The following is a 144,179-nucleotide window of genomic DNA, read 5'->3' on the forward strand; positions in this document are numbered from 1 at the left end:
TCACGTTCCTCTGAAATCCGACCTACCGACCTCATAGTAGTGGCGGTGGCAACGGTGATGGTGAGCTAGTAGAAGCAAAAGGAGAGCGCGGTACGGATAGTTAGAAAGATCTAGCTGGTGGAAGTTTTAGGCACGCATAGGGCAAAGAATATCGTTCCGTTGAGGGGTTGGGCAAGTTCCTAAAAACCGTCATCTCATCTTGCGTTATTGTCGTCGTCTTCTTCATCTTCGCGGCTATCGTCCTAGAGGACTTTTGCAAATTCCTTTTGTCGTTTGCTCTTCTGGTTTGCCCTGCTCCTTCACTTGTGCTTCACTTAACGCCCACCCCAACTCGCTTTGGCCCCTTATATTTGGCAATACCACATACTGGCCGCTTCTCTTTCTCTCTACATTTTTATCTTCCACATACTAGCACACACATACATTGGCAGACACGCAAGCTGAAGCAAAAGAGGCACATGGTCGTCTGAGAAGGAAAACGTGCTGAAGAAGGCGCACTGAAAAGGACAGTCACTATTCGCCAACCATCCTAACCCCCTTTGTCGTTCCCAGTTTCAACAAGGCGTACTGGAGGTGGTTGCAGTGCAGGCAACAACGATTCAGAGTGTGCATATTAAAATTGAGCTGAAATTTTAAAGCAAGAAAAAATGAATATGAGAGGCTCTACTCCTACGACTACTACTTCCGTCGCTGCTGCAACGATTTTTGCTGCCTCGGCGTGTCCGCTCGATAGCTCTTCGGCATACAGGACAGAACAGCCAACATTGTTGAGTGGAACCTGGAGCCTAGGAAGCCAAGACTAGCTGCACCTTACAGGCCGGGGCCAGGGACCTTAGCGGTCCGTTCCGGTTCGGAAACCGACAAGGGAGATGGAGGTATTCATGCAAGATGATGTAATTATTAAGAAATAAGAGGAATATTGCAAATATGCGTGCCCCTATTACTAGGAAACCCCAACTGCGTAAGAAAAAGTCCCGAGAAAGGAAAGCGGAAGCTAGGCTAAGTTAAAGCAGGTGGAGAAAACGAGGATAAAGAAGAACAAGCTGTTGAAAACTAGGCAAACGGGCAGGAATTCTTGTCCGTCGGTTGAGCCGACCTCTCAGCAAAGGGCAAGAGGTCCCTGGCTTCGTGGTACTGGGTTACTTTGGGTGTGGGTCAGTTTCAGACGCAAGGAAAGGAACAAGGTGCTGTATTCCTTTCTCATATGGTGTGCTCCGGGTTCGCCGTTCTCCCCAGATCAGAACTGGGGTGCTTTGAAAGAGATATTAAGTAAGGCCACGATGAACGTCAGACCAATCAACAGGCAGAACCGTCGTTAACACAGCTTTCTCATATCTGAAACTCCTACCGTGTATGTTACTGCAGCAGAGACAAGAGCAGTGAAAAACATTACGCCGTGTAATATCCGTGTGATAGGTTGCGTTCCACCGTTCCTGTTACTTTCTTTTTCATTCATCAGTGGGCAGATAGGACTGCGTTAATCATAATCGAAACGATTCTAAATTGGTTAGCAAAAGACCATCATGAACTGCACCTATTTGCAGGCTATACTTAGATAGTGCTGGTGTAAAACATGGGAGCGGCTTTTACAAAGTCGACGATTATTGTCTTTGCGCAGGTATTAGGTCGAGTAAACAGGTACGTGATAGTACTCACTTAGCCTTTTAGCCGTAAGCAGGATTCTAATAATGCCCCTTCTTATTCTATGTAGGATAGCAAATTCTGCAATGGGCATAGTAGGCTTGTATTGACGAACTGTGAATTTTTTTGCAGTGAAGACAGGTACACTAACTGGCTCTGATAACAGTGAACGCTAGGCACTGTGAAGTAATATTACAATATTTCTTCAGTAATTGATTTAGCTGGGTTTGACACTTCTGTTTATTATAGTTGCTTGAATGCTACAGGGAACTGAGCACGCCAGATACTACCGTACTGCTTCTTGAGCAGCAGGGCAGTACCTGAATCGTGTGGTGGAGTTGGGCGAGCTGAGTTGTGCTAGCCCGACGGTAAACTGTCTAGGCTCTTTTCAGCATCGTCGGCTGTACTCATACCTGAGGTCGCACTACATCCGTCATCAGTTCTTCGCTCGTTTGTACACAGCGAGACCCGCGAAAAGCTTGCCTCGAGGGCCATGCGCTTTTTCCTTACTCCCGGAGCAGTTGCTGGAACAGGGGGGCATAGAGGAAACGTTGCTTCTATTGACGAAACTCTTGACTCTAAGGCCCAACATGTGCTTTCTGCTATATTCTGATAAGCGTACAAACGAGTGATGATAGGAGTAAGGTAACAAAAGACCGAAGTCGAGGAACGCAGAAAGCAGTGCGAAGTCTGAAGGACCGTCTTCTGAACAGGCAGCTACACCAGGCGGAACGCTCTTGGTAGAAAGAATGAACGCCAACAATACGAAACAGAAGTCCAATGATGTTACGGAGTTGAAGAAGCCCGTCCATGCGTGGGTGTTCGTTTGTACCCAACAGATATGAATGGTGACTATACGGTGACAGAATAAATAATTGAAATCGATTCAAACTGTTTAGGTAATATATACAAACAAACAAGGCATGCGGGTCGAACGCATACGTAAATAAAGTCTGCTCGAATATGATTGTTTCCGTTTCTTGTTAACCATATTTACTAATAAACCGCAAAAAAACTGCTAACTCTTGAACTGTGTTTCTACGCACTCACCCAACAATGCATACGGTCTGTCAATAGTTTGTTTCCAGCTTCCTCAGTGTTATTACGACACAGAACTACACCTTAAACGTTCTGCGTCGAACAACGCCATGCTATGAGGAGCAACAGAAGCCTCGAAAGGCAAAAGGTAAAACGAATAAGAACAAGTTGAAGTTGAAAATATCGATTATCCGATAAAATTTGAGGGCACGCTGCGGGTGTAGAAGGAACAGACAGACATGAGTTTTGCGCTGGTGTATGGCTTCATAGAGCTTGGTAATTCGTTGGGTTCTCTGTTTAGACTGAGTTGGTCGGAAGCTATTGGGAGGAAAGAGAGAGGGCGGTTGAGGCAGACTCTTAGGCTATCGAGGTCGAGCTGCGAAGCGCAGGTGGCGCTGAGCATTCGGGCTTGGGGAATTTAAAGTACAATCGTTTGGTGTCGATATAGAAGGAGCAATACGGCGTATGTTCGAATGTAAGCGGGAAAAGGAACATGGCTCTCATACACGGAATCCAGAACATACACATACAAATTTAAATATACACACACACGCCCTAGGCTAACCCAAAAATACCCTGTGCTTCTGTGTTGCCCGGCCCACTGGAAAGCGCCAGGCGAAACAACGAAGTACTTCCATCTAAAAACGCGCACTCTGTGCGTGGCTCGAAACCCAGTTCGTGGCCGATCGCGTTTGAAGGAAGAAAGGGCAGAGATGAAAGTGAGGGAAAAAAGAAAGACTTGAAAGGCGGCGAACACATTTGAAACCCGGGTCGGATGCGTTAGAACCAGTCTACTTGACTTTATTTTTGCTTCAACTTTGGATTTGATGCAAGGCGGCGGCGGCGGCGGCGGCGAATAGTCCGATTCGTCGAGGACAAAGCCATGCGCAGGAAATTGGCGCAAAAACTGGATGGCTCCACTTCTTGTCAAGCCGCTGACTTGCCTTGTAACGTTTCCGGGAATGCTTCTGCTTCAAGCAAATGCAAAAGCCTGACGGGGGAACTTCAGCAGAGGTTCACTTTCCGAAGAACTCCAGCTCCAGTGATATGGATGATGTCAGACGGTAGGAGCTAATTATGTTTGTCGTCAATTACTATTAAAAAATTTCGTTAATACGTTATGTTACTGAGAACTTACTTATTAGCTAACTACGGAAAAAGGTGAGGGAAGATGAAACAAGAATTATAAGTGAAAAAAACGCTACTTCTTAAGCAACAGCTTAACTAAAAATGAGTGGACATGCTTATTTTTTTTATCTCAGTTTACCGTACAAATACCAAATAGTATTTATTGTCTACATCTATTCCCCTTACGTGTAAAAGATATTGCACACATATATTATATTACAATACTTCGTATAGGGGAGACCGTGGTTTTTTGAAGGGAACAAAACCAATGCCATTATTTCTTACTCTGCGATGACGGATGCTTTTAAACTCAGTTGACCGTGCTCGAGTTCAGCGGCTCGACATAAGCTAACAAAACTACCACAGAAACATATTGGGACTACTTAATTGCTATCGGTCGTCTAGACACATGTACATATATCTGCACAAAATTTAGTACGGATTTTGCCCATTGTCTTAAACTAGTTCGTTTAAATTTGCCAAACAAATGGGCATTCAGAAAGCGGAAATTTTCAAGTAGCATTTTCGTACCTATGGGGCACGATCGGTGTGCTTATAATAAATGGGTACGTCTTTATGCAAAGTAAAACAAACATTCTGAAATATATACTACAACATTTTTCTGAGCGTAACGTTTGGATATTTATTATTCCACCATCATGTTCCGCTTTTCTGAACCTATACGTTCACTCATGAGATCCAGCTTTGTGCACACCAAGTTGCACATATCATCACGAGTAGGGTAACGTCTATTAATTCCTCTGCACATTAGGATAATAGGGAGATTCGATCTCTTCTGTCTTTTAATTATTTCTTTTAGTCATTCTGCGTTCGTCGAAAGATCTGCTCTTATCTTATAATATTACACAACAATGGCCAAGAATATCTAAGTTTTTTTATAAAGAGTCTGCAGCCTTCGTGCTATTAAAGATAGCAAAAGTGACGTTTCAAAACGCAACAAAAAAAAACAATAACAAGGCTAGGGAGGGGGGTCTAGAAGAACTTCCTCTGTAACGGCAAGCTGCCTAATAGAAATGTTGATAATAATTTTTCAGTTAACTGGCTGCTGTTGGGTTATCGTACTTATTTCTCTCGTTCCGTCCTTATAAGCGGTAACTTCTACGAACCGTTAGCAGTAGTAGCAAACGTCGACATCATGGTCCACTTTTTTCTTTAGATGGTACTGACAACAATGGCAATCCATTTAGGGTACGTTGCAATTAACTCTGTACCACAACACAAGGCTTTGTTCCAACTGAACTTACCAACCCGAAGCACGATCCATAATCGGGTTTATAACGGTTTAAAAACTCGTGGAACAAAGGTTTCTATAACATACTTTTTCAAGGTATATGCGCTTCGCGTATTTGAAACGGCCGCCGTTGCCCGCGTCAATTAATGATGAATCAGATAACTTTCGCGTTCGACCTAATCCATGAACTTTTTAACCGATTCCCTGTTCGATTGGCGGATTAGCGCATGTTTCGTCAAATTGAGGATCTATCAGGTAATCGAATCAATACACCGGAGTTTCATACGAATCGAATAGCAGTAGAGTAATTTTTAAGATAGTTGAAATGTACTTTGTGCTGGAACGCATCTTGTTTTTGTCTCAGCGGCTTATAGACTGCCGCGTCATCCGATGACAAATTCGTGCTAAGCAGGCACGTATTACTGTATATACTCTCTTGTAAAGGTAAAACGAACTCATGAAGAAGCGAATGATATGTCTAGAACGCTGACAAGCTCCCAAAACACGTTGCATTGATTAATATCGACATGTGTAGGGCGTTCGGAATGTAACGCGCGCTCAATTTGCCTCCTTTTTTTTTTATTGTTTTTTTCTTTGTATTTGAAGATCCTCTATATTTTGGAATAAAAGAAGAAAAATCAAGAAGCTCGAAATGTTTTTTGAGAAGAGGGTAAAATGATTAGGATTGCACAAGCTCTTCGAGCATAGAATGGGGTCGAAAAGAGACCTTTTGGAATATATTCGAAAACTTGTTGTAGTCAAATTGTTATGGCTAACTAAAGTGGATGTACTTATCTGCGAAAGCACGGAATGAACGGTCTACCATCGGAGCAATATAGATGTTTGGACATTTTCAATATAATATTTAGAAAGTTCTATCGTAATTATTTTAGCCAGGGGCCAATGGTGATTACGCGCGGTGCTTAATCACGGTACACGTTGTTTATTGGACGATAGATAAGCTCTATAAAGGATTACTATTTAATAGCGGTAGCGGCTGCGCTCAGCTAGCGCCCCTTGCGTGCATTTGCTTTGAACTTTTATTAGAAACGACTTGTGAATAAAGTATTTTTCCGTTTTTATTTCTCTACTGGACAGTTCATTTTGTGTGTCACACAAATAATACACATGGCACAAGCTAACCTAACCCCACTGCCAAATATGACTCTGCTGTATTTTGCTTTTTACATCAGACGAAACGATCACGCCATATAAACTATATTCCCAATCCTTAAAAATCTCTTTCGACCCAATGAAGAACGGAAAAGCATTACTCACTACCTTTGAAAGATATCCAGCAGAGTAAACCATCGTTCAAAGAAGGAATCAAAAGCGATACATCATATAGATGTATCGCTTTTTGATTCAAGCGGCAAGGAGAAATATTTGCTGTGCTTCGCGGTGGGTGTGTGTGTGTGTGTTTGTGTACTTTAAAGGCTCTCGCCGTTTGGCTTGTCAGCAACATGTTACACGTTCTATCAGCCTGTTTATCTACTTATTGTAGCATGTAGATAGAAGCCGTTATGTGGACCACTCTTGGACTTCGTTTATAAACGCAGATTGTCGTGTTGCTGTCCTGGATGCCGTCGGCTCGACTGCCAACAGCATGCTTTACTGCGAGAAATCTCCTTCAGTAAGTTGTTATTAATTAATCTATATGCGCGTCTGTATCTATACGTCCTCTATCGTGAGGCGCAAATGAGGCTGTGCGTGGGTGTGTGTATGTGTTTGTATTTGTACGAATAGAATGATTCATTGCCTGCCTGCCTGCCTGTCTGTCTGTCTGTCTGTTTGTCATGCTAAAGTGTCATCGTTTTGCCCTGCCGACGGTTTCTTTCCTTCTCTCCATTACCTTTGGACGTTATGTGTACGCAAGCAGGCTAGCAAGCGAACGCATGTCTCGTATCGTTTCATGCAGCCATCTTCTAGCCGTTGGGGAAGCCTCGTAAATGACGTCTTTGCGGTTTGTTGCTGAACTGCCTCTGCATAGGGCCCATGTCTAGTGGTTTTGTTGCTGCCGCTGTGTGCAGCGGCGGATGAGGCGGAGAGTGAGAAACGACATGACGTCGTGGACTCCCTAGTGGACGCCCTTTCCCGTTTCAGCCGACGCTGCCACTGCGATTGAACGAACTGGCCACACCGCCGTTCACGGCACAGCAAGATCATCAGGTCTTCAGTTACCGCAACCACCATATTGAATGGGAACTTGAGACGCAAACAAACTAACACACGATGGCGTTCCAACCGCAACTACATTACAAAAACGATGATCTCGTGCGACGAAAGCTTAACCCCGTGCCCAAAGCACTCCGATGGACCCTCAAGCAAGAGTGTATCGAGCAAGTAAAGCTGCATTTACTCCATTGGGCGCGAAGTGACCCAATTAGTGCACAAGCTCTGCCACCGTATAACTTGCGCAGCTGTCCAGCGACTCTGCTGCAGGACATACTAGTGTCAGTTCTGGAGGATGAAAGTAATTCTCAGCCACTCAAAAAGGTCGCTGAACAGTTACTGGTTGACGGCCTCGAGGAGTTTGATTTCAAGTGCATTAACGACATACCTTTTAATCAGCTGGGGCAAATTTTTGCACTGGTGAAACTCAACGGGAACAACTTCAAATGCATTCACTTGGTTGGCCTGTGGACGTACTCACCGGAAGCACCCGGTATGGTCCGAGATATCCTCCAGAGGTGTCCGAATCTAGAGCGATTAGTTCTTCAAGAAGCCCATTACGAAGAATTTTTGTACGTGGCTCAACGCTGCCCGAAACTAGTAAAGCTGGATGTGCTCCACCCATCACTAAGTATACTCGATTTCCATATGTTGCAGAATGTTGACGACCGAAAAAGGTTCCCTTTACGGGGCTCGCTCCGCAGCCTGGCCTTGCCGGCCTCGATCGACGGCGAAAGTCTTTTGGATTTGCTCAATTATTTTACAGAGGTCGTAGACCTGACATGCGTTAATGTGGAAGGCCTAATGAACGCCGCCTCGGAAGCTAAAGGACACGCTTTGACGCGTTGTGCCGAGATGTTATCGCTCCGTGTGACGAACGTCATGGGCAAGAACAGTATTGAAACTCTAGTCAAAATGTTCCCCAACCTCCAGAGACTTTCGTTGAAATCTCAAAAAATTATGAATATCCAGCATTTATTGAAGCTGAAAAAGCTGACAGCCTTACGTCTGGAGAACAGTCAAGTTACACCATCATCATATACCGAAGATATTCTCCCACTGCTTAAGGTGATGGGCCATCGTCTGGTCCACTTGAGCCTTGTACACTTCGACGTCATCGAATTGCCTAAGACGCACTTGTTTTGTCCAAATCTACTTTCATTTGATCTACAACAGTTTGTTCTTCTTGGCTGTACCTCGGATAGGCTGCATTGGCTGCAGTTCGGAGGCACCGGGCGATCCTTTGAGAAACTGCGCACTCTGCACATGCGACCTCGGCAAGGCAAGTGCGTGCCTCAGGAAGCCTGCCTATTGCTACTAAAGTATTGTCGTCAACTTAGCTACCTTGAACTCCATGAGGCGTATGGGATGACGGATGCATTAGCCAGCGAACTCGTTCAACACAACGGCTTCAGTGAACTCATTCGAATCCGTTTGCGAGGAGGCCATAACCTGTCTCGTCTTGGTATAGAAACGTTACTCAGCCGGGCTACTCAACTAAAACACTGCCATATTCGATAAGGCGAGCCTCTAGTGCGAACAGCTATTGGTGCCGTATAGGAAAAGGTCTCAGATAAAAGCTTCGAGTGCTAAAGCATGGGATCGCCAATAATACAATCAAGCTGCTCGATTGATCAGTAATACGTTCGTAACATTAAGACACGCTAACATCTGCTCACTACACAGTATGGGTTACATTAAACAGATAAATTTAATAAACGAAAACGAAGTTTCTCTTATGGTTTGTGTACCACGGCCGTTGTACTTTATTCTGTGTAATTACTAATTTGTGACTTTTCACAGAATAAGCTATTGTTAGTTAGCAATATAAGTTAATTTTGGCCGCAATCGAAATCATAAATTAAGTAATATCACTTTGTAAATCTATCACCTTAAATATAGTTTGACCTAAGGCAGTGGACGGTACTTGCTAGGATTTAGCAATCCAATCTCATTGCGGCTAAGACTACAAATAGCTCGCTTCCTTCTCTAGTGGCAAAATATACAGACACCTAAATCACATAATAATATGATTTGCTTTTGAAGACTGAAAAATTATTTTCCCTTCAGTGAGGTTTTAGCAGTAACTGGCTAATTTTCATATTCCCGTACTATTGCAATATTTTTACATAATAGATTTTCTTATCAGCTAATTAGAGGCTATATTTAACAACAGACACTCGTGTGTTCAGGTGTTCAAAGTCACGGTCCGTTTAGTATATGCAGCAGTCATAGAATATCAGCAATGCAATCAAACATTAACCATATTTCTTTTACTATTATCTTATAGGTGGCTGGAAAATACTACGTTAACATGAAATCGTTATGGGAACAGGTGAACGTCAACATCCGGTTCCACAAGATACATTTCACGTCTTTCCCTTCTTCCTGCTTTCCGCGGAAATCTAATAGTTTTTTTTTTCGAACTAAACTGGTTTGCAATAAAGGCCTAGGCCAAACCTTGTGAGGTTAGCCAGTATTTTCTATATCATCAAGAAGTTGGCCTCAAAACAGCACATCGCATACTGTGAAAGTGACAGCTGAAAGGTCCGAAAAGGTGTTACTTCATTACAAGGACGCTAAATTCTATGATAGAAAAAAATCTACGTAAGATGGGAAGCGGGATTGTTCCTTTCGTCGAACGATAGCCGAACGCAACGTACAATGTACCATCCTTGTTCATACTTCAAGCTGATATTTAGACGAAAGCATTACACTGACGCCTGATGACTATGCATTTCAGGAATTATCTTAAAATTGTCCTCAATCTTCAGCTTTCCTATAGTAATAATATACCGCCTTCGCAAACTTAGCGACCCCTTTCTCTGAACGTGCTTCTGACAGTTTGCTCTTAAATCAATGAGCGATCCTAGCGAACGCTTTGTAATATAACGTTGGTGCGACACGTGCGTTCTATATCTTAGACCCCTAGTTAAATTCAGAACTACTTGGTATCTGTAAAACTGTGGGTCTGATATGCTATTCGGTTCGTGTCAATCGCCTTCGTCGTCTGATCGTGTTCGTAAACACGTTAAGATACGTCTTCTACTTATCAGTTATGTTGATTTTAGCTTTATTCGCTCAGCATCTGACAAGAGCCATTTATTGTATAACCGGTAGCACTGTGAGCGCAGCGACGGCTCAGCTTGCACAAAACTATTTTACAACACGTCAATCGTATCCTTATATACGTCAAATTCCTATAACGTTGCTACGTTTGCCCTTAGCGGCAAACATGCTTACCTATATACCTATCTTCCTTGCAGTGCTTAAAAACTCATCCACGTTTTAAAACGATAGCAGGTGAAGTTGCGACTACAAAGACTATCAATTGGTCTACAAAATAAATCCTGCATAGTGATACAGTATAAGCTTGGCTCCACTATACGACCATGTTTCGTAAAGCTTTCGGTTCTCGTAAAGAATCTACCGGAATAGCAATTGCTTCTTTATGGAAAGCGTTAACTTATGTAGAATTTCACGATGAAATAACTGCGCACAGCAAATCGTGTCCGCCAGAGAGAAATGAAGAAAAAAGACAATAGATAAATATTGGAAAAGCTGTCCGTTATCCAGACAGCTGTTTTATCCGTTGGTCAGCTCGACACGTTAATCGTATTGCCGCAAGGGAGAGTTAACGTTCTAAGTAATAAGTAGTTCGAATGGTTGCCGCCGAGATTGCTCGCTCCGTTAGAAAGTAACGAAGACTTCATGGCCCAGATACGGTGCAGTATATTGTCAAAAAGCTATACCTACAAATCGCCTGTAAAAGAAGAGAAGTTATTTTGTACAGTACAATGTCGCCTGCAACAATAAAGAAAGCCTTTATTTAAGGCATAATTTATCGGTGTCCATGACCATATGGTATATTTATAATGATATGACTTTCTGTTACTAGGCTTGTAAACGATGTCACAATCAATTGAACGTCAGCTGGCTTTAATACGCTACGCGTAATTGTCCTGTAAACCTTCGAGTGGTAACACATAGGAGCGTTAGATACGATGAAGGAGGTAGTACTCTTTTTCGTTAAGCAAAACGGCGAAGATTTGTATTTTCAGGCGACCATACATTCGAAAAAGATCATTAGCCTTAGTTTACAGCCATGCAAACTAAAGTTACCTCCTGTCTTTTAGTATATCTTGAGCGAGCTTATACGGCAGACCTTGCCCTGAAGCTGAGAACTAACATATCGATATGGCTAATAGTAGACGTTCCATCGAATATCACAGAATAACACCCTCGTTTTTTGCGAACGGTCCTTCACTCGGAGTGCCTTAGGCCTTTTTGGCCTTGGACTTCTTCGGAGAGAAAACAACTAAGTCGTGCTTTAAAAGACTAAGTTGCATTTTCCAGCGTAGTTTTCCTCGCAGCTAGGTGGCAGTGCAGGCCTTTCATTACAAATGCGTCTTATAATCAAGTGATTTATTATCTTCGGGTCTCAAAATACAAGATCTTTTGTTAATATAATGGCCTATACAAAATAGTAGAAACAACAGGTCTCGAGCCATAAAAAGACAGCCCATCTTTTCTTCAGTGAAGCAGGCCTAAAGACTGAAAAGAGAATGCGAATTGGTCTTGAAAACCGCTTCTGCTTATGGTATAATGATGTGATTAAAGCTTCATGAATGAATACAAAGTACACGATGAATTTTAAGACATTCAAGTTAAGCTCCTGCCATAAATAAGACAATACAGACGAATATATTCTACCTTGTCTCAGATAAGTTCGTTCAAAGGTCACCCATTAAATTACCGTTTCGACTGCGGCACCTAACTACTTGTAGAATTGTAGCATACTGTCCAGCTACGATCTGTGCATATTTGAGCTATGCACGTCATAAAAAAAGTACCTCTAACATTCAGCTACTGCTATCTCTTCCGCGGATTGTTAAAATTTCACTTCGTGATGATCTATTGCTTGGTCGATTCTAAAGTAAAACCTGCGGGGCGTTCATTACAGTTATGCTAGAACCTTGGTTACAGCCATGGAAACTGGGTGCGAAAAATAGACTTAAAGATAAGCGCTTATTACTAATTTTAAGGACCATTTATCACTTTGAAAATTTCTCAGTAGAGCAATGAAAGTCAGTTGTGGACCAATCTACAACACATTAACGATATGTTTGTTCTGTTGGATCTCCCAGAGGGCTCCAGTGGAACATTGGTCTTGTATCCAAAGCAGCAAAATTCGTTTGTACTTTGCCACTACATAAACTGGTATTATTGAATGCTTCAACTTCACACAAACCCTCAGCATGCCACAAAAACGTATAACTCACGTACGATATGCTAGTAATTTTATTCCGCCGAATTTCGATAGGTCGGACCTTAAACTAAAGTGCCCCTTCAAACAGATATATATTTTAATAACATGCCCCATGTTCAGTACGAAGTACAAATCGTGCTCGTTTGCATTCGTTACAAACAAAGTGCACGTAAAGGATGTTCTCTGTCAGACAGTAATTTATCCAGTAATGACCTAATAGCCATCGGATGTGCACTTATTGCGGGTAAATTAAATGGCAAATTAATAAAAAAAAAAATTCATTGCGTGCGTTCAGTTTCGTCCGTAAAAAAGGGGCAATGGGGGGGGGGGGGGGGGTTAATGCTACCACTGTCCCGAATTGTTCGTACCGAAGAAAATTTTACGAGCGTATACGAAAACCAATACCGCATGTACCGCTTTAAAGCGGAGATCAAATATTGAGCGATAAAGTCAGCAAACATATTGGAAGTCTTTGTAATGAATGAAAAAAAAAGAGCAAATTTTAGAAGCTGGCGACGAAACACGAGCATGAGCTAGTGTAACTTGAGGAGGTTCATTCTAGCTTATTTCCTGTTTAGCTATATGTATGTCTAGCTACGCCTGACACGTACGATAGGCTTGCTAATACTTCTGTGTATTTAAGATCTGCAACAAGTTTAATCTTCTGGCTTTTCCAGGTAAATGCGGCACAGACGTTCGTTGTCCATTTACGTCAGTTCAGACGGAAATCTCTCTGCGATAGTGCCGTCCATATGTTATTTTCATTCATTTTCTATAGTTACCATCTTAACAAAATGTTAATATCGAGATGGCCTCCTATAATGTATCGTTCGATATAACACACTGAGTGGCTACTCAGAACATGCGCTGTACTAGAAACGAACGTAAATTCCTATACTTAGGTAGCAAGCTGATCTATATAAGATCATTTTGTATGTATAAGACTACATAGGCAAAATAGCATTCAATTATGATTGGCCGCAACAAGCAGTAAGTTGAAAAACGTTGTGATGTACCTTTGACAAACTAAAGCATTGCCGATTTCTCCGTAAATCGCGAACTTCTATACACCATAGCAAGTACATGTATTCTGAAACGTTAAGCGGATGATCTATCAAAAAGATATAAATGAGATCGACCAACATCCTTCCCATCCTTTGAACAAGAGCGGTGGTTACGGCGATAACTAATTGCATCTGACAATCTCAACAGTTTAAACAATCAGTTACCTTATACTAGCGTTTTTTTTTAAAGCACAGAGCGGCGCAGTTACGCGGCGAACGATAGTTGGCACCAAAGAAACAACTTTTTCCCTTAAATTTTAAGTAGTAACACAAATTGTTTTTAAGCTGAATTTTTACTCCTACCCGACAATTTATTTTATGACGTTCTTTTAGGTTAGTTCAATTTTTTTTTTCACTGTTATGTTATAATAGGAACGTCCGACTTGTATTGCATGTTGGAGAATAGTACAGGATTAATTGGCCAAAAAGTCCTGCCCTGATAGTAGGTTTTATATGACAAATATGCTAAAAGGGGCAAAATGACTGGCAACAATCCTCTGAAATAATATTTTTACGTTGACGGTACCATATGCAACTATTCGGTAAGGCTGCGTCAATCGGACTACATACTGTTGAGAAAAAATGTAAAAACATTAGATTAATGATGTTATATTATTATATATATATATATATATATTAATGATATTGGGGTCCCACGTTTAGGCCGGAAGTCACATAAAAATATTTTCTAAAATAATGTCGAAACATTAAAACAAACTAAACAAAAGTTAGTCGGTGGTTTGATAGCAACTATGTACCTTAAAGTTAGATATGAAGAAACACTTAGCCAGTTATCAGTTGCTACGATACTGACGGATCGCAACTTTGAAGGCTAAGGCATATGGAGTATCCTGCATTAGAAAGTAGCGGGTCAGCCATTGGTACCAGCACTCGTCAATGTTATCTATCTATAGTGCTCTATCTTATCAAGGGCCACTTTGGGCGAAAGTGGAATAGCGCGTTTGCCGACGATACAAACTGAGCGCCGTTGTACAGCGAAAACAATGGGAGAAAATCGTATAAAATCGATGTTTGACAAGCCAAGCTAGAGCGCTTGACTCACACATATATAAGTTGTATGCTAATAAATGAAAGTACCGCAAACATCATTTTTTTTTTTTTTTTTTTTTATAGTCATTTTGTTCATACGCAGATGGACTTTGTCCTCTCGATTCGCGCGACAGCCTGCGTTCAACTGTCTGCGAAGATGGCGCCACTGTAGCAGCAGACATAGAAAAATAACTGGATTGTAGTTTACTGGGAAGTATAATCTTAGGTTCGTCACGTATCACAGTCTTATTTGCGGTTCAGGTACACCTCTCCGAAATCTACATCGTTTGATCGTAGATAAAGCAGAATACTCATGCCATTTGTTGCTCTAGCGTCGGGTTATCACGGGCTAAGCGAATCCCTCTATGCGCTTCAAGCTGGAAAGTTATCGATGTTAAATTGTTATCAATTAACTGATTCAATCAGTCCATAATTAGACGCACACGATTTGAAGTCGTACAGCCTTTTCAGCACTGACCAGCACAACGAACGCTGCTACGTTCATTCTAGAGATCGTGTAAGATAGATGACAGGCTTATATCTGTTGCTGTAGTTGCCGCGCTATCTTTCAAACAGTGTTACTCGTATCAATGACTCAATGCGAATTTCAAAACTCGCCGCCTGTCAACAAAGCTGCATTTGAAATAATTCCGTATCCCCCGAAAAAAAAATAATGCTATAGTAAAAACAAACTATTCCGCTTAAATGTGTACGATTGTTAAATATGCTAATCAAATCAACGAATGAAATGAATAGATTAAACATAATATTACGGATTCCCGATACATCCCCTGCTATTTTTCGGAGTTCCCATACCGCAATTCAAATCCCACACACTCATCATCGTAGTCTCAATGCACATAAAGAAATGGCACGTTAACCTGTATATGCGCTGTTATAATGGCATATTCAGCGCCGAAGATCTATAAATGGCGTACTTCGATTGCGCAACCCGTGGTAAAAGGTGGAATGGGCGAATATGGTGTCTGACTCATAACGGCGTAGGCCAAAGTTTAATTTCTGCCTGACACCCAGTCACGTTTCTGACTAACTACGATTCTGACCGGCAACTCATTACGTAATCACGCTCGACCATCGGCGTTGAAAACGTCCAATTCTCTACCCGCAATAAATACAATTCAATAGCCATTATAGCGCAAGCAATAATAGGTGTAAGTGTCATTTTTTACGCAATGATGAGAGAATATGCTGCCGAAGCGTACCGTACCTATTTACCATGCCCACTGTTAATCACTATAAGAGCTGGTGCCCATAATGCGATTGCTGATATACCTACAAGCCGGCTGTACAAAAAAACAAAGGGTGGTTGAGTTTAACGATATATATATATAAGTTAGCTACTTCAGTAGTCGTCGTCGTCGTCCGTAACGACTGTATTATAGTTTCACTCTAGAATATTTACGAACGTCTGGGCAGAGCTACATTTACCGTTGTGAAGTGGCCTTAGGGCATAGTGGAGCTTCTGCAGCGACACAGGAAATGATTATAAATTGAGTGAATCTGGAAATTGTTACAAATGCGAATAAAATGTCAGCATTTAACCGTCTGGTTGACTATAATGTTAACTTCACTGAATGAAGCTGAAGGTGATTTTATGAAGTTATATGCTTATGTTCGCTACCTTTTCATTTCCCCCCTTTCCCCTTCCTCATCTTGGGCAAAAAACAACTAACCAGCCAAACGAAGCTTGACACAAGCATAAAAACGCTAAGTTACTGCGCAGCGCTTTTGTTAAACTTGGCGATTTCCATTAACTCTTTCCCCACAAACCGATATTATTCCTTTGACCTTAGATAGATCAAAAGACAACATATAAGAAACACCCCGCTGGCTATGTCAGTGCGTTCCACGATTTTCGCATCTGCGATTCGATAAGTAATTTTACAGTTCCAAGTAAAATTCAACTGAGTTCTTGAGCTTAGACTAAGTCTTTAAAGCTTGCTGGTTCTGCTAATTGTACAGTTTTATGAGAGCCAGCCAATTCACATTGTCATAGTTAATACAACTTACTAATTATACAAGTACGAACGAGTCTGAACTAATTTCATCATATACATTTCACCAACTGTTCCATGCGTAAAGCCAGCACCGTAGTCCTTAAAACTCGATTTTGAATTTTTGTTTACTTAAACTTAGCAAAATATCCCAGCGGCTCAGCAGGTTGTACGTCCGGAACGACTAACTCGTGTGAATTAACCTAATTATGTCGATACGTCAATCAGGAGCAGCACGAATGCATGTCCTGCCCTATCCTGAATGAAAAACGATGCTTTGTCTCTTCGATATCCTCTGCGCCAATATAACCGTTACTATCAATGATTTGATACTTGTTTCTATGATGGTTAAGCATTAACTTTCAACTTTAACTTCTATACATTGATGCTTTTTCATGCAGTGTATGTAACTTATTCGTTCGTTAGGAAAATGAATGCTGTCTCATCTCGAAACACGAGATAGAGATTCCTGCTACTCATTAGCTACGGAGAGACTCATTCACAATAGATTCGTCGCGATTGTTGTGTAGAGCTGGTCATATATGGATTGAGGCACTTACTCATCAATTTTCGTTGATGAGCCTTGAAAACTTGAGCTTATCACTTAAATACGAAACTATCCTAAAGATAGAAAAGGTCAATAATTTTTATTATTCTCTAGATAGTATTCTTTCCGTTGTCTAGGTAGACAGTAGGTAATTACTAGGTATGTCGTCATCAGAACATTAGCGATCTTTTTGCCATTTTTTTGACTAACAAACGGTTAACGACAGTGGATGCAGGACACGCAAACGACATATGCTACACGCCCAGTGTGTAATTAAATGAAAAGACAAACAATATCAAAAAAAAAAACACCAACGTTACAAAAATCGTTTCGCAATCTTTCGTTAGCATAACCTGAAGCAATAACTCTAAATTCGTTTCATCTAAATGCTTGGTCCACCAAGCCATGTTGATGTATTTCTGTAATAATAATAATATCTTAAAAACATTATATGCAAAGATGCGACATCGGAGCGATCATTACTCGGGGCATTTTCTCAAGGATACACAAAAAAAAAAAAGCAACTAGTGCTTGACAAAATTTATCGGTAGAAACTGCTAACTAAAGTGACGTTAGGCGTTTTTACCAACTGCTAGCCCAACAAAATAAGGTTGTTGTAGTGGTAAATCAATACGCGTTTTATATACTCGACATATATAAGATGTTGTCAATCGACCAACATTGCAACATTGTGCTTAATATTAACGTCGAATAGAGATGCTGAAGACAGAGCATTTCGAGCGAGTAAAAGTTACCACCTAGAAAAACTGTGATCATATGCTTTAAAAAACGTTACCTATAGAAAAACTAGCCGGAAGGTTTGACTGATGCAAAATTTTATCGCATTCATTAGATCCGAAGATGATCCGAACTGACCCCCCGCCCCCCATCACAAGCTTTTTTCCCTGTCGTTTGCCATGCTGCTCTATTTCTCCATGGTCATTGGCAATGCATTGAAGCAAACAGCCTTCTCTCTATCTGAAAAGCTTTCGAATCAATTATAACTGTATATGGCGGTAAAACTACACCGTGTGGTTAAAGGCATACGAATTAATAGCAGCGTATGAATTAGAAAAGCGCGCCGCTGCAATCGTTATCATGTCAAATACCACGTTGACAAACATTGATACAGGGAAATATGTTTATAATTCAGTCATATTCATGTAATTCTGTAAACGTTCGATAAAGCGTTTTTCCTAATTTTTCAATAACATGTTTTTTTCTAGATGGCGATTTCGAAAACGTACTCTTGTTCTAGAGACTTCGGTATGCCTATGTTACAATGCCATAGTTCAGTGCGGTTCTTCGCAGCGCAGCTTCCTACTTTAACGTTCCCGTACGATCTATTCATCGCCCACTTCGAGAATGGCTTCTTGTATGTCACTCGGTAGGGAACTACGCTCTTAGACAATTCATATTTAACGGTATCTCATGCCCTCTTCGTACCGGCGCAATCATACGTAGTACAGCCATTCTAGTAAATGTCCCCTGGAATGCCTAGCTTAAAATAGGTACAATATGCGAGTTAGAAAGGAACGTGCCTTAGCACATATCTCCAGAGATGTTCTAAAACTCATTATTTGCATTGTAACAACAGAGAATATAAATTGTGGAAGTAAAAACATTTTAATCTTTTACCATTTAATCAGTTACCTATCAAGCAAGCTAAATTAAATTGTTTATCATTTCAAGTCAGCTTCCTCAAGGACACTGATGGCGCCGTCGAAAATTCTCCTGTCGTAGCGAAAGACGCTGATTAAACGGTTCTGAGGAAATGGGTGCGTCGTTCGAGTGAGAGCTGTTCCATCTTGTAGAAATGATTAATTGGTCAGTGTGTCCTTGATATAGAAAAGCATGGGTTGATTCTGCTGATAAGACAGACAGCGCGACCTATATAGTATGTTTCACGGTCGCTTGCGTCGGAAGCTTTTGTCATTTTCCTACGTCGGCCAATACATCTACACAAATACAGGTGGTAATAGATCATGTACGTAACTTCGACAAAGTTGCAGATACAGCCATAGAGTGTCGCTCAACGCTGTCTAGTATAACGTTTCCTAGCAAGGCCTCTACGTGTTCCTGGTCAACCTGTGCACTGTAAAGAATCCAAAGGGTAAAAACTAGGAATTGTTCATCTAATGATTCCTCTTTTGGGGTAGATCCTAATGCACCAAAGAAATGCCCCGCCATTCTGCTAGTTTACCAATTCTGTCATTATTGAAGTTACTGCTGACAAAAGTTTATTAGCTGCGTAGCCTGGCTCTTTTACCTAACGCATTGCTTTCCTGCTCGATTGCCCGTCTGACCTTTTTTCTCCCGGAAACAAAATAGAATTGTTGCTTTTGTATCCATAAGTTGCAAGGTGGGCAAGCATCGATACTTGCAACTCACCACAAACTGTCTGGCTGTTGCGACATTATGAAGAGCTTCACTTGAAATTCCGTCGCGGCGCATTCAGTTCCGCTTACGATTCAGGCAAAATCTGGAAAGAGCAGATGGCGTGGCTGGGGCATCTCTGGGAAATAACCGATAGAGGTAAAGTGATCAGCGAGCCGTAGCATTGAGTTAATCAGGATTGCACAAACGAGTAAATTTTTTTCCAGCGTATCTAATTATACACAAAATAGTCATAATATTGATATCGGATTTTATTTTTATCGCTGCCCTATGTGCGAGGCGTTTGGCCTGCAAGCGAATAGTTCTCCAATAAATAGGTAGTGATTTTCCGAAAATTATACATTGCGTTAAAATATCCAGAGCAAATCTAGCGTGCTGCTGTTACGGATATTCCGTCAACTGTTAGCATAGCAACGTGCATCTGAGACAGTTTCGGCGGTAGCCCTCTCTTCATCTATAGATCTATGGTAAAATAAGCGCTGTGCTATAAACATAAATTTGCATTTTCGATACAAGTAGATCTGATTCGTTTTAAAGGGGTCAAAACATAAACAAGAGGCGTTTTGGAGTAGGCTGCTCTATATTATGTATTACTCTAGCTTGGGAAGAACGCCTGAATTGAGTCATGGTATAGTTTTATAGGTATTAGTTCTCGGTTAAATGCTAATGAAAATGGCTAAATGGCGTTCCTCGAGATTAGTGCAATTACCACTATAGTGTCTATCCAGTACAATGATAAAGCTTCCCTGGGTTTTAAGCCTATTTTGACGTAGTCTAAAACCAATATCTCAAGGACAAGGCTTTTGTTATTTTTATATTGCCAGTCTAGGTTTAGTAGAAACCAAAAACATTCGCTAAAGCGGAGTGTTTGGGCGGCACGCTCAGCTTATGGAGGGTGCCCTACATAAATTAAAATTAACCAGATATTGCGAAGTACTTTGGACCAGGAGAATTTTTAGCTAAAAGTAGGTAGACAATATCGTTGTTCCAAATACTTTATGTCCGTCTCTTACCAATTTAATTCCCCTTTTGCACAGTAGAGACCCACATTATAATCGGATTGCTAACTATTTTCGAAAGCAATAAACTAGATACCGTGAACATTTACGATCTAATTGCTTTGATACACGATTCTGCCCTACGTTTCTCTCTCGGCTTCTTTATCTATCCCGTTTTCTCTTCATAGAAAGTATTTTCCGATACAAGTAGTTGGGCCAGCGGCTGTGGCAATATCATCACCATAACTGCCGTGAATAGTTTTTGCGGGAACAAGATTCTTTCACCCCAGTAGCTAACACACCGCTATTTAGACTTCACATTGTAGGGGGGTGAGGCGCAGGTGCTGAATGGTCTTTTGTGCCCCCCCACTGAGCAAAGCGACACATTTTACGAAAAACGCTTTTTGTCGCGTTTCTAGCACAAAGCAAATCGACTGCACTTCGTCTCTCAACCCATGGCGACAGCGATGCTTTTTTTTTGTTGTATCCCCTTCCTACTGGCCCTTTGCCAGTCTAGTTTCTTTGTTTCACATCGTCCAAAGGATGTCCTAAGAGCAATGAGCTAAACTAAAACATATTCCCCTAGTTTTTCAGGCACTTGCACTCTCCTTCAGACTGAGTCAGTCTTCCTTGAAGCAGAGAATACTACCGTCCCTTTGCCACTATGGTGCTCCTTTTTGTTACATGTATATAGCCGATTGCAGGAGCTTACTGACGCCAACTCATATATATATATATATATATATATATATGCGGTAAACGCCAAACAGTGCACTTGAGCCTTTTGCATAGGCAAGCCAGCTCCACACTCATAACATAACATAACACAGACCATCAGACCCACACACACTCATAGAAAGCGTACACCGTGACCACTAGTACAACTTTTAGCTACGTACTTCCACGATTATCTTAGAGCGACATACTCACTGTTTGAGAGTGTGGCATACCTACCTTTTATTCCTACCTCGACGGCTATACAATAATCAAAAGGGGACGGGGATCCACCTTGCGCGTGGCGAACCTCTGCGCCCGTCTGCTTAAGTCTCTTGCCGTCTTTGCTGGCAGCGCTGATGACAGTAGCGAAGGCCATCTAGAGGATGCAGGCATTTCGCTTTCGTTTAGCTAAGCCAGGCGAAAAGCAAGCACTAGACGGTTAGGAGAGTCGAAGGAGTCGATAGTCGGTAGCGGGATAGGAAGGCAAATTGTAAGCGCTGCGGCCGTATGGCCTAGGCAGTGAGAGAAAACGCGATTAGTTCCAGGCCAACACGAAACTGTGCGATGAGTATAGACGAAGCTGCGCTCCTACGAACTGGGCCTGTTAGGCCGTCAGATAGACGCGCTACCCCACGATGAAGAGAAATAGGGGGGAAGGTTTGCTCGGTTCGCGGTAGTTCATAGCGGCGCTGGTGGTGATGATGCCGAAGGAAAGCAGGTCTGCGATAATTCATGCGGAATTCAATAAAGAAAGGAAGAACACACGCGTGGCCAAACAGCTCCACCGCCCATATGGCTGCCGGTGAACTAGGTAGAGAGCGTGACTGTATAAGAGTCTGTCCGACATATTTCTTCTAACTTGGCTAGCAGCTTTTCTACTTAGATACGGTACTGCTGTTGCCACCCGAAGAGAGAAAGAAGTGAAACAGTATGTTATAATATCGAAAATAGCCCACGAGGCGCCCAGATACAGAAGCAATGGCAACTCGATGAGAACGGAAGGTATAATGGCTGGCGTTGGTATATTCGACTAATCTACAACAAGAGCATACGCACGAGCAGATTCACTTAAATGAAGCAATATCCTGCGAGCAACTGCCATGCGATTCACTCGTTTTTACCTTTTGTACTGAAAGGACGCGCTGCATTTTAGAGGCAACCGACAAACACGGCTGTATTTATATCGTTGTCTTTTGGCAGATTCTACCAGTGAATCGTCCTAAACAGTAGTGCTTTGTTTTTTGTTAGCTTGATCAAAAAGCACCTCATAATACCATTGTGAATAGATTTTGAGCGCCGAAGGGCTTATCAATTTATGGGAGTTAAAAAAAGTCAGAAACACAAACCAAAAGTATATAGCTGGCGAAGTGCCGAACGCTTTTCCTACGTATATACAGAAAAATAGTATCGTTGTTTGTGTTAATACGTCATGACAAATAAAATTCGAATATTAGTATATGGAAAATCGGAATCATAACTGTCATAAACTTTTCTTCGCCCCTACGTCCAGACCGTGATATAGCCAAATACTAGGAATAGGATGTACCATTACTATCCTATATACTAGCTGAAATGTCATTGGGTCACTGACAAAAGCCAGGACTACCAAGTGCCAGTAAGGATCGTTTGGCTTAAGGTTTGTTGAATGCCACCCGAGACCCAGACCTTCAAACATTCACGAAGATTGGAAGCGTACAAGGGGAAGGGAAAGAATAAGCTAGCGGCGTTTTCATGTGCCCTCAACTACGCCTCTACTACTTCTTTTTTTTTTTTGGCTAATCCCGTTAGTCCCGTCACACTCTGGTATATCCATCGCTCGGCTCCCTTTTTTTCGCCTTTTCTATCACACGCTTCACTCCTCCACATAGGTCGTCTCTACGTAATACTAGATATGTGTGCATGTGTTATTATTATATGTTCGATCCTGCTAGAGGCCGAGTGCGAGGCACCTGCGTTTCTGCCTTGCTAGCGGCAACTATTTCGATCCCGAGGCCGCCTTCTGACTCTAACTCGATCTACTCTTGGCCATAACTCATTTAAGAGCTTTGGCTAAAATATATGATTTTATTATAACACGAGGCCTTGAGGTTCTCCACGAGCAAGGTTTTGGTGGACATGAATACGTACACAAACTTGAATGGGACTGATACTGCTGCTGCAAACGGGATTTTTGTTAACACGGAATATATGATGAGTTTGCGCTAGCGCCCCAGGCGGCTCCAGGAGAATGCTGCTGTTCTGGGCTACGATCATGGTTAGAAATGAAAGCAGGTCTTGGGGCAACAGTTATAGATAAATAGTTTAATTTATTAGGAAGACTGCCAAGGACGGCAAGCATATATATTCTATCGCCTTCTTTTTCTTCCGCTTTTTTCAAAGTCAAAGGAGATGATGGCGCAATCATTTTAGATAACCTTTTCCATAACGTTAACAGTCTTACCTCTGTTTTTCTGCGAACATATCAGTCGAGCTTTCTACACCTGTTTTTGCTTCCATATATTTTGCTTCTGAGTCTCTAAATCTGTATCTATCGATGTGCAACCCCCAATAAGGACAGACAGAAAACGCCAAGAAATATATAACGAAAGAATCGAATTATATAACCTTAGACGGTAAAATTGTCAGTATTTTGTATGAATAGTTTAACTTTGTTAGGCGTCACATCCATGAGGGAAATCCCGTGCTCAGTTTCAAGACGAGCGTAACGAACCTGTTTTTTGCACTTGTATACACCAGTCTACAAATGTAGGAAGAATATTAAGAACTATAAGGCTTGCATAGTCATTTCACAGCCCATATTGCACATTTATACTTGCATTTTAGTAGTTGAAATTTTAGAAATGGAAATTCAATTCTGCGAAGTAGGTTAGGTAAAATTGGCATAGCAATGTGTGACCGCCATTGATAGCAATCTTGTTTGGACATTTGCAACACCAAGAAGTCCCGGCTGCTCTCATCTATATACGTTGAATTTAGTATTTGGATAACTCCAATCGGTAAAACATTTTCCTTATGGCTGAATAATTGAGGACTTAAACAATGTCCTTAATCTTGTCTCCGAAGCTGGCATGAAGCCTGCTTAGTTTCCGTGCTTATGGACATAATGGGAACAAAGACCAGTGTCGTTCTCGATTTGCTGCTAAGTACAGAATGGGGCATTTAAATCCTGATACGCTTTGTCGAGCTGTTGATCGCAGTGGGTATTCACTCATCTGCTAATTTTGGCATCGGAAGAGTGCATATTCTTTCCATGATGACGGAATGACGGAAAGGGATGCGTTTGTTTTCTAATTTGAGCGAGAATTAGCTATTATGCAGTGTCTTTATACATGACAAACCTCCGTTAAGGTTAAAAGTTTTTTGTGTGTTTAGAAACGACGGTCTACGTCACGGGTAGTTTTCATACAATTTTCGAAAATTCGATTAAGATTCTCTTAAGGCAACTCTGAAGGTTTTTAGTTCGCTTTAGATTTAAAAGGCTCGAAAATCTATCCAGATGACTCATAGGCCATTCTTGATACTTGCATTTTTAAAAAAATTTTTATAATAGAAATTAACAGCTATTTTAACGAGCAGAATATCAACTGCTAACTTGGTCGTTCCGATCAGCTCTGACAATAAGCTTTTTTAAAACTTTCTGGTTTTTTTTTGCACCACTGGACTTTTTGATCATTGTAAGGTTTTGTATTTTTGGACCTTTGACCTGTTACCGGCACTAAATTTAATTCCGCTATAATTTTTTTGTGTAGCATATTTGGGCGACATTTAACGTGTTTACTACCTACTAATATCAATTGACTCACTGTTAATAAGTTCATTGCGGATTAAAGGAGGGATATTTTGAAAATGATTTAGTAATGATTTACATCCAGAATTGATGTAATCGCTTTGAATTGTGGATATATTTAATAACGATGGCTGTCAGGAATGACACTTCTAGCACGCGCAAAAAATATATTGAGATATTTATTTTTGTTCAGGGACAATTTTAGGAGTGACTCATAAGAAAAAATTCGGGTTTACCCCTCCCCCCCCCCCAAAGCACATGATAAATCATTTTATTTATTGAGTCTGTAGTAAATGTCAATGACAGCATACATTGGATGCAGTCAGTGAAAACTCGCGTTGCTAAGATATAAACGGCAATTTCTTCCAAAACCTTTTTCAAAGACATATTTTTGCATTTCAATTTGGGGTCGATGTACTGGACATTGATCCCACTGAAGCTCCACAAGCACCGTGGTGGAATAACGTAAATGCTCGAGCCAGGTGGCTTGGCAAGCTTCGTCCTATTTTGTGACTTGATATGGTTACCTTGAGGCGCTGGCCCGCAACAAAATAAAGTGACAATTTTAGAGTACCATACTTTTATTGTAAGCACTATACGTGAGTTAAGTCTACGTAAATCACCATATAGCACAGATGAATTCGAGTTCCAACAGATGTGCACACGTATTGAAGAGTCTCTGTTCCACGAATTTCCGTGAATCTCTACTCAAGGACGTTCCAAGTTAAGACGGGGGTCATAAAAAAGTGTATTCCTCGTTCAATTAGCTTGTCCTTCGAGGCGGAAACGTTTATAGGGAGCGTTTACGACCGAGCATTTTGCTGAGTGCCCTTTCCATAAGTAGCCTCTAAATACGTGATGGGTTTGCCCATGGTACAGATCTGTCCATTAGTGTAAGTCGGATCGACATTTCGTTGAACTCAGCTTCTTCATTTAAAGACATCTAGTTCTAATGTTCTATTCACGGAACGTTTTAGGCTGTGCTTGTCCGAGCGCCTACTGCGGCATTGATAAACGCGCTCAGATAATGTTAGCTAGCACCCTGCAGTGGGCTACCTGATATCATATAAATGTGCAGATATTGAAATTCAGATTAGATTACTTTGTATAACCTGAGATCGTTGTTTTCATACTCACTGTAAAGGTGTTCCGCTTGATGCCGACCTTCTGACAAACAATGCATATATATATATTTACGGTCTACTTGTGTAGTGCGGCTCTCCAGTAGGTCCTCTTTTATTCCGCTCTCCTCCATGCTGCCGTCTCCTTTAGCCCGACTCACGCACGCGTTCTCATGATCGCGTAGTGCACGCTAGCTAGCGTGAACTACACGACAGGTGCTTAGGCGTATTCCAAAGTCCTGTCAAAGTTGCGGTGTTTTGAACTGAACTGTTTAAAACGAGTAATTTTATAGACGAAGGACCGCCGTTAGTTTAATCCTTAGTCGGTTTCTATAGATCAATGTAACGTATTAAAAAGTCATAGAATAAAGTAGTCTTAAGGTGTAAACATTTGGTTCGACAAAGAAATTGTTATGAAAACATCAACGCTAATGATTCTAAGGTACAGTGTGGAGGAGCTTACAAGGCACATGCTCCTCAAAGCATAGATAAATCTAAACATGTTCTCAGTGTTTAGGAGCTTGCTTGGTTTTGCGTGTGGTTTTTGGCCGTCACAGCTGTGGCATCCACGGATATTTCGCTCTCATACGTTGGCGTAAGGAAACGAAGCTACCAGAGAACAAATGACCGCTTGTGCTATATAGTGCATTGCTAGCTGGTATGAGTGGGGCATTGACATAGCCGCAGGTGTTGATCCTAGATCGCCGAACGCCCGGAGGCTATAGGCGGTACCCGCTGGGAGCTAATGTTGGCTCGGTCCTGAAAATGAGCCTACCAGCAAAGTTTGGGAAACGATGCAGGACGTGCTGTTAGGCTGGTAAGCCTTCGTAGTCAGTATCGAGAAGCACATGTCTCGAGCTTGTTGCTGTCTGCTGAAAGGCAATGCTTGATGATGGGATGGCAACACCACTCGGAGGCGGTTGACTAGATCCACCTCAGACCAGACTTGCCGCCCGATATCTGACTCACATACGTACACATCTAGGCGCAGACAGTGGTGGCAATCTGGGTAACTCAGTTTGGTTCCATCACAACATCTCACCGCACATGTCTCACCCCTAGTAAATTTACCTATCCAAATCAGCTAGACGGGTTCCCAAACACCTACTCTGTCTTGACGCTCTCTGTTCGACATCTTGCGACCGTCATCGCGATCTCGAAGAATCCTCCATCTACGTATATGAAGCATGTACGTCAATAGCTGTGGCGCCATGATGCTCTGTGATGGGAGCGCTGTCGCTCGAGCAGCAGGAATGGCAAGCGGTCCTAATTCGAACAATTCGAATCATCCAGCGTAAGCTGCAAAAAGGGGGTTTAGTTGAGGGTCAGAGAGGGCGGTGCGATGGCATGACCGGGGGATGTTGAACGTTTTCGTACTCACCGCTTGCCTCATTTGGTTAATCAAATGCGTATGTATATGTATGTAAATGTGTAGAATCAATAAAAAGCAGGAACTAGGATGATACGAAACAAAAAGATACAAATGTCCAAATATTGATTCTTAAGTGATTGCTTCTGGTAATGCAGAAGCTATTACAGTACAAGTTTTTTTTTAAAGAAAGATAAAAGGAGGAAACATGGAAAAGACAATTTTTTCAGGTATTGTGGGTCACTATCAGCTGATAAATGTATAATATAATGGTTTTTGTCTCTAGTCTTCAATCCCCGCTGCTTTCGCTAGCCATATTAGTTTTAAAGGAGATTCGATAACGACTGGAGTTTGTACTCCATTTTGTTGATGTAATTAGCCACAGCTGAGTAAAATTAATTTTTGTCAATAACTTTTCCATGGAACTTCACTGTCAAAGGAAAAAAACATGTATTTTCCCCTTGTGTACTCGATGAAAACTGGATTAGAGTAAAAGAAAGATCATTTTGAGGGAGCTAGCTTGAAAAATGCAGAAGGCTGTCTGTAAAGTCGTAAGTTGTGCCAAAGCAATATTGTGCAGCGGATATTACTGGGATGGGTGAAGAAGCTGGAAGCAACGTGTGTTCAAATAGTGCGACCCAGATGAACGTTGTCCAAGAAAAAGTACGTGAATTTTTCACTATCGGGTACGATGAATTATGCCTATATCTAACGTAAGTTTCACTTATAGTGTTCAGCTAGATTTCTCTATGAAAACAAAGCATGCGGAAACGGCTGCTGTTAAATGCATGTTTAATACAAAGTTAAAGATCGCAAAACCTGGCTGTTTAACGACTGCCTAAAACGGCGACCGAAACGAGAGCAGTACATGCTAGACAACAAGGGATTTCCTTAGGCAAACAATTAGTCAACTAACTACTGTGGTTTGTTGGTTTGGACTCTGCCGGGTTTATAACACTCTGGTCAAGATCTGGTAAAACGGCAATATGGGTTTGTGCGCAAGTAGCGAAAGTGATGACTATCCGTAAAATGACAAGATGAAAGCGCACCAGCAACTTCGTGCATGCATATAAACCGCATGTGAGTGCAGCGTGTAGTAAACTTCGGTCGATAGTGATAACATCCCTTTTCTCATTGATAGGAACTATTTAGTGCGTGCGGCTTGCGTTGAACATGCTTCAAGTCTAAATGCCGAAACGTATCGACCATCAATGTCGGCTCAGCACTGCCCGATTACGTCGCTTCCCTGCTGTCTCTCTTCGCCTTGCCTTTAAACAAGCGGCATTCGATAACCGCCCGACGCCTGTTTCTAGGTGCTTCTGTGTCCTTCGTCACGTCGAAGCGTATTATTGCTTAAACTTGACCGATCTGTTTGGATGCTTTTCATCATCCGCTGCATAAGTCACTGGCCATTAGATGACGCGTTTACACAGTGGATTCAGACTGTTGAAGTGCTGCCGAGGTAAGCATAGCGAGACCAGCTAGTTGAAGAAGTAGCGAGAAAAACAAACGTAAATATCGGAGGTTGATTTGAAACGCGAAACGTTGAGAGCTCATAAAAAGAAGAGCTGGGAAAAAGGTTAGATAAGTTGGAGGGAACTGAGGCGAGATCCGAAATTATACTATTAGATGCTTTTTAAAGCACAGCATGAGGAAGTGGACGAAAATTTATGGATATGCGAAAAGTAATTGAAAGTTAAATTTGCAAAATATCGGAAATTCATCGCAAGACCGATCGTTATCTCGTTTTAATGTTTAAAAGGTAAGATAAGATAATTAAGAATGCCAGAAAAGAACGAGTGACATAGAGAATGATATCTAGGTGGTTGGATCGGATTTATATCTCTAGGTCTAGTCTACTATTTTACTTGATACAGTTACCTACAACATCGCATCATCGTTCTGATTGCTTATCTAACTGATTTCAGATAACGTGACTCTGAGAGTTTCCACCCTGGGCTGAGAATTTTTATGTTAAAAAATAGCCTTGTTGATGCACTTGCACCAAAACTATTATTGAATATTCCGAGGAGCGACGGCGGACGCACAAAGTACCACTTTTTAGGCACAACCCAGAATACAGTTGGATGTACCTATAAAATTGTCTCACTCTAGTTAGTTCAAACATATTTTAGTAGTGAAATCAACTCTGCGTAGCCTCCCTTAGAAGAGTGTATCGATAGAATAATACGGTATATATATGGCGCTTCGAAGATAAACCATCTTCTAGAGACTTTTTGCAGTGCTGTTAAGAACCGTGTATTATCCAATCCACCAGACCATTAACCGGTTATAGAAAAACGGGGATGTGTTTATCGCAAGCTGCCACAACCTTTGCGATGCTTGATGTTTCGGACTCGCTTACCTGTTTTAAAACTTTTGTTCCGAAACGGCGGGGGGCGGATGAGTGTGCAAAGGGCGTGGTTTTCCCGAAGCTACAGCTCAACTTTTAGTTCGCGCCTGGTTTTGCCACATATACGGGAGACTACAGCCATTGGCAAGAACCGACCATCTAACGAAAGATCCATTAAGGAAGAAAAGACAAACGCAAGAGTACTGTTTCTCAATTTCCTACAGAATGGTTCTTAAAATCTAAGCTAGCTTGATCGAGGCAAGGACCACTAAAAAACGAGTTACTGAAATGAATGCATGCGGTAAAAAAAATTCAATATCTGTATTTAATTAGGTATATATATATATATGTATGTGTATTTAGTAAAATTTGTTTTGGTGTTTCAGACAAAACCGTTTGGCTTAGTTTTCTTTTTGCTAAATTTCAAAGTTGGTCAGACTTCTGGCTAAATTCACTACATCCTTTCTTTTTGCTGTAGTGAAGCTACCTCTCGCTCCTGTTTCAGAGGCCTGAACTAGCATCTTGTCGGAGGAACAGTTATCGGGTGCAAGTGGAAGCAATCACAAAGAAGCTAGGCACGATGTGCAAGTCTTCCGGCCCATCGCGCCCAAACAAGCAGCCTCCCCCCTGGTTCTCCAGCCCCAATTCCCATGTTGCTTGCTACCATTTTCCATACGAACTTCCCTCTGTCCCTTTAGCGCAGCCCATTCTAGTTGGCGCATCTTATCCAGAAGGCAGGGCATGCAGTTCGCTTGGCCGGCACTGCTTCCAAATACACTTTTTATGAGCAAGTGTCAAAATGTGCGTAAAACGCCGAGAACAGGGAACATCGAGGCTAAACGATCTAGTAACAAACAGATTGACGCTCGTCGAGCTGTGCACGCTACTGATATCTTTGTCCTTGCCGCGTCCGCCCAAGGCGAAACGAACAGGAAAGACGACGGGGGTAGGTCCGCCAACTCTCGAACTGTCGAGTGGCCACTGACCGTTTTCCTTCTAACCGCTCTATGCTTGTACCACTATGCATTGTAGGTGCTCAGGCCATTTCCGGTCGCTGAGCGCCTATCTTAGCCATCAAATGTAAGCGTACAAGTAAGCAACAGTGCTCGTTCGTTGAAATGTAAATTTGGAAGGTATCTAAGAACCGCTAATTTATTTTAATATGGTAGGGCTTGTTAGGGCCCTTATCCTTACAGACGAATGACGCTCAGAACAATATTTCAACGTTTTACTGAAGCTCACTGAAGGAAACTTGTTTTACATCAAAACTAAGTATGTAGAATCTACCTGAACAGGTTACGGCTCTTTATATTAATGGCTTTGTTTTTTTAATAAAAGGAACAAGTCGACACGTATGCGTCTGCGCCTAAAAAATGAGATATTAACTTTTATTTTGTGCGGGTATGTAGTTTTTGTCCCTGTTATTGTCAAGAAAAGTTGCGATAACATAGGTTTCTAAACGAACAAGATGAGCTCCTACAGTTCTTTACTGTACCAAGTGTACAGGTGCAGGAACCTCTCCATCTACGAAGGAGCACATAGCTCGCAACCTATTAGCCTGCACGCACATAAACTGAACAAGCTTGAGATTCGCAATCAGCTAAAAGGCTTGCCTCAGCAGCACATCACTGCTGCTAGCAGCGCTGCCGAGCTTGATCACGGGAAAAGGCGAGTGTTCAAATCACCTCTCTTTGCTTGCCGCTTCGCTGTGGAAAGTTCCATTGGGAGCAAAAGTAACTGTCCGACACTCACGTGGTGGCAGCAAAAGCTATCCCGCAACACGACTCCTACTGCTGCTGCACTTATGCAGCGTTTATCCACCCTATGCCACTTCCCTTTGCCGACCCTTCCGTCCCCTTCCTAGCCCTTCTCAATTCTTCAATGGATACCGACCAACCGCGTCTGCCGTATCGGATGCGGCCTTTGAGTCCGCCACACGCAACGGTTAAGCAGTCGTGTATAGTGGGACCAGTGGCAAAGCAGAGACACCACGCCAATCCATCTTTATAACCAATTCCCCTATCGGCCATCGCCTTTCCTCGTCGTACTTAACCTTCTTCTCGTTCGCTCGTTTGCTCTTATTGGTACATCTCCTCCGCTCCTTTTCTGTCCTTTCTCGGCGCTCGTTTGCCATCGGTGCGTTCTTTGCGTTCTGTACACGACCTCCTACCATCCCCGTCCCCCTTGCACAAACTGGGTACCGCCCTTCTGCCTTTAGCTTTCCTTTTCGTGGGATACTGCCCCTGTTTCGAGATTGACACACTTCCTTACATCTTCTTATATACATACTTATGTACTCGCACACTCGTTCGCTTTGCCATTCTGTTATGCATGCGGTCTCACTGTATAATTGTGTCTTACTAAGAGGGCACATAGAAAACACCACAAGGATTTCCTTTTCCCCTCCAAATGTTTTCCCCGTTCCACCTTCTCCTGTTCTCTTCAATTCGTTGACATTTTGTATATCAAGCACTGCTTTAGTCGACTATTGGCGCCCCGTTTGGTTTGCCGCGCTACTCTACTGCGCACCAAACAGCAGTTGATGCTGTTGAACGTTCAACTGTATAGCCTGCAAATGCATTTAAGATGTAATGGCAATCACCAGCCATACAGTTTCTTTCCCCAGGTCTAGGTCTCGTTCAGCCAACATTCAGTAGTCCACCAGGGGGATGGACCATTTACTCAGCTTTGTCTGAGATTCGATAGACAAACCATCCCTATTATTTGGATTGACATAGGTCTGTCTCACTATTGTCTCCAGACGGTGCGACTTCTACAAAGCCATTTGGTTCCCGGATCCATATAACTAAAAAAATTTAGCATAGAATATTTTTGCATAGAATATAAAAATGCTACCCTATTCTTTGCAAAGATCTAAGCGTATATATAATATATTCACAGAGCGGTTTTTAAGAGAGTGATTAAAAGGATAAATCAACTCTTAGTAAAATGTAATTTTCGCAACTACGCAAAAAGCTCACAAAGCTGGACTTCATTGCCGTCATCTGGCATCTTCTGGTCGCTCCGTGCTGGACATCAAGCCTTTACTTTGCATTATTTTTCGTAATTAAATAGTAATTGCAGTAAGATGGTCTATAAATATTTTGCGTGCTTGCCACTTAGCCAGACAACTTCTCATGTCTTTCTTACCTTCTCCTGATTCCCGATTTTTTCTGTCTGTGAAAGGTAGCATATTGAAAGCCCGTAATATTTCCCGTAAAAGCTATATGATGTGTTGATTATTGGATCTTCTTTGCGATTCCTACGCTGGGTCCGCTCGTTTAAGAGCGGCTGACGAAAGGTCGACTCCGGCACATCAGTCGCCTAGCGCCAGCACCGTCAATGGTAAGACTTCGTAGAAAGCTTGAATAAGTTTCCTTGTACTGATGTGAAAAAATATATCTTTTGTATATATTGGTGATATGTAGAGGTACAAATGTTATATACAAGTATGTGTAAATGTCTCATATAGTTTCATATATGAAAGATATACATCTAGCTAAATATGTCGATTATAATTCTGTGAAAACTTGGAGTGACCAATACTTAAATCACAGGTCTATCATGCAGCTTGTTCTGTGATAACGTCCTGCTAATGTGTACATTCAAGGTACCTAGTATGCCTAAACTGAACTTCAGCTAATACATCCATATTTATTGTAATTCAAATATCGTACCTGATATTATAGGGTGACTGTGAGACCGCAAGGAAGGTATCTCCATTAGTTTAAAATTAGGGCTGTAAACTGTATGCACATATTTAAACAAATGTGTCTCCCCTTAGCTTGTTCTCTAATAACTATGTGAACATAAAAATGTTTGTTGAATCTTCTTTTTTGTGTTGTCCATTTGCATAAACAGGCAGATTTGTCTGACCGGATAGGGTCAAATCTTTACTACCTGGATAGTTCTTAATATCTAAGAACCTTAGAGAACTATGAAAGTAGTTTAGTGAAAGGACAGATGCACGAGAAGATGTCATTCTGTAGAGCGAGCACAACTCCGAGCTCCATACATGGCGAGCGCGTGCGCACGTCCCCAGTGGCTAAGAATACTTCTAATCCCCATGACTGGTCCCAACATGGTGGCCCCTGTATCTCGGGCCATTGCCCCATCCTGATCCCCATCATGCTCCTTAATGTCCCTGCCGCCACAGTCCGCTACCTGGAGTTCTCTTTCTCCTTCAAACGCTCCTGTATGCTCTCTAGTACATATAGAATATGAAGGCACGTTGCTATGTTAACTCTAGCATGGGTTGCTGCTTGGCCGTCTTGAAGCTTAGTCGCTCGGAGCAACGAATGTCTATCTCTTCTACGGAGCTGGCAAAGTTATGTTCCCAGCGGGCGAAAGAACGAACGCGTGGATAACTGAGGCTGCCTGAGGAAAGCCCGACACAGCTTCTAATTGTTTCATGAGTCACAGTCGCACGAGCGTCTGCGTAAAGAAGGCTTCCCCGAATACCTACCTGGCCAGCCTAACCTAGCTAAATACGTAGGAAAAAGGCAAGAGCCGTTTGCCACTCAGCCACCGACGCTCCAACCATAGCGCTCCCTTCTTCGGGCGATTCTTAGTTCGCGTAATGGCGCAGTCGAGCAGCAGCAGCAGCAGCAGCAGATGTACCCAGCCGGTGGCAGACCAAGTCTCCAGGGGACCACCGGATCACTCCAAAAATCCTGGGGCGGGGAGAAAGCTTACGGACACTGCGCCGCGTTTACATAGAGCTCCTACTACGAACATCACTACAGTCGCCACCACGAGTCGATCGTTCCAAGGTAGATGGATCTCGTCAAAATTGTCTAATTTTATTCACTCACCCGTGTAGTAGTGTGTAAGGTTCGCTGGTCTCTGCAGTACCCTCTACGAGACCATACAAATTATATGCAATCCCCGAGAGTATGCGATGCTAGCTTGGCGACGCAACTTCGCGTCGTGTGGGTGCACGACGCCGGTTTGTAGATCAAAACTTATGACTTTGTTATTGAGGAATGGAGGTGAGACAGGGAGTTGGGCAGGAAAGAAGGTGCTGAGGAAGAAGGTCAAAAGTTACACGGTCATTGGATATCCTTCCTTGACGATGACAAACGGGCATAGGCATCTAGCAGACGTTGGATACGATCGAAGGCAATATTCATTCATAGGTAGAGGAAAAAATAGCGTATCTCATTGACATAGTTTACTGCTACAGCTACCAATGTTGCTCGATACAAGCCTCTCCGCCCCGTCCATCAGCTGAGTGAATAAAGTAACCCCCAGTATCGAACGAGCATGAGGACAAGTGCAACGACTGCATTTGGACATACCTTGGCGCTTGCAACGCACAGGGGCGTAACCATGAGGCGATTAAGCGGATGTAATTGGAGCGCTCTAACTGAGATCGGCTCATTCGGTTTTGTGAAACTGTCACCACTCGTTGAGTAAACCGCCGAAGACCTTGGCCTTGAAAAAAACAAATATCTTCGAATGCCTCAGGTCAATTTAGCATCTTGGAAACAAAACCCGAGGCTTTGTTCTTTATCTCATTAGGTCACAGTAAATCTGATTTACTTACAAAGATAAAACTGTACAATTGTTACGTAAACGGTGTTTCAAGCACTTCTATTTTTTCTTTTTTGTACAAAATGGATTGACGGCTTGCTTCTTTCTATAAGAAAGTCTAGGAAACCTTAAAAGCCTGCAGAACATGACAATATTTTGACATTTTCCATCCATGTCCGAACTCTTTTTCTAAGAACGAACGTTCCAAAGGCTTCCAAAAGAAACGACTGGATCTGCTAGCAATAATTTGTCACATTTGTTATACTAATACACCGATTACTACAACTATACCCCTTCATATATTTCGTTACTGTTCAATCTATTATTTACCTAAAGTGATAACACACAGGTTTTTTTTCAATTTTGTTTAATTGAAGGACGTCTGCGACTTTCCACTCTCATTCCGAGAAGAATGTGAAATAATAATAATATGGTCCACCTAACTTGGTAGGAGCAAGTTCACCAAAGTTTTGGGTGCTCGACCACAAAGGTCAGTAAAGCCCTCTTATTGGCTATTTGTGCAGTCCTTGCTTTGTTTTTCGTCTTCACAGATCCGTGCATAACATTTTCCGTGCATGATATTTATCACGCTGGCAATGGTCATCAATGGCAGTGAGCGCGACTACGAGAAGGTAGCGCCCATACAGGTACATGTAGATGCTATAGTAAATGTTTGTATTTATGCTATCGACGTGCGTCCCACCCAGCTGTGCAAAGCCTCGACCACCAACATTGCTATACCGGCCTTTAAGCTCACCGTTTGAAAGACTTCTAGAACATGGTAGCTTAGCACTACATTTTTGCTGTTCAGAAAGGATCTACGATGTCAATGCCTGCAAAAAACCCTAGCTCATCGAACGTCGACTAACTAGGAAAAGGTTCTTTTCAAGAGCATCCAGCAGGACAACAAGAGTCAGCTACGTGCCCGCCGAACGCACGCTAAAAGTGTATGTCGATGCTTAGGCTAAGGCTGCATAAATATGCAACCTAACACGCTTAAATGTTGCAATGTAATATAAACTGCTATGAACAAAGGGTTTATCGGCCTTGTTCACGATAAAATTCACCGCATAAGATATTCTGCAGACGCTATTGTGTGTCCCACAGCAGACGCTTTGAAAACCATCATAAATTGCAGAACAATAAATTGTTGAATTTTCAATCACAGAGTATTAGCTCGACCTGTTAGACCGGATGAGCTAATAGACTTCTCAATTTCCTAATGTATGTTTATAGCAAATGATAATTTTTTAATCATTAATCAGTGTTAAATTAAATCAGTGGCAATAGAATTTATCTTATTTGCTTGACAACCAAACGCCCAATGCATCTACAGTGTTCGACGAATTAAATAAAATCGTTTCATTTTCTCATAGACCCACATGCTTTAGCCGTACATACAACTTGGCAATGCGGTTAAGAACTTTTGTTGAAAAATGCGTAAATCAGTGCGGGATCAACTTCACAGTTCTGCCTGTCTGACAGTTTTCACGCAATCGTGAACAAATATAATTCCCGCCAAACTTCTCCGAAAAGTAAAAGGTAAAAGAGTCTGACGCATGCGTGTCTGAGTGCGTATGTCCGTCCGTAAGTTGAGCTCTTGTAATTAACGTTCAGGTTAACAATGGTACATTTTGTTCTATTCTGGTCCATTTTTACTTTCTTTTCCCGTTTCCCACCCGCCATCATCAGCTCCTTCATTGTCACTCTTCCCCATCCTGTCCTCCATATTTCGTGTACCACGGCTGGAGCTTTTCGTGCTAAGTCCCTTTCACTCTCTTTGGTTAGGGATTTGAGCTGGTTGGATAGACATCACCGAAATAACGCTTGCCTATCTGATGTGCGCGAGTAAGCTCTGAGTGCGAAGGGCGTACAGCTATGCGATGCTGAATAACGTGTATGCATAATTTATATGAGGACGCATACCGCTGCAGACTTAGTATAACCCCACAGGTGGTTGGGTTTAGTATTCAAGCAAAGCCACATCCTGCACCCTCACGAGTCGCTCCTTGCGTGTAGCGAGGGTTGCAGCGCAAGGATTGGAAACGTTTCCGTCGTTCTGACCGTCGGTAGTTGGGTAGCTAAATCATTTTTTAAAGCGAGTTACTCGATAACATAAGCTAAGTCTCAATAGATAACAATTCTGTTTACACAAGCCTACTTCACTTGGACTTATGTCTTATGCCCCTGTTTGCAGTCTACCTTACTTTTTTTTATTGTTTGTTGCTTTCACCCATACAGACCCATCATCTTGCTTCCATTACTTATTTCGTTATTTTTGCGTAACATGCACGCGTCGTCGGCAGGAATGTATAAACCTATAGCTGCCTATGCCGAATCCAGAATAACGTATGAGTACACGTCACAGAGATCGCTTGGTGTATATCGAGACAATTTGTTATAATTACATAACGCACAATTCGCGTGACAAGGAAGGGAACAGTGTCGCAGAAACAACGGAAAGGATTACAGCTCTTGCCTATAGTTGGTCGAACAGTAAGGTCGTGAATCGTGTTTAAATCGTCTTCCAGCGAATGGCGTTACAAAGTTCGGAAATGTAGCTTTCTTTCATTGGGCTATAGAGCTCTGCATGGAGAAAAAGCTCCGTGGAAGGCAGCAGCCATGTATACGCCGCTTCTGAATATTAACCACTACAACTAGTAACCTGTCTGCTATTGGCGAAACGTAAGCACAGCGAAGTACTTCTGTGTGCGCCTCTTCACGTACTTTGTCTTTCGTCCTAGATAAGCTAGGTTAAAAACTTTTGTGCTTACTCATTTAATGCAGTACAGCCTAGTTGGTTTTTGTTTCTTCTATAGCGACTTTATAAAAAGATGAATTTGTGAAATGCGATTTATACAACAAGTCTGAAACCAGCCTTCTCGTTCAGCAGTGGTCCCCATTTTTTCCGATCAGTGATACGCTTCGTAAACGATACGTACTTAATCAACTATCAGAATACATGTACGGTTCTTCTATCTAGATGCATGTTCTGCTTTTGGCAAAGATTCCTTGTTTCAGCGCGGTAAAATTTTGCAGGATCGAAAGCCGGCGGAGCACTTGACCGCGGACAGGTACTCTATACTATTTCTAGCAGTAATCGGACTGCGGATTTAAACTACCCGCAGATATATATATGTACAATTTTTTTGCAATGATGGATTTGCTTGTAAATCACGATTCTGTTCTTAATAGAGTTGAAAGCAAAACTGCACCTTCATTTACGTGTGTGATGCCTAAGGTCGTTTTTCTTTTCTATATATGTATGAGAGCCATATGTTGGTTGTATTACCGCCGCCGTCTCCTGCATGATTGACATGTTTTAATGTGGCGTTGAATGATTTGTTCTTCTGTCGCTTTTGTTTCTTGTTTCCGGCTGTAAAAACTCATCTGTCTACGATTATCTGTTGGCATGTCCGGATCATTTCATTCTGCGTATTTAGTGGACGCGTACTTGTCTATGCACATATCTGCACGTACGTCTACTTCAGTGACACGCTAGCAGGTAGTGTTATACATATGAGAACGTTCAGAGTGTGTCGCAAACAGTCGTCGACCCCTCATTCATCCGGTAAAAGAGCTAGCAATGCTTGAAGCGGTAGCCATATCCGTCGTACCACGCTGACGGCGATACAGTATAAATGTATAGCAGTAACAGCAGGAGTTGTTCGACGTTCTAGTCCATGCACCGTAGTCGTATGCACCTTAAGCTGGCGTTACCGTCGCACTGCCGCAGCCGTCACTATTAAAAGAAGTGGCAGCGGAAATAGACTTGGTGGAAGAAATGATAAATGAAAAATTATCTTTTCTGATAGAAGCTACACTTGTCCCAAGTGCCTCGGGAAATTGGTGGACACATTTGGTCTCGGTGGAGCAGGAGAAAGACATGTAAGGAGCTTAGAGGATGCTCAAAGACGTGGTAAAGCTACAGAACAAATTCGCGACGAGGTGGTAACAGAATAGGGGAGCAAGAGCTTTGTGATCTTTCTGCTCGAAAGCTTGTCAACGCTAGAGACAGACGGTGATCGTCACGGTGCTATACGAGCTACAACAATTTACTGTTAAGCAAGTTGGCCAGCTAAGGTATAGTATCTGCTTGAGCCAGCTCGAAAAGAAATCGAGATTAACTTGACAATGTTTTCGCGAATGGTACGTACATGAAAATTGAGGATCCAGATCCAGATGTTGGTTTCGTGTCGATTCCTGTAACCTCTAAGAGCAGGTTCCACATTGTTTTCAATTTAGGTCGTTCAAAAAGCAGGAAGTGACATAGAAATGGGAAAGACTTACACTCGCAACGTAGAAATACAAACAGCTTAGGAACTATGTAAAATAGTTCGAATGCACGATTTCGGCTATTTCTTTATAATGATCCAGAGTCTGTATTTGGACTTGTACTTTAATGATCTACGGTTGCGAAGGTCAGAAATAATATCTGTTAGAAAGACACTAGATTTTCTCAGATAAGCAATGTTTTTCAAATGTCATGCTAAATATTCTAGTTAGTTTTGCTGGCTCTATCATAGAGCTGATTTGCTTACATTAGTAGAACTATTAATAATACTTTGACATCGATAGCAGTCAGTAACCCGGGCGAAAACCTCCAAATTAAATTAATGAATGCAATGAGATTCAGTGCGGTCAAACATCAGGTAACGTTGATCTGAGAATCTGGAACGTACCAATTCATTTTAGTTCCGCAGCCGGCATGTGTCAGCAAAGGTTTTCGTGTTTCTGAGCTGCTGTTTTTTTCTACACTCCACTGCTTTTGGGTCTGATCAGGTTTTGCGTCAGTTACGAAGTGCTGAACAGAACGCACTGGAGCCTTTCGTAAGCCGTCGTAAAGTAGTGGGCTATGCGAGATTTCAGTAAGCCATAGTTAGCAACCATGTAGCATGATAGAAATCTATTCAAAATTGTTTACGCATCTACTGAAGACAGCTTTTTAAAGGGAGACTGATTTTTCGAGCGAGACTAAAAAATTTTGCTTTGCAAGCTTTTTGCTGGTTCCGTAACGGAAGACCGGAAAAATAGGATTAATCACGAACTACTGCAAAATCCCTTATAATTGTATCTGTGTGGCAGTCAACGACGCATTTGGTCGACTTTATAAGAAGTTATTGTGTGGCTCCTCACGTATTTACACACAACCACGGCCATTAATCACACCGTGAAACTAACACTCTCTGCTGTTTCTGTATCACAATAAAAAATCATGGATAGGATGAAAAAATACAATATGTCTACAGAATTCCGTAGTTGTAGACCACATGCTTACGGTACGATGTAAGTGCCAAATTAATTTATTTTAGTCAATTTTGGTATCTACCAATATCACAAACTGCTTTCCAGTCCAATAGTTTAAAGCAACTTTACAGACAACTTTCTAAAAGCCGCGCTGTTAATTCAAGGTCGCTCGAGGCGTCTCAGGATCCGACCTGGTCATGAATGCGCAAGCTGTGGAATTGAGCAGCTGAATAATTAAAAGCCAACACATTGCATACAAATAGAAAAATGGAAAAAAAAAGAGGAATCACCAGTATCTTTTTAGGACATTGTCGGTTATTGTACAGAAATTAAAAGGGTCAACACGAGGCGGAGTCGCGCGAACAAGTGTAATTTGTCAATCGCATTATAAGACCAAAGACGAGTCTAATTTTGTTTATAGAGCAAAGTAGCCAAAAATATATCCTTTTAGAAATATCTAGCTGTTCTGTAAGTGTACTATATAAAAAGTGATGTGGCGCACTTGATTTAGAAGAGGACAGAAAAAGCAGAATAGCCAGGCGAGTTCAGAACCTTTCTGAACACTCAAGACGCGGTCTGAGCTCCCAGAGGAATTGAAAGCAAAAACTTGTCCGCATCTCTACAGCAGCAGCTGTGGTTCCTGAACGATAGATATGTCTAGACAGGACTGATGGGCGGACGCCATCTTGAAAGGTCTTCGGAGACGACCTTCACTAAACTGTAACTGTGCTGAAAAATGTGTATAGGCTTAGCTTGGCCGATTTGCAATCTAAATCCGAATGAAATTAGTTGATCTTAATATATGAGATATGGACGCTGAACAGGAGAAAAGCTGCTCGCTAAGTTAATTTAACAATAACAGTCATGATATATTATATTAAAAGTAGCATACTTGTGGGCATTTTATTTTTGAGCTTCATAGTACTTGAGGGGGCTAAATGCAGCTATATTCGGAACTCTTCCAATCGTTGGAGAGGAACATGTATAAGGAGATAGCTTGAGGCTCTTATGAATCAATTCAATTTTTCGAATTGGTCCGTTTAATAAAATAATCGTACTATGTAATAATTTTCTTCAGTATTAGTGTCGTCACGCGTAATTCACTCGTTTCATGCTCATGCCTTGGCAAGACGTCCACAATTCCGCGTCCATCCTAGCTAGCGACTAAAATTCATTGATTTCAGCGTTTGTATTATAGTCGATAGCCCCGGGCCAACGAAAACTAGCTTCCCTTTCTACGAATCGACCCCAAACCACGCATGTGCTATGGAAGATCCGTATTGCACTTCCGTACTGAGTAAAGCCTCCCTTCTAGTTTTCAAGGAGCTGACGGATGAAGAATGCAGTTAAAGGACAAAGGAGGATGTTAGGATAGAAACTCATGTCCGTAAATAGTATCCTCCTCCCCTGTCCGGTTTTACGTGCGAACAAACGCAACGTGCTATTTTCGCCTCAGGGGAACTGGGATTGGGTGGAGACAGTGGAGAGCAGGTCACCCGGTATCATCACTCCATTTGTTCGTTACAAGCCTCTCTGTGAGTGAGTGTCCTTGAACGTGTTGAACAAGGTGAAAGGCCAAAGGATGGCTACATGCAGATGGTGCTGGCGATGATGTTGCTTACGTGATATTAAGTGGTGTTAGAAGCATAGGCGGCCTGCACGTTAGAGTAAAAAAAGAAACGAGATAAGGTAAAGGACAAATAAAAATAAAGGCCTTTAGAAAAATCCGAGAAACAGGGAGACCTTGAAGATTACACGGATATTCTAAACAACTGTGAAGAGAAACATCTCTAAAATAGAATTAACTTATGGCGGCTTTATTTACTATATGCTACCTGTGACACTTGATTGACAGTCGAATATTTTAATTGAATGATTATAAACACAGTAATAAATTGTATCCTAGAATGTGAAATTATTGTGTCTATGATAACTATGCTATTCGAATAACTATATATGCTTGCTATAATGTCCCTGTGTGGGGTGTACCACTTCAAACCCCGCCAACGATATAAATATCACACGATTTGTGTGAATAACGATAGTTTATATGCCATGGCCAGCCGTGAGGATTTATGCTCGTTTTTTTTGCCCTTCTTTTCGTCTGCTAAGACCGCACGTTAATCTGATGAATACTATAATATTTTACTATGTAGATGTTTTTACAGAAATCTTGCAAGTTACGGAGACTAAGCCAATCTGAGTAACAGGCGCAAGCGGTGACCACTTATGAAAGTCAATAGAAAACTTTACAGAAAATATTCCTGCAACGAAAAACTACAAACATGCTGAACATAATGATAAATATTGTTTTGATTGTTCATAGCATTTTTATCAAAATGTCCAGGGTTTAGTATACACAAGAGATAAAAAAAAATACAAAAATTAGAAGTTCCGGCGAAAGGTGAAGTTCGACGAAATGATATTATGTATTTTAAGCTTTTACCCTACCAAGACTCGTATCGTACAGTCCGAAAGGGTTCATAGACAGTAAAATGTGAAAAGACATAACAATATGGTACAAAAAAGGTACGTATTTCATAAACATTTACTAGGCCCTTAACCCATGCAGTTTTTCTAGAAGCGATACCGTCAGCCACACCACAAAACGTTCACTTATCGCTCCAAATGCCAGTTACTTCGCCACTTGCTTTTTTGATATGATGACGTGATGGTGGATATAGTAAAATTGGTTCTAATTCGTTCTTCCACCGCACAGTTCTCGTTGCTATGAATAGATATACCTTATTATTATTATGACCAGCTGACGTCAGATTGATATAATGGCACCGTTTCGCTTTTCAAATCTTCCCGCTCAAATATCATGTATACTCTGTAACGTCAACTAAGGGACTGCTTCCTCATTGAGCAGACGGATTTTGGGGGCCCAACCAGAGTGAGTAACAACCTGTTGATCGCTTGTTGGTCGTTTGAGTCTGTGCGCGCCAGCCGCTGGGAGTAGTGCTCACGTCTCCGTTTCTTCATAACTCCTTTTTTCACGTAAGTATCTTGTAACTGAGCCCAAGGCTCAAGGTCGTACCGCTCACGGTGTTAATTTTGATAGCAAACTCGGGCGAAAAGCCATCGCATTGTTTGTAACATTGGCGCCAAGTCAGCGTCCCTCTCTGCCAGTCTACCAAAGCCAGCCCACTGTAGAACCCGCGACTGCTAGCCGGCTGCAATTGTTTGGAAAATACCAGGTGAGATCGTAATGGTAACCCTTTTTCAGCTTGTGATTATTTGCTCTTACAATCATCTATTAGCCCAGGCTATGCTCTGTATCGCGACAGGCGTATTCGGTGATTTTGCGGGCCCAAATATAGTTTATAAAAGTATTAAAGTATTAAAGTTTGAATTTAAAGATATTCTAAGTAATGTTTTTTTTATCAATGTCTGTAATACTAAACGCAAATTCTCCTACTACAGAGTAAATTATTTTTCATGATAATTTTGTTAATTCGTTTGAGCTCACTCTTCTCATGGCTTCCTGTCTGACAGTGAACCACCTAATAGACAAATTTGTTCCACAGGACATTATGCTGGATTATATGTTAGCATTTTCATGTTTACTTCTATTTACACCTATCAGAAAAAGCAGGGTCGGTTGCATATGGCTGACTTGCCACAATGCACTCTCTAATCGACAACGATAGCGGACATTTATTTGCTATTGACGGGGGTCCGATGGATGGCGTTGCGTCCATGTTGACTGTAAAAAGGGAAACGTTTCTTCCGTAAGGAACGTATCAAGACGATCATGATGAAGATATGATGAACGAGCAGATGGACAGCTTGAGGCGCTCGTACAAACGCTATTGCCCTATTGCAGTAATATTGTTTGCGGTTATGACGTCCAAGTAGTCAACTGTTACGAGGTCAATGTGTCGCGTCTGTTTATCAGAAACAGTGTCGTATAATAGAAAATATAATGAACTATAGCCAATCGTCGACCAAAGTTCGGATGAATGAACATGTTTTCACAAAATTAAATTGGCTCGAATACAATTATTGTTTGACGTTGTAAGTGCAATAAATTGTGGAGGTATGATGTTCATACTTAAACTTTTCATTAAAAATTGCAATGTGCTCTACAGTACTATTATGCAATACGTGACCTTAGACTGATTTCAGTTTTTTGGTCTCATGTTCAGAGGGTAACTTATATAATTTTGATATTACCTAGAATAATTACTCTTTCAGGCAAAATTGTACTTGGAAGGATGTGTCTGGGAGAGTGATTTTCAATAACTGGAGAACGATTGTATGTATAAAGAATATAATCATAACAGGGATATCTTTAACATGAAAATGATATTATTGTTGTACCTGTAGGCGTAATCTATCATCTATGTACAACCGTAAGCCTGAGAACCGAATTTTTTAAAAAATCCCCGAGGAAATTTTTCTTGGGGAATAGGCGGACATTAGTTCCATCTTGTGATATTATTTATAATCCATATAACTGGTACACAACCGTTGGCTGAAAAAAAAAAAGAAAGTTTTTTTTCGTTATTACAGGAAGTAGATGTAGGGTGTTAATGAGTTTTTATTAGACATTGTGGTATACGCCCTTCTACATCGCTGCCAGTGTTTAGCGCCAGCGGTATGGTCCGGTTCATGAAATCGCATAGACTCATGGTATTTTCACCAATCAAGCATGAAGCCAACAATGGACTTCTTATCAAAGTAAAGTAATGCTTTATCCCGTAGGCAATTCAGCCATATCTTGTCATCAAATAAGTGGCCTGTGCGATCGTTAATTCAACTGGCAGCAAAGAAGATTATGCCACGAGGCTGTAGGTTTCGGTTACTGTTTGTTATCAAACTTTGTATAAGTTTGGATCATATCATCATTTGTTGATCAACTGTTATACAGACTATAGCCAAATAATCAGTTTTTTTATTGACTGGCGGGCTCTAACAGTTAATCTAGTGCGAGGCTTTCAACTTAATATGTTGATTAGTCTTGTCATAGTCCTATACTCAATGACAGCATACCAAAGAGAAATTACTGTAGAACACTCTTGAGACGATTGTAAAAATCGAAAAATAACTGTTAATATTCACCCGAATCATACAGCAGTTGGGTATCCTTGATGGGATTTGAAGCGGCGACAATACCAGCATTTCTTAATCCAATACTTCCTCGACTTCTTTCAAATTTTAGATTGAGTATATTGTGTACTTCGGCCTAGTAGAAGCACCATGCCGTTGATTAACTAGAAAATCTATCAGTTTATTGATGTATAAATTACGCGCTTTTGAAGATAGCATAGAGACAATGCGAGGAGTTAGATCACTGCGTAAGGTTGCATACAATCATTTGCTTAGCTAAATTCAATCAATTCTCATCACTTCTTTGTCACCTCCTCAGGGGGTAGTATGGATAGTAATGTGGAGACATCGTTATTCGTTAACATGTTTAATCACAAATACTTATGTTATTCTTCATGCACTGACCGTCATATAGCTCTGAGTAAACTGACAGCCACATCTCAACAAGCGTTTAGGTTATTACTGGTATTATTCATTGATTTGTCGGTTTGATTCGGTTTCTGCAAATACCGTAATGACTTTTTTAATTGGATTATCGCTTTTTGACATTTAAAGAACTCCCGTTCCCATCAAAATCTGATTCATAATGGTTCACGGAAACAGCAAAGGGGATAATTTCTGGAAGGACTTCATGATTGGGGGAACAGCGGCGGCAGTTTCGAAGACCGCAGTAGCGCCACTTGAACGCGTCAAGCTTCTTCTACAGGTTCAAGATGCTTCCAAGCAGATTGCAAAAGAAAAAATGTACAAAGGTATGCTTATCTAAGATTTACCAATTTTTTTAAATTTAAAATATTATTATTGCTTTTTAAATGGACGGTGTACCATTGCGCTGTGATTTTTGCCAGAGCAGCTTACCTCAGCTAATGTTGAGTGCATGATGTCTATTTTACTATATATTTCCAGGTATGGTCGACTGTTTTATACGTATCCCGAGAGAGCAAGGCGTCCTTTCCTTCTGGCGTGGTAACTGGGCAAATATCATCCGTTACTTCCCAACGCAAGCTCTCTCGTTTGCCTTTAAGGATCGTTATCAAAAGATGTTCTTAACCGGAGTTGACAAGGATAAGCAGTTCTGGAGGTAATTCAAAATATTATTTACTATTTGAGTCTACTTTCTTTTCAATCGGAATATTGAAAATGGTCGAGTCAGATTGCTTTCTAAAGAGCATGTTTGATATATCGGCAAATTGAGCGCCATATTTTACGTTAAAGCTTGTTCTTTTTGTAGGTACTTTGCTGGCCAGTTAGCAGCAGGTGGTGCTGCTGGCGGAACGTCGTTGTGTTTCGTATACCCATTAGATTTTGCCAGAACTCGACTGGGCGTTGACGTGGGAAAATCTGCGTCGGAGCGTGAATTCACTGGTCTATTTAACTGCATGGGCAAGATCTACAAAACAGATGGTTTCCTTGGTCTCTATAGAGGTTTTAACGTATCTTTGCAGGGTATCATTATTTACCGAGCGGCCTACTTTGGCTTATTCGACATGTCAAAACAATATATGCCCAACCCCAAGGACGTGCCAGTTTATATATCGTTTACGATTGCTTTTGTGGTGACAACGACGGCCGAAATTATTGCCTATCCGTTTGATACAGTTCGCCGTCGTCTCATGATGCAGTCTGGTCTTAAGCAGGAAGAGCTGCTTTACAAGGGCACTGTTGACTGCTGGAGCAAGATTGTTAGGAATGAAGGCGCTGCGGCGTTCTTTAAGGGCGCCTTCTCGAACATGGTGCGTGGTGTTGGTTCTGCGCTTGTGCTTGTACTTTATGACGAGTTCAAGAAACTTTTTTAGTTAGTTTAGATAGACAAGATTTCCTAGAAGAAACTTTAAAGTTGAGTATGATGTTACGACTGTATAACTTGTACCAACTTCTAAGGAAAGCCGTTCTAAAGTACTATTTTTCCCCCTACGCGCCAATACTAGAAATACAATTTCGACTTGATCTACAATCATATATGTCTTTTTTTATTTATGGTGAAGTTTCATTGGAATTCAAAATTTATATGTCAGGAGGCGGAAGCATTTAGTACACACAAACGATATTACAAACACGTTTGTGACATTTTTAGTTATTTGTTTTTACGAATCATTTTTATATAAAAGTAAGCGGGAATAAATAAAATGGACGCTATGGTCAGTAAATGTGTGTTGTAGCAAATGATTGAATACTAAAAATAAAAAGAGACGCAGTACGTTCACTAACAGTTCAGCTATAACACGTTTCAATTATTACTAAAGGTCAGTTAGCTAACTTTCTTGTTAGGAGTTAAATCAACTTTTCCCATCAGGATCTTATGATGGATACCAGGGCTATCATCATAGGCTATTGTATAGGGAGAGTCTATTTCGGCTAAAAGGTAGTGACGACCTAATTATCGCACGCACATGGCCTTTAGGATCCACAATTTACTGGCTCTTTTCTATGGAGATGCTCGTATAAAGCATATAATGCTCGCGAATACCTATTACATATATATATATATGTTCAAGTTATCAAGTATCTAGTTACTCAACACCATCAATAATCCGTGCTACTATATACACTGTGAAGAGATAAGGAAAAGGTAAGCTAAGGAATGGTCACACAGCTTGAAATAGTATAACACGTAAAAAAGTCTCTCCATCTGCGTGTGCGGGTGAGCCATGTTAGCAACTGCTTTTGATAGGACTTTTAACATACGGGACTATCTAATTAGATTTGTTTGTGATCTTATGGCCCTGCAATTTTGGTCATTCAACAATTAGCACGATAAGCGCGACTGTATTTCTTTTGCTGTTTCACCAGAAAGCTCCTAATCGCTTCGACAGTAATGTGTTGTCAGATCACGCAACTACTCTACTGAATACCTCAACAACAGCAAGTCTCAAGTCTGTATTCTAAATCCTCTTGCGTTCGATCTTCTCGGTCCCATCTTAGTCTCTCTTCATACACGGCGTTGTTATCCAATGTCTCTCTTGTCCACCTTAGTCTTATCATTCAATGTATGTTCTTCACTGAAGTGAATGTGCAAGTGGATAGCATTGTTTCTGCCCGACTCCTACACTTTCATTCGTTTAGCTGGACATTCAGGCGTGTATTATAGGAAACTCTGTGTTCGGTCGAGCCCGCCACACACGCCGCTTGCTGGGTACGTCCTAGGCTTTCGCTTTTTCAAAACGGTAGTATCTCCTTCTTCGTTTCGTTCCTTTCGTTATTAGTGGTGGTGTAGCCGGCTCCGGCGGATGGTATTTTAAGCGATGGGGGATGGCAAAGCAGAGCTAGTGGGTAGCCCTGCGTAGCAATGGAAAACATGTGTATTGCATCACTGCAAAATGACTCTTTTCTTCGGGGCTGCGTGGCGTGGCCGACTTAGGTATCTTTCGTTCGTTGTAGTAGTGCTGGCGGCAGCATTTCGAATAGGAGATTGTGAAACGGACAGGAGCAAAACAGGCTTCGTATCCCTGGATAGCACAGAGAGCGAATAGTGAACGAGAGACAGAAAAGAGTCAAATCTGAGTCACCATACCCAAACAGTCCAAAAGTCGAAAAGGTACCCACAGTAGGTGCTACAGCCACTAGTGCGCATCCCTGCCAATTCAAGTTCAGCTAGTTGTTGAAACAACTGCTAGTATAAGGGAAAAGGAGGTACAAGCTGGCTGCTGGTCCGTATAGGAAGTATAAGCTTCATAGCGCCCTGTCGACCGCTCGCCTGAGTACATACGCAGGGTTTGTTGGGTACATATGGGAGCAACTCGCTCCTCACAGACTCAGCTTGCAAAGAAGCGAGAGCCCTTTGGGTGGAGCATATATATATATATTGAGAGAGAGGAAGAGAGCGGAGGAGCGCAAAAGGCCAAGAGGGTTCTCTTAGCCAGCTAGAAAGGATGTTCTACCAGTGCACACAAAGAGATAGTTGCTGCTGCGCGGATATTTTGACGATGACGGCAGCCGAATAGGAAATGGAGTAGAGTTTCGGATCTGTGTGCGTCACTGTGGGAGTTGTAACTCGAGGTCATGCTTTGGTGTATTACAATGTCACTGTTGTCGATGGCATTCAAAACTGTGTATATGTGTATACGTCTGTTTGCCACAAAATAGGCGCAGAGTAGAGCAGCGCACCAGGGAAAATAAGTTGAAAGACATGTTTTAGGGAATTCGTAGTTTTTTGCCTTAGGCGGAAGCTGTGAGAGGATTAAAGTTCCCAACTGTATTCTAACTAATCCTTGGCGCGTAAAGTTACAACTACTATATACATGTTTGCAAAGGGAATAACAACTTAACTCACAAATTCGGCTTTCATGTTGCTTTTTGGTCAATTGATTGAGTGGTTCATTATTATATAATATTGCTATAGGATATAGCATGGTGCAGTCGCCATACTTTGTCTAACTATAAGCGAATCGTAGAAAACGCAGTATGTTATAGTGAAAGGATCATTCATTTTTCTTCAATTACGACCCTAATATCTCCTTGAAGTCTAATGGATAGCGGTCACAAGTATTACATTTGAGATAAACTTTAATTCGTGTATTACAATCAGGATTTAAAATAATTACAAAAAAGAATCAACGTAACCTATGTTATATGGCATGAAACGAAGACAAGGTTAAAAAAAACTATCAGAATTCCAAATTTCGCTTAAATTCTTCTTGCGCTGCTTATTACTTGCATTAAAATTACACTGTTGCTTACATAATTTCAAAGTATGCGATATTAAATGGTTCTTTGCAAGCGGATTATAAAATTTGACTTTGGATTTCTAAAATTCGTATTGCTAAGTGAAGTTAGTTGAAAACACCTTATTCTTGCTGTATATATGCGTGTATATTTGTAAGTTCAAGATCATTACCGTAATTAAGTATGTGGCGCATAAGTATGAAAAAAACTAAAGAAAAGGGAAACTACGAATATAAGCAGTCTATACATTAATAACGTGTCTATGTAAACATGTCGTTCATTCGAACAGTTTTTGCGATCTCAGATGATCTGATCGTCTATTCGCTTCTAAAAACTGTTTGTCTGGATATCGAAAGATTCGGTAGGCCGAATTAGCCTGTATGGTCCTCCATCCGTTACAAGATTAACCGATCTTAGTAATTCTAACAGTGTTGGAAGACTGAGGGTATCGCGATCTTTCTCACAGCGTAGCATGATTTTGCGCAAAAATCTATTTCGAACCTTTTGGTAAAATGAATATATTTTTTACGGCCATTACACTTAAGACAGTAAATATACTTGGGTAAGCCGAGACCTTTATAAATTGGACTCTTAACTGGAGTATTGCGCTCTAAAGTGGTATATTTAATTGTGTTTGTAATGTACATTTTAATATTAAAGTTGCGTTTCAGGACCGCGGTCTAAAGTCGCGCGCATTCAGCAACTGGAATTAATAGACCGTTTAGCTTGTTTGGAGTGAAACTATATTTGTACTGCGATACAATATAGAAATAAAGGATGCTCGCTCACTTAATTTCAGCGTAGCTTCCGGATGCAAACGTTGGGATGCAATAATCCGAATACCTAGATCAATAAAGAATTAAACTATAACTTATCGTATGTATATTAGGTGCGATCTACCTATGCTTGTATAGCAGCACAACATTCACCATAGATATACATATAAATGAATATACGGTATTTATATAGGTCTATATCTAGGAAGGCATATAGGCGCGCTTTTAATTTAAAAAACGTATTCATGATCGATAGACTTTAACGTGGATTCTGTATCTAGCTGTAAATTGAAGGCAGAGCCTACGGATAGGATAATAGGAGCGCCCCCTAACCTTGTTATTAGCGAGAACCAGTTCTTTTAACCGCGACCGCAAAAGTGCTAATCAATGCTATCTAAGAAGAGAATTGTGCAACAATTGTTGGCATCTATTGTAGTCATTTTGTTCAGAAAAACACATATTTGTGTTAACCTTTATAAATCCGTTTTTAAAAACGTGTTTCACAGGTAGACTATTAATCGAGATCCTACGGTTGGACTTTATCGAGCAGTTTCTTCTGCTAAAAAGTTACAGACGATTCGTCGTTGTTCGGCCATAAAACCAGACCGTAAATTGTATTCCTCAAGTTCTCTGTATATACTTTATCTGAACGAGACTTCCTTAAAAAATACACATGCATTATGCCATTCTGTAAGTTTTTGCTCGCACGAAATAGCTCTAGCCGCGTAGCTCAACATTACATACAATGGGATTTAGTACCATGTATAAGCACCAGCGGATAGGTAGTATTTCAAACAAAATCTTTAACAATCTGGCAGTTAGGCGTAGTATATATATAAGCCTACAATAAAGAAGAACACATTTGGCTCTGTATTGAGTGTAATTGACGAAGCCCGAAGTATATAACTGAATATGGTTAGCAAGATCATTTTAACGAGTCCAGGACGAGATTCAACACTTATACATCGAAAGAAAGTACTATTCTGTAATTATTTTGCCTTGATGCATAGCAGTTTCTGCTTTTTTAACGCCTGACGGATCTTCCTTTAGCAATTTTTATGTGACATGTCAAAAAAACAGGATTTCATAGCAACCTGCTTGGAATGCATATCAATAGCAATTTCAACAGAAATACACACAGACATTAAACTTCAGGAATCTCTAGCCAATTTCTACAAGAACATAGATATTTTAATTAGTATTTAGTTACCTAGATATGGTTGTTCAATACGCTGTATAATGAGTACCTGTAATAATGACTTCTCCTTCCTTAGACAGTTTACCGTGAAGTTTTACTTGTTGGTGATATCTTTTTGTAAGAAGGAGCTAATTTCCCAACATCCAGCTCACCCTAAACGTGAACCGATATGTGTTTAGGGAGGAGTCTTGCTCCTTTCGTGCTGTATGTATCTTCTTAATGCAGTAATTGTGCGCTCGTCTAAAAGTAGCGATCTACTCTATCTAGAAGATCTACTTTTGATTGTGGTCATAGTTCTCGCCATAGCAGATGTCACCCGTTAAGAAAGCAACGTTCTCTCTGATTAGATTAATTAACCACATGGTTTACTGGACCGCTGGTCGAACTTAGGGACTATAATATTTGGTACCAACTATCGGCATTTGATTCTACGAGTAGATTTTTATCAATCCTACGTCACATTATGGTAACATATATTATTAACTAACACCTATCAGAAATGCCAGATATTTATACCACTAACGTTAATTAGTTGGTACTTAAAGAAAAGTAGATCATTCTTGCCACGTTTGTAGCTTGAATATCTAGTTGAGCTCACTTGCGAAATTATGCTTGAACAAAGAAAAAGGTTCATTTATTATCTGTAATAAAATGAATATAACATTAATTTTATTACCTTCGGATACTAGTGAAGAGTAAAAGTCATTCGAAACAATAAGCCAAATTGTTGTCTATCTTTTCCATAAACGCATTGAAACCGAAATATCGTTGGAAAAAGATTACTCTTCCGGCTCGAACAGATTTGGCTCATGATCATTGAGGTCATGCTGACTATCACTACATAGTGGCAGGAGAATATAAGGACATTATAAACGGTAGAGGCAATGATCGAGCGGTCTGCCTTCGTACGGTTAAATAAGAGAACAAGCGTTTAGACACCACGAAATCACTGAAGCGCTACAGGCCCAAGGGTAGTGCGCCAACTATTATAGATAGGCTAGAGAATTGTTCAGTGTTGTTGTTGCTTCTCTAGTGTGCTCTATAGAGCCAAGCCACTCGTTGTTCAGAAAGGAAAATTAGATGGTATAGATTTTCCTTGAAGATGTCAAGGAAACCCAGTCCGCTATCTGCCACGTCTGTTGCCTTGCTTGCTTTTGACCACTGCCATGCGCTTTGGACGCCCAGAATTATCAATGAATATCTACTTATATAGTTTGATATGATGTATGTATAAGTGTGAAAAGCAGATTACCTACCTTCTATTAGCGGTTGGTCGCACAAAACCTGTGATGGTCGTACTGGGTATTTCAGTTTTCTAGCTAACTTCGGCATAATTAACATCACACGAGAGTAGATCTGAAGCGGAAACGATTCAACATTGAGTTGCAGTCCGAAGCTGTCGGGAGACTACGATAGGCAAAGGATAGCAAAAAGCCTAGGTGCAGGCGAGTGAAATGTCCGTTTAGGGGCAGAACTATTGAGACATAGGTTAAAGCGTTTCGTTTTGGGTGGTCATGTGGCGGGTCGCTCAAAAGCTAAAGTGTCATGGGGTCAAGAGAAAACGATGGTTGTTGTCTAAATCAGTAGCACCCAGTCACGGCTCATGAAGCTCGGCTTCTATTAATGCGTTTATAGCAAAATAGCTAGATGATACCTGGCTTTAATGATAAACAACGTATCGAATGCTAAAATGTCACCCGCATAGATATCATGGTTTTTTCAGGCGCTAGGCAGTGTAGCTACTCTTAAGAACGGAAGGTTCGGAGGGTCTTGCTAAATATTGCTCAAAGTACGGTCGATTTCTGCCAACTGCCTTGGTTAACTGACTCGAAGCAATTTTCCGTAATGATACGGATTGGATGAGAATTCTAATTCATCATCCTTAATTTTCCCCTAAAAAACACATAAAATGCAAATATAATTGTGATAAATTGAAAAAATCTTAGCCTTGCAAATATATTTTCCAGTATAATTGTAAATCGATATTAATTGACACTTGAAACTCTTTATAAATATACAGTCCTCGATTTCACTATGTTAGTGCTACATTTAAGAAAAAGAACTAGAACTCTTCAGATTCTGTTATCATCGCGTTAACATTCATGCAAAAAACAGTCATTTTTTTTCCCGATTAACGATTGCTTACACGGATTTTAAACGGTGAAATTGAATCCCACGTAATTTTGTAACAGATCAAGTAAATCACTATGAACTCTACATGTTCTATCAGCTATAACGTGCAGCATTACTCGCACCACATTGCTCGCATCTCTTACAAAGTGTATGAAGCCGAATTCAATCTTGACAAAATACAATAGGCAACACCGAATGACGCATGCTGAGAGTATAGCATAGATAGGTCCGCTTCAGCACATCAAACGGTTGCTGTTTTGGGCACATCGTTGGGCTCAGCAAAGAATGAGAATGGGGGAGAAGCTCATTTTAATAGCGACTAATCGGCTCAACTTCAGCGCGGCCCGCCGCTGGAAGAAGAAACTCTTTGTTTCTAGTTCCTTTCTATTGAATTGCAATATCTTGCAATGCCCCATGGTTCCATGTTGAAGGGGGCAGAAGCTAGAGGTTGGTTGGAAGTTGAGAGGCGGTGTCTGGACGACGGGACTTGTAATGCAAAATTTCCCTCTATATTAACTTTAATCCGCCGCTCACCTTCTGTTCTTCTTTAGCTAATGGCGACTAAGCCGTTGTGTGTTTGGCTCCCCTTATAAACGCTGCGCGCAGTGGCTTCCGCTGTTTTGTTAGCGAAGATCCACTGAGTCATCATACAACCGTGTCTTTGAGACTAGTCCCTGTATAACTGCGACTCGGCAACCTGATCCGCTCACAGATTCTCGCCGGTCGTATGTGGCAAGGGACATCGCAGTTGTCCCAATGGCACAACGCGTAATGGCAGGTCGCCCGTTCTACGCGGCATGTACAAGTTAATGTGTTAAACATGAGATGTCGGCTGGTGTACAGGTAAACTAATGTTATTTATATCTATGTGGTAACTATCATATTTGCTGGACGTAGTGCAAAACGTATAAACGGGAGAAGTATCGTAACAATAAAAATTGTACCGATGAATATAATGAAATAAAATTTTCAAATAGTAAGGAAGAAGTTAAAAATTTGATATACAAACATTTGGCTTACTCATGTGTATCCCGAGCAGATTTGGCTGCTACATTGTGGGCCGTAGAATCCGATTTCCTCGGACGAGACGCACAGTGTCGTTTGCTTGCCCCCCACCTTTAACGAGAATAGAAAAACGGAAGGCCGGAGTGTTTGGCTTTTGTCGGGTTCTTCGCAGTCATCCGCCCTTCTTGGAGGTGTCTACTTCGTGATGATGTTGTTCCTCGTGGACAACATGAGATACCAAGGCTCTTTTTCGTCTCATCGCTCATCTGTCGCCGCGTGCATCTGCGCTAAAACTCAGCGTCATGCCCACCTCACACATCTTCAGGCAAACAAGCGAATTAATGGCAAAATTCTGTTAGCGGTACGAAACTCGATAAAATGTAAGGACAGTAGCGAAGATGTGCAGATGCTGCAAAAAGCCGAAATATAGGCGTAGAGACTGAGAGACACGTGACCTTACACGCGACTCGTGATGCCGAGCGCACTCGTCCGACGCATAACGGACTGAACACTTCATGGACACTGCGGGACTTCACAAGACTCAACTCCCCCGAAGTGCACTTTGTCAGAACAGTGAGGTGGGCACTTGGCAGCGAAAACTCTCCGACTCGTTGATGAGCAGGATGTCGAAGTAGGAGTGATTCGGGCAGTTAGAGGCACGAAACGTAAGAGTTGAAGCTTGGAAAGTGGCTTTGCCGGGAGTGTTCACTGGCCAGGTAGCGGGCAGTTAAGTTGTCCATCAGGGGACCAAGATCATCTCTAAATATGCCTGGTGATCATAAAAGGTGAAGAATAAAATGAGTCATCGTATAAAAAAGCAAAAATAATTGTGTTACGAACTTTTCGATGTTTATATTAGTAACATGAATTTTGTACAACTCATGTCCAGAGCATTGCATCTACTAGGTGGATTATTCCTAATCACACACAATCCAGCAACACCAGCTTTCCCTTAACGCTGATGTTACAACAGATATTTAATGCCATTTCCTAATTCTTGCAGAATCGTGGGCGAGCATAGGAGGCCATAATGACACTCGGCGAATATATTAACGTCTTCAGATGTGAAAACTTTACAATTAGTTCCGTTTATGGTTATTCTGAAAACAGAATGGGAGGACATCTTAGTTAATCGTAACTCTCATTGAAGATCAAGGACGTGGATCGACAGAAGATCTATAGAGTAGCGACCCAACTGAAGTAAACTGGATTGAGAGAATAGATCACGAAGTAACCTAATCAAATAAGAAACGATACATAAAAAACGAGTAGTTTTTTCTTTTACATTTTGATGCAGTAAATTTTGCGAATAGACTAATTAAATAAATCTAATCTTTATGGTTAAATGTTTTAAGCGACAACTAGTAAAAATATGCGCACCCACTATCATTAGTGTGACACGTACAACGAAAACCCGTTTAACTGTCCACAGATCTTAAAATATCGAATTTTTTCTCGCCAACGAGGTACATCACGAGACCGTCAATAGCCAGTAGCAAGTGTAGTAACAAGAAATTGCAAACGAAGCTCTTGGCGGAAATTTATGAGGAAATTCAATGACTCGAAAGATTATTTGCTTTTGCTGTTACCATTTGTGGTTTTATGCCCGTATTCCTAAAAAAATGGCTCCCCTTGTAGACAGCGTCGTATAACGTTTCAGCACATCCATGCTTACTTCGTTTGTGCAAGACTTTATAATAATATGATATTGATATGATATTTTTTTCAATGATTTTCCAATTATAAATTAACTCATTTTGCTTAGCATGCCGGTTGCATGCTCTACATTTCGCATTAGCGACTCCGTGCTTCTTAGAGTATAGCAAAGCGCAGTGCACTACCATTTCCGAAAATCTCAAATTAACTGTAATATCTACAAATGTTGTCATCGTCGATGGCTATGCCAAACGGCAAGAGGGTTCCCGCGTACCCATAGTTGCCTCCACCAAAAAAACGGCCTATGTATTTGACTATGACGACGAGCGGCAAGCGGCCACAATGGGACGGGCTAAGCTGTGTGAAGATATGGAAAGGTCGTCTAGGATCGGTCAACCTTGGCTCTGTTCTTGGCTGCTAGTGACTGCCGCCGACAGGCCAGCCACCGTCAACTGGCTCTACTTCCGCCCCCGTTCTATTTTATGTCGTGCTACTACAGCTAGTGGCCCCAGTTGGACTAGACCAGGATAGGCCGCACACAACATCAGCGGCCGTGCTGCAGCGGAGATCATGGACAGGGGAAAAATAATATTGTCGAACGATCCCCGCGTCTCTCCGCGAACCGTTTCACCGCGCAGAGCATAGTAAATGATGCACGATAGAAACAGGCGTGACGAGGTGACGACTGTCGCAGCAACACGGGGACGGCTGGCAGCGATGATGATGATGATGACAATAACGACGAAGCCGGTTGTGCTGATGGTCGGCGCGGTGGGTGGGGTAGTGCAACAGTCGAAGTCGCGCTGGCTTCGCTACCAGCGGTACATAGCACGCGTCGGATAAAACGTCTCGTTAACTAGTGATGTGATAGCCAAAGGAAGGAAATGAGGACGGCTGGAGCGATAATAGCAAATGTCAGTTGAAGGGGGACGCCAGCGACAGCTATAGACTTTGATATCAAGGGGCCACCAGACGATCTGGAAAAATATGGGAAAACGGTCGAAGGAAAGTTTAGGATATTTCGGGGCTCCAAGTTCAAGGTTTGGTCAAGTTAAATATTCACCCAGATGTTGTTGTGGGTGAATTATCGGCACCCTGGATGGCCGACGGCGACGTTCATGACGACCATAGGGTGCTTTTGTCCGCGTTGATACTTTGATCGTCGTTGTTCGTCGGATTTTTTTTAAGGGTCAAATCACTCAGTAAATTAGATCACTTAGATACCGGGAATACCTGAAAGACATCCCTGACTCACGATTACAACAGCCGCCGTGAGCAGTCCTGACCGATACAGTCGAGATAGCAGGTAAAAGAGAAGTGAATTTACAATTAATTTATCTATTATTTCATGGCGCTAACGTTTGCGTCCTCAACAAAGCCAACGTGCTGAACAGCCGTAATAAGTGCTCTTCTTAACTGTACCATGTTAGTCACACGAATGCTGTAACAGAGGCATGAAATGGGGATAGCTTGGCCAGTAACGTATTTGCGTGCTGATCCTAGGGACACGTTGTTCTCTAGGCTCGAACCCTGGCGTAGATACATGTCGTTTCGTGCTGGAAGCCAGCCATCTGATGGGATGCCTAACGGTGATACCGGACGTAAGACTCGACACGTAGAGGCACGACACGGGTAATAATCATCGCAGGTTGAATATCGCCGCTGAGAGTTTCAAGGGCTTACAGAAAAATACGCCAGATAGTGAAATTAGCAGAACTCTACTTGCGCTGGCTGAAAGCTGCACATTTTTACCCATTGTACATCTTTGTACAACGTTGTTGTTGCATGTTAGGAACCTATACTGCTCAGGTCCTGCTGGATGGTTTGAGTTCCTGTCACGCGTACTCACCTCCTTGCTCGCTACTTCATTGTGCTGTTTTCTCCTGTCTTTAAAATGATGCAGAAGAACATGTTGGATAAAGTACGCGGAACAAGGTCCATCACCTCCGCTGGTTTAGCCGCCCTTTGAGCGAGTAAAGGGCAGGAGACGATGCTACAGGAGGAAGCCCGCCCTCTTGTTCAGGTAGTAAAGTATGGCTGAAAAGGAAACGTCAAAGAAAAGGTAAGCAAAATGCGCTACGTATCTACGTTGTAGTATACCTTCAAGTGTTATGTGTGTGTGCTATACCTACAGAGTTTAAGGAGTGAAGCCATTGTTCCTTGCCGGTACCGAACATTTTTTTGTTATTGGCAGACATTGTTGTTGATAACAGGCGAAAGAGAAACTTGCCTTTCGACGCTTGATACTCCAGCTGCTTCCTTACTTCGATTGTGTTCGCCCTAGCATGGTATCGTACGATATGGCATGACTAAAGCGGAAATTGCAAACATGCACCTGAATCTAAATTAGCGGTAATCGTCATAGAAAAATTTCAACATGCAGAACCGAAATGTACATAGAAATCAAATCGCTCCTATTCGATATAGAATTTGGAAAGAGCGCAGATTAAATGTGTTTAATAATAGGCGTTCTGGAACTATGCGTCGCGATTCTTCCTTTCTTTTTAAATGCCATAGAGGGTGAAAATTGTATAGCTCTCTAGAACTACAGAGGAATAAACAAGTTAGCACAAGTAGTTTAAAGATTCATAGCGCAGTTTATTTTATACCGTGCTCTATAGATTTAAACGTGTTTCTCGAGAAGGGAGCTCTTTGTACTAATAAGAACTATCAGACTGCCTACACCCCATTGGCTCTTCGATAGTTTTCTGAAATGAGCTAATTACATTAATGGAAAAAATACATTTATGTACTTAGTACGGTCACTAAGCAAGTTGAGCTGCCATATGTATTTATTCCTAGCACATCTTTGGAGCTATAAAATAAGTAATCTTATTATGATTATTATTCTCTTGACAGTACTCAATCAAGTGTTTACGTGAGCTTACGTACACGTAGTTACGTACAATACGTGAGCTCGACAACTTGCGATTACTTGTACCGTCTATTTGCTGCTACAGCGCTTACATTTTAATTGAGCTAGTTAGCTAGTGGCATTCTTCTCAGTGTTCGAATTATAAAACTAAAGGATAGCATAGTCGACTCGGCTTCCTACACGCTTCGCCACATATACGGTAGGTAGGGAGTCTCTCTCTATGGGATAAAAATGGGAATTTTCGTAATAGGCTCCAGCGGAAGACCCATGCAGGACGCAAAGTTCAATAGAATCTGAACGAAATGTTTTCCTACGAGGTAGTCAAGTATGAGCAAGAACGAAAGGATTTTAAGGAAACGGTAAGAGCAAATGCGCTACGTACCTACTCTGGAGCATACCCTAAGGCATTATGGGTGTGCACCGTTAAACATAATGTTGTAGACTACAATTCAAGTTATCAAATTGACGTATATATATATATATATATATATATTTGTGATTTCATTTATTTACTCTATTGTTGACATTCCTATTCTATTTTAAAAATACTCAACCATTATTATTATCTGTATACATGGCGCCTAGCGAAGGTGACAATAAATAACAAGACAGTGCAGAAAAAATGCATTAGACAATTTTGTTTGACAGCATTTGCCTTCCCTAGTAATTCGTAAAGTTTTGACAGACCCATTAGCCCAAATGTAGTGTCACAATTGTCCATATCCGTGCAATATGGCCCAGTAAAATTCAAAACAAAAAATACGAGTCCCAAAATAGCCATATCAATTGACCGTATCTATAGATGTTTACTTTTCTTGTTGAGCTAGCATTGCAAAACGCCTCCCTTTTGTATCTGACAATCGCCAGCTGTTCGTTACATTAACAACGCCTTTCCTCAAATCGACATATCCAATATGATTGTGTTCACTAGGCACCTGAGAAGTTCACTGTGTACTGCCCGCATTATTTCATATTTAAATATTTGATTTAACTTAACATCCAATTTATCACACCAAACACAACTTACGAGATGAAGTTTTATCTCTACAAAATTGACAGTACGAGTGATTGGCATCAAGGCGATAAATAACATTTAGGACCATGCAGATATCAGCACTCAGCTTTGTCCCAAAATATCGCCAGGGGCCAAATCAACATCTTATTTGATTGCATCTTTAAGGGGGCAAATAATACTTATCATATTTTCTCAAAAGGTTCTGATTGATTGTATGAGGGGTTGTAGTGATATGTGTATTCTAAAAATAAGTAATGTGCTATCTAGCTGCATACCTGACTCGATGTAACTATGTGTGAATTTATTTTCACGTTTGGCCACAGTTGAACGATAGGAAACGAGGCTAAATTTTGCACACAGTCTGTCGTTAATTAACTTTTACGGATCCCTGAGTTCAACACACAAACAGAACGATATAGAATACACAAAACTACGGAGATTAATCAAGGTCGACACGTGTCGAAGTGACACGGTTGCAGACGTAACCACTACCTCTATGCCCCGAAGAGATGGTTTCCCCATTATCTGACGAGAAGCTGTATGTGTACACAGTATAAAGTCGTCCCACATTAATTTTCTCTTTTCGATAAAATTGACGAGACATATGTAGAATTCAGTTGTGCTAAAGTAAAGTCCTTTCTTTTCCTCGAATTTGAAGTTTTACTCTCACAAAGCTAATTCTTTTTGGTTGAAGAGCGGTCCTCCTCGAGGAGCCTCAAAAAAGAATCAAGCGTGATAAAGCCCACACCTCCGAATTTCTTGACAGTCTGCCTAGGATTATTAAAAATAATACTAGCAGAATGGATGAGGCGAACACTCTCGGAAAGGTTATGCCATACTCTCTGATGAGCGCTCCGAAGTGTAAGCACCGTTGCTCGGAAATTTCATCTCAAACTCGCCATCACTACTTGGCAGGAGCACAGAAAAGCCACATCTGTAATTTTAGACTGAAGTTAAACATACTCGAAAGGAGAAACGCTTTCACCACACTCTGCTCCGCAGCCATTTTCAATTTTATAACGTAAGTCACCGAAAACCTAAGTCGTACTACAAAGACAATCTATTTTGAAAAACAACGATGTTAGCGTCTAAAAGTGTACGGCATCATTCGTGATAAATCTGTAGTACAAATTCAAATCCATAGCGTAGTCGACGCTAACCTTAAAGAGGCTCAAGAAGTTTTCGGTCCTATACGCCATCCAACTGCGAAAAAAAAAAAAACAGCATAGACCTGGAGAACTTTATCTTTCGTGTTGTTATCCCTACAAGACTTGCGATCTGTCGGAACGAATAGGGAATCTGAGTGACGTTGGCAAGAAGCCGAGGCAGCAAACTGCAGATATAGAAGTCAGAATGAATTCGGCGACATGGCATCAGAATAAACTCGATGTTAAGTAAGAAATCAGAAAGAAGCCGTCCTTAGGGTCGTCCCATTAAAAATGCACGCTCTGATGGAATGGTATATGCGCTTTTGGCGGTTGAAGTAAAGATTTTTACATCAGTACAAAAGATAAATTAAGTTGCAAAAAACACTCGATAGTACATTCGAATAATTATGTCCACAGAAGGCCATATGATCTTGGTACCAAAGTTGACGATCGTGTCAATCAACACGAATATACGAAGTAAACTGTGTTAGTCCCAGCTGTAGAGTGAGTCCGAGTCCTCTTGTTGGTATGATGTTAACCCTTAGTCTAGAATTTCCAATTCATATTAGACTAATTCAGATTAGCTACACCCGTTAGTAATGCCGATTCTCAGTGTTTCATAGTGAAGAGACCTAATTCTGGAAAGCCTTAATATGCTAAGACCTTTATATCGTTCAGAAGTATGAGAAGCCTTCGCAATTAGTGAAAAATACATAAGCGCGTAGAGCAAATGCAAGCCACAGAAATGGGTACCTGGAAGATGCGGGGTGCGCCGCTCATCAATTGCACAATTGAGCAGATTGCAAATAAGTATCACAAGTTGTGCAAAATAGGACGCATAATATATGCATAAACAACGTTAGTAGCTGTCGTGAGTAGGACGGAGTGTATAAACGAGGATCCTTTACTGCATGATATTGAGCCCATTACAATAGTCGAAACTGTATTATTAAAATAAAAAAGAAAAAAAAATAGATGTATTTATTAGGCTAGTAATAGTTGTGTATTGTGAGCGCAATTTAAACTGGAAAGAATTCAAATGTGGGTGTTCTGAATCGAAAAAAATAAATTTTTGACGTAATTTGCACTATGCATTTCGTCAAGGCCAAGGAACTGGCGAAACAGCCTAGGACATTCGCCTTATATAAGGTAATGATGCTATCGCACAAAGCACTACTCGAGAGTGGTTTGCCAAACTCGAAAACGGTATCCGAAACCCAGAGGATGCTTACCCCTCTGGCCGAAAACCTCACTTTGATTCACCATCTGAAGTCACCCTTGAAAGCAGACGACCGATAAAGAATCTGGTAATTAGCCGAAAAGATGGCCTGCGGTCGTTAATCATCTCCCTTCGGTATATACAGCGACTTGGGTGCATCATGACCTTCGCGAATTCAACAAGGTTATTATGGTTAAACTCCGCACTCTAACACTTTGTCCGGTGTCAAGCAGCCTCAATGACCGATTTTTTTACATAAACGTTACGGGCAATGAAAAGTGGTGTCTGTACGTCAGCATGAACCAGAAATCGGAATGGATAGCTCTACCAATAAAATTCAAGGCCCAGGCTGATCCAGGTCCTCAGCCAGAAAAGACTCTACGTTTGGTGGGACTACGAGAGCTTGATTTAGTGGAAAACATTATCGTACAAATCAGGCAATTGATCTCTATATATGTAATATTTGTGCCAGCTGCATCAAATCTGCAAAGTTGTTCAGGAGATAAGATCCAACAAACGAGGTCATGCCATTCTGTTCTACGATTACGCGAGGCCACACACGAACGGGAGGTTTTCCTTCCTATTCTTCGGATCATGCACTGATGAACCTTTTTCCGCAAGTTTAACCGTGAAAGGTATCTTAATCCTTTTTATAATACGTATTGATTTTCCTCTATGTAATGAATTTTTATTTCGCTAGACCAAGTTTACTTCTTTGCAGTGACTGTACTAGTGAATCTTATTTCTAATGATAAATGCAACAATTTTCATTGTGCAAATCATCTTCTCGTGCTGAACATTAAATATACACGTAGGTTTATAAAAAAAAAAACAACACTGATTGTGTACTACTGAGCCGCTTAAAAACTTTTTATTTAAAAAAAACAATTTTATGGTGTCATTATTATTATGATTATATCTAGTAAAATAGGTATCAGCTTTTTGATAATTACAATGTCGTAGTTTATTAGACGTTAATCTAATTGATCGCATTTGCTATTTTTTTACTCTATAGAAGTAAATCGCAAGTATATGCTACGTCCGTAAATAAATCTTCAGCGAAAGGTATGATGTTGCGCCGATAGCAATACATAACCCGGATAATACCTATCATTGTATAGTATACAATACCAAACTTACCCTTCAAGCAAGTCTAAATAAAATCAATTAAAAATCGGATAATCTAATTGGACAGCGCAAACTGAGGTCAATTGGTTTTGTCAACAATGTATTTATGTACAATAAAAAAAACAGTAGAGCAATGCTTGTGAAGTGAAAACAAGTCTACTATATCTTCGTGTACATAAAACGCGAAACCTTCTACGACGATGCCCACATCTTACATCCGCAATGAAATATAGTTGGTATGGCCGAAACGTAAACAAAGCTATGTTATTATTAAACTTTTATTTTTTTTTAATTTATTTAAAATTAAATATTAAACACGATCCTAGTACGCGATGGTAGTCAATTAAGAAACTAGAGCAAAACCATGGTACTGCACGGACGAAAGCGCTCGCACTCAAGCTTCAACCGCTTCCACTATCAGCGCCTCAGCTTTCGCGCCCTACCTATTACTGTTACAGCTGCTGTTTGGCAGGCAATTGAATATCATCGCGAACCCGACGATCACTAACCCTTACAGCGAACCGTGGGCGTCTATAGAGTACCACCGCTTTTATTAGCGTGCTATGTGGAAGTCCGTACGTTTGTAGCGCTGCCGTTACACGGTGGCGCTTTCCTAAACTTAACTCGCTCTCTTCCCTCCCCTTATTTATTTTCCTCCTTTCTCGCGCATGATAGTGACCGTTATAAAACAATAGTGGACGGTTTGGTTCTGCCGCTCCTGGCCAGTGCGGGAACATAAATGTGCATCTACTAGTGGGCGCGAGAGCCCGGGAGCTCTGCCTGTTTGGCGAGTTCTCTGTGAGTTGCGCACGCCGACCTCCCCCCCGATCCTGGCCAACCCAACGACGGACTGACTAAGCAAGCCAGCAAGCTAGTATTTATGGCCATATAAACCTACAGATGGGTCGTCTCTGCTTTCACCCCAGGATCCGCACGGGCACAACACCTGGGTCCCTGGTCGCCCATAACGGATGCTCCGCTGAATCGACTCAACATCGGACACACACGTAGATCTTCACATACCAGGTACAGACAAGGAGCACATAGAAATCTATCTATCGGGTATGGCACGCCTTCGCTCAGTCTGGTCTCGCCGTGGTAATGGTAGCGAAGAGTATGTCTATGAAGCTCTTGAACCTCGTATTGTTTCTTCCAGGTTGATTCAACCTAAAACGGCCAAGATAGCAGCAATGCTCGAATCGCCTGCGTAGGACGCGAAAGAAGGTGGATCTTGTCCTAAAGTGTTGTCTTGTCCCTGTTATCCTTCTTGTCCTCTCACTGTTGGACGCCATCGCTTTTTGGCGTTCACCATCGGTGCGATGTAGTACGGGCGTCCGAAGTACTTCTACTCGTTTATACAGTATACAGACATACTCTTGGCTGTGGGAATGACGGGAGCGGAGGAATACCCGGGAAGCCAGACAAAGGACAATAGCAGGAGCAGAACAATCTAGCGGCAATCCTCGGATAGTTGGTGTAATCCTGACGAATCACCGTAGAATCTCCCCGCCTTCCGATTACCGTGCAGACAGGAAGATAGCCCCTTCAATGTGATCTCGGAGCGCATACTTTCAGACAATCTGACCACACCGATTGGTGGGCAGGCCAACGGGGCCGCAAAAAGACATGCAAGCAGGTTGTAACCAACAATTTTCAAATTGCAGACAGGGAAACAGCCTCTTAATTGGACTATAAATTTTGTTTCAGAGCCAGCATTGTGGTAGGGTACAGTACGTTGGCAAGAGTAAATCACAAGGTGAACCGAATTAATAACAAAAAGATCATTAAAAAATTCTAGTGTTCGAAAAGATTAGATGACTTTGCTACTAAAATGACCTATTTACTTCGCTATTGCTAATTTATCTTTTCTACGTATATGGTCAGTACAACTTCAACGGTTATACGCAGCGTAAACCAGGGATACTACTGGGATTTTCAGTTAGGGATAAATTTTTTTTGCATGTGTAAAAAGGTAGAACGGATTGTTATTGATCAAGCAAATTGGTCCAGTTTGAATTAGAGAAAAGGTATTAGAGGTTCGGCATCAGCTAAGTATGAGCTTTTTAACTCAAGTACTGCTTGGGTTTAATACTTAACGATATTAGATAGTTTTAGATGAACCGATTTCATAAACACTACTCAAACTGTCGGCAAAGTTCGCTGGAGATTTCTAAGCTGGATAATACACTAGTCCTTTCTGGAATACCACATTCTAAATTATGATGCCTGTCGATGGTGGACATATTTATATAGAATGACTGAGAAGACACATGCGTGAAACAGTTAAGGCGTGCCGTTTCTAAACAAAATTTTATTTTCCGCAATAATCGTGTACCGTTAGATATTATCACTAGTTTTTGCTATGGTTGAAGGGCCCGACGTACAAAAAAGATTACCACATTTGCCAGGAGGTTTCGCAGTAGGCGGAAAGCTATAATCGCTACCTCCTGGGAAAGGATTCGTCTCCTTACGTTCTGCTCTGCAGGGATATGTCGTGTCCTGACTTAAAAGAAGAATGAGTGCGATTCTATGATGTAGTGCTGTAAGGCAGTTTAGGGGCGTCTCCGAAACTGGTAGGAAGCGACGGAAGTTGAGTAAATGGTGTCCAGGAAAGACTGCTGGGGGAACTAAGTTTGTTGATTTCGTCCATTTATTATCTTTTAGTTCATGCAGCGAGGGACGACAAAGTGAGTTGCCCGCCAGCACTTAGACTCAGCACAGTTTCACGCTTACGTCCACGCACTTCATAGATACACGTACATACAGAGGGAGAAACATGCACTTGCATCGAGGCAGAGATACATTTACCCGCTGAAGACAGCCTGAACTCTTTCCGCAAGTTTTCAAAATCCACGTTCGCCAAGCGCTCGCTTGCTTGACTGCTGTCGTCGTTGGTCTGGTCGCGCCAATACGAGCACCGGAAGTACCGGATGTAGTTGGTGACGCTAGCGGAGCCAGGTAGCAGCAGCAGCAGCAGCATCAGTACACTGCCTCCCGTCTATAGCTGCTACTGTCGCGCTTTACTATCTGATTCGTTGTCATCGTGATATTCACTGGCTCGTCCGGCGCCGCGGGGCCGAATGGATTGTGGTGTTGTGCCGCCGTCGCTGCCGCCCTGCTTATTCCGATCCAGGCCCAGACAACAACTGGGAGTGATCATGTCCTCATTAAGCGGTGGCAACGCTTGGGACAAAGTGGTGGACACCTAAAGCCCTCGCAGTCCGTTGAACCCGTCTTCATGCGTGTAGGTTCATTGGTAGCGGCATAGTGACGAGAGAGGAGCGACCAGCGGCGACTCATCCAGGCTTTTCCTGGATAAGGTCTCCTGAGAGTCGAAACTGTGCACTGCAGAACACAGGGAATCTCGATAAGATACCCTTAAACTCTGGCGGACAGGGCATCCTATCTAAAAACGGCTGTTCGACAAGGTACGGTTATGGTCGACTAGTACCTGCCAGGACGATTCACAACTTCTCTTAGACCCTTGCAGCTACACCAAAGCCAACAGGAAACGGTTCTACTGGTAAAAAAATACTAAATGCGTATCGATGCGCATGTGAGTGCGCAATGGGTACGTTCCAACCGCTGTATAACGGTCGTCCGACGCCTACGATAGGGACAGTGTATGGGGCTGTATCCAACAGTGAGACGATTTTTATAAAGAAATGAACACGGACATGCGTTGAGGGGTGGCTGGCGCCAGCAAAGGAGGCCGCCTGGTAATAGGATAACCCACAACTTGAGGCTTCATTGAGATCAGAGAGGCCTTGCTGTCCTCTGTTAGCGGTTACCAGGCCGGTTACCCACATCGAGATGAGGTCTTCTATAGTTTTCCCTCACATTCCCTTTCCTCATTTGAAGTTGCCAGTTATACGCCCATTGTTACTCATCATACCACACAATTATTTAGCTCTTTATCGAGCCACCCTAGAAAATAAAATATACCGTTTTTCAATTCAGACTACCCGCTGCAGTTGTCTATGTATTCGTTAAACATGTTTCAAGGTTACAACCCAAAAATTAAAAAAAAAAAATAACAAAACCAGATTCCAAAGTCGAATGTTATGTTTTGAACAAGCATTGATAACGCTGCTGAATCACTTTTATCTTACAGCCGTAATCGCTGATCGGCATAATTATATTTTTAGACAGTAAAGCGGTTCAAAATATCACTATACTATTAAGTTCGATATCCTCTATGTTTCGAGTTTAAGGCGCCCCATCAGCCGACTGGCTTCCAGCATGAAACGAAGTGTGCCTAAGCCCAATTTCGATAAACTATGCGCTCTACGCTTTGAAAATCTCTATATCGATTACGTCTATCTATATGTATATATAGATAGATGTACTGCAAGAGGTCACGAATGATGTGTCATTAGCTAGCAGTGTGCTACGCCGATTACCATACAACGGAAACGTTAACGTGATTTAGAGCCTAAAAACATGCGCAGCCCAGGGACAATTTGAAAACCTTACCGGAAATCGATTGGCTACATCTCTCTTAGCTAATCACTTATGTGCTATACTTATTTGAACGGATAGAAAGTCATTTTGAACAAACATGAATATGGAAACAATTGATCGCAGCCATTTTTGTGTAGCTGTTTGTGGAGTGAGTAGATATCGAAGAACTAAACAAAGACATATTTATTAATAGGTAATTTGTATTAAAAGGAAAAAAAAAAAAACTCTTAAGAACCTATGAATTAAACTAATGTAATGAGATGTAAATCATAAAACATTGTGCTATATTTTGCCAAGCTAAAACTGGACAGGCTCAATAAGCTGGAGGATAGTGCTTAAGTTGATTACCTTACAGATGCGTGCAGATTGAAAAGGTCTATTCTATTCTTAGGCCTGCTGATCACCAAACGAAGCAATTGATAATGGAATGAACCTAGCGTACAATTTACGTGGCTGCATCGGAATCCCTTCTTCAAACTTCCGGCGACATATGGCTCTCAGAGGACATCAGGCGATGATCCCTCGTGTACGGCAAACCTGCCTGCGATAAGGGTGATCAAGAACACGCTAAAGAAAGGCACAAAACAAAACAAAATAAAACGAAAAAAGGGAGGTAAGCACTATAGAGGGAGAAAAGGTGGAGCGTTCATTATCTATCGTTTCGGGACACTGATGTGTGTTCAGATCGACAAACAATGGATCTTTTGCCACCTTAGACGATAACGACGGTGAACGTACTGCTTATAGCAATACTAAACAATAATTAAAAAAAAACAAAGATCGAATTTTAAAAATTCGTGTGAATGCTAAGTCACTAAAAATTGATTTGGCATATTCCCTGTAGACTCTTTGAAGTCTTGCTTATCTGTTACTATTAGGTCAGGTCTTTAGTGTTCTCTCGTTTTTTTACTTCTCCATTACTTGTTTACTACTATACACCGTTCAGGCAATTGCTATTGTTATTTTATTATGCAGCAATAGGAAATTCATGTCGTCAGCACAGGTACCGCGTACAGCGCGGCCTTTATAACTGAAAGTACTGCTTAAAACTGGTCTGAACTGAAAGACATATTTGGAGATTATGAGAATCAAACGGAAACACTTTTGAAAAAAAACGGTCGGCAAATACTTTGTGAATCGGACAAAACATGAAATAGAGCTATATGATTATTAAGAGACATTTAAAATTTGTGAGATTTACTCAAAAATTAGAAGCTGGGTTCTCTAAAAACTGAGTGAGTATCACAAAAAGAGACGGCTTCGCACCGCCTTTCAATATTTTGTCCAGCCGCGCTAACAGAGCTATATAAAAAATTGTCACCATTGACCAGAACGTGTCCCCACGCCGATATAAAGCAGAGAAAAGAATAGGTGAATCTTGGATATACACTCACAGCCAAAGTTAGCCCAGATCTCCATCCCACGAAGAGGGTGATTTACGTTTAGTATCACTGAAGAAAGTCCTATACGCTGGGAAATACTTGAGAATAAACAAAACGAATAGTAAGAATCTGTGCGTAGGTCAGCTGCATCGAATAAACAAGGAAACAACAGAAAAGGCCCGATAGGCAAAGCAAGGTTATCTTTCTCTACAGCGATGTCAGGCGGCACATCGAAAAGACCGTGAAGGCCACTCTGCAAGAGTCTGAGTTCGAGTTCTTTTGCATCTGGTACATTCTCCCAAGCGCGTTTCGATGAACTATCACATTTTTCGATCAAGTGAAGGTAGTAATCGCGTGTATGGTAGTGAAAAGAGTTTCATGATTTGACTGGATGAGTTCTTTAACATGATAGCTGAAAAATTCTGACGAAAAAATATCAGTATACAGGAGAAAGAAGGTCACTGAGTGCAACAGTAAATACCTAATAAGTTAATTTCTTGCTAGAATTAGCCTGTATTCTTTATTGGGTGAAAAACGTTGTTATTTAGGTTTAGTTCGATATTACTGGTTATCAATTGGTATCAGCAAACGTACCCTACCATTTCCAGTTCCGAAATAATTAGCGGGAACTGAAGGATGATTTGAGATGAGTTTGATACACATAAAAAGCGAAAGTCTTGTCAAGTGTGATTCAGGGAAGAATTCTCTGTGATGATAAACAATAGGTTTGAATATCTAGCATGTCAAAATGCTGCATACTGTGTTTTTATCTAACCTAATTGCGCCAAGTATCGTTCTCTTTCACAATATCCTTCCAAAAAAAGGAATTCTCAAACTACTTTTTACCGTTACATTAATTAGAAGCTAGTGCAAGTACTTTCAACACGTATGGTAAATGTATGTCGTACCGTGTGACACAAAAATAAAACAATTACACCTTTATCTAAAATTTGTTAAAAATATATTTATTCAGCTCGGACTGTTTATAAGCTATCCTGTCCTCCCTTTGCTCCTATTCAAGCCCCTATTTCTCTCATTCGCTTTCTCGCTCGGGTTCGCCGTTTTTCCCTTTCTACATTGCTACACTAATCAACAGATGCTGGACGTCAAAAACGCGTTCGTGTTATGGTAGCATCCGCTTCCGGCTTGTCGGACGATCTACATTTTCTGCGCATCTGCGTGTACGCGGCTTGAATGTTAGAAGAGGAGAGGCGTGATGTGGATGTTTTCGTGCACGAGCCACCGTTGGCTGCCGCTAGCTACCGTAGCAGCGGAAGCTGCACGAGCAGCTTCTATTCTGTTTCGTTCGCTGCCTCATCATGCGATAATCGTGCGGTACGCCAGCCATAAGACTGAGATGCGCTATTCTCCGATGGTTTGTCTGCTCCTCGCCCATCAACTCATCCAGCATAATCACTTGTTCACGTCAGCTTCAATAGCGTGGGGCCGACCCTGGCAAGCGCGCATCGCAAAAGTTCGGTATCTAGAACAGTGCACAACTAAGACTGGGAAACAACGAGAGTGGTAATAGCATTGTCAAATATAATTCCCTTGCTCCTTTATTCTGTACTCATTCGTGTGCGCACAGTTACCGCTGAGCCCGTAACGGTGCTATTGTTATTATTTTCGTCCTCATTTCGCTTGCTTGGTTACAGAGGTAAGCAGGCGGCGTGAAACAGGAGGCCAATGAATCTGTCTGAATATATCTAAGCGTCCTTCACGCTAACAATGTTGGTGGTGGTGAAGCAAATAATTTAGTGGGTGCCGGTTACGCTGTCTCCGCAAGATTACATAAGGCAACAGGCGTTAGTTTGTTTGAGGTGAAGTAGACGTAACGTTATGATCTTCCTGCGCCTCTTCGTACGAGCTATACTCTGACGCATTTACGGACATACATATCGAATTAAAGTCGCTAGATGGGCCATGTACACATGAGTACCCACTGACTACGATGCTACGTAAAAAGGACAGATATAAAGCTCGGCTCCACGACAACCCGTGCATCGAGCTGTGTTGCAGGCCACGGGTCAGAATCGGGCTAAGAGCCAAGAGACCGCTGCGAGGCGCTGCCGCAACGTGATAATACCATTAGCTAGATTATTGTTGTTGTAGTGATTAGGAAGAGAAAAAAAGAAGGTGGAAAAGGTCTGAGCAGAAAAAAAAATGGGACCGGGAATGGGGACATTAACGCGAGTGCAATATAGAGAAAAGTAGCGCCGTAAAGGGGTTTAAGTGAGGAGACGGGACTGATCAAAGGATTCTGGAAACCGCTTGGGTGGCCTTCGATATAACTGATGTCAAGAAAACAAATTTGGGTATCTTGCACTTATCGTAGCGGTTTTGATATAGGCTGTTGTCTAGATCACAGTAGTATAAACTCGATGTCAATTTTCCCCCCTACGAGTAAGCGTTACCTAGTGTATCGGAAAATCGTGAGAGAAAATTACGTTCGTTGCAAAAAGTGAACCGTCAATTTCGTCGATAAGTTGCATAAAATAGGAAGACGAAGTCATCTGATAGATTGAAGAGAGGTAGGCGGCTCACGAGGGTCGAAAGCAGAAGATTATCACTCTTTTTATTCGCTTGTGGTGAGATTGGATAGATTCAAGATAGCAATCACAAAAAACGTGAACGGAAAACATATTTATCTGTTCATTAGTTGGAACAGCTTGGCCTAACGGCTCCATATTCCAAATTAAATTTATAATAATTTGAAGCTTCTGTGACAGGTTGAAGATGAAGTGAATGCGCTTCAGACAGTGCACGACCATCTCTTCCGTGTAGTGTTTTTCTGTCACACTTTTCTTTGACAACTTCTTTAAACATTTTTAGTTAGCAATACTAAGATTAATAGTTACTTTTTTGATTATTTACCGTTATTTTATAATTTACATCCTTGTTTACTTGAGTTTTTGATACCTGAGTAATAAAAACAGTTTCTGTTCTGCTTTATTCAAATTCTCGAAAATATTACTCTTGCCACTATACGGGCAGCTTTAAGGTTATGCCTGTCGGGATTTCACACTCCAGCACCTCTTTCCTCTAGCGGCACTATCCCTGCCATTTCCAAGTTCATCCTGCCGTTGCGCATCCGTACCCTTGTTCTGTTCCAAGGTGTCACGTGACCTTTTTGCCCTCCGCTATTCGCAATCTGTTAATACACTGATTCTACACTAGAATAGCTGTCTGCAGCGTGATAGAGGCGGCACAGGAGGGATATTATGCTCTTTCGACGAACAAAGATGAAGACGGCTGACAAACTGCTGTCAGGAGAGAAGAGTCCGAGCATAAGCGACAACGAGGCTGACGACAACTTGCAGGTAGTTGGATGATAAGACAACCAAGACAAGTTTTTTAAGCTACCAAGGGGGCGGATGGATCAGATGCTGGTGGCAGTCATGAAGCTTTGTATGCTCATTCCTTCTCACAGGACACCGGCAGCGAGGAACTTTGACGGTTGTATGGTTCGGATTCCACTAATGAGGAATGGGCCGGTCTTCAGTAGTCGAGTCATCAGGGAAGTTCGGAAGCTGGCGAGCCTTCCGCAGGATGTGGTGAAGGTACCCTCGGTCCTTTTTTCGAAGCTACGACACTTTGCTCACTCACACATTTTCACTGCGATTGGCTGCTGAACCAGCACCACTACCTGTCTATTGCTTTCTCCAGCGAAAGGAGGAATCGTTATACGGAACTCATATATATATATATATATATACATATACATATTAGAGGAAGAGATGGACTGATCAAGGGGAGGAACGGGTTAAGGAAATAGAGCCGGAAACCGTCGTTCGTTGGTGTCTCTCGCTGTCGTTGGTGTGGTGATGTAACTGACTGGAATCAGCACTACTGTCCCCGCGGTACAAAGATAAGCCATTACCCAACCCTACCTTCTCGCTGCCTTACCTATTCGTTCGGCTGCCAGACAGCCGCGCGGTCGCCTGCTCAGGCCGATTGCTTCTCTCAACTCTACTTGCTCGCTACGTTGCTAGCTCGACGGCCGAAAGACTACGGGATAACATAAGTCCTGGAAGTAGGCGTCATTTACTAAGGCGAATTAGCTTAGCACCTCGTACTACCCCTTCGTCTGTAAAATATATATACACATATATGCGGTCTTATAATCGTGTATACGTTTAGTAGCTAGCCGTACCACTTTTTGTACGTATCATTCTTCCATATCATCCAATGACGGAGGGAAATGGAAAAGGTATCGTTCATTCGTCCCAAGCATACTAAGCATATGGACATCATGAATACGAGAGTAGTACAGACAGAATGGATACAAACTGATGGGGAAATCCGAGGGTGCGCTTAGTACCAAGAAAGCGCCACAGTGAACTAAAGGCTGCCCCCGACTGAACTCCTGAAATCATCATTACGACCGCTCAGTTTCTCAGTCGACCCCGAGATGGTCGGCCTCCTTCGTTTAAGCCTCTAAGCATCAGCTATGTCAAAGACTGCGCAGAAGCGGTTTGTCTGAAACGCTCAACTGCCTTCCGGGTTGCCATACTGATCTTCCCGAACAGTGGCTATGTACTATCCACCCAAGGGAATCAAGCGCATGTCCGTCTGTCGCCTGCAGTGATAATATCCATTTAGTCCAAATGAAGTCAGCGAATAGCGTAAGGGGCAACTGCGGGCGGCGGGGGACCGAAGGAGGTCGCTGGTATTCGCCGGGGACCATTCCTAAGTTTACGCACCTCTTTCATACATTTAGGCTAGCCTGCTTGGCACCTGGCACCATCTCCGACCTACCGATTGTAGGAGACTATACGTTGCCTGCTACCACTACTAGAGTAACATATGCATCCTCCCATACCATGTGCAGAAAAGTATTACTCACCTGCGAACTTGCAATAGGCTACAGCAAAACTGTAGGACAACCGATCTCGGTTGTCAGCCCCAGGGGCACTGATATGCCCCTTCTCCCAAGGCACACCTTCCAATCTCGTCGTGGCCCTGCCGCACATGCATACCCACACACACACACGCGCACAACAGTATGAAGGCGGGACATGAGTGGGAACGAGGCGCAATCATCAATCCATTGAGGCAATAGCGGTGGAGAAAGAGCCCGCTTTGGCAACGGTAGATCGTACGAGGAGTAGGTGAGCAAGCGAGAAGTGAATGCATTCTGGGGTTTGTGGGCTTTCCTGAGACGAGTTCTCTCGTTGACAAGGGTGGCGTGATATCGCCTACTGTCACCCAGGCCATGTTTATGCACGGCGGCGGCCATAATGCCAGAGACTGCTTCGCCAGTGCTGCAAGGGGTTGTGCTTGCAGTGGGAAAAGATTTCGAATGGTTTCGAGGCGTGCGGTCTCCGCGGAGAAATAGAACGGGCCATGCGCGCATTTGAAGAACAACAAGAGGCTTCAAGCTGAGGTTCAAGCAGCGATACTGCTAAGAAAGAGTACACAAAAAAACCTCTTCTACAAACGGGAATCAGTCCCGTTGATAATCGTTACATACTGACGACTGAAACTTGTGCTTGAGAGATGGAAAGACGCAGCAGAAGCAAACGCAAGACTGTCCTCAACATTGAAACGCACCCCAAATTTTCCGCCATTTTTTATTCATGATGATTGGTAAGAGAAGTAGCATAATGCTTACTGGCTTGAGTGAAGTCATCCCGCGCTATAATACACCAAAATCAGGATGATATATAGTTTAAAATCTTATGAATCAATTAATCGTTTTAGTACTACACAGGCGTCGAAAACGTGTTAAAATAAGTGACGACCCAGGATAACCAGTAATAGGGAAAAGTGTGATTTTTAGAGCTGCTATGAACAGGCAGCACCACTCAAGATCTCATGTTAATGTGATAACTATTTTGAAACGATACAAAATTTTTAATTAAAAGAAAAAGATTAGTAAAGATTTTATAGATTGCCAATTGTCCTAATTGAGAAGAAGTAAACTATCGAATAAAGAAGAAGCCTATTGAAAAAGATAAAGGGAACAAGTTGAAATGTTAGGCCTGCTGCGAGTTTAGACCCTTTTCAGCGGGTCCGGCCTAAACCATACGACAATACTGATGATCTGCCTATATTTCATTGCGAAATATTCGTCAGCGCATAGAACGTAATATTATTAAAACTACTTCTAGGAAAGTACTGTTCATGTAATTAGACGTCTACTTCCTTAAAAATAAAGACCCCATAGTCTTGTATTATTTAAGTGCAAATTCTCACTTGCCTACAGCCGTATTTAACATGCAGAGTCTGGTGTATTTGACAGCCAGATAGTGGCTTTCTTGGGCAGCTAAAGCATGCCGTAAGACATTGAAGCATGCTTCTTCAGTCCTTCAGGAGTCTGTAGGGGAAACGGCTACCTCAAATTTTGATAGCATGACAACGCACTCACGTACTAATTAATATTTATTTCAATACTAATACTAATTAAACATTTATTGCGCTGAACCAATGTGCTTCAAGCGACACAAATAGCCATACGGAACAGCTATGTAGCGTGACCGGCTCCAATCAGACAATGGGTATGGTATAGTGAAATCCAGCTGTGTGTAGGCCAACATGTACCTGCACAGAAACGGAACAGGCTCAATGAGCGCAAACAAGTCGCGTGCACTGCCTATCTATATCAATCAAATAGTGGTCCTATGTACAATTATGTAGTATAACTCTGGATTAGCGCATATAACTTGCACATGTACAGACCGTGTTTTCATCCTGTCGACCCAGGCTGATAGACAGACCCAAGTACAAGTGACGCAATGTAGCATGCTTCAATTTGCTATTGTAGAAAAGGGATAATCTTTTAAAAGTAGGTGGCCTCAGCATGCGCTGATGTCAGCGCATCTTCTAGAATATGTGTAGCTGCTTCATACTTCATAACAGCAATCTATAATAAAGAGTGTTTGGCAATTTTTAATTACAATTAACAACTATAATTTCCTCTAGCTCTATGTTCTACTTATCTAGCATTAGCATTTGTCTATAACGCTAAGATAAAACATACTTTAATCTTATATATATATATTAATGTAGTTATCTATATCTAAATTGACTGAGTGCGACCCCTCTGAGCTTACGCATGGAATCATTTCCCTGCTAGACCGATTTGCATATCCTGTATCAGTTCTGAATTGCTACCAGCAGCTTAATCTCTCTTCTGCTAACTGCCATTGCTACTGTTCTCAAACAATTAGGAAGACTTGTACTACTAGAACGAACAGCTAGTGGGGCGTAGCTTGCTTACACAACAACGAACAGATACAAGCACAGTAGTACTTCGTAAACGACACGTGGAACACTTATAAAACACCCACAATCGTGGCATCCTAACGATCGCTATTAAAGATTAATACTTTAACATTTTATTGATCATTTTTATTATAAGCATCGTCTGTATCATGGACGGCTGCCGTACACGACAAGATCACTCATCTTATCGGGTGTTATTTTATGCCATGGCTGTTATAGCTGTCATCAGCTCTCGTCTTTTCTTATCGAGTTGTTGGTACTGAGTCACGAGGCGACGAGTAGGCGCCACTGTCCCCCATGCTATTCCCCAGCTCCCCTTCCCTCTGGGACATGAACTCCTACATCTGATCTAGTAGGATACAACATACGACGCCCTCAGTCGTCTGCAAAGACGTCAGCAAGCACAGATTCAACGCGCAATAACACCAAACACACAAAAAAGTCACAGATCGTGAGCTTGCCGTGGGACGCAACAGTTGAATTCGGCAAACTTGTAACGTACCAAGTAAGCAGGCGTCGGCGACTTTTGTGCGATAGATCCTACGCAAATGTTTAAAGGACAACATGATAGAAACGTTTATCAGAAACGAATATACTTACAATATGTAGTGCTTTTAGCTGCATTTTGATCAGTAGTAGTAATTTGTCGTCCACTAAAGCAATTAGTGCAAAGATTGAGCAGTTTTTTCGTCCACATGATCATGAACTCTTTGTTTACATGAATCCATGTGATAGAAATGGCTGCTATGTCATCTGTATCTAATGTGGCCTTTATCGACCAACATCAGACACAATTATCGTCGCTGTAATTCTATAATGGGACTTATTACTGGGAAGCACGAGCACACACCGCGCAATACATAAAACACACAAAAAAAATAGAAAACATTAAAAAATGTGCCAAACAATACAGAAACGTAGATTAAAAACAAACCCAGTTCGAACATCAACGAGCAGCACTGCCTAATGGTCCTCGAAAGTAGCTAACTAAGCGGAAATAATAAAAATGCTTGAACGTATAACTTTTATCGTCATCTCTTCACTTGGTGATTTCAGCTAGATGAAAGCTAAATGTAATAATAGATGGTTCAAAAGATGGATATGTTCAATAGATGGATACGTTATCTCACGAATATGAGTGACGAGACGTGTCAAAATTTCACGCTTTCATCAACAATAACTAGAACCGAATTATGTATTAAGTTGTACAATCTGTCTTTAGTTGAGTAGATCTCAATTCAACATGAATCTTAGTCCACAGCAGTGAATTTTTGATGTTCCTGCTAACGAAACCATCGGGATATGACCGTCTTTATAAATTTCACGATATTTATCATTTTAAGTTATAGAAGTATATCCAGCACACAAAAGAGAGAGCTCAATGTACGCTGTACATGCAACAATTAGAGGTACACTATAAGATGAGTTGTATCGTCGATATATATATAGTTGGGTCGGACTTTATTGCAAAACAATCCGTCAATCGGTCAAGCTTCAGTACGGGGGCTTGAACGTTACTCCGCTCCCTGATATATAATTCAGCACAATACAGTTCAAGGTGGAGGGTCGCAGATCAGTTTGTATGTATTGATTGACATCTGCAAGGAGGCTCCAAAGCTAACGCCGTGGAATCAAACTGAGTCGGGCAAAAGCTATTTATAGAGATGGTGGCGGACCCGACTACAACTCATATTAAAACGACCGTTGTTGATGCTGCCTTCGATTGTGGGATTCACCCTCAACCGCGTCACAATGCGGCGCTGCCGTTCCGCTAATCCACTTAAGCGACTCCTGCGAAAGGGGGCACAATCGAGCGAGCTCCCGCGGAGATGGACGGCTTTCATTCCAAATCACCCTCTGACTATACGGCTGTCTAACCGGGGCAACTGGCCACAGCACAATGCCCAGGCGGCACCGTTTTTTCCTATGACAGTAGAGCAGTTTGACGCTTTCGAAGGCGTCGAGCTAATTCTGGTAGTTCATTCTAGCTACTCGATAGTCCCCGATGTTACGACGCATCGCCCACTGCGATGAGGAATGGTATTGCGTTTACCGCGTGACGTTATACTGCTCCGTTGTCACATACAACAATATACACGGCAGCATCTATAGTGACCTGTTGTTCTAGGTATGGGCATCTAATCGTGTGCTCAGGCCCATATGGGCGTAATGGCAGATTTGCATGGGCACGTTTTGAGGATACGGCCTAGTTTATAAGTGAAATCTATCGATGAGATGCGCTATGCGTTAGAAACGTACTACACTTACGGATAGAAATGTTTATATGTTGCGGTATGAGCTCAATAGTAATGTTCCAATAGAGTATTCCAAGTTATATCTGCTAACTTGCTGCTACATGTATGTATCTCTTGCTTGACTAAGGTGGGCAAGGAACAATACATCGGTACGAAATTTTCTTGCCCAGAAATAACTTGCCCCTCATCGTCGCCTTTCCCATACGACTCTATGCTTTTGCGAACGTTTTTAATAAAAATAGGCAAAGATATTATTTCGTTAGTTTTAAGTTATCTATTGCCCAGTGCGGTCATGTTAGATTCGAGGATAATCGTAGTTTCTGTGCGTAGCGTAGACGACGGAAGTATGAGATATAGATCACCAGAACTGTAAATCTATAGTCAGAGCTTCTTTTCAATCGATGATTAACTATTTCGTAAGTTCTGTTAGTGACTGACTAATTAAACTCGCAAATTAATGAAACGAGCTAATTTAATCAATGGCTTGCAAATTGGTCTCTTCTGTGTTAACTTTTTTTTAATAAAAACAGAGCACATATCGTCTGCACTATACGTTCAATATCAAATCCTAAATCATATTGTTGATACTGTAGCAAAAAGAGAGAGTCATATTTGATTAGTTTCAGCTGCCTATCATCGATTAACCAACAGATTTATCAACCGTCTCGGCCTTCATGGCCACTTACAGAATCTATCGCTGAAGGCCACCGCGCTCAGCCTTTAGCTCCAACTCCTGTGTCTAGTCTGAACTACACGTTTTGAAGTTACATCGCCAGGAAGCTGTAGTCGCGATGACTCCGACTACAGAATTTCTGACTGCTTTTAATTGGAATCAACGTTTTTAAATTTGTGAAAAAAACAGGGATTATCCTCGAATGCTGTTAACTTTATCTGCGTGATCAAGTTGTTACAAAGTTGTATCGCTAACATAGGCCCCGCTTGAAGCCTTTTGAACAACGGCGCTTGTCTTGAGTGCAAAGCGCTTAATTTTTGTTCAAAGTAAAAAAGATTAAATGAAAGGCGAATTGGTGAATCCTTCTGATAAACAGGGTTTTCATGTTCAACATTTCCAAGGCTATGTATGCTTTTGAATTTCTTTAACCTGTACAGGACCATATCGGGCTATTTATGCAGCCTTATTTTGACGTAATTTCATATAATTGTCAAAAATTTTCTGTCATGCTATATAATATTGCTGCTTTCCCGTTTAACAGCTATTTAGCAATCTATTTATTTTCAGCGGCTCACTTAGTGCAGGTACCGTGTGCCACGTGCGATCCGCTGTTCCGCCTGTGATTACCTGTATGATCTTGCGTAGATGCTTTGTTGTCGTTTCTGTTGTGGTACTTTATCAATCTTCGCAGCGGTTGAAAAATAGCGACAGCGAACACAAAGGTATCATTATTCGTACTATATACGTACACACTGATGCTGACATAGAAGTACACGTGACAGATCATGGATTGGCGTACATTTAGCGGCCGACGAGCGCTGCGTTCTTTTCTGTCCATTGGATGCCGGTACAGTTCAGTAGTCAATGGCATCTCATGAAGAGACGGATATGCTATAGATGCTGGAGACTGTATGATGTTTTTAGTGAAAATGGCCTAAAAGAACTAAACGGCTATTTGAGGCCATTTTCGGATTTCACACCGGCCAAAAATTCGATCTAATTTGCAGTACTGAATTTCTTTCTTGGCCGAATACCCAAATGTTCGGTTACTTAAGAACATAGAAGGATTTCTTTGCATCCTATGCAAGATCGCTTGAAGCAGGAAAATAGCCAAATGACTCTACTGTAATCGTTTCACCGATCCCAGAGCTCGATTTTCCAGAGTAAACTAAAGGCAAATTACGTTACGTAAAAGTTATTGTATTAAGTTATATCACTTGACCACTTTGGGAGCCATATAGGTCCCTGTGGTTCGGGCACGGGTCAAATCGAATACCGTTGATTCGTAATTTTTTAGAGAAATTCGGAAAGCTAACTTGCCCCAGCATGCACTTTAGCTAAGCTGGAATGTATACAGATAAAGTGCAAAATTATGTTTCGTACTTATGCTAGCATATGCCGCTCTTGTCAGCGATCTATCACACGTACTCTTCTTTGAAAGAAGTTCTAATGGTCGTATTGGCACAGCCAGCCTTTCGTCGACACCTGCAATACGTTCCGACTAATCACGACCATGGATCACGATTGACCATGGCTTACACTGGTAACTCCTCGAAACACACAGAACTCAACGAAGTCGACTTCATATTGTGCTCGGATCAGTCGAGACCCTTTGAAAGTTTTCAGCAAAACTTCGAATGGATCTGTGCTAGACGAACTATGCCCGTTGACCTAACTCGTTAGTGAATCATAAAGTATGTTACTGTAGATAGCTATATAAAGCAACTCTACGAGGATAAGTGCAGGCGGTGGGGTGGAGTGGGTACACGGTGGGATTAGACCCAGCAGACACAATTACACATCGACCGTGGCAATCGAGATGCGCCACACAAGAGATAGGGATCATCATCTATTAATACTATCATTATGATCATACGCTCTTAGCTTAATGTGGAAGGTTAATGGATGACCCTGCTGAAGCTAGTCAAGGCCAGCTCGTACAACAACCACTATCCTACGTGGAATATGTAGTCTGATTCATGGAAAGAATTGCTGGTAGAGTTGAATATCGTGGATGTTCTAATGTAATATGATGAATGCAAAAGATCTATCCGCACAGGAATGAGATTTGATCTAAATAATTATACTCTTTTAGATATGTTTCGATTTTGAGTACTCGGTGGGCTGTCCACAACATACGGGCATATGAGGGCATAGCACAGAAAATGTATAATCGTCTTCATGTGATTCAAATGGTAGCGCGTTAGGCGCTATGCGTCGTTCGACGGTACCCAACTCTGAGTCTATTCATTATCCAGACAGCTTGTACGTATTTGAAAACATGTTACTATATCTACTATTTCAAGGAAATAGCGTTTAGCACATGTCATTAAGCCCATTTAGCTTGATCAGAAGACCCGAGTTTAGTACTGTGGACGTTAGCACGTATTTATTTCGATGCACCATTAACGCGACGTACATATCAGCGGCGAAAAGCAGCGGCACCTATCCACTAATATTTGCAGATACTGAAACTGTTGTTGACTGCAATGGTTTGCGTTGACTTTCTATGCTCCTAGCACTATGATGGTAAGCCGCAGTAATGTTATGCACCGCGCCCGAGGGTATGATACGAGGCCGATCTAGCAAGGAACAATGTTTACATTTCGATTACCTTGGCTTGATGCTATATATGTCCATGTGTTTGTGTGCATCCATGTAAATAACAGTGCTTTACTGATCGCTATAGAGGTGTATCAGAGTGGCGAAGGCGACTGGGCACACGCCGGTGAAAGCGTTGAAGCAGCCAGGTATCGTCCATAGGGCTGGGGGGTATAATCCAGATTTATGACTGGACAGCAAGTAAAGGCTGCGTGAGAAAGCGCGTCAGTGCCTTTGCTTGAGGCAGCGATGGGCTGGGTTTCGAAGAACTGCTTGTTAATGAATATCATCTGAATATTTGCTTCTGGGATAGCCCTACCGTTAGTAAACACGTTCAGTCACTGACCATCACTAGCTATGCTACAGTCGTATCATTGGCGAGATCGAAAATCAATTGGCATCACCTAATATCACAAACACAACATCACCAACAATCAATCGGCCAATGGTAAAAGTTGAGTTTCTGATCTACTTTGGCGTTCTAGCCTCATGGCAGCTTGCTTGTTTTTTCTTTCAAGACCATGCTTGCTGACGTTCCGAAATGCTTCCCATCTGGTCATATAGTATGCGTATATATATTTTATCAACTGTATAATAAACACGTTATTTTTTACTATCTGCGTCCTTTTCAACTCAGTCAAATAAGCGCTACATATGGATTTCACCTTGAAATGATAATCAAAATTTCTGACATGTTGATAATTACATAGCTGAATAGGATAGTTAGGCAGATTTTTCTTTGCGCCAATGATAAACTGTGCCCGTTAGGCACTATTTATAGCTCATGGATACTACTAGAATTGCAGGTGCTTTTTTGTAATATTCCGCCTCGTCATATCCTGAACTATGGATGAAATTAACCTTTGCAGGGCACGCTCTGTTAAACAGGCCCAGCGGTCATCAATTCCTTTAAACGGTCCAATTGAGCTGATTCTGTTCCTACTTTCATTGGGCATTCTACTCCGGTTCGTCTGCATCTGTGACCTAGCAAGACAGGAATGATGGTGCGGATGGGGTAACCTTCGAGGTGTGCCTTAGTTCGAGTAGAGAAATATTCCAATAATCTCTGATGGCTGGCCACAGATTCGCACGATTCGAGACAGTTCAGAAACACCAATGGCCCGCTTTTGTTCCATTATGCCTAGGTAGTATGTTATTTTTCTGCAGTTTCAAACCTATTTTGACCGGTTACACTTTGATCTAGAATATCATCCACAATTCGCTTAAATATTAGAGCTGGAAGAAAGTATCAGACCGTGCTCGGTGTAGTATCGCAGATAGTATCATTATGAAGGTGGTGTGACACAACCTGGTGTTCCGATCGTGAGTGTAGTGGCCCTCAAGTGATAATTTAGTACTCGATGCTAAAATTGGATTAAGAAATATAGAATAAATATTATCAACATAACAAAAAAAAATAACACTGGAAAGTTTTCGTTCATCGACTGAAAGGACCAAGAGTTCTTTCAGATATATCGTTTTTGAAAACGACGTCGAGGCAGTTACGTCTGAAAACGTTTGAGGTACTTTCAGAAAAATCACACATAAGGTGAACTACGTAAGGTTCATAGATTTTTCTCGATTGCGAAAACGTTCTAATATTGAACTTTATTTATGAACCATGTTACTCTGATCCGATAGAAAGTTCGTGTAAAACGTCGTGCATTACTATACATAGGCAAAACAAATAGCAATTAACATTTGGTAGCCAAATACCGACATATTAAACTACATAATAGAAATTTTAATTTCTATTGGTTAAACTTAGATCAGAGGTGAGGCGAGCTCAACATGTACATTTATTATACGAAATCTCGTTCGTTAACAGTGAAAAACGTGTAATTAAGAAAATGAGTAAAAAAAAATTATCTTCCATTTTCTCCGAATAATTATGTTCATATATATATATATATATATATATATATATATATATATAGAGAGAGAGAGAGAGAGAGAGAGAGAGAGAGAGAGACGATACAAGGCCGCCTTATATCGTCGGTTATATAGTTGCTTTTGTAGTCACAAAAAAAATGATATCTCCCATAATCCACACCATAATTTCGGATACAAAGACTGCACATTAAGCACGGATAGCCACTGTTGAACCAAACACTGTTAAATCGAGTAAGATTAACTTTGATGAGGCCGACCGCTCGCGTAAAGGGTCATTATCTCAACCTGAACAAAGCAGAACTCAACAGGAATTCTATCCCTCTAGGTGGGAGAATGAGATCAAACGCGGGGGAAGGTGGTCTAGGAAGAACATTTATAAATGACATGGGGTGCTCGTTGACGACAACTATTGAAGGGAGTAGTTAGGTTGTTATTGGTATATACCACCCTTAGATGGTGGTTCACCTAAGAAGGTGTAATGCTCTATACAGGGATACAGAATTATAATATGGGGTCACTATGTCGATTGTTCAGGAGCAGGGAAGACCATAGGGAGGTCATCAAGGGTGGTTGTTGCTACGAAACAACATATGGCAGCCTTTATTTCTTTTGGCTGTTGCCTAGAGAGATTGTGTATTGGTCAAGGGGCAGAGTCTGCCAGTCGCACGATCTAGGGTTTGCTCCGGGCAAGGCTGGAGCGCTAATTGAGTTAGCATGGTCGAAGTTGCATTGTCGATTGGCCGGTGTCGTCGTCTCGCATCAAGTTTTTAGTGATGGCCCTTCTGTTCTGCTTGATCTCCACTGCTAACGAATCGGCGCCAAATCAAAATGAATACAAGTGGCATGAGTGCAACTCCTACACTATCCCCGCTATGGCGACATGATGGTACCAGTGAACACCCATCGTGACGCGACCCAGTCCTGCTTAGCAAGTGTGGATAGTTTTACTATTCAACAACGCCCGTTGTCAATGAAGTCGGCGGTTCCGGTCTTGGACTGCCAACCTTTTGGGTGTAAGAAGCTTCCGAAGAGAGGAGGAGACCCTTCTCGTTCAAGGGTAGTAACTTGCGGGGAAGGACGAAGTTGCATTTGAGACAATGGCCGCGGAGCAGGTGTTATCCTTTGTTCATGGGTCTCACTCTAGCCCATTCTGGGCTTGTCGCAGCAATGTTGCAAAGTAGTGCAGGGTCAGGACGCGATTATGTACAAGCAGCGGGTGTAAGTGTCACAGCACAAGGCACGCGTAATCAATTTTCATTAGGACAATCGAGCGAATAGTGGGGCATGTATAGTCGATGTTTATATTTTCACTGCAACCTAAAATTTTGAAAAATTCTAATCCTTCAACCATTGTCTCGAACAGTTTCTACTCATGGATGCCCGGTGCCATGCCGCATCGTGAGTCAACTATGAGCCATTTTTCTATTATCCTTATAAAAATGTCCCCTATGATTCCAAGCTAAGGTACTTAGTTGAAAATCACTCTATCCTTGGGAAATATTCTAGTTCGAAATGTAATTAGCGAATAGCGTTAAAGAACAGGCGATACCGTGGGTTGGTACTGTTGCAGATGTGCTGTGATGGAATTGCGCGCGAGTGGCAACGATGGCATTTTTTCAGTTGAAGATAATAATTTACAATAATGCCTCATCACAAGCCCATGGTAATTGTCTGGTTACATACACCCCTTTAGATCTCTTTTCTTGCGCGATTTTTATATCTTACTCATGCAACGTGTATGTATTAGGTTTAGATTTAATGATTATATAAGATTTTCGATATTATAACAACGCTGTCCTGCACGTCCAATTACCAATTGTGTTTTAAAGTTCTACTTTTAAACTAAATAATCTATGCAACTGCTACACGATAATATTAGTACGAACGACAAGAGATTATTTCTGAAAACGTCAATGCTGGATCGTTTGCTTAGACCCGAACAGGTAGAGGTTCGCGTCACTCACAGTTGGCCACTATGCGTTCAGCGTAAAGATGATATCTTATTATAAACACATTGCAAACACTGTTTCCGACTCAAGGCAAAGGGGGAAGCATGTTTGAAGGGGTTACGAATGAACGAGATAGACTGGGACCTTCTGAATCCAATATAAGCTAGTTAATTTGTTTTCGGGAGGGTCATCCCATCTTGAGCCGCTTACTAGGATTGAGTAACACTCTCTATTCACATGAAAATGTTAGAAATGAAACCTTTGATATCCATATCTTGCGTTCCCTGAATTATAAACGCTTGCCCTTGTTTAAATCGGCCAGCCAGCTAGCCAGCCAGCCAATTTTCTAGTCAGTCGACTCACGTGAAACGCGACGGGTTGAGTCAATTGATTACTATCTGTCTCGCCTGGACACGGTCGTTATTTACGACCTTTTAGGGATGTGGTAAGCTATGCTACTGGCTAATTCGAGAGCAGTACTGTTTCAGTATGATGACTATATTTTTGGACTGCTGTGAAAGTCAATACAAAGGCTATCAATAGTGAGTCACGTTTCTTCTAGGCCGCATTATGGTAAGCAATCAGTCGCTGAGTAGAACTCCATCTGAGAAAAACAATTACACAACAATGAGTAAATCTGGAATTGGTCAAAAATGGCTTTCTCGTTCGCAGGAAAATCGATCATTCTACGATCCCAAATTAAAAACGCGTTGCATATTATGCTACTTGGCGTAACCCATCGACGAAGATGATCATCCTTGACCTGTATAAAAACACCACATGATGCTAGAGGCAGCCGACTAATCTATAACGTACCTATTCCAGAACTAGCACACCACTGACTGTATGCAGCGTACGCCAGTGCCCGGTGAGACATTTAAATCAGTGTTCTTTTGTTCTCCGACTGTGTCCGGGTGTATGTGTTCTGGTGTCCACAGACCCCGCTAATCTAAAAGTTTTCCTAGATGTGTCAGCCGAGACACGAGCGAGTTTAGGCGTTAAGGGTCATGGTTGTATCTGTGTTCAAGTTCACCTGTACGCGCTGCGACATGCACCCCATCCATTCGTCGGAAGTAGTTAGGATAAATTTTGATCTGCTTAGCACTGGTGTATAATAGCTTGTATAATGAATATCTAATGTTTGTATAAAGCTTGTATAAAATCTATCATCAGTTTGCTGTTTCTGACGGCGTGACGCTACACCTTTGCAGGCGGCGGCAGCAACAGCAGCAGCAGCATGCCCTCACGCATGGATGCATAGGACTAGCACTGTGCCTTAGGACAGCGTGGGGCGTCGCACCAAATCCGCCTGCTGGAAAACCGCTTCCTTTTTCGAATTTATTCCAATCACCGCTTCTGCTGGTTGTATGTAATCTTAGCAGTGGTTACAATTATAGTATACCCGCAACTACCATATTACCCGTAATATCACCGCTGCGGTGGCGTATCGCCTCCACATCCTCTCGCAGCCCCTGAGTCTCCCGTCTTTCGACGTAGTTGAACTTCGTACATATCAAGCCCATATTAGCGCTTATCGGTTCGCAACAAACCACCTCAGCTTCTCGCTAGGCCGACACCCACTGTCTGGCGCAATTATTCAGAAACATGTTCATCAATACAAAATGGCTGTCGTTACTGCTGTTTTGCTTAATCCTGTATCTTGAAAGAAATGGAGAGAAAGAGGGTGAAAGAAAGAGGTAACGATGGGATGACAAATAAGAACGACGTCAGCATTACCGCAAATGACTCTGTAGAGCCATGCACTATTACTGGCAGTAGTGATGGTTCCTGCTGCAGGCCAATGATTACGGTGGCATTTATTTGAGTGGATTAAGCATGCCTAAATATGAACAGATGTATTCACGTGATACGTAACGGGCGAGTGAAAGCGAAGACCAATGGCAGAAAAGCCATTGAAGAGGGCGGGAAAGGGGCGGGTCCCATCTGGTCTGACTTGACCTGCTTTGACCGATGTGACCAGGCATGCGTTCCCAGTAGGTAGACAAATAGATAGACCGGTGCTTTGGCGAAAACTTTCGATGCCGTTGCTGTTGCTACTCTATGAACGAGGGAATGTCCAATCCAACAAGCGAGAGGATAAAGATATTCGCAGCTTAAGACAGGCTAGACAAGTCAGTGACCGAGACAATTATATTAAGCATGCTAATTCTGTATGGTTTGTTTCTATATCAATAAAATGGACGTTTTTCAAAGCGCACGCATTCAAATCTTACCTCATTCCAGATTAGTGTTGTTAGCCTAGAAGACTAAGTGGCAGTCGCGTAAATAAAGAAACCCCCACGGAACTGCTTTCCTATGAAAGCGTATAGAGGTCAACAAGATAGGTTTTTCTACTATTTATAGTCTTTATGTTGCCGACGCGGATATCCCCAAGCAAAACTGCCAAAGGAGAATGAGTGATAATTTGTTCTGCTCCACGCTATATTCGTCGTTGGGCCTGACCTCAGCGCCCGTGACTCGTAATAGCCAAAACGTTCCTTCTTTTATATACACAAGCGGAACTACCGTTCCTGTTCAGTCAGAGGTAAGAGTAATTCCTATAGAACAACTGTCATTTAATTTGCGCGAAGATCTACTTGTTCTTTATGAGACCAAATAGCTACTGTGCCTGGTAGTTGTTAGTCTGTCGTATTTAGGAGTAGTTCAAATTTACTTCGAAACGAATCAGCAGGACAAAGTGTGCGCTTCTCTTTTTGTTCACGAGACCGGTAACAAGTCTGTTGGCCTATATGCTACTGCCTAATAATATGTATCAAGCTCAAAAACAAAAAAAAGTTAAATATCAGCCATACGTTGGTATGATACGTATAATAGTATGAAGTAAGGGCACGTTGCTACTGTCCTTGAGGTATTTCAGATTAGGCCAGAGGAACGTTTAAGATTTGTGGTAGAGGCCTGCAATTGTGTGGCTGTGGCAAGATTTGAAAGAAGAAAAAATACACTGGGACTGCCTGAAGCTATGTTGATGTTTGGCCCGACAGGGTGAACGAGTCTAATACATTATTAGGGTTCCTGTATCCAGTAGTTTGCCAGCTAGCTGAGTCGTTAGGTGTCAAGCGGCTGATCTGCTTCACAAACATGTCAATGTGTCTCGGTATGTGGTACGCAGCTATGCGATGATACAGAGCGCGATCTGTGTGAGCTGCATGGATGTTTTGTTAAAATTTTCATCTCATTGTTGCAGATTTAAAGCGGTACCCGAGTCGAGTCCATGTCTTGACCCGCAAGTCGGTCTCAACTTGAAATCTCCGCTTGATACTGGCGCTTGACATCGGAAGGCGCTGATGTCGAGCCATGCACCCTGCTCAAATCCGACATCTAAACTATAACGCAGTAGCATTGCCGGCGGCATCTCGCTTTGTCTAATATTTACACACATACGCAAAGAAATGTAAAAAACGGGGATTATTTTAAAGAGAAACATATATGATTACCCCCTTCGTCGTTCCTCGGTTATCGACCCAAGCTCCTGACCGTCGCTCTTTCCTCTGTGGGGTCTAGGCTTTCAGTTGCTGAATGCGACAGGCTACAATAGATTAGCAACAACTCGATCTCGTGCGCGCGTCTATTGAACGTGCCTGTTTGTGATTTTTCGGAATCTAATCTTTGACAAGACTTGTGTCGAGTTCATCTATCGAGCTCGGTAGTGGCTGCGTAGTCTTGATCCTTGCTTTTTTCACTATCTTTGTGTTCCTGTATTCCGTTTCGATTTCTTTTCAAACGCTTTTTTTCTCTCTGACCAGCTCACATCCTTGCTGTACTAGTATTCCTCGCTCTACCGATGGCAGTAGCACGATGTGAAGCGATGGAAGCACATGTGTGAAATTTCTTGAGTCTTAAGCCGATGCTCACCTTTGCTCTGCTAGTTTTCTCAAAGGAGATTTTAATCTTTGGCGCCTCAGGCTTCTTTTTGCCCCTTGTCGTGCTTCTTCCTACAGGCGATGATTTTTTGGCTGAGAGTGCTAGACCTATCTTGTCAATTGCATTGGACGTTTGCGATACACACCTAATTCTATATGTACACGCATGCGTACCACTCGTCGTTTTTCGTTTCTGTATTGTCATTTCTGCAAAAGTATTGTACGGCATGTTGGAATCGGCTCTAGATACGTTCTATTAAATTAGTTGTATCTAAGAAAAGAGTTCATTATGGTACCTTCAAGCAAAAGAGACTATCCCATTGTATTTGGCCCTTGAGTTCAATCAACCAATCGCGCCCAATGACGCGTTGCCTAAAAGTATTTGAGTAGATAGAAGATTCGATTCCCTTGACCTTCCAGTGAGGATGAGAGATGTATTGCTTTCATGACACGCGATCACATATAAATACACACCATAGGCACTCGCGTGTACATTCATTGAAGTACCTTTATTCAGCTATTTACATACAGCCGACATCGTCTGTATACAGCTGAGTCATGTTCTAATTTCACCACGAACATCCTGTGCAACGCACACTCTGCACTTATGACTTGTCGCATTCGTCCGATTTTACTTTGCTTTTCCTTAGATTCCGATTCTTCATCTTTGTCTTCTCGTTCTCCTAATGTAAGAGTACCGCCCGGTATAACGCAAAGTTGAGCGGACGGCCAAGACGGAATTTGGTAGAGCTGCTAGTGGGCTGCTGGAAGTCCCGCCGGCCTCCCGGGGGCGCCAGTGAGGATAACAACCGAGAACTCACCTTGTTTCTGTTTCTTACTATCATGGTCTTTCACCCACGAATGCGAAAGAAAGGCAGAAGGACGAACTTGCGGTAAAGGGCCGAGATAAGCGTAGTAGTTGTAGCAGCGGCAGTAGTACTAGTAGCTCAGGATATAAGCTCAGGACAGCTGAAGCTAATAAAGGAGTTTATTACTGCCATTGCATCCTTAGAGAGCAAGACCGCAGAGGCTGCTGCCGCAGAGACTACCGCAGCGCCATGGATAAAGCTGCCCGCATTCTTTCCAATATTATCCTACCCCTGAGCTTTGCCACTATCGCTGCTATGCCACGTTCTTTCGCCATGTTGTCCACGGCACTCAGTAGTAGCAGCGGCAGCAATGAGGACATTGCCACAGGGTCTCATACCCCCAATGATGCCCCTTTTTTCGCTTATGGTATCTGGCAAAGGCCAGTCAGGTTCGCTTGGCCTGGCGAGAGCCAATGTGTATCTTGATTGTGTCCAGATCACAATACACCGCCTCCATCCTGACCGCTTAACTGGCCTGCTAGCGCGCTCCTCGTCCGTCCATTCCGGTGGACATAATAGACTCTAATTGATACACCTCTCCTGATATTATATATATATACATATATATATATATAGAAGCACTTTCTGAGGTATTATTAAACTAGTTTGCAAGTCGCCAGAATCTTATCAGCTCATGATGATAACGTTAACAGCTGTTATGCTTTACGGTTGCCGTTATGTGTGTACTGCTGCATTTTCTTCTGAGTTTTAAAAAAACCACCAAATATTTAAAATGAAGGAACATTGGTATTTCAGATAGGTCCAACGACAGCTATTTACAGCAATTTAGAAGGATTGGTCACGAATTTTGATATAATGCTTTAAATATCAGATCCATACGAATGCAAAAACGGTTCTTTCCACATCAGATGATCTGCATTCGGTGTATAGTGTTGTGTATTGATCTAGCTTAGCGTTCGCGCGTTATTATTGTACGTGTATGTGCGTGGGTCAAGAAATACTTACATGTCTCAGGTTAATTATAAAAGGGGCGCAAAGAAAGAAATACTTCTTTTCGTTCTAGTTCGCTGTTTACAGTTCATAGCCTGCGGCCAAGTCTGACTAGGTTCTGCTCTGTTCCTATTGCCTTTCCTCTCTCACTCCTTAGCTTACCTTTCTAAAGGCTCTTTCTCTGAGCTTACTCTTTTCGGCCAGACGTACCATCTTAGGACCATGCTAAAGAAGGGGACGGGATCCGAACTTACTGCCTGCCGCTGCTGCTTGAGACAGGAAGTGTACCAGGAACCAACACATGCTCGCCAGAACCCCCGTCGTGTTCTTCAATGGGACGTTCGTCTTTCCAAGCCTACACTTCAGCCGAGGCTGCCTTTGCTTTAAGACTGATTCTTTCTATTTAAACACAACGTTCCTATAAAACTTAACTTTCTCGAAATCTCGTTCCGTTGAGACGAAACGGTGACCGTGCGCTTTAGGATATAATAGAAAAGTTAAACTCGTAGAAATTGAAGGCAAAGTAAAAAAGCCTCGATCTGAACTTAAGAGTCTACTGTTTAGCTTTTTTGGTCAATACTGTTGAAATATACCGCAACTCGCTTGAAGAACATTTAAGCCCCCCTGATGCGAATACCGGAACGGTTAGTATATACGAATGCAGCTAAAGTGAAATATAAAATTATTGAAACTATACTACTTCAGAGACGCTTTTTCCGAGTATACGACTGCTCTTTTCAGACTTCGTTTTTCACTGCTACTAAAATCAAATAAACGATGGGTAACCATTCCGCTTACTTCGGATTGCTTGACAATGTGCATGTTCTAGAATTTTTCTATTCTAGGAAATTTTCAATTGCTTAACTCGATCTGTTATTTCTGGCGTGTATTTCAGAACGTGTCATATTAGAAGGGAATACAAGTTCTGCCCACTCTGTGAGGGACCTACGCTCAATTTTGTATTGAATACAGACGACGTACAATAAAATTTTTGTGAACTTTATCTTTACGCAGACGATTAGACTTGATGTCTTAACCTGTTACCAACTAAAAAAGTAACGATTCAGCACAGGTCTTGAGAAAATGTTCTGTTAGGATGTAATATTCAGTAAAATTCTTGTAGACGCTTTATTTAGATCTGGCAAAACCCATAAGACGGTTGATGATAGAATGGGGTCTTTCGATTTTCAGCTATCATCGGCCGGATTTAGAACACGGTTCTCAACGCTGGAATAGTACAGAATGTGTTGGGGCACCGGATAATGCTGAGGAAACCAAGGTACGCGATGACCAGCGGGGTGAACGAGCGGCAAGGGAGAAATAACAAGGGACAAGTTGTTCCACTTCCGCCGTAAATTCGGATAGGTAATGGTAGGCAATCCCCGGGTACGGCTGGAAAGACAGCAGCACGTTGGCCAAAACGGAAATTGGAGCATTTCTCATGCAACATCTTCAGTACGGTTTTCAATGAGAAAGGGAAAATTCTTTCTTTTTGGGGGCTTGGCCCCCCCCACACCTCTTATGCCCTTCATTCCATGCTAAAAGCCACTCGTCTGTAGTAATGCCTAACTGCTCAAGCACCGAACATAAAACACGAAAACATGATATGACCTCTTATGTAGAAGCTACACACTGATGCAAAGATTACGCTTCACACAACAAAAAAATTAAAAGATGCCATGCAAGATTTTTAGAAATTCCATTTTGATCGACGATACATGTATTTCCAAATGGCTCTGATATATTCTTCATATGTCTAAATGTATTCCAATGCAGTTTTTAGCCGATCATTCATGTTAGTTTTTTTTGTAAATCTTTTACTCTTTTAAAAAATAAAAAATTTCAAAAAATTATCATATAAAATTATTCAAATACGGATAAAGCGATCTGGACTAGAAAAGAAGTAATAATGACGAATATAACAACTGCTATAGTCACTATTGGTCTTTTGACTGTTCTCTCCGATTCATTGTTTTAAATTAGCCCCATATATTTTCGCTGCACCTGATCCCCGCATAGATGGACTACCTGCAACACAATATAAAGCTTAATCCTATAATTACAAAAGCGTCATAAAATATAATGCCAAATTTGCCGGAAGTTTTCATTTTTTAGATGATTTCCTCTTTCTGTATTCATAGAGAACGTGTCCATTGACTAGATTAGTGCACGTAAATGTCTGTATGTGTGTGTATCGAGCATTTACTTCCGGCCTCTACTGAAATGGCACCGAATACAACACTACGTGATGCACGATTTGTTTGCATTATCCAATTGTCCGAGGCAGCACCATGGATCTGTGCAATGGACCCTATAAACTTCCTATGTAGTTCAGGGCGTTCAGGCCAAGTCGTTTTGGCATCTGGGTACCACAAAACACGGCAACGGGTGGCGGCTCTTATTACTAGCACTCATCTGGCAACCATACTAATAATAGTAATAATAATCGAAGCGTGCTCCATTAGAACGATAATATTTGCTGAGGTCACTGCGTTGGTATCACTGCACAACAGCTTTACGGCAGCCGCCTGTGACTGTGTACAGTGATAAAGGGATGGGGTCTACCGTACACTGACCGCACGTACGCCGGGACATGCCCATTGCTTGTATCAGCTCAACTAAAGTTGATGATGTATTATATGATAACGGTCCTTACGTCAAGCATAGGTAAATTTTCGCTGCGTGAACCAAAAACGGTCGTTTTCATTTGTTACTACGATGATGTCCGAACGCAGCTTTATGTTACGAAAAATAGCATCTACTCGAAACATTCATATCGTTCACGCTTTAACGTATATAAACTATAATTGGCTCAAATATTTTAGAAGTCATAAAGCCTTTGAAGAACACGAGTCTATTCCACGAAACACACGAGGCGTAATAACGAAATTGCCTTCATATCAACTAGTAACAATACTAGTTCCAATAAATAGTTAACCGTGCTTTGTTTGGAAACTTCTTCAGTTTCAGCGCAACATCTTTGATAATTCGATATTTAATTTTTTACTCAAATGGACATCTTTCTATTGGAGTTTAAGGGATCTTCAAGTTTCTTTTCTAACAAGAGGTAAGGGTTTCTTACGTCTGGATCAAGCTTGATGACCAGTGTTAGACGAACCGGTCATAAGGACAATGTATTCTTATCCGGGCGGAAGCAAGTACTCAAACCCTATGTCACGCCAACATAGGTCTCAGCTTATAAGTACGTGCAAATCAGACATTATTTGAGGACCACTGGTCAAGCATAAAAAATAAATGACGAGCTGACAACGATTCAAGTGCTTATCCAATGTCCAAATACTGTGTCTCGTATGAGAGTGGTGATCATCTGTGGTTAGTTAGGACCATTTATAATTTAGGTCGAAGTTATTTGTCCATTTTACAAAATACAAACTATTTATAGTGTTATCGTAATACTGTAGCGTATATATATATGTGTGTATATGTAACCTAACCAATGTTATCATCAGTAATGTGCTAGATTAGATTCAACTCGGGCAATATTAAGGACCGAAAAAGGTACACATGTGATGGTTCAAAGTGATATTAGCTGTATGTGTAATAAATGGCGGTGCCGGTGTGGGCACTGTTGTGCTAGTAACATTTGAACTGTACCAGCCACGCCAGCACGCCTACGGAACGGGACGGTCCGGCGGACGGACGACCAGCCCCCGATGAAGATAGCAAGCCGGTCATTAGTGACATGTCCTATACTGCACCGCAACGGCCAACTTAACGTGGTTGGCCGACTGACTGGGTCGTCTTCAGTTGGATTGGATATGCGCTTGGAGCCCATCTACTCTTCTGTTATACGATAGTACGTGGGAGGAGGGCTATGGGCGAATAATGTTAGCAGCTTACAGTATGTCTAAGCACTTTGCTCATATGACCCATATAAACCGTGACAGCTTCGAGCGGTGCAAACTGCTTAGTACCCCCGAGCAAACGAAATAAAGAGAGGGGGGAAAAGGAGATAGAGATGATTACCATCGTTGTCGGAATCGTTCGCCTGTTTTTTTTTTGTAGTTAATTTCTTCGTGTTTCCCCCACCAAAGCAAGGCGTTATTGACTTTGTGTCTTCCGTAGAATCGAAATTAGAGGGAAATGGTCTTTCTCTGTGTGACTGTATGTGTGTTTATGAGCTACGAGCAGCACTAGGAAGCCGGTCCCCTAACGGACGACGGGGTCCGAATGTCGCGAATGCCATAGCGAGTCCATGCCGAGAGACCATGACTAGATGAGACAACGATGAAATGAGGGGTGGAGTTCTCTTTCTCGATGAGGATCATGTACACACATATCATTCAATGTTCAGTAGGTAGGCGAGTTAGGCTCTTTCGAGCGCGCTTATGCCCGTGGGGTACAGGACGGCACATGCTGCTGCCATCGCGCCACTAGCCACTCTTTGGTACATGATTTGCGGTGGCCAGAAGACAACGATATGAGCCGACAGGCCAACCAACAGGCAGCAGATAGAAATAAAACAAACCACGAAATAGAACTAGCCCGTGCTACTCTTTCCACCTGACCTTTTTCTCATTTCCTCGCTTCCATTTTATTAACTAACTTTACAAAAGTTCGATTTCTTAATAAACTCGACAACGAGAATTGTAACGCTTAGAAAAAAGATTTTCATTGTGGATTTCGTTTAAGATATTGTCGCAAAATTTTTGCCTTTCCTTCACTGTAAAACAGTGCCATATTTTTCGTTGGCAACTGCTGAATGTTTGGGAATTCAGTCGAGTAAGACAATTCAAAGAGGGTTGGCTTTGAGAACTAAAAATATATTACATATTAATTCAACCGTTATTAAATTCGTGCCCTTCTTGAATAATAGGGTTCTAATTATTTTTCAAAATCTTGATAGAAACATGAAAAGAAATCTTATTTAACTGAGTCATCATACAGTGCGTACCACGTAAATCAAGGTCCCCGACTTAAATTACTTACGGATTCAACATATTGACTTCATCTTTTGATGAAAACGTTGAGTATTTGCTAAAAGAATATTTAATATGATAAAATGTAAACGTTTTACTATAATTCCTGTTTATATATACTATATAGCTAGGGCATAGCTAAGTAAGATAAGTAACAAAGAGCTTAACTGTTCCTAGAAAAAGGCGGTTCTACACTGCGTAACCTTACGGATACACTATTGCTTGCGTGTTTGTTACTGCTACATCGTTGTCGAACTACAAACAATGTGAGAGCTGGAAAAGAAAAGCCTCGCTTTTAATAGAATAAAGTCGAAATCGATCGATGTCTGGAGTTGCAGTCGTTGCCCTAGGCGAAATCCGTAACAGACGACATACCCTCAACGTTCTACTCTAATTCAATCCTTATGCAATACACTCAAGTCGGAAAGCAGAGGCTATCTCGTCGTCAGCCGATACTCATCGGTACCCAGCTACCCTTAGAAGTGGTCTATCCGCCCTGTTGGGTCCATAACGAGCATATATACAAGATCCACACTCCTGGCCAAGTGACCTGCCACACACCTGCCCCTACGGAAACCCCTTTTCTAATGCATCCATCTCCTATTAACGGTCGCTTCTTACGAGTACAGAGCGGATGTTCGGCGGATAGTAACACCTCCTTGTTGTACCTGTACACAACTGTAATTAATTAGGTCCTAGGTTTTCTATCTCCGACATGCATGCTATTATTGCACCATACTGGACAGCTACACAACGGCCTCCGCCTCACCCACTGATCGACTTGTGTGAAGTTAATCAATCGACCCACACATACTAGATAATTTACTTCAGAATGTATCTATGATGAGTAATGTGCTTCGTGTATTTTGAAGCCTATCCGCACGTACAGCGTTTTCTCCTTCTCTCGTTTGCAGCCGACGCCATATTAGCATTGGCGCGTTTTTGGTATGAAGTGAAGCTTCATAATCCTATATGGGTTACTTTCTCTAGCCCGCAGATAGTTTTTTTGGTAGATAAGTATGTCATTCTTGCATGTCCAGTAGCTTCATTCCCAATTGGCGCTTAGTTATCCTCCGACTTGACCGTATTGGAAGTGCTACTATGTCTGTATGTCTATAACCTCTGATGAACCATATAACTTCATAGACAAACTCTAGAATCTAAATATGGACGTATTATGGAAGCTTCAGCGTCGAACTCTGATTTCAGATGTTAAATTTGTCACTTTGCCATATATTGGAACTTTGTATAATTGTATGCCATCTTGTTCAATCTATGATTAGCGAGTGTTTTCACGTAGTTGGAAGTTCTTCATGAATATTCCATATAACATTATGTAGGTGCATTAAATCGTAATTTTGATATGGTTATCATAAAAAGTCTTTCCCGCTACTGGTATTCATGTGCTTATCATCATAATTGCTCTAATTTATAATCAACATCGCAGCCGTCAAAATCGTTAGGAGCATCAACACTTCCATCATATCGTCGTCATTGTGGTAAACGGAAGATGAACGAGTACCCCCAAGTTATTCTTAGTCGTACTGATATCTGCAAGACGGGTCCAATTCGGGATATTAGACCAGGGGGGAGACAGACTGCCCCAGGGCATGCAATAGGTGGATAATTCCACTTCTGTTCCCAATTCCCAGCAGAGAACCCTGGACTTCACGACGGGCGGGTCCAGATGTCGATTGTTAACGCCTGTCCCGAAGCATGGTGGTCGCCGATATTTCGTTACATCTACTGTAGGAGCATCCTGACGCCTTGCCGCTACTTACATGTTATTCTCTATTTCTGTATCGTCATCATAATCTGTAACCTTGAGTACGTGGTAATGTTAGGCGTACCTGACACACTGGACTGGTCAGTGTCCTGTTCTATTGCGCTTAGATCGTGCTCCATTCTCGCGCGCTGTTAGGAGTGGCCAACCAGTTTTAAGTTGACATGGGATAATTCGAAGTGGATAATGGCTGTCGTGAATACGGCCAACAATAACGTTACACAAATATATGCATATGCGTCCGTTGGAAACAGCCAGCTACTGCATCAATACTGCCCCCAGGTAACTATCATAATATGCCTTCAGCGCCTTTCAAAGTATCAACATAAGACAATATCGAAAAAAACGTATCGAGACGAGTTCAACTAGGTTCTAGCGTTAGTACTGCTTAAAGTAGCTATACAGTGGGAATTGAACTTTGTTAATTGAACATATACTTAGCCGTCATAGTATACGTGTGCAGCGAATATTCACAAGCAATGTGTATATAGCAAGCTTCATACATAGTGTAACTTTTCATCCACACGTTTATGGAAAAAAAAGTAAGTATAACACCAAAATAATGCGGAAATTGATATCCATTGATGGTCGTATATTAAAAATGTATTATCAAGTCCAACGAGCAAATTATAAAAGGAATTACTATATTTTACACCAAGCGGAATATGTGATTAAATCTAAAATAACCCCCAATGAATAGAGTCAAACTTTTTCATACTCATTAGTGTTTCATCCATCAGACAAATACATATGGCTTGTTAGAAATTGAAAACCGTCTGTAATACCTAGTTTCTAGGGGTAAACTTTATGTGAAGATTTCGCACGCAAGCACACCAGCCTTACACATCCGTAATGAACGATTAAATCACTGTAAATAACTATTATTCAAAACGACTTCAGTTCAGTTACATAGAGTCATTTTCTTAGTCTAAGTGAACAAAAGAGCGGACAACTCGAGATACTTGTAAAAATAGTCACCTCGTAAGAGATGCCTTAAATAGTCATGACAAACGAAGCCCCCCACAGAGCCTATAGTATTCGGATGTACTTCAAAATGCAGCCCGCTCAATGGCAGTCCGCCCTTGTCCATACTTCAAAGTACTTTGCCCGACAGATTGTGGGTGAGCATACACATGAAACAGACAAACAGCTCAAGCAGAGGCCTTGCTTTGATAAAATTAGCCAACATACGCATTTCTTCGGTAAGGATTGCACAGCACTCATCCGATGGTGCATTGTTATAATCTGGATCTAGGTTTTGTCCGCTTTCTCTAGTTATATTTTTCCCACACTCACTATGTTTTCTCACTGTTCTGGGTTACTCAATTCCACCACGATCTACATTAAAGTATATATTCCAAAAGATGGGATTCGTGTTCGGGAGCACGGGACTACCTGGCTGTGTGTGGCAATGTTTGCGGTCGTGCTGTTTTGAATATACGCGCTTTCATTGCTAGCTTGTCTAAACTAACGCTACCTCTTATTTTAGGTCCGACCCTGTCGCTCTGCTCAAGTGGCTAAAATCCTCTGATGACGACCCCCAGCAGTTTCTAGCCGCCAATGTCGTATAGGGGGAGGCACTTACCCCCCTACCGCTATATGTGTACTTGTCCACCTACATGTAAGAATGCATGAATGTCTTCTACGTTTCCACTATGTATGTGGTACCTTTGGTTTGTACTGTGTCAACGAAGGCAGCATCACAAAGCGGCATTTATGCATAGCTAGCCACATCTTGTCGGTTTATTTTTCTCCTCTCTCTTGCCTTGGGTTTGAGTGCTTTAGGTAGGTACATACTATATCGTAGTGAGGAAAGGGAAACCCCGAGTTTTTAAGCGTTACGCCGCTAGATCCCACAGACACTACTCACTTGGCCTACCACACTTACCTATGCCCTTGCGTGTTTTCGTGATGTGTACTTAGTCTTTGTGTAGCTCACGGGGACGACAGCGCCTGAAACAAGAGCAATAGCAGTACCAGCGTAAGGGGCAGAGACTCTACCAATGTCCAGATCTTCCACTGTAGCCACGGCTCATCCCCATTCATTGCCTTGGATTTAATGTAGTGCACTTGTATGAAGGGAACAGTAGTTCAAATGCTCAACTTACCTTCTCCCAAAAGTATGCACGAGAGACGATTTTGCTGTTATTCGATTAGGCCTGGGGAGATGGGGGCACGTATACTTGTATTTTTGTTGGTGCATCATCGGGGAATGCAAGAGGCAGATGGAGAATGTCATCATGATTGCTCAATCAATATATAACGCTAGAGCTTGAGTGACGTTGCTTTGATATATTGATAAGCGTCGCGGCAAATCTGACATGACAGACTTAGAAAGCACAGGAAAGTCCTGATCGATGAAGGCGACCCTATGATGATTGTCACGTTAACCAAAGGACGTTTCAGTGTATATGTTCACTGCTGTAGCACTTCAAACAGAGAATGCTCATGCAGTGATGCAGGTATAACCGGTCAGCGTTTGTTGTGCGTAAACGTGAGCTTATATGATACGTCGTAGCCACTTGAAAGCCAGAGGCTGTATTGTATGTTGTAACCTGAAAAGATATATCTACAAATATAACTTTTCTTTTTTTACTTATACAGGTTACGTGGTACGTGTTGTTAACGGAACTTGAAGCAGCGACTCCTTGTCTTTTTCGGCCAAAAGCCTGGCCGTTTAAGGTATCGCGCCCACGAATCCGCAAATATGACATTGGATTACTTTTGTCCATGTTGGAAAACGTTTAGTTTCGAGAAAGTAGACCTGCTACTCGAGGCGTTTCAATACAATATTCCAATAAACTTCAAAAGATTCAAGACATATGATAAAATGCTATTTAAGCTACGTCACTTGAATTCAAGCAGATGGTCATATATATCCACCAATGGTCATATATAGTCACCAATGACCTTACCAATCTGATTAGATAAGTGGTCAAAATTGTCTTCCTCTTAATATATTACAAAATCATGGTTAAATCATGGTACATTTTGCATGAGAGATTTACGGTCAGTTTTTAGACAATCCATAGCAAAACCGCAGAATCGTCGTTTTCCATGTTTAAAATTATCAAGATATGAAGTATAATCGATTATCATACTCTGTACTTAGAATAAGGCGCGGAAATACGAGGAATGAATCCACTTATGGGTTTTTGTACACTCCGAGTGCAAGCTTGTGTTTTCAAAAACCCGGGCATTTGTTTCCGTACTTGACATCGCTGGTTTTGGGTCTTCCATGAGCTAATATGACATTTCACTCTTCTAGTACAATTTGCCATATGTGCATCTATATCTCATGTCATAGCAAAATGACTACCTAGAGAAGTGTCTGAAAATCTATCAAATCCTATGAGCTGCATATACTTACCAAATGTTTTTATTTTCAGAAATACCTTGTGGCACTTCATTAAACGATTTTCTTTTCTACCAGCCTTCTATATATATGTATATATATATATATATATATGGCATGCTGGATAATGTATTCCTCGATAAACTTTGCATAAATAAAGAGCTTTTTTATACTGGAACCGCTAAAACGCGAGTGTTCGGTATACACAGAATTACTTTTTGGGCTCTATGAACGTCCTGTTCCTGTTGTCCTTTTGCTGTTTTTTAACAGCAGAAGTAGTAAAAACATTATACGAGAAATAGGTTTTCTTTTGTACTGCTAAGCTATGCATAGACTACACGTATTCTACGAATCAACTAATTTACTTACCCTTCGGACAAGAAAGGTTAATTCACAACCTGTTAAATTCATAAGGTGTAGTTAACACCTTTCATCATGAGCACAGTGAGGGAGTAGATTGCAAGTACAAAACGGCTCAATTAGGTTCCATAGAAACTATAGGTAGCGTTTATTATTCTACCCGATGAATCGAAGGGGTCGTCCAGGTTAGAAAGTTTACCAATAGCCTTGGCTTGGCTAAACCATTTTGTGCTACCCTAGCCCAATCAGCCCCAGTTGTTCATCCACATAAATTTAACTCCCTGGGGGCGCGAGATAGCGTCGCCTATGGCAGCTAGACGCAGCTTAGTGTCTAGCTGGCACAGCTTACGGTGGCAGTCTGAGTGAGAGACGACGGGTTAATGTGTGAAATTTATTCACCCCCTGCTATCCCCTCTTCTTCATTGCTGCCCCAAATGGACCCGATGAGATTTGAGCTTTCTTTCTTACCCTCTCACTCTACTTGACGGGTGATTGTCTCTTGCAAGGAGAGCTTGCGCTCGTTTCGTATGCCATCAGATTCCACGCACACCGTCGTTGTTACCGGAGTAGGCTACTTGTTCGAATGGGGTAGACGAGCAGGCAAGCAAGACAGCTCGCGCACAGACAACCCCACAGATCTGACCGTGTGAGGCGTTTCGTCTACACGACAGTAGACATTCTACAAATAAAAACTGATCAGAATCACAATGGGCCATTGATATCGGAATGAAGAAACGATCCCAGTTGTAGTAAGAGAAGTAGTCGTGGTCGTAGTAGAATGTACACTTCGTACTCTATAGTCCTGTATTCGGAGTAGCTCTCGAGTGGCTCGTCCCCACTAAGCTTCACACTGCAACTTACTCACGTACCTAGGTGAGTGCGAAGACGAGTTGAATATGCCTTATGTTTGTATACCTTATTGTATACTTTTTATGGTGGTACGAAGCGAATGATCCAGCCTTAGGCTGTTTTATTCAGCACCACCCACGCTGGCAACTGCACTTCAGACGTGTGTATACTACTAGGGAAATATAGCGTTGTCGAACCAGGTTGATGGCCCGCAACTGGGTTCGTCAACAGAAAAGTGGGCGCTTTTTTACAACAGCAGACGGTAGAGAGGGTACGGAAAGGTCATTTACGAAGTGATGAGAGCATGTTTTTCGACCGTCCTTAAGCTATTGGACGACAACAAGAATATGGCTATACATACACTCGATGTAGCAATACGAATACAGCAAATAAATGCCTTCGCTCATTCACAGGTGGTTAAGCATGGCGAGTGAAGAAGGAAAGAGAAGTTGACAATTAGCTAAAAAAATCTCCTTCATATATTCAGATAAATTAGCCATCCTATTGGATACTTCGAATATCGAGGTACCTTGATTTTTCCAGGGCATATATAAAGTGCTGGTAAGTTTTTGAGAAAAAAAAATCAAGACAACATTCCGACAAAAGTGTTTCTCATTTGTTAATCTAGTTATTGTAAAGTGTTAATAGACAGATTGATAATGTATAGCCTGAGAACTTCAAACTCATAGTTGCGCCATGAACGGGATTAGTTTTTCTGTTGTTTTCGATAGCGTCTAATTTTAAAGCGTACTGCTCTCGTTCGTATTCATATGTAGCGTCGAGAACGTCAAGAGAGCGAATATATACTCAAAGCCTATATATACTAAATATATACTCAAAGCCAAATCGTGCCGTCAGCCCCTGTTGCAATACGTTTTCAGTGATCGATCCAAGCTATGGGGACACATCCTGATACAAATGGGGGGCCATCTCTCTGTGATGTCACCCTACTACCAAAAGGGATCGTCACGAAATACATCGACGCTGTGCTTACACTTTGTAGTAGAAAAGGTGTCGCGTGGAGTTGAAAAAGGGGCAAGGAAAATGGAAAGGGAATGGCATGAGAAAACCGCGCAATTTTTGCCGGAGCCAACGACGTTATCAGAAGCGGCGACGATGATGATGATGACCACGACAAACGAGTACTTCGGATATCGGTAACCTCGACGAGGAGTATCTCTAGTCACACTGATAGTTGTTAGATGCTGCAGCCACAACTGTGTTCAATGACATAGGCCACTCGCCAGAGAGACTATGAGGCCGTACCATCTACTACGTAACGTCACGCACTGAAGCCAGCTAGCTAGACACTGCAGAGGAAAAGAATTAGGAGCAGAGAGCAAAGAAGCCACGTCGGCAGACACTCTTCACTCTGGTCGACGACTTTGCTGGAGATGGAAACGGAAGTAGTGACGAGGAGACCGAAGTCCTCGATGGCTGTGTGCGCCCACTAAGACCCCCTTCGCTGGTTGAACGTGCGGATGTGTGTCGCTTGGTGGTAAACGTTTGTAGTGCTGCGACAGACGAACCATAGGAGGGTGTATAAACGAAGGAACAGAGAGTTAGATTACAAAGAATGAATGAGATCAGGACTACAGGCAGATAGCAAGGGCAAAACGGGTAGTCATTAGGGACAAGCCCTCGCAAACATCAACTTGAAAGGGGCACTGCTGCCTGGGGCAGAAATGGAGATGAGGTGATAGCGTCAATGGCCGCACCAGCCGTAGTTGTAGCAACGGCAATGGAGGAAGTTCATGCGTGACTTGTAATGAAGGTGCTTGTCCACGGCCATCAGCACCGCCGAGTCACCTTCAGACATACGCACCCTACATAGGCATACACATACCTTACACCACCCATCTAGCAGGTTGTCAGTCGGTTCAATCACGTACAAACAAACACTCAATGCCTATACGATTCGAACCTGCCATCTTTCTACCACAACTATCTTTCATTCCCTATTCGCCGAGACTGCCATTACTGCCAACATGGAAAGTCCGACTGAAAGCCGTTATTGTTCTCCCTTTCCACCCGGCACCATAACTTCATTCTCGTTTTTCCAGTAAGCTGGCGCCCACCTTTACTTGGCTCGCCCCACGCCTGTTTTCCACCCCCTGCTTGTTCATGTACAAACGAACTACTCAATCCTATCGACTTTTTCTATACAGCTAAACGTGTGCTTAGTGGACGACACTCTGCGTGCACGCTTACACACCAGGTGAAGAGGTGCTAAGCGTATGTGTTACTGCGTGTTGTATGAGAACGACCGCGTATTAGGTGCAGTTTGTCGAGCTATGACGGCCACCTTTGGGGTAGGATGGGTTCAAATATTGACAGAACCAACGGCGATGGCAGAAAAGATGGCGTAACGCCTGACGCGTCCATATAATTCGCGTTGCAGTGCAGACATCGATAGAAAGCGGGAAAGAAGAACGATAGTTATAGAGAAGATGATGATCGGCGCCGCTCGAGAGGAACCACGAGATAGCGCGATGCGTCGCAGTGTTCGAGAGAGCCAGGTACTGTACAGCCGCTGATGGCGATGCTCCCGCGGAACCCGAGTTTGGCCAAATACATTTAACATAAGAAAGAAAGCAGCAAAGATCCGCATCTACCCTCGGCGGTGGCGTTCGGGCACTAGGGACGCGGCAATGGCGGTCAAGTCAGTCGATCTATGAAGTGCCAGTATTATAGAAGAGGCAGCGGCATTAGAGCTAGTGGAAGAAGTGCGGAGCCGGCGCACTCGAAGCGTTGACATCGAACGAAGGAAGCCAGGAGCCTACTGCTGCGCACATACACCATACACGCACACCGAGGTGGTTTGTATACGAGTGACTCTCGAAGGCCAAGCCAAACCGCCAATGTGTGACTAGCATCAGTGTTTGTGTGCGCCAGAGAGAAGATGAAAAAAGAGAGGTAGTTCAAAGTACATAGGAGTGCAGTGAGATGAGATATTAGCATTTTAATGCTGCGCTAAGAAGAAGCTGTGACAACAACACGCTTCACTTTACAGGACCGCCGAAGACTCGCTCTTCATCGGAAGTTGACAGTGGGGTGGATATCGATGTCAGGTACGCTATCGATGCAGCGGCTGCCGCCACCGTCGAATGAACTCGGGAGGATTCTTTTCTATTACGTCGCTTTGTTCTATAATTGAAAACATCACTGCCACGACGAAAACCAAAGAAAGAATCTCGCTTTTCATAGTACTTGGCTACTAAGCAGAAACATACAGGACATGTCATAGAGCCTGTTTAATAAATATCTAAATATAATTTTTTGTTTCGCCCGTACAAAGAGAACACATTCTCTGCAACCTTTAATAAATTTAGAAGTGGAGAAGTTGATCCCGCCAAGAAGCTGAGGTAGTTTACTTCATTAAATAGCAAAAAAAAATACGTCAATTTAAAAAGCGCATAACGAGCTCTTGGTTCCAACAGTGAATTTCTACCGTCGCAATCATTTCCTCCCTATGATCACTCAATTTTTTTTTCACTCAACGCTAGAGATATCGAGTTCCAAGTTGAACTGAAGTTCATGCGGAAAGCACCCAAGGTTAGTTTGTCAGTACAATCCAAGCTGATCGTCATTGGCTCGTCAGTTTAAGAGTAGCAATCTAATCCTTTGTCTGTCTTCTGCTGCAGCCGTTTGCTAGGCTATGCAAAAGGTTAGATGAAATATTGGACAGTGAAATGGGCCTTTGGGAACTCGGTGTCTGCTCACAAGATGGCTGGTGATGTGTGTTAGTTGCATATTAGTAGCCATGTGATTGCACGTACGGATATGCGTCTATCTGGCCGTTGGTCTGTGGCTGTAGATGAAGTAGTACAGTTAGTCCCCGAAGCCGTCCCCTAGAATTGTTTGCCAAGACCACAGCCTCAGGCGGGTAATATACCACCGCCGTTGCTGCAGCCGTTACTACTGCGACTGACGAACACCTCTACCCACCACAGTACTATACAGCTATGGCAAAACCGGCCTCGTCGTTCTTCGGGCCTGTTTGAAAGAGTGAGTTCACCTCAAATGAGCCTCTGAGCCTAGGAAAGGAACACACGCCGAGGACAAGCCAGTTGCTTAACCCCGCACTCAGTATCCCCCACGCAGTGCAGCACTACCAACCAACGTTAGCTTCGGTACTGCCCCAGAAGGCTGACATACACATGCACATACATGGCGACGACAAAGAGAACGATGAGACCAGCCTCCTCGCAGAAATACGACCACGAATTGCTGAGAACCAAGAGGAAGACAAGGATGTGGATAACTTTAGGTCTGGACCATAACTTCAGTGGGCGAAGGGGATGAAATGAAATACTTGCAGCAGTTGCCGCCAAGCACTTTGTTTGACCATTTGACTTACCCTATGTATACGTGGGAGCCGTATACACGTGTGTGCACAAGATAGAACATACCCATTACTGGAGGAGCTGGGCTAAGAGGGGAGAAAGCACCACACGGAAACAGGATAGGCATAACGGCGACCAAACCTATGTGGGACATTTTTCAAGTATTGAAACCAATAATATATTCATTATGATGTGTTGCTCACCATGTAGTATTTCAAATAAAGAGCTAAACTTAGAAATAAATAACTTGCAACCGACACTATCGTTGATATATATTGAAACGTTGCCTTGTGAATTAGTTTTATTGTGCACTACGATTTACGCATAGATACATTAAAAGTACTAGATGATATTTACCACACACGTCCGGGTGCTAGAAGTCATCGTTGAATGCGTATAGTTTTGCCATATCACAAACGTTGACAAATACCTCATTTGATGGTGTAGGGGTTCATGCTCAACTGTAGTTTTTAAATTCTTTAGTGTAGGAAGGCTTTTGACTGTAAACTTCATTTTTAAAGTACTTCCACAGAGCAAGTTCAGTGGTGTCAGGTCTGCGAAACGGTTAGGATATACCGTGAGTCCTTTTCGGTCAACCCATCTGTTTGCAAAACTCTCATACAGCTGCATTCTCTTACATTAGGATGAGGGCATGTAGATGCTCCGTTCTGCTGGAAGTGAAACTCGCCATCGTTACTAAAGTTATCCCGAACATCGAAACAAATCTTTGTAGTAAGCGCAAGCAATTAGCACCAGTTTCTCTACCGTAGAAAAAAAAGAGTCCAATCAGTACTTTGCGTGACATGTCGCACTACAAAGGAACTCCTGATGAATTTATATGTTTTTTTTTGCAATGCATTTACGATTGCTTAGTAAGTGCGCCTATATTGATTAATTGTGCATTTCGTTTCATTTCGCGAGAATTGTGTATTCTATTCAATATTGTTTTTCTGGTCCTAAGGTGCGATGAATAATCGATCCTCTCAGGCCAAGGCTTGATGATCTTACAGATTTCTGCCATTTTTCGCTATAACTTTCCACTGTTATTCGTTTGATAAAATCTGCTTATGCTTTCAGTCTTCCCGAACGTTGCCTATGGACGTCCTGACTAGTTCCATTAGTTTCAAACTCATTTCCTATTCAATTAGTAGCAAGTTGCAAAAATACTTTTACTTGAATTACTGCGATGTTGCCTTGCTACTCCTGCTGCATTTTTACACTTACAAATAAAATTATCTTGACTAAAAAATGTTTTTGGTCTATTTATTATTTCAAACTAAGGATGAACCTTAAAAGGTCAGAAGGGGAACTAACCTTGCCCATTATCCATCGTTTTGATCTAGCTTTGCCGGTCTTTGAGCCACCGGCTAGGTCAGTTGGAAATTAGTAGAACCTAGCGCACAGAACAATAAGCTGGTCTTTATTAGAACCGTACCGACCATAGGTAGTGTACCTGTGTGAAAGAGGATAGGCTAAACTAGCGGCAATCGCAATGATTGCCCTTCTCTTATTACCTTGTCGTCGTCGACAGCCCTTCCGCCCTCATCATTGGTTTTACTCCTGTTGCCACCGTTTCTTCGCATGCTGCTGTTCATCCAAGTCTGAAATCGTTCGTATACTTTGCTTTGACAAATCTAGATAGGGATGCACAGGCGAAGCTTGTACTAGGGACAAATGTCAAGCTGCCAAAGTGCGAAAGTCCACTAGAGATCTGAAGCTTGTCAGTTATCATTAGGTCGAAACCGCTACTGGATTGATTAGAGGCCGCTGCACAGATATATAGCAGAATAATGTTGGCCGTATAAAGTAGCTAAGTACCTACATATTAAGCCAACCAAGCGTATCGGATATCATCAGCTTGTCGTACGGATGTCTATCGTCCACTCACTTGGGCATAGGCCATTATCGTATCGTGAGTGGCAAGTCGGCGTTCGGGCCGGCTTCGGCGCCTACCCTAGCTACAATAGCGGGACATTCAGACAAAACCCACATCGCGGATGCTGCTTCTGCTCCAACACAGAAAGAGGAACAGCCAACTACAGCCGCTTTGTGTAGTCGCCGACAAGCTAGTGACGGGATCGCGTGTGTGTGACTACGGCGATAGTGACAAGAATGGCGTACCACAGACGATACGTTTGTTGTAGGTCAAACCCAGAGAGGCTTAGTAAGCATACAGATAATCAGGCTAGAGTCACACACGTGGATCCACTCAGACATGTCCGTGTATACACACATGGAGATTCATCCGTACTGCTTCCTCTCGTCGCTTTCTCGTAGTATCATGCGCTTGCTCATACGTATGAACGTACGAAGAGAAGCCCTACACATTATACATCAGCGTACCCGGATATACGTACTTTTATACAGTGAAGAAAAAACGCAGCAATTTGTAACGTGCTTGAAGTAGGGCGTTCTATGCACTATATTTATTATGCGATGCAATCAGTAGCATCATCATCATCAATAACAGCAACACACGTAAGGCGACGCAGCATTTAGGACCAATTACTCTTTTTACTATGCATGAGGTGACGCGATGCTGCACAATAGTACTAATCAATGCAATTACTTCGTTTAAGTATCAAAATTAGAACAGACGTTTCTTAATAGCGATTATAGCAATCGCTGCACGGGCTTACATATTGTACAAGATCTATATAGTATAGTTTGTGTTAATTAGAAGGTTAAAGTAGAGTCACACTGTTGTTCTATTAATACCGAATTGAACACATTTATGGTAACGGTTTCTAGTGGCTGACGTTTTCCTCAAGCGATTTTGTCCGCTCAGTCGGCCTTTTTCGTCTCGTGTGCAACTAGCCTCGTCTTCTAATCTCTGAACCGTAAGTCTCATGGGATCCCTGTCGGGCGGAGATAGGTAGAAGATCCTCTTCTATTTGCGACCCCTCGGCGCATGCTGGGTCGGTTGTCTGGGCCGCGCTCGGTGGACTGTAAGTACCTGTTCGTGCCTTAGGGATCCTTCATCAAGCGAACGAGCGCCCGTGACCTTGCGTCCTGCCCTTTATTTCCTGTTGGGCAAATGGTCCGCGACCCCGGGAACGCGAACATTGAAAGGGACGTTCTCGTTCCGACCCAACCGGGAAAGTAATAAGATCATAGAAATCTTCCCCAGCTTGTGCAGGATTCAAGAGAAGACCGCCTGGTTGATGCTGTTAAAACGGCTAATGGTCTAACAGCTGCGGGCACCTGCTGCGCACTTGCTCTCCACTGGACTTTAGGCCCACTTATTTAACCTAGCCGACGCGTATTGGTCGCCACAGCTCTTATTTTTTTTTGTGTTCTCCTATGTTCCGTGTTCTTTGGCGTATTGCAACCCGTGCTAGACGTCGCGATGGGCGAGACCCTTGCCAAGTGGGAAAACTCGATAGCCGGAAGGGAACCAGCTGACATCTTATGACATCAGTTCCTGCTGGCTCCGTTAACCACAACCGCAGGACATAGCCGCTCAAACACGAACACATACCGGCCTGCTAAGGCCTTTCCTTCTGCCTGCATCAACACGGAGCATGCCTCGAAGCGAAACTTAGGCCTCTTAGAAGCATTTGCCGTTTAGTGTCGAAGTCCACCACTTCTTCTCTGCCAACGTTTATAGCGTTGTCAAGCAAGAAGCAGTAACATTTTCTTACTAGCGTATCCCTTTAAAAATAAGACTAGTTTTGAGCAAGTGAGTGCTTTGTCCATCCATGATGGTCATGTTAATTGACGTTACAGTTTTCTTATAGCGGCCGGAAACGATTCATCCATTAGTGTTGGTCAGTAGGCATCGTTGACCCCAAAGCGGCGCAACATGTTTCTTCAGTCACTCTCGCACAGTACCCAGAGGCACAAAGGCTTATATGTATATTTCGGGTGTATATTTGGCATTAGAATTGTCTTCATTATAGCGCGTAACGTTGTCGTATCTTTGTAGTACATTTACTTCGGCTGCATCGACCCCCCGGCGCTGACCACAGCTGCGTTTCATGATTAACTTAGATCGGCTACAACAATAATTACGGTCCTTATTCAGCACCATGGCCATTGTCATCATCAAGAACGACAGCTCTTGGTCGGCACAATTCACTCACTATTCCCGATATTGCCAGTATTGCAAGTAAGAGAAGCACCGCCGCTATAATTATCTTGTGGGCGGATGCTGGTAGGCCACTAATGTGTCACCTACCATTCGTAACTCAGCCTTTGGCTTAGGGTTCGTGTTCCTTTTATACCCATTGTTTGTCCGTTTAGGTTTTCTGCTATTAGGCCTATTTTTCGATTCGCATGCTATCGTAGAGTCGCTAGTCCTGCGGTGCACTCGCATACAAACACGCATTAGTGGGCCCTTTGAGAATTCATGGAACAGGCCGCAGTCTACAAAGATCGAAGCTAGCGAAGGAACGATACTAGGGTCTTCTTTAAGGGGCTGAAAAAGAAACGCTGAAAGTGGCAATGCACTGCCCAGACAACGATGCTACTACGGCTGTACATTGAGAGAACCTGTTCTCTTCATTGGACCCCCATTTGTTCCCTCCTTAATATTGCAAGGAAGGAGTAGAACTAAACGATAGTCCATTAACTGAGGCCTGCGCTTGCCAGCCAGTGCTCAACGTAGAGTTCATCTAGACACTTTTATTATAATAGCAATTTTTGAACTTTGAGTTATTAGCAATTTATCAAATCGGTGCCAGTGACGAAATAATACCTTATCTAGGCCCGTAGAGACGATTTGCGGAAACAGGCTGTTCAAGCCTGCACCGCTACAAAACTTTATTGATCAAATAATTATTAGAGGCTCTCTCTGTATTCGCTTCGTTCACCGACGGTAGCATTTCAGTACTGGTAATCTTGTTTCTAAATAGACTTATATTATAATGGTGATACAAACATCATCGTTGCCTTTTTAGTTATTTTATATTTTGAGTTCCTCCTCCGTAGAGGCATTGTTCTTACTTCAGAAGAAACAGAAATCTATCTAGGCGTTTTGCTAGAAGTGGCATTTATTCATTCCTTCTTCGTGAAAGGCATTCTTCACTTTTAACTATATCCAACACAGTTTACATTTTAAAAATCAGGTAACAGGCTATCGATTTGGCACAGCCATGCGCTGTAAGTTTACTAAGTAAAAATACCTCGTATATATGTTACTATGCCAATTTAAATTTACATAAATGTTAGTTGGCGTAGTTCGTATGTGTTCTGAGGTACTATCGCATTATAGAGAACGCTTCAATAGACCTTCTCATATTCAGCCTTAGCCTGTCGGTGCAAAATCTGGATGTTTTCTAGCGTTGCCGTTGGCCTCCGTTTTCACCTTGTCGCATACAGGAAGCCCTCACGAAACTTTCGAGCACCAAAAAGATGTTAGCACGGCTTATCTAGGGTACGATTCTAGTTGGTTCATCGATGATAAATCGAAGTCGGTGAGGTTAATTATATCGTCTCCACTTATTTTACCTTTTGGCCACTGTTTTTTTGTGATTAGCTTTATATAGTGCCAATCAGTTATGCAAACAAGGTCCTCCTATATATATTCCTTGGAGCTATTTTCGAGAAATTTTCAACACAATCTCGTTGTCGCCTTGTTGACAGGTTACGTGCTATGGTACGTCCTTGAAAATGCCAAGTTTGTATAGGCATCGTTAGTCGAGAGTTATTAATCCCAATGCTCGTTATCACATGTGACCTCGTGTTCTCTAGTAGTTAATTGAATCACACGTATATCTATCTATCTACCAATGCATTGTCGAGCTCCGGCAGGGCTGTTTTGTCAAGCGGGTGAGCTCATTATGATGACATGTTGTACTGATACTGCCCGAGATAAGATTTGACAGTATATATATATATATATATATATATATATATAGATAGATGGTATAATCTGTTGGTTGTCAGTGGTTTAATGTTAATTTTGCAGCAATTGTGAGGTGATCGTGTACTTGTCGTGACTCGCTTGAGGCCACTGTTATCGTTACGATATGATACGCTGTTATTAAAGATAGCGTGTTAACGATACCTAGCATTAAGTCAACTTATGCTGATGACGATAGAATTTTCGACGATCGATAGGTATGAAGTATGTCTAGCCATCGGGGCAGTTATAGGGAAGCGATTTGGTACGAAAAGTTCAACTTTCAATTTACTCCCAACTAAGAACTTTCTTTTGAGGCATTCAATGCCAACATTACTAATAATTACGAAATTCAGTGACTCCATATACATGTAGTTTCCGTGTAGGAGTTGTCAATAACGAAATTGCGCGATGTGTACGATGACACAATTGAAACATAACGAATGAAATTACGTTAGTCATTGAAAAGCCAGCATAACAAAGCTATTTCGAGTCCCGGCAACAACTCGTCATACACAACCCGTTAGAATAGAGCAACTTGCTATCGTTTATATGGGAGAGGAAAAAAATATCTGTAAATAAATAATATACTTATCTGGTAAAAAAGAAGAAGTAGTTTTTTTCACGACGTTAGCCTCTTGCTAACCGTCAGGAACATCTTAAACAATTCAACAAGCTGCGTATAAAAAATCAATTTTCAAAAACGGTATTCTGTACCAGTATCCGGGACTGGATCCCGGGCCGCTAAAACGGTAACAGGTCACAATATTCATTCGCCGTCTCCATAGGCAATACACGCTCATCTCGTTAGGGTAGACATATTTAAGATAAACATATTTATCTGTGAGCGAGGTTGAAATTTTACTTTCAACCTCGTCTCTGGGAGAAGCGAAAGAATTATACCTAATCACATTGTCCCTGATTAGGGAATGTGTCTCGTGTGACCGCTTGGATTTGGATTTCGGCAGAGTTCGCAGTAAACGTTACCGAAAGTATAGTGATACTATCGGAAAGTTATTATGCCCTTTCCTTATTGTCTGCCTATGTAATGACTGCTAATTAGGATGTCTAACTTTGTGTAAAAGCCACCTTGTTACTCCTGCGGTAATCGCGAGTTTCAATCTGCATTTGCTTTGCTATCTTCATACGGGTATTGATAGTCGAAATCGTATATAGTTATTACGCGGACGGACGGACGCACACGTACAGCAGTGCCCTGTTTATCAGCCCATTTTATCACAGCATCGAGAAGTGAAATCAAATTGGAACATATCTATGGTGAATGAAAGCCAACTCGCAACAGGAGATCCTTTCACCTAATGGACAAAACAAAATCCCAATGAACTCAACGGTGGACACTGAACGCTATTGGTCGTAATTTTTTCATTGTGCCGTCTGTTCAGATGAACGGGGGTTGAATGATATATGGATGATGACCCCCACGGAGCTAAGCGCTTTTGCGGTCGCGGATGCCACATATAATATTGGGGCAGTTAGCTATGCCCGTATTGTTCACTGCAAGCGATTCCAGCAGAACTTTCGGCTGAGATATGAAATACGCAGTGCGCGACGCCGGTCAAAGCAGCATCAGTACAACGATGATCTGCCAATAAATAAGTGAAGCACTTGTACATTACGGGCCTCCGCGGCCCCGTAGTGAAAAATGAATAATGGCTTATGGGCTTTTACAGACGCATATAATATAGTACAAAAAAACGGTAGGAACATTGAATTTCTACAACGAATGAGGTGTGGACGATCAGATCAACAAGTCTCTTAACCGACAGATACGGCCATGCAAGATTGGAACGAACCAAAGAAAAGGGAAAAAATGCATCAAAAAAATCGTAATAAAACATTTTTATCGAGTTGTTCAAGTATTGTTTTTTGCGAATGATGGTTAGAAAGCAATGCGTAGGTATGGTGACTCTTCCTCGTGTCACCACCTTACGCCATTGTTCCAGCGACGCACGAAAAAATATAAGCGTTAACACAGCTGTGCCACATCAGTAGATTTATACAACTTAGCTAGCATGATATTCATCTTGGGATTTACCGATCATTTTCTTTGCATCTTTTACACTCCCAATATAGAGAACCAAGTTTACCGCCTTTTAATAGTCACTACACCCGAACTTCCTAATAGAGGAAATAAACAGCTTAAATCATCGAGTCACTTGACTGCCGTGATGTCACGCGGCTATCATCTCACGTACACGAATCTGGTCATTTCGGGAGCACGGTCCACTCTGTCCTTGATTCGAGGCGATTTCTCTACCTTGTCCTTATATCGGTATCGGTTTTTTTTTTTCGTCGCGTACAGAGAGGTAGCTGAAGGTCCATCGATACGAAATACCCGCATTCACTTACTGAGTCTTATCCCCTTCCCTAAAAGACACGAAAGAAAGTCGTACGTCGTCTCTACAGGGACATGGTGTGCCTCCTTATTTCTCGACTTTTGAATTGCTAAGTGTATCCACGCTAGTTTCTGGCAAGGTTGCCTTCGCCAAGCCGACGTGGAATCCTTAGCAAATAGCTTTTTGGATGTTTCTAATATGTTTCGAACGTTTGGACTTCGATCCACCACCTCAGCCTGGATTCTTTCGATGAGGAGCGCCATGAGATGTTTTTATCAGCCGTAATGATCGTTCGGCGTCATGACGGTGCTCTTAGCTTTCCTACTAAAGTATTCGAATTCATTCATGAGTTGGTCGCCGCATATGTGCGGAGCGCAATATGAAGCGGGATATGGGCAAAGTTTCGTCATTTAAACATACAATATATGCATAACATAAAGCAGTGGTCGAATTCAAGAAACACGCTTGTAACGGAGTAGTAGAAATATAGTACAATATTATCAAAGCTACGGCTATCGATCTTAATTTAGGTTGCCAGACTTTATCTATTCATCCACGATTGATAACCACAATCTGCAATATGTTCTTCAGGTAACGTTTATGGTTAACACAGAATTATACATGAAACCTTCGTGATAAACATAAACTTTAAGGATTATTCTGTCGACAATAAAAGCTGCTAACCTTAATTTATTTAGTGTAGCCCAACATACTAAAATATGTTTATCTAGACGGCGTTTACAGAGACGGACAATTCTGGGTTAGCCTTTAAGGTTAGAGGTCTCCTTCGAGCACTACGTCGATAACAGGGTCGGCCAAGCGTTTGGCTATGCGTCATGCTGCTGGGATAGTGGCAGGCCAATTGCGGTGATGTTGCGCCCTGATTAGAGAGGACGAAACCTTTTCGGAACCGTGGTGGGTCCGTGACCTGACTACAAAAGCAACATTGCAACGGCAGGACCTAACCGAAAGATTCCAACAAAAGCGAAGTGGACCACACAACGGCAATGCGACATAATAGCATAGCAGCAGCAATAATAATAAAGACGTTAGGTTATTGCAACCTTCTTACGAACTATAATAGCACGACAACTTCTTGCTACAACAACTAAAATTTCTTATAGATAATAAAATTGGCTTCGATAAATAAACTAGCTTGACATTCGTACTACGGTAGCTGACTGTACGGGCCGCGTAAGTTTGGTCGAACGCGTAATGAACATTATATTTGGTATTGATTTACTGGCAAAGCAGGCCTCTGGTAAGGAACGGTTCTCGTCCTAAGTGGACCATCTAATTACTAAAAATTACCCATTCGATCATTTCATTCAGGAAAGCGATCATAACTTGCGGATTTCTGACTTTAAAAACGTTGCAGCAGTTATCATGTTTTAAGATTGCACTTCTAAGTAAGACTAAGAACTAAACAAACGTATCTCTTAGTTGAATCTTGCCACGGATTTTCGGTACAAACGGAATGTTTTGCCATTCAAAAAAGCTGATTGACCCTTCTACAAAATACGTACAACTAAAACGGAGACATACAAGAAAAATAAAAAAAATTCAAAATATCGAACCAGTTCTTACGATGCGCGTTTTGTAGGAAAAAAGAAAAAGGTGTTTCTAAATGGGATCATCTGCCTCTTTTAAAATTTCAAATTTTACATTATTTACCCCTATCAAAGGACAAATAAACGGTTTTCAAGTCTCGATGTGACCTGTAACTAGCCCGAACCTTCCCTGCGTTAGCAGGTAAGGCTCGAGCTAAATCAACCAGCTCATCGACTGAAATTGCTCTTTCTTGTGTATTTTCCATTGGTGCTTTTCCTTTTTCTGATACTTCTTCCTTTTTTTACTTTCTGTTTCATAGCATAACCAGTTGTCATTACAAGGGACTCAACGTCTCCCTATCTTCACACGAACGAGGAGGCTCTATTTAAGCCAGGTTTCAAGAAAAAGAGGCAACTCAGGGCAAGATGTGCACCCGAATGTGTAGTTCGCGCCGTTAAGAAAGTGGTAGTCCGGAGCAGAAGGTATAGCACCTAATACAATCAAAGCGGCGGAGTTGGTCAACGCTAGGGACAGCTGTATCTCTTCCCGTCTGTTTTACTCTGTCCACGAAGAAGAAGCAGACCCGCTGTTGAACATTCAGGGCCACAATAGCGTACCGTCACTCGTTCACACGTCTCGTCTGCAAGCGTGCGTTTCCTGCACCTTCTCTCTTTTCTGTATCCGAGTCTGGCTGAGTGTCCATCGTCGAATTTGGGATGCCCACCTTCTCCCCTGGCCGACTGCTCACAGCTGTTCGTGTTGCGCATTCGGTGTCTTTCACACTCTTCCAGCAGTGTGTTCCTCCCCGAAGCTTCGTCCTCCTGAAGCGCCACACGACGCCCTTTCTACGAACAACTGTGTGGTCTCGCACAACATTTCTCTACCTCAAACAAGCTTCTCACGGGCCGGAACTCTGCTGTGTCGAGTTCTTTCAGCAACACTGCCCCTTAAAACGACGAGCCTCAGTATCTCGATTCGTCTTTGCTCCACCCGCCGACCAACGGCCGCTCTACAGTCTGCCTTGCTTCTGTGCTTTTCGCTACTCTCGAAGTCGCTTCTTTTCTCGACAGGGCGACTCACAAAGGCGAGCGTTGACAAGGAACGCCAACGTGTAGAGAAAGACGGACATCAGGACGTACTACTTGCTGGTTAGAGTTGTATTAGCTCCAACCAGCTGTGCTGCTTCACCCTAAAGGGTGTTCTGTCCACCAAGGAAGACAATAAGTCAGCGGCGGACTGCAAGCCGCGGTCACCGACAAGAGCGTACGAAGGACTCATTGACGTAGTTGAGTGGCGGTCACGGAAGGAGCAGCAGCAACTAAGAAATAAAAGGGTGGTTACTCGTATCCCCACTAAACTGACTCGTCGCAGAACAACCAGGCCCGCGACACCAACAACGGCGGGATAAAGCGAGCTATGTCGAGCGAACAATAACCTAGCTAGCTAAAAGGTATGTTGCCAGCCTCGCTGGCTCACTAACAGGCCTGGATAGCCGACTAGTAGGCCTGTTGCATGGCCTGAGTTCGACCAGACCCTTAAGGAACCATGTTGACGACTCTAAAAAGTCACTGTGTTTTCCAAGAGAAACTAGCACACATGAAGTGCGAAAGGGGCTAAGCGAATGAAAAGTGGATGTACTCTGGATGTTGATGGGCAGGCTTGGGCGGGAAAGCAGAAGGAAATCTCCCGCAACTATTTGGCCCTGCACTTCCAACAGCCGGTGAACACGGACAAAGCACACTTTGTAGTTCCGTCGATTTCTATCAGGGACAACTGCGTTGCCACTGCTTGTGCTTGTCGCCCGCTACGTTAAGTTTAATAATAGGTACATGGGATTGGGGTGCCGGGGGGGGGGGGGGGTCTGAATAGTAGGCGAAGGGCAAAGAAGGGAGCACGAGGCAAAAAGCAGTGCCAGCATTGGTGACGATTATAATCGCATAGTAAAGATCGAGCGGATAGATAGTTGTACTTTTACTTGGCCAAAAAGCGGAAAAATGACAAGCTTCTGGTCAACGGTTCAAGAGTATGTATAAAAAGGAAATGAAAGGATACACCATGCCGATCGGTCACATTCGGAAATGTCGCCCGGCAACGGACTAGGTCACACCTCACGTACCTTAATAAGCTGGCTTGAAACCGACTCGTCGGTTTCAAGATACCGCTTAATTCTCGAAGTGATAGTAACTTCCTGTCGCTTCACACTTGAAAGTGCCGCGATCATCTTTGCGTAACTGGCCAATGAAATTTGGACTCGAAAACTCGTCTGCCTTACCTGGATGAGTGGAAAACATGGGGAGGTGTTCAGTGTGTTAGGAATACATTAAGCTGAACGACCTTAAAAAAGTTCCAAACCTACTGTTGACCGCGATGCCTGGCCAACACTTTTGCGCACAAACTTACTGGCGCTTTTAGCGCTTACAAAGACGGAATGTTCATCTAGAAGTTATGAAAGCATGACGTCTCATCTACTTGGTTAAGTAGTCAGCTTTTCACGTCGTTAACAACTTTAACGAAAAATGTTTTGATATATAGACCTGATATACCATACTATTCAGACAGAAGCAGGAAATGAGCCTTCAATTATAGGTGTAATCGTATATCCTGGCTAGTGTAATAAGAACACAAACCTTAGCTTATTTCCTTCCAGCTTATTTCCTTCGTCTATGCTGCGATCTACTAGGTGGTACTATCTATACTTTCCTATATATAAAGCACTTCATTTACAAAGGATTTGGACCTTGTCAACACTGCATATAATTACACTTCTGTAAATAGCTTGTTTGCTAGCTGCCTGCTAATTATCATTTTTCTGTTTCCCTTTTCCTAACAAATAAGGGTAACGTTAAGGCTGCACTCACGTCTTTTCTCCTGTCACTCAATCAATATATCAGTTGTAAACGATTATCGACCAGATTTCGACATCATCATTACACAAGCAGAAACGAGTAGCATAATCTATGTGCGACTGCGTACGCATGGTTTCTGCAGGCCGGCTTTTATTATAGCGGATCTGTATGACTCATCATTCCTTCGTTTTCCAATGCTCCTACCTCTTAACCATGAAGCTCCCATGTTGCCAAATCGATTTCGAATCCTACCTCTGTTATTATTATCTCGGTTGTCATATTGGTTCCAGTAGTAGCAGTGGCCAATCGAACCGATCAGCTCTTCCGATGATGATATATCCTTCCGTATTTTGCCGCTTACCTCCAACTGGCTCTTCATCAGCGCTATCATTTAGCTCTTCTTATGTATTCATTATCTTCACTCGATTATCCTGTTGTCCGGCCGCCGGTGCTGCCGTCGCAACGCTCTAGTGTTTTATGTTAGATTCTCCCTGCCTCCGTTTATTCGGTTCTCCTCAATTCGCTCGTATCTGTGCGCCAGTAAAATGCTGGAGCACCAACTAGCGTCGCCCAACTCGATGTTGTTTCTTTCGAGCTTAGTTGATTCAGTGCCGATGAACTCTGGTACACTGTACAGGAACAATACCGGCCTTCGCATCGACATCTATAGCGTGCTTAGTTTTCACATGTACCTATATGGGGCTACTAGCGGTGTATAATACATGAAATTAATGTCGTAGCCTGGGCTCAACGGAGACCAGGAAACCACCATGAGCTTCACCTACTCGGCACTCATCTTACGAATTATTTGACTGTATGTTTAGTTGATTGTAAATTATCCTTTTGTCAAACGTTATGCCGCATTTGTTGCTCGAGCGTACACTCCAAGAACACTTACCAACATGGAGTAGAGGGACAGGCGTTTTTACTCGCCGGTTCTTTGTATTGATATAAGTAAAGATACGAGATTTGACGATGACAATTACGATTCAAAAGGAGAATCAGTGAAGTGTTTTCAAATTTAATGGGATTTTGTATTCGCGAGGTATAAGAATCCTCTAGAATTGGAGGTGGGCGGATCAGCGGCGCCACTGTAGGCACTTTCACCGCTATTCTCTAGCTCAACAAAGAGATGGGCACAAAACGAACCAAGCTTTCCCGCCTTTCCAGTAATATTATATACATATAATGTTGACGATTCAAGGGGTGCCCGGTACACCTTAGTAGTGCGCTTTCCATCTGCTGGTCCGTATCTATTTAGGGGTGTACGTTCTAGCCTGCTCAGCCACTCAGGCGGCGACTATTCGCGATGCGTACGAACTAGAACTGATGTTGTGTTCCTATTGAAATATTATCTCACTCATCTCATAGGGTATGAACGATAATATGTAGACGCACTCCACTTCTATCTGGGTAGCTTTCATTTACCTTGAAATTTTTTTTATTGCCACTTCGCTGCCGCTAACAACAGCGACCTTACAATCGTAGGGATACCGACACTTCGCATTTGCTTGAATTTGCCGCCGATCATTTTTGCATGCAGCAGATCCCGTACTCTCGACCCATTATACTATGCACCCAGAATACCGCTGCTCACAACAGCATAGATTAACACCTCGGCTGCCACCCAGAGTTGATTAGGGGACTGACAGCTACTCCCTAGATTTTTTCTAGCTTCTATTGTTCGAGGACTTTATCCTTAATTTTCGAATTGTTTATGGCCATATTGAAATGTCAACTTTTACCCTGGGTCTATCGATGAGGACCCGCAAAATGCAACAAAAGAGAAACCATACTAGAAACGGTTTTGCGCCTGAAATCTCTAAAACACCACCTGGTATCATCGCTTTGTAGTCATAGTCACAACGGGTGAGTGACTGTTGGCCCCCGTTGCCCTAGGCGAGTCCCAGTGCGAAACATTTTGTGAGATTGTATACTTGAGAAAGATGAAGACTGGACGGGAATGGTTTGTGTCACCCCTGATAATCACAACATCGCTTTGATATGAAACAGTGCGACAACTAAAACTACAACTACTAATGTTTCAGCAATTAATGCCTGTGATAAAAAGATCTTGTGTTTTGAAGTTCGCGCCGGATTTGATAGTCCGACTGCTTGTTTATTGAAGGAGTATCTCTGTGTTTTGGATCTCATAGTTGAAGGTAGTTGCGTAACACCATTACTCGATCAGATGAGTGGCTACTAACAGTCATATACAAGCTTCAGCCTAGATTGCGTCATGGCGTTGGCCATTTAGGGTGCATTCGGGTCGAATTGAGTGACAGAGGGATAAGTAAAAGTTTTAAGTTACGATCAGCTTTAGCATCATGAGTGTGTATACAATTCATGCTTATGTTTAAACGTACATAGCACATCCAGCTAAACCAGTTGCGAATTCAGAATTGGAACTTTTAGATGGCTATATCAGAAACTCAATTACTCGATGTAATGAACACCTGAACTTCTACTATACAGTTAATTTCATACCATTGTAATATACATCGTAACGTTGTATTATCGTGCATATTAATAAAGTATAGTAAAGAAAACCACTCTCGACTTGCAAGAGTTGTTTCCAACGGGTCATTCACGCTGGCCGTATGGCGTGACTTGTTAAAGAAACCCAATGACTCTAATGGCAGCAACTGCATGTATCCATCACCGGTTACGCCGCGAGTATCGGCAATACGAACATACTGCTCCTGTTTGTGTTATTAACGGTACTCAGTTAAGTACCTTATCGCTATCTGAGGCGAAAAATAGAGGTTATTATGAGTACAGCCAATATGGTGGTCAGAACGACGGAACTATACTACCGCCCTGAACAGTTGTAACGGAGTCACTTGGCCTGGATTGCATCCAAGCCGCCACTCATCATTGCAAAAGAAAACATTTCTAGCTAGCATCTATTTTGATCATCACATTTCTGTCTGAGCCTTTAAAAAATCGAGTGCCAAGCAATGCTAACCTGCAGTTAAGGCCACTCAAGCTCGATTAGTAATGGCAGAAAAAGCAGAAAAAATAAACCATCATAGCGTATATTTCCAAATCAATTGAGTTTGTCTATTGTATGTTGAAATATATAAATCATAATACCCATCGTGTTTTAGTTTACAGCCTCTTTGTTTATCTAAAATTCAACGAATCAGAGCCAAAATTAGTAGCGTATCTATTGACTATTAATAGAAAGAATTTTTTTATGTACGTTAGTAGGCTCGGTATTAGGATATTTCTATGCAAATCGACCCTAAATCAACACTATAGAAAGGCTTCTGCTATAATATATTGATAGACAGGTCTGTTAACTCGAATCGTTTAAATAATTGCCACCACTACATTGGCATCAGGAGAAAAAAACTCTTCGTTGATACACATTTTTTTAGTAACAGAGCACCGAGCACGAGTAGCAGAGAGTTGACCCAGACTTCGAAGTATAGCAGAACAATTAGACGATTATTTTTTTCGAAAATTATCGTAGCTTAGATAAAATTCAATGCACGTTAGTGTCTTCAATAAAGTGAGACCCTGCTCAAAAGAGACTGCTCAAATCTGTCAAAGAAAGCTAAGCAGATTAACCCTTTCGCGCTTAGTTTTGAAACTAATTTGAATGTTATATTTATCTCCTTGTACCACTGGTTGCGTCTTGTCTTATGAACGCCAAAATCGTCTTGCAGTTAAGGCTTCCACTGTAAATACGCGAGATCCTGTCGATACTTGCCCTTAGTATTCACGTCACTTATATGGTCTTTTTGAATTATTTTCATTTCAATCAAATGCAAGGGACCTCAAAACTACCCTTCACACGCGCTCCGCCACTTATTGGACACTAGTTGAAAGCGTCTCCCCGTAGATGACGATACTCTGAAGCGTACAACTCTTCTCTAAATATACATATTCCTGCCACAAGCAAGCAAGACTGAACAATATTAACTACAATATTCAATTGATATAATTCAGTACCTAAACGGAGAAGCGGTCCTATTTAGTGCTATAGATACGGTGAGCAAGTAGAGCTTCAAACAATTACCTGTGCTTGAGTGACCATTCAGTCAAGAGCTGCCTGCTGACCCAGTTGTGCTTGCCATTTACCATAAGAAAAATCTCTAGGAATTCTGGTTGACTCTTACTGTTGTGGAGTACCGTCCGACTCGGTAACAGACACACGTTCCAGGGCGGGCGTTTCAAGTGCTTTCGTTCCTCATAGATAGAGAAAGATAGCTCACAGGATCTCTGAACTCGATTGGCATAGTTAGCCAACCATAACAAGATCTCTCACGCCGCAGCGGCGTCGATGGTGCCTGCTCGGTTATGTAGTGCCTAACAACACTAATAATTGTATGGATGGAGTGCTTGACTTACACGATAATAACGGACTTGTAGATGTGTGAGCCGCAGCGGCAAAAATGTTTACTGTTTATTGTGGTACCCAGCGGTATATGGAAATATGTGTGAGTTGTAATGGTGGCAATTGGCCATAAACGAAAGTGAACGTCCTGACATGAAGCTACTAAGAGGGAGATGCCTGCTGTATCAAGCTCGATGACAGAACAAGTCGTTCATTCCGGGAATCATATTGATGCTCTCGAGCATTACGCAAGGATAAACAGACAATCTGTAACAGTTGTCGATTGCTTAGTTCTTGGGAAGAAAGGACGATGGACTCCGTAGTCGCGCCAATATTGTTTGTTTGGAGATCACTGCAGAACGCAGCACTTATATCTAAGTAGAATTTAACCTGACGAAAATTCAAGCAAAGCACACCGGAAGTTCTTCCAATTATTAACTTTCCATTTTTCTGATACTGAAGGATCCATACGAGGTAAACATTTTTGAGCGCAAGTGGGGTTGCTTGGTCGTAGCGGAGAGTTAAGTGGTAGCGAGACACCGGAAAAAACAACTGCCCTTAATTTAACTTGTGATACACCTGTTTCATCTATACCAGATAATTATTTTAGACGCGCTGAAGTTCTATAGCGTGGGTTCACTAAATGGTGTGTTAGATGGTGCCAACGTGGAATGTTTTACCGAAGCTGATCTCGTGTTTTTTTACGTGGTCAGATCTAGTGGAACATCTATCTAGATTATGTTGCATTACGCCATTGCGCTCTTGATGAACCGATATTGTTCCTATTTCGCGCCATCTGAGGTATTCTGCTCTGTAACGTCTCTCTGTCGTTCATCAGACAAACATCTGCTAACGCAGGAAAAGTATCCAATTTCGGTGTCCTGCAATCTTTTTGCTTCCTGGTTTTGTTGAGATGTCATTGCCGGCGACGGGTTAGAAGACATTAGAAAAAGTGTCACCGGAAACATAAGCACCGGTTTATGTTCGTCTGTGATATACTGACACAGTCGCTTTAGTTCTATGACAGGCCAAGTGAGAAAACAGCGAATGCAACAACGGAAAAATTGCTTTTCTGCATGTATACTATGCGTATTTTTTTCTTTGGAAAACAGGATCACGAGATTTCTCCTCAACGGAGCAGGAACAGGGAAAGAAAGGTCGCAACGTCTATTGCTCGTTGTGCGAACAAGTTTGCCTGTCTGTCTCGATGTATGCGTGTGTATATGCGCGCATATGCGGGTGTCCGTCCGTATGATGCGGTAATAAAATCTTTGGCCCTCTGTGTTTGTTCTCAGCAGGAGCGCAAAACACATCTCAGGACGTCGATGAACCGGCAGACGTCAGGGCGGCTGTATTACAAACGTTTTCCAGGGACGTTACACTACTAATTTTACCGCTATCACTGCTACAGCAACAGAAGCAGCCGCAGTGGCCATTGACACAGTCCCTGCTACTATGACCGCTTTGTCGTGTTGTAGCCAGCCCTTTGGACGGTATCTTTCAGCGTTTGGTAGTGCCTCCCGCTTCGAGTCGACACTATTTGTGTTAAATACATTCATCCAGTGATTTTATGAGCGAACACACACACACAGGCAGAGACATACATACAGAAATGCACACGGTCGCCCACCAGGATAACTCACTCGGCCGGTACGCTATTGAAGCCGCGGGTCGCTCCGGTTTAATGCGCGGCATCCTCTATATCCACCGAATGCACACTGGTTATTCTTCTCTGCCGGTTTGTTCACGAACCGTTGCCGATATCGCTGGTAGTGATGTTGTCGGTGATAATGATAATGCTGGTGCGACCAGCCTCCGTCGTCGTTTTCTTGCGAATGCCATCTCTGCCGTTTTTCCTCTGAATCTATTCGGACCAAATAGGCCAGCGGGCAACAAACCTGCGAACAGGCTTTCCTTCCTCGTTTTCTCCGTTGTTCCCTTTCTGCCTTCTTTCATTCTCAATTTTTCTGCCGCATCCAGCAGCCACTGTCGCTATCCCTGCCGGTACCGCATGTGCGAACAATTTCGCGCGGCAAGCAATCAACTAAGAAGGCAAGCGCCACTCCTGTCTCCCTCCAATCACTGTTTTCTTCTGCCGAGCTTACGCATTGTTTTATTAAACGAACGTCAGCTAAACCCGCCAGCAGGACGCTGAAGCAGGCTTCTAATCTAAGAATAGGTCTATCAATAGGGAACGGATTCGGATTGAGAAAGCAACTCTTAAACTCTGGCGGGTCAAGACTGGGCTGATCATTAGAATAGGCCCAGTCGAGGCTCAGCGCCTAATCAGGGATACATAAACTTGGTTTAAATTAGCCCTTATTTAGGAATTGAACAAGTATCCTGCAGCAACGGGGCGTTCAATATTAAATGTATTGAGCTCGGTTTTCAAGCTTTGGTCCACGAAATTCAGCTATGGCTACACTAGCAATGGCGCTCAGATTTAAAAAGGTTCGACTTTTAGGTCAACCTATACCATGTTCTCGTTTTGCAACATGAAAATGTGGCTATTTTTCCATCGTTTTGTAAACACGATATTAGCAAAATTAATAGACGAACAGTGTATATAGCTTTATTAGGATTGTGCCGTTTAGGACGTAGGCAAATAAAAGCTATGCTGGTCTCACCGTCAACATCATTTCTCCGATTTGGCATCTTTCAGTCGAAGTGGTCAGCGATGACGCTGTTTCAAAGGGAGGGAATCGTCGAAAAGCTTTCCGGTGAAACATTTCTACCATGTCGTTGTCTAGTGAAATCGATGAATTTGATGACCTGCCTCACATGACGGTTTTCGTTGGCAGGAAGGGAGTCTGCTATGCAATTAGAGACGTTTCAAGCTATTTTACGACCATCTGTAATAGACATTCGAACAATGGTGCATGGGGGCCCACCAAAAATGAGGAACGTTTAAGCGCGCGTTCTAGCTACACACATACCATATATAGATATATGCGTATAGATAGATCCGAGTTACCAGGACTGTTAGGAAAGTATCGTTTCAGCTCAAAGGCTACGAAGTTACTATGTGAGAATCAGTTGCTACTGCAGACAGGAAAATCCACGCTATACAATAACGCTATTTTGTCAAGACAACGTATGCATATTTAATGTGATAATTGATTTTACAGGAAAAGTTCCTAAGTTTGTTTTCGAAGTAACTTACAATCTATGTTGCAATAACTCGACTTGATACAACGGTTAAAACCTTGACGTAGGCTTCAATTCTATCTGCTTCAATTTGGTAGTTTTCGATTTACTGCTTTGAATAAATTTTTGTCATCCACACATCGTTGCTGCAAGCGACTTGTTCTACAATGAGAGTAAAAAGAACTTGTGTAGCCGCAAGCCATTAACAATTTTAAATGATGGCGTACAGAATCGCGCTGGAGTACGGGTAGGACATAGAAGCGTTAACGCGTACGTACTTATAGGTCTCATTTCATTAATACCTAGCTATGACAACATCTGGGCTTGATGGATCTACCCATACAAGGTTACCTTGTGTCTGTAACTCGCTGGAAAACCCCCTAGCACATATGCCACTGAATTCCGCCTTGAGCGTAAAATTATTCGATAAGTACCCCCAATTTATTCGTAGAATAAATAAAAAAATACATTACAGTTCAATAAATTATATTGTCAAGAGATTCATTTTGGCAAATATGCTACAAAATATCTATGCTAGTTACAGCTGCAAGCTTCATAGCACAACCTCTCGGTAAAAAGAATCGACATATAAAATGACTAATGAGTTCTAATGATAAAAGAAAAAAAAAAAACATAATTTTGGACACGTAGATTCAGCTGTAAATTTACCCACAATTAAATGCGCCTATACTGCCAAATACTCCCAGACAAGTTACTAATCTCTTTCCTTAAACAACTTATAACTCACCTACGATTCTACTGAATCAGATACGCCATTTAAATAAAATCGGGAGCGACTAACATAATGACTGTGGTTGTAGTTATTTAGAACACCAAATGTAAATGAAAACAATACATCAACTCAGATGGGATCGAACCCTACTTAAAAGCCCACACTATGCCGGCGGTTAGGGCTGGTATCTTTAAACAACATGTGCTCATTGACTTAAAAGTTCAGAACTTATTTTTGGAAGTCACAATACCGTGCATAAGGAAAAAGCGTTTTGCTGCCTTTTTCTTTTTAAGAAATATTAACAGTTCAGTGTCTATATCGGCATTACACAATATGTTCTCAGCTGCATGCAGCTTTGTGTATATTATTATATCGAAAAAACATCAATAGTTTCTAAAGCGAACCTATGTACCGATAGGTAGGTTGATTTGTGACTATGAAAGGACTACGTAGCGTTCCTTGATCATTCCGAAGGGGCTCTAGTGCGGAACAGCAAAATCAACAGCTCACAGGGAGACATTTGTACATACATAAAGCTAGTGTTAATTTTTAATGTACTATTCAACAGCTTTGAGTTTCGTAGAATCTGTCGTTGTCACTATGGCTGGCGTTACGTTATCCTCGGTATAAGTCTCGAATCTATCTTGTGGCCTGGTCCGCTTGAGTCTAGCTAGTTTGTCTGTCATTTATGTATCGGCAGTGTTTGCCAGACAGGGACAGAGACCCGCTATAAGGGCAACTCTATTGCAACTGCGAATTTACGTTCTCGATGAGTCATTTCGGAAGCTGTTACACGCACTTGTGCATACATATACAAAACGCCAAGCACGAACTGGATGGACCTGAACTAATTACCTAAAAGATTACTTTTTCTTCACCAAAACTGCGCTGTTTTTAAAAATATTAGCCTTTGTGGAGAAATCCCGAAACAATACGGTACAGCATGCTTGAAAATGTAGGAACAACTAAACCGTTATCGATTGCGGTTGTTGGCCATACAACGTTTCTAGGCGTCGTGTTGTGGACGGCGCATAATTTAGAAAGTAGGAACGTTTTGGCGGAATATTTTGAAATACGGTTAAAGTTCATGGATATTAAGCTACGCTTAGTTAGACATTTGCTTGAAGGCGGTGGGGACGAAGAGGACGAGATCTCACAACTTTTTGGGCGGATCCTATTTATTGGACTCACGAACTCGCGAGTGCCACCGATGCTCTCATAGCAACCAGCCATACCAACAAACGGGTAACACATATATTTTTCGCAACATATTATGATAAATCGTCTCCTAGCTAAGTACACCGCATAAGTGGTCTCCTATAGAGAGAAACGAGCTAACAATAATAACCTTGATAATAATTGCGTTTACGCTATGAAGGGTATATATCAGCGTAGGAACAATTTTTACACTGTCAACGGATGAATTAGCTTGCCAAATTGTGTAGTGCAGTACTGTTATTTTTTGTATCGTTCACCCTGACGTGCCTGCCTTTCCGGCCTTCATATAGTCTGATATGAAACAGATTAATCTGAATATTAAAATATCTATATCTAAGTAGAAAGGGATCGCTTCCTGATCTGTGCATAACATACCTTTTCTTTTCGCAGCTTCAGCATATCACTTGTAAATATGTTTTCTGGTCCAACAAAGCTTTTCCAACTTACCGGAATAATTTGTTTGTTGTTTTGAAGGGGCATTAACCTATTCAGTCAAGAGTTATCTGTGGATTAGGGTGGATATGGTGACTGTTTCCACTCGAACCGATATTTTCCACCAGCCTATCTAGCACCCTCCCTAACATGCTATTTCCCTTGGAAACAGAAGCGATTGTACCACATTTTCTTTCTTATAAAAAGCCGAAATAACTCTGTATGCGTTCCATTGAGCTACGAATAATTTCTTTTCGCTTTCAAATTTAATGTGATCTTTATCGTTTTATATGCGCAATGGCTATCAAAGGTCTGTTTTTTAAGAGATAAGCTATTGTCATTAAACGGAACATCAGCTCTAAAGAACATTCTATCTATATTTCACACTGGCCTTACCCAACGATGCCAACCCGTTTCATAAATACGTACGGAAGATACGTATAGCAAGAACAAAGGCACGTATATTCAAACAAATATATAATACAAACCGCACGCTATGTAGAGCAGCATGTATACAGCTGACCGAATAATGAGCTGATGCGTCATCAGAGCTGACGTTATTGGCGCTGTTGTAGCTTTTGAAATGGACATGTTTGAATTATTGATCCTATTATTATTGTGTTTTAATGCTAATGAGTAGAAGAGTGACTTCTGCACCGCTTAGAGGTATCGAGGCAGATGTTCTGAAAACAATTAAAGCTGCCCGATGATGGCCATACACGCTGACCCGTCTACCATACAGTCGCCTTTATACGATTCTTCGCTCTATAATCAGAAGACGTTCTACATCGAAGCTATTGGAAAGGGCCTAGTCGCAGAAGTTCTATAGACATTTATTCGAGTGCAGTTTGTTACTTAGCTACAAAATTCGCTTAAACTTAACAATACGTTCGGTGTAATACGTTACGCTCGTAGGCTAGAAATGAGACCGTCCTTTAATGGTCTAGGGAACTAGCTAGGTGGCAGTTGGACAAAAGGCACTTATATCTAGAAACTTCGACCTCGTTGAGCGAGAAGGCTGCATTTGTCTACTCTGCTCTAAGCATTATGTCACTTGAAGACGCATGTGATAGCAGCCTGTTCCCTATACAAATAGAGAGTGCTAAGTTTTTAACTTTGAATTAGACGTGATCTATATATGATCAAGAATAATAATTTTTTGTCCACTACCTGTTTGCCATTCGAATTTTTAAGTTTTTACTAAGAAGCAACCTGCAGCGCAAGCCGATTGTAACTTCAATAAACATCTACAATCAGCATTCTATGCATAGTAAGAACTTCTGCAGTTCTAGCAGTGCCCAAAATTGAGCTATGGTAACTTACGTTTTGCTTCAGTATACCTAGCTAGCACATAGCTACCAACACACCTGATATTCCCGAAAGGTTCTTCGTTTGCTTCGCACAGCTAAGTATCAATGTTCTTTTCTCATACATATATATATATATATATATGCTCGCTATGTTTTTCACTCTATGATAACCAGAAAGCGAGAGCTGCCCGGACGCCAGTAGTGGCGGTAGTCTATTCTCTGATAATTTTCGTCGAAATGCTCAGTCGTGACGATCCGAATGTTGACCATCCACCCACTCAAAGCTGATGCTTGTGACTTAAGCTTCCTACTGCTGGCACACATGCCGCGGGTTCTTCTCTTTGGTCACCAAAGACTAAAGAGAAAAACAAGGAAAGATGTATAACAAACCACCGAATTCGAGGTAACAACACGCGTACTCGGCGCACAGGAGGTCATACTGGTCATAGGGGCCATTTCGCACGACGTCGGCATCATCATCGTCATCGCCATCGCTATCGTCACAATCGGCCGCAACTAACAACATCAACAAGAGTAAAATAGAAAAAAAATTCAAGTGAACAGGGGGTAACACGTTGGCGAGGACGCTACGAAATGTTTGGTTGTGTCTTAGTGCAGCGGTGGCTACGATTGAGGAAGCAAAACGCTGACTGAAGTACAAGAGGTGTTTGTATGAAAAAGATACGAGCGAGTCGAGCAGTAACTTCTCTACGAGTCTGTGATCTGAACGAATATCTGAGCCTACACAGTTTGCAAATAAGAACAAGTTCGATAGAAGGATGCGTTTATATGAAAAAAAAATAGTATTATCCTTTGGCATTTACAACAATTGAAATCTGCAAGTAAGAAAGTTAATCTAAAATCTTCTTAGGTGCTTGTTAAAAAAAGATAAACATTTGGAAAGAAGTCGCCACTTAAGCTACCACAAGCGATCTACAATACAGCAAAATGTGTAAAGCTACATGTAGTGAATATAACAACATACATTACGTGCAGATGTGCTTTTTGTTTACATGGTTGCATATAGTTACTTGCCAAAAATAGAGGTGGGATAGAGGCAGAACACTAACTACCAAACAAATGCTGACGACCTTGGCCAACACTAGCCAATAAATAGGTCAATCAGCTATGCATCAATAGCGATGCCTGGAAGAAAGTCGACCAAAAGGTGTTCATTTAAAGGGATTCGCATCAATTCGCTTAAGCTTGATGGAGAATCACGAGAGCAAGCCCATCCTACGTCTCATCTCCTACCCATATACCTACCGCATCGACCCGTATCGCTAATGAAGTTAGTTGTTAATCCCGATGGCCAAACTTCCGGTATCGATTAGGCTGAGGGAACCACCTTCGACGTCCGTCCGAACGAACATACAGGTATAAACGTAGCTTGAAGCACTACTATCTGAACGGCCGAACCTCTTACGAAGCTCCACTGTAGAGTGTACCCTTCAGAAGGTTCAATGGTAGAAACAGTGAAGCGATGCACATTGCGGCTCCATCGCGCATAGTGGACAAATATAGTATTCGAGTTTAATCAGGATGACGGCCACGATAACGACAACGTCGTAGTTGTACTATACGCATTAGTAGCGTGTCTACAGAAGCTGGTGGCTTCTGCCAATGCCAGCGATTCCGTATGATTTGAGCAACGGCCTATATAATTAAATAAGCGTGAGGGGCGGGAGGGCGAGCAGGAGTTAGAAAGACAAAAATAGACTAAGCTTCTATACAGTTTCTCCGGACGAGAATGTTTTCAGTAGAAAGGACGGATGGAGTCAGGACCTGTCTGCTGACAACATGATGCTAGACAATATATTTATGAGACAAAATCGTCTCACTTAGTATTAACTAGAATTTATCTAGACAAATTTACATTCATTACCGAACACGCTTTATATCAAATGTATGTGCTTTAAAGTTAATCAAGGAAACTAACGGCTCCAGAATGGTATAATACAAGGCCAGTGCTCATTTTAGTGGAATCGGCCTTGTCAGGCCTGCCTTGAAAATGGTTCGCCTTTCCTCGATGGCCTAATAAACGATAGTTGATTAATTGTGTCCACATTGCAGCAAGCACACTCAGACCGTCAATGTAAATAACAAGAAAGTAGTTCATATGTGCACAATTGCAATGTTTTTTTGGCAAAACCACTGGTAAAATAGTTTATTAGAAAGCTTGTAAGCCTTGCAAAAGTTAACTGAACTTTGACTGGGCGTGTACACGCATGTCTGCTTGAGGATCGATATAGTAGTATATGCCAGAATGGAACTCTGCCTAGGGTTAGTCAGCTGTAATGACGCTTTTTCCCTTCAAGTTAACTAGAATAAGATATTGGGTCCTGTATCCCACTTATTATTGGCAAAAACCCAGTAGCTACGTCGAATAGTTCGCATACATAATAATAGATCGTAGCGAGCTTATTGTGGGCTATGAAAAACTACATGAATAGAGTAATACCGATGTGCGTAAAATCGTTACAATCTCGTTGAAATATACAAGACATAAAAATTTGATAGGTTTTAAATTAAGTTAAAATTTAATAGCTAAAAATCTATATATTTCTAGAGTATAAAAAAGCTAAAACATCTAATAAGTGCAGGGAGGCGCGAAAATTTTTGAGAAAAGTCTCATCGCTTCGACACATCCGGAGACTCAGCTAAATACAGCTAAGTTTTTTATCTTTCAAACCAGGTACTGCTTTTTGCATTAACATTTGGGGATTGTCATGGCAATTGATTTTCGAATCTTTTCAATTATGTTTTCGTTGTGGATCCTCCAGGTGGCTCACGGAGATTTTCCCGAATTTTTTGAATTTTGGCGACAGCGTAATGTCGGCTTCGGGTAACTACAGAAGTTTATAATCTGGGTGAAAATTGTAAAAACATTAAACAACAGTTGGTCGTAACTCGTAGTTCAAACATGGACCTGTTTTCGCAATTCTGAGTTAATAGCTGTTCTACCAAAAGCTGGGTTTCTTCCGATATCAGTAATACACGCTGGTTAGGACAAACGGAAATGAGTTATTTTGTTTCTTCCTTCGAACGACCGATCGAGCGTTAGACTATTCTGTTTATATGCCTTGATTTCTTACGATGATACTTGTTGATTACATATTGCAATAATATATTATATTGATTGCTATGATGATTACATAAAGTATAGGAAAACAGTTGTGAAAGCCCTGACCTAGTATCGAGTGCATTATGTCCTTTCATAAAATATCCACAAACGTCATTGACGCACCCGAACGCGTATATAAATGTTTGTTTTAGCTTTGAGTCTTTTATCTAGCGCTTTTCACAAACACCAAATTTCGGCTTTGTCGACTTCTTCCAAAAACCCTATGCATAACTGCTAAGTAAGGAGCCGCGAGGCAACATACGGATCCGCGTTTTCCAAACAAAAAAAAAAGACGCACATATTTGATATAGTTGCTTTCGTCATTTCCACATATGTATTTACTTATCTGTTGCCATGTTCTCTCAACATTGATCCTCTCACGAATATCTGCTTCAGACTTAGACTTCAAATCATAACGACACATGCTGAACTGCAGGATACTTATTTTCTATTTGCAGCTCAGTTCATGCTAGCGTGCATTTCGTAAACTTAATCGAACAGCATCTTCACTATTTCACGGTATTAGAGGGAGAAAGAGATACAACCTATGTATATCCGTAACGAACTTCTGTGCCTTTAGATTTCCTACACTGGTCCCTGTCTTGAACAACGCATGAATTTTTTAATGTGCAATTCACTTTTATATGCAAGGGGCAGAAGTTTTCTAAGCTTGTCCATGATCACCTGAATTCAAGATCGGCTGGGCTCCATTTGTATTTTAGTAGCACATTTAAATTGCGCACATGTACCCTGCTCCAAGATAAATGTTCTGTGAACCCATTTATTGAGGTCATCTTTAGCGTTCGCCCACGTAGAAATACTCATAGAATTCATTTACCTTTTATAGGCCGTTGCTGTTACGTTTTGTTAGACTTCTTCATATTTCTATGTTAAGTCCACGGCCCCGCGATCAATGCGGCCTCTACTGGGTCAATACAAGACTCCGTTTGACCTTTACGAATTTTGCACCGACTCAAGTATTTCGAAATAGTTCTTCATGGCACTATTGGACGCTGCACTGACCCATTTCACAATATCAGAACAGAACAGTACAGATCGGTAAATGAGCGCTAATTCTGCATTTGCACGGTAAGAAAAAAACAAAAAAGCGACATCGATCAAAAGCCAAATTGAGCCAATCCATAAGTGGCTTTGCCTTTAATGCCATCAGGGTTCCTGCTTTTTGGAAAGGAAGCTTCGCTAAATTTTGCTGCTAAAAAATGAAATAACATATTTTATTTACATTTAATTAATCTAAACTATATAACGACGTTAGCAGACGAGATTTGGTTTAGTACTGTGCCTCAGAGCTTAAAGGTTACGTTTCTGTTTATCGTGGCTGAGCATGCCGATTGAGTCCAATAAGGATTGGCAAAACAACAGGTTGTTACTCGTACCATCAACTTGAGAACAGAAATTGGTAGATGAAGGACGTGATGACAGTCTGGGATCCCAAACGGAAGAACGAGTTGCTGAGATTCCGTGTGAAGCATATGATAGGAAATTGTAACGAAAACAGTAAAGATCACAATAATGAGCAAAGAATGGATTCCTCACAAAGCGAGTCCAAGATAAATGGAGACAGGTCGCTTTACAGGCAATTTGTGCAATATTATATGCAAGCAAAACATCCGGAGCGCACCACTGCTATAGACCAGAAGTGCTTGTTCTTCCACTTGAAATCATGAGCTGTTATAGGCCTTCAATCCCCTAATTTGACTGGGTTAGCAACTGGTCGCTAGTTGAGTGATAAGCTATTTTGACAACTTTTAATCTTTGGAACGCCGTTACATGAAGAAATTAAATATATAACTAATATTTACAGTATAATTAGAACAGGATTCTATCCAGATATTGGTGCAGCATGAAGGCGAGACCCTGGCTTTCCTTTTTTTTTTTCTCTTCTAATCGATATCTCTAAAAGAATAGGGCCAGGCCATCGAGAACAAGAAGTCCTCTCAAAGGTACAACTCATCAATCGAACTGCTGCAGCCTGCCGAAATCTGTTAGTGTCTTTACGTACACGTGTTCATATAGTTGCTGGTGCTGTTTTTGCTCTTCGACGTGACTCAACGAATGAACGACCCAACGAGATCGAAGGCTGTTTGAGACCTCGTATACCAATGGGTAGACTGATTGCCTTACATGGACGAAGCGGCATGACTAAAATGAACAATCTATTCGAGTCCAATAAGAATTTGATCATCGTCTTCATTGGCCACCGCCTAACTCGGACCACTCATGCAACAGCATACAAATACTTAGAAGCCTCGTGCGTGCCTCTCAGAGACGTTCTTTATCTGTATCATTAGCGACGACGGCTGGCGCAGCGATGCCAGTACAATACCATTAGCAATAAAGCAATACCTTAACCTCAGACAGTCGAAAAGTAACGAACGTACTATAACAATGATCAAAATTACCTGCCATTTTCGTTTGCGCTCTTACTTACTAGCTGTGCACACATGCACATACATACATTAATAATCTGTTCATTTAGCGTCACGGCACAGTTATTGTCGCTTTTGTTATCCATGATATTCCCGTCGTTGTTACTAACGTTACTCTCTGTTTTGGCGCTGTTGTCTACCGCCGAATTTTTCCTGATCGTTGGCTTGTCTCTTTACTTCTTCCATTTTATTGTCGGTTGTAACGGGCGCTGCTGTTGTTGATCATATTATTACGGTTATGGCTGCTGTTGTTGTAGCTGAGTCATCATCATCTTTGAGTTATTCTCATCACTCTTTGTTTCTCTGGCCTACGGAGCGGCCTGAATCAAAGCATTGAACGGACGTACGTCGTGAACACGATAAGCAGCGTTCTGACTAACAATCGAAAGCGACGCGCCGCAGCGTTATGAAAGCAAAGACTGAGAAAGGACACACAAGTTGCAGGGGGAGGCGGCAACACAAAAAGATTAAATAGCGAATGATCGTGAAACTAGGGGCAAGCGTTCAACTTAATAACGTGTAGAATATGTGCTTACAGTAGCGAATCACTAGTACGGTTTTTCTGAATGCTTTACCTGAAGTTTAACATAATCTTGTTTGTCATGGTCCATATTGATTCGTTGTGTTTAGTATATAACGCAAAACGCAATATACTGTAAACATACGAGTACGTGCTAAATATGAAGTTAAATTATTCGAACTTAACTATGGCTAGGGATAAGTACGCTGCGGACGATCTCGTCGTTTACCTTAAAGATAAATACTTCGAACTAAAACACCTTCAAACTGCATTTCACCTTTAATCTGACTTATAAAGAGGCTGTGTTGACTAGACAGAAATCCTGTCAAGCGTCTAAAATAATGGCTTATTTGTGTCACCTTATTTGTGTGAGAAATCTCGTATCTATATCAATGTTAATTAACTGGTCGATAGACTGTTACCATTGACCCTGTGATAGCTTAGTGGGTAGCGTGTCTGCTTACGAAGCTCAAACATGTTGTGGTCTGGGTTAAAACCCGGGCATAGGCATACTTTGTTTCGATGGTAGAAGCCGTCTGATGGAATGCCTAGGGGCGATACCGGCCGTAAGACTCGAAACATTATGACTGCATCCATTATCGAAATATAATGTTACCTATCGACGCTTAGCAGCATCGATTAAACGTGACGGTGGCCCCACGTCATTTAGCTGCTCTACATATTGTACTTACTATTGTACAATTTCTGTCTGGCATGATCTACTATCGATGCAGTTTCATTGGCTTGTGATGAAGAGCCACCGAACTATCAATAGCTGCTGATCCTTCGTGTGGTACTCCTTGTCAATGGGTATAGGAAATGAAGAACGAGCGAAGGCACAGGACTACGCGCAGGTATCTGAGTGACAATACTCAAATACCCGGTGAATTGTGAATTCAACTAATCGAGTATGATCTGGGATATACTTCAGGAGGAAATAAATTACAGTTACATATTGATGCGTACACTCTTCTTTCCTAGCAGAATTGATATTGTATCCTTAGAGAGCTCGTTTCTTATCTGTATGGTTTCACCTATCTCAAAGAAACCTGCAGGCACCCATTTTGAACATTGAAAAGGGTAAAAACGATTGTTTATGTCGACCTCTTATTAGATAAAAGGTCGCATAGTATTCATGACTTGCAACGGTCGTACCAAAGGCGTCTGATATTGAACCCCATGCTGAGTGTTGCAGTCCTACACCTAACATTTCTGCACACAATTAGAAAATGCGTATACATTTATTTCTACACAATTTAAGTCTCTAAAATTTTTGAAATAACACGATCTACTTCGTGGAGCAGAAATCTCGGTCGTGTCAAAATCGGATTGATTCCGTCAAAAACTTAGAGAATTCAGAGATAATCTACACTCGTCGATGTTGCACGGAATGATCGAAATAAGTTTTCCTAAAGTCGCCCCGGAGTAACCGTAATCTAAAGTGTAGAAATGCACATTCCGAAAAACCCCAATATAAACTTTCCTTGTCCTGAAGAATGTATGAGTGTATACGCAGTTCGCCTCGTGGATCTGCATCGGCGATCCCTGCCTTTTTATACGGTAGTTTAGCCTCTTGAGCAATACCGCTTACGCTGCGCGAAAGATAAGTTCTATGATATAAGAAGTATGATTATAAGTTCTAAAGGTCAGATCTGAACACTTCGCTGTGTGAGTCGCACACAACGTGACGACCTTTATGTGTCTAAATGAAAAAAACCAATTGGCGTATATCATACAATATATCCCAAACAAATCAGCCCGATTTGATCCTCAAAAAACGTACCTTAGATCACTTCTAAATTATAGACAGGTAAGGTGAATAGTTTGATTTCCTAATCGGTGCCAAAGATCTTTAATAAACCATTTCTAAAATGTATAATCTGTGCGTCGCTTCAATTTTGTTCTAGGTTTTGCATTCTATTACCTGTCTGCATTTCCGCCCTATATTATTGATGTTTCGCAAAATGCTAAGTGACTGTCTCCGCCTATTGGCCTGTTTTACATAAAAGGAACTCTAAACGTGTGCCATGAAACAAAGCGATCATCTTCAACGGTACCTTCTTCTGACATAAATTAGACTTTAACAGGATATTTGTACGCAATCAAGAAAATGTAATGTTCGAAGAGTGTTTTTTGGAAATGTCGTCAATGCACTTCAATCCAAAAGTCATAATTTTCTGTCGCGTAGACATTATTCCTAGAAATTACCGCGTGTTATTTGGGCCAGAAAGGTACTCTGTGATTGGTAATCATTTCCTGTTCATGAGAAAAATTTAGCAGTTTATTCAAATTTTTCAATTCAGATCGATTTAACTTTAATTCCGATATTCGTATAATCGAAATGCCTTTGCGGCAACAATAAGGCACGACCTATACTACCCTGAATTGCTCTGCATAAGCCTATCACGGTAAAGAGCCTTCTATCTATCTCATGATTATAAGCCTCTATAATTGGCTATTTACTAGACTCATTAACAAAGTACTTGATTGTCTTTAATTTTACTAAAAATAACTAGCTTTATTTGGTTGAGGCGTCAAATGGTATTTCCCAGCGTACGGCCAGTTATAGCGTACCACCCGTGGATTCAGTGGGCATTCTGCATTGCTACCGTTGATCACCTTAGTCCACACAAACATACGTACATACAATTACTGACAGAGGCGCTTCCTATGGAGGCTACCGTTTGTTTTTAGGCGCATGTTTCTCGGTGGTTCCAATGCTTCCTAATGGTTTTTTACATGCTTCAACGAAAGGCGTCGTGTTGACTGCTGGCGAGCACCTTCCATTCCCGGGGCAAATTCAGAAAGTGATCAATAAACCGAACCCCAGCAGCTGATTTCGTTACGAGGTACCCGCTACTGGCGTTTAAATTAAAGTGAACAAAAAGGTGTCCAGACGTCTGAGGATTTCGAATAAGGTGAAAATGATTACGATCTGTCTATTCGTTATCTAAACTTCTATTCGTTATATAGGCATCCATTGAGTTCTCCTGGTAGCGTCACTGCCCACTTTCAACAGTACTACTTATTTTTGCCCGCAACCCAATTTCGTTTTCTGTACCATTACACTACAGAAATAACTATAGAGCTAAGCTATGATGAGTCTGCTGCAACAAATCAACAAGAAAAGTTTTTTGAAGATATTGGTGATACATGCGAGTCTTATGCGATAAGGATACATCTTTTAATTTTTTCTTCGCGGTAAGCGTAAGATTGTTGTCCTTTCTGTTGACACGATTTGCTGTCATTGTTCAGCTATGCTCTGTTTCATCTTCTTCTTTTACTTTCACCCTATTCCTTTTCTTGTCATATATAATATATCTAACCCCATAACATGATCTTCCCCACGTCGTTTTGTTAGAGAAGCAGCTTAAAGAAGGCCAGAAAGGGGCTTATTGGGGTTGGCTATGGGCGGCGGCCATTGTTCATGGATTGCCGTCGGTTTGGTTTTGGGCTGGAACATATGGGCTTGGTCAATGGCCATTTCTCTTCCCACGTCAACGTCGTCGCCATGTTGTATCTTGCTGGCTCTTCTTTCGGTTTTTTGGTCGGAGGTATTTTTGGAGGCTCAAAATTGGTCAATCTTGTTTCTGGTGTTGCCGCTGTTGCGCGGTATATGTGTACCGTTCCGTCTTGTCGCTTAGTTGACTCTGCCTTTCATCTCTCGTTCGATAGCCGAACGGCATACATGAACTGGCAGTCATTCTTCGTTGACGGCCAGGGACTAAATTGTGAAACGGGGGACGGAGTGCGAATTTGAATCGTTGTCGGCGAATACTGTCTTTGGCCAATCGCGAACTGGGGTAACAGCGACAATCGTTGCTTGGTAATACCCACCCATTCTGCCATCACCCATTTCCTCCAAACCCCAGCAGCTATTGTTATGGGCAATTTTAAAAGTGACAGCAGCAATAGAAGAAGGCTAGTGAAAACCCAGAAAGCAACAGTCCACTACGGGTTGATCGGTGCATTTCTATTCTTTACCCACTGAGACGGTCGTCAACCGCTAAAGATAATCTAGAATTTGTCGAGTAGTAGATGCCGCAGCTAGCTGGAACAGAATCAACCCTAAGACCACGTGTTTAGTTGAGTAAAGATAGCAGGCTCTATCACCGTGTATTGGGACGCTTTACACCAACTTGGCCTTGAAGAATCGGTCCGAAATTAGAATAAGTGTCGATAGAGAACATTTTCATAAGTATTTTGATCTCTCGAAAATATGTATGCAACTATCATTGAGAACTAGTCCTGTTTACCTTGTTGAAGTTAAGTAAATTTTTTCATATGGGTCGCTTAGCTGCTTATTAATACTATTAGCTTACTTGCAGTTCCATCTCGTTAAGGAACATGTCTATGAGAGTATTATAAAAAAAAAAAAAAAAAAACAGGCGAGTCATAATACCTGTGTGAACGTGGCATCTTACTCTAAGAGAACTATCAAAGGTCACGGGCCACCCAAGGCGATCTTTGCGCTCGTCATTAATTTCAGTCTAAACCTAAGATAACATGAGGAAAAGAGGGACCTCTGAGAGGCAACTGTACATCTTGTCGAAGCAATCATCAAGCAATCGCGGTTGATTCAATTCCTTCGCTATGTTGACGATGGCAATAACAACAGCCGTATGCGTTTAAGTCAGGCTATCAGCAACAGCTACGTCTGAACTGTTCGGTAGCGTTTAAACAATGCAATTGTTGGTGCTCGAAGTGACAGATATATTACGCCGACTATCGTATCGACAGATTGATCTTCGGCAGACTTCATGCTGTTATCTGCATATCTCAATTAAAGATGAATAAAACGAACCGAAGATTACGGTTGTAGCCAAGAAACGGTGTTATTCAAACAAATGTATATGTTGCTTTTCGATAAATGCCTCTTTCGTGCTAGAAAGAGGCCAATATCTGGATAAAGGATCAATCATATAGCTACAAGACGGGCGGCTAAGAAATCAACAACTCCTACAAAGGTCTTACTCCTTTGGTATATCGCCTTTACCTAGTGATCATCATTTTCTCTAGTATCCAGTTCACAATACTCCATGTTGAACTATATACGTATTTAATGTAACCTAATCTAGCTCTGCGTAACTATGAAGATAAACCACTATTAAGATTTTGTCATCAGCTTGCTCGTGATACACTTTTCGAAAAGCACCGTCCTATGATGAAGATGATCTGTGACGCGGGGTACAACTAACACATCTGAAGGCCATGTGCTCGAAATGGTGGACAGTTGTTACCGCGGAGTAATTGTACGTCTATTTAGTAATAAATTATTGTTCAGCTAACCGTCTGTGTTTAATTGTGTACATAATTTGAAATGTTTATAAATATGCTTCTATATCCTATTAAAATGTATGCTGTTTTCAGCATTAGCTTGACACTGTCGTATCGCCGCGAATCCGTGGGAACGCATTTCCCTAATTAGTGTAGGGAATACAACATGGTCTATGCAATAGCAGCTATTGGTTGGCTTGTGCCAATCGATTTTTTCACGCTAAAGCACAACTTCAGCATGGCCGCTGTCGAGATCATGGAGCCCTCCTGGCACCGGCGATTATACGACGGCATTTATTCGAGCATTGCCAGTGATTAGATTCGACTTCAGAACTTACGTGAAGCATCAGTAGTTGTGCTTAGCGCTCTGCCACGCTGCCAATCCTCTTTCTACCTGTTCGTAATATTCCCGCCGCTTCTGATAGCTGACAGTAAACAGCGGGATAGCACGACGACAGCGGCCACAACGTCTACGTTAATAACAGCAAAAGCGATGTTGACAACGGGCGACTACGTAACAGTTCAAGACATAAAGGCAGAAAGCAGCAGCATTCCCAGAGAGCCACGGTGCCGCATGCTGACTCGTTTTTGACAGCTTGGCAGAGGCTCAACAGTTTGTACGAAAAAAAAAAAAGCAAGGCAGAGCTAGGTAATCGCCATCTTTACGTACGTACGC

General features: G+C 41.9%; 2 protein-coding genes and 6 long non-coding RNA genes across 13 annotated transcripts; 5 read left to right on the forward strand and 3 right to left on the reverse strand.

The window, feature by feature from the left end:
• The first annotated feature begins 5,713 nt into the window (after nucleotides 1–5,713).
• LOC111273943 (uncharacterized) lies at nucleotides 5,714–11,075 on the forward strand. Its single transcript, XR_002688128.2, has 2 exons — nucleotides 5,714–6,692; nucleotides 9,522–11,075. It is a non-coding gene; the product is annotated as an uncharacterized LOC111273943 (long non-coding RNA).
• Nucleotides 7,179–8,981, forward strand: LOC111273942 (uncharacterized). Its single transcript, XM_022855972.2, has one exon. It carries the CDS (start codon nucleotides 7,292–7,294, stop codon nucleotides 8,750–8,752), a length of 1,461 nt encoding a protein of 486 aa, XP_022711707.1. The 5' UTR covers nucleotides 7,179–7,291; the 3' UTR covers nucleotides 8,753–8,981.
• A 6,176-nt stretch (nucleotides 11,076–17,251) lies between the features above and the next one.
• LOC111273940 (uncharacterized) lies at nucleotides 17,252–21,636 on the reverse strand. Its single transcript, XR_002688126.1, has 3 exons — nucleotides 21,526–21,636; nucleotides 19,568–19,691; nucleotides 17,252–19,271 (listed from the first exon to the last, which is right to left on the reverse strand). It is a non-coding gene; the product is annotated as an uncharacterized LOC111273940 (long non-coding RNA).
• A 3,813-nt stretch (nucleotides 21,637–25,449) lies between these two features.
• LOC111273932 (uncharacterized) lies at nucleotides 25,450–30,213 on the reverse strand. The gene is made up of 3 exons (XR_015310161.1): nucleotides 29,931–30,213; nucleotides 26,213–27,495; nucleotides 25,450–25,779 (listed from the first exon to the last, which is right to left on the reverse strand). It is a non-coding gene; the product is annotated as an uncharacterized LOC111273932 (long non-coding RNA).
• Nucleotides 28,009–29,940, forward strand: LOC111273935 (uncharacterized). Its single transcript, XR_002688123.2, has 3 exons — nucleotides 28,009–28,228; nucleotides 28,707–29,027; nucleotides 29,494–29,940. It is a non-coding gene; the product is annotated as an uncharacterized LOC111273935 (long non-coding RNA).
• Nucleotides 30,214–43,126: 12,913 nt separating the features above from the next.
• Nucleotides 43,127–47,976, forward strand: LOC111273930 (ADP/ATP translocase 1). 4 transcript variants are annotated; one of them, XM_022855962.2, is made up of 5 exons: nucleotides 43,127–43,700; nucleotides 44,901–44,961; nucleotides 46,311–46,507; nucleotides 46,662–46,836; nucleotides 46,987–47,976. In XM_022855962.2, the coding sequence occupies exons 3-5, from the start codon at nucleotides 46,342–46,344 to the stop codon at nucleotides 47,549–47,551; spliced, it is 906 nt and encodes a 301-aa protein (XP_022711697.1). In that variant the 5' UTR covers nucleotides 43,127–43,700; nucleotides 44,901–44,961; nucleotides 46,311–46,341; the 3' UTR covers nucleotides 47,552–47,976. The 4 variants fall into 4 exon arrangements, with proteins under 4 accessions (XP_022711697.1, XP_022711695.1, XP_022711699.1 ...); XM_022855960.2 differs by lacking the exon at nucleotides 44,901–44,961 and having other exon boundaries at nucleotides 43,131–43,700; XM_022855964.2 differs by lacking the exons at nucleotides 43,127–43,700; nucleotides 44,901–44,961 and adding an exon at nucleotides 43,735–43,900.
• LOC111273931 (uncharacterized) lies at nucleotides 44,970–101,991 on the reverse strand. Of its 2 annotated transcripts, none has more exons than XR_002688117.2 (7): nucleotides 101,547–101,991; nucleotides 101,327–101,391; nucleotides 69,383–69,601; nucleotides 59,035–59,222; nucleotides 55,545–56,298; nucleotides 53,648–53,747; nucleotides 44,970–45,180 (listed from the first exon to the last, which is right to left on the reverse strand). It is a non-coding gene; the product is annotated as an uncharacterized LOC111273931 (long non-coding RNA). The 2 variants fall into 2 exon arrangements; XR_002688118.2 differs by having other exon boundaries at nucleotides 55,534–56,298.
• On the forward strand, nucleotides 87,506–93,693 carry LOC111273934 (uncharacterized). 2 transcript variants are annotated; one of them, XR_015310165.1, is made up of 4 exons: nucleotides 87,506–87,587; nucleotides 87,687–87,882; nucleotides 88,226–88,379; nucleotides 93,611–93,693. It is a non-coding gene; the product is annotated as an uncharacterized LOC111273934 (long non-coding RNA). The 2 variants fall into 2 exon arrangements; XR_002688122.2 differs by lacking the exon at nucleotides 93,611–93,693 and having other exon boundaries at nucleotides 88,226–89,225.
• Nucleotides 101,992–144,179: the final 42,188 nt, after the last annotated feature.

The sequence above is a fragment of the Varroa jacobsoni genome, unplaced genomic scaffold (assembly GCF_002532875.2).
Source record: "Varroa jacobsoni isolate VJ856 unplaced genomic scaffold, vjacob_1.0 scaffold_238, whole genome shotgun sequence".
NCBI classification, from domain to species: domain Eukaryota; kingdom Metazoa; phylum Arthropoda; class Arachnida; order Mesostigmata; family Varroidae; genus Varroa; species Varroa jacobsoni.

Excerpts from the sequence above, each read along its gene's own strand:
- LOC111273942 (XM_022855972.2), top strand. The coding sequence starts at position 7,292 with ATGGCGTTCCAACCGCAACTACATTACAAAAACGATGATCTCGTGCGA.
- LOC111273930 (XM_022855962.2), top strand. The coding sequence starts at position 46,342 with ATGGTTCACGGAAACAGCAAAGGGGATAATTTCTGGAAGGACTTCATG. Across the intron at positions 46,508-46,661 it reads AAAAGAAAAAATGTACAAAG|GTATGGTCGACTGTTTTATA; the intron begins GTATGCTTATCT and ends ATATATTTCCAG. Across the intron at positions 46,837-46,986 it reads AAGGATAAGCAGTTCTGGAG|GTACTTTGCTGGCCAGTTAG; the intron begins GTAATTCAAAAT and ends TTCTTTTTGTAG.